This window comes from Cibotium barometz, chromosome 60 (assembly GCF_041138505.1).
Source record: "Cibotium barometz isolate CiBa-2024 chromosome 60, ASM4113850v1, whole genome shotgun sequence".
In the NCBI taxonomy this organism is placed as follows: Eukaryota; Viridiplantae; Streptophyta; class Polypodiopsida; order Cyatheales; family Cibotiaceae; genus Cibotium; species Cibotium barometz.
In genome coordinates this window covers 33,034,206-33,178,384 of record NC_141105.1, presented here as the reverse complement: position 1 = coordinate 33,178,384, position 144,179 = coordinate 33,034,206, and the positions used below count along the sequence as shown (strand labels likewise).

General features: G+C 39.9%; 1 protein-coding gene across 2 annotated transcripts; it reads left to right on the top strand.

Moving 5' to 3' along the window:
• The first annotated feature begins 109,865 nt into the window (after positions 1 to 109,865).
• Positions 109,866 to 112,479, top strand: LOC147605255 (uncharacterized). 2 transcript variants are annotated; one of them, XM_086793999.1, is made up of 7 exons: positions 109,870 to 110,131; positions 110,575 to 110,671; positions 110,821 to 110,915; positions 111,004 to 111,118; positions 111,315 to 111,439; positions 111,689 to 111,762; positions 111,940 to 112,479. In XM_086793999.1, the coding sequence occupies exons 1-7, from the start codon at positions 110,114 to 110,116 to the stop codon at positions 112,001 to 112,003; spliced, it is 588 nt and encodes a 195-aa protein (XP_086650125.1). In that variant the 5' UTR covers positions 109,870 to 110,113; the 3' UTR covers positions 112,004 to 112,479. The 2 variants fall into 2 exon arrangements, with proteins under 2 accessions (XP_086650124.1, XP_086650125.1); XM_086793998.1 differs by having other exon boundaries at positions 109,866 to 110,131; positions 111,689 to 112,479.
• The last annotated feature ends 31,700 nt before the right edge of the window (positions 112,480 to 144,179 follow it).

Genomic DNA, 144,179 nt, shown 5'->3' with positions numbered 1-144,179 from the left:
ATACTTGACAACATCAGGTCTGTCCTCATCATAGTAACAAGTCTCCATGTGGAAGCAAAAGTCTGATATGACTCAGGTAAAGCATCAAGAACAGTCTGCACAAGAGAATGATCAGGAATAATCTCACCTGCAGAAATCAACTGTTCCTTGAGATCTTTAATCTCAGCAAGAAAAACATTCATGTCATCATCTTCCTACATAATCTTCGATTCTAGCCCTTTACGTAGGTAAGAGATTTTTGCCTCGTTACGACCTGCATACAAACCAGCTCGAATATCCCAAGCCTGTTTTGCTGTTTTAGCTGAACGAATATGTGGAGTGATGTTACGTTTGATAGAAAGTGCAATCAAGGCATGAGCCTGTGCATCTTTACCATCCCAACGAGCTTGTTCAGCAGTGGGTAAAACAGCAACAACAGCAGAGCTGCTAGAACCTGCAACATCCTCAATAGATCCTACATCCACAAAACCTGGACGTACATCCATACCCTGCATAATTTTTCGCACTCCTTTTGCAACCAAAACATGCTGCATCATGTATGCCCAAAGTGGGTAGTTGCTATCTCCATCCAATTTGTCATCAGAGCAGACAACATGCAAAATACATCATTGCTGTTATCAGCCATGGCCACTGACTGAAACTGATGCAAAAGCTACCTGTAATGAAGCAAAGACTAAATAGAAAACAACTCGTGCTATGTAGCACGGTCCACAATAGAATACGTATACCTATTTTGCAGAAAACTGCACTGTCAAAATTTCTGCATAGAGTGACGAAAACACATGTACAGAACTTGTAATGCAAAAACGAAGCCCGAAACGACCTCAGATGCAATTTCTGAGAACGCAAGCGCTCGTAAAAGCTCACCTCAATCGGAGAACGTGAGTCGAGGAGGGTGCTAGCGGCGTAGCCCTCGGGCGAAGCCGATGCCTGCTCTAATACCAATTGTTGGAATTAGGGTTGCAGGAAAGCACACAAAGCTTGGAGAAGAAGAAGCAAGAATTCACACAACACACAATGTATTAGATTGTGTCAATGTATAAAAGATAAGTTAGCCCTAGAATAATGGGCGTATATATAAGTCGGGGGAAAAAACCTCCTAAAGAGGGAAAAAGTGCCCCGGCAGTCCTAAGTGTGTTCACACACTTCACTACCTATATATATGGCAACAGTTCTTATACCTTTACATCTCAAAAGATGGAGGGAGGAATCTTACATCCTACCCCACTTAAAAAATGCGAGATGTCCTCATCTTGTAGCTGTAGGATAATGTCTTTCATCTCTTTCTTCTTCGATTATTTCCAACATTACTGCCTTGGAAGTTGTTTGGGAACTTCTCTCTTTGTCTTCCCCAATTTTGAGACTGAGGTCTTATATTACTTTGCATCGAAGCTGAGGGTTGGTTAGGGGGTTTACCTCTTGGATTTCCCTGATTTTGACGAGAAGGACCTTGATTACTTTGGAAGGAAGGAACTGGAATCTGGAATCTTGGTCCTTGATTTCCTTGTCCCAAAAACGGAGTTGGGCATTCCATGCTACGATGACCGTATCCTTGGTAGTTAAAGCATTTAATTCCTTTGTTCAAGGGTGGAACTTCTGAAGTTGAGTTCTAGGGGACTGTATTCCGAGAAAAGGGCCTTTCTTCCATTCTGGAACTTCTCGTATCCTAGGTTTGAGTAGTACTTTGTTGTCTCTTAGGAGGCGGAAAGTTAGAATCACCTTTCGGAGTTAGGAATCTTTTGAAAGACGATGGTGTTTGGCTTCGGGCGAAACCTTGACAACAAAGGCCGTGGTGAAATCCTTCGCCATTCGGCCGCCATAGAAACTGGCTTAGCATTTTTCACCAAGGTATCCAACGGTTCATTCATCCCCCGAATGAACCTAGCCATCAACTGTTCTTCATCCACCTGGTGTGGCTTTGAGGAGGAGAGCGAATGCTTGGTGATATTTCTCCATAGTTCGTTCGGCTTCCCTGGGTTAGCTCCAGGAACTCATTCATCTTTGTTTCCAAGAAGCCTGGAGGACAAAATCTCTTTCTAAGGTATGCTTTAAGATCATCCCACGTCTGGGTGTTCCGATCCAAAGCAGTTTGGCTCGCAGCAGTTCCTCCACGCTACTCTTATATGCACATTATGTGTGCATATACTAGGAGGCTAACCCACATTAGGCTTGTGAGCATGGGCGAATGGGAATAAGCTCTAGTGGAGAATGGGTTAGGAGGACTAACCTTAAGGGTTAAGGTTAGGGTCAAGCATCCAAGGGTCACATATGGGAAATGGAGAGTCAAGAGTCATTTGAGGGCCCTCCTATATAATAGGGACATGGGGCACACTCTCAAGGGAGGCTCAGGGGCTTGGAGGCTTAGGCTATGGTCTCTTGTGTAGAGGTCCATATCTACTCACCTACCATTTCACACTATAGCTACATGCTATTGGATTGGAGTTATACCTCTTGATGGTATGGGACATCAAGGTAGAGGTATGATGTATTTCATTTATAATTCATGTGTATATCCCTTGGGCTCGGGGTTGGATGAGTTTATGCCTGATTTATGCATATTTATGCATAACAATTATCTAGAGAGATCTTAGGATTTTAACAATGGTATTAGAGCAATCTCTAGTTAATTGTTGTTGATTTTTCTTTTATTGTAAATTTTTGGTATTTTTTTAAGTAAATTTTAATATTTACTAATAAAAATGCTATTTTGTTGATTTGTGTTGATGATTTGCACATGGATCGTCGATATGGCGATTGGAACGCGTGTTACTACAATTCTATGGACGAATCGACGTTGCGGGGGAATTCTGTGAGTTTAATGCTATTTTCCCTATTTTGTGGTTTAAAATAAGCATTAATGGAAATTTTTACAAAAATACCACATAATGTATTATGGATATTTTTGGTAGAATGGATTCCCTAAATTTCTAGAATTTTTAGGATTGTTTTCCTAATTTTTTAGAAATGTTTTGAGCATTTTTTATGGTTAAAAATATATTTTTAAATACATTTTTGCAGGTTTTTCCATGGGTATGCAATCAAATTTGTGCCGATTTTCTACTCAAATTCAGTAGGGGGCAACATGTTGATGTATGGAATGCTCTCCCGTGTGCGTGGGATCCTCTTCATCTCTCAATTTTGAATTTTCTTCTATTTTTTCTCTCGTGTATAAACATCTCTTTAAAAAAACATTTTTTATTAATATTAATCATAATTAAGAGTTAATTATGATTAACAAAATTAATCAAAAATTAACCTCTCTATTAAGAGAGAGAGAAGAGATGGGAGGAGAGAGAATGGAAGGGAGAAGAAGGAGAGGAAAGAGGGGAGAAGAAGGAGAGGAAGAGAGAGAATCAAAAATTAACCTCTCTATTAAGAGAGAGAGAAGAGATGGGAGGAGAGAGAATGGAAGGGAGAAGAAGGAGAGGAAAGAGGGGAGAAGAAGGAGAGGAAGAGGGGAGAAGAGAGAGAGAGTCTTCTCACTCTCTCCCTCTCTCAATCTTTTTGCGCGCACTTTTTTAATTATAAAAGTGATACTTTCATCATAAATGGTTTTATGCATAAATGGGTGCATAAAAGATATTTTTTTATATTGAAAGTGTGATTTTCATCATAAATTGTTTTTATCCATAAATGGGTGCATAAAAGATATTTTTTTATTAAAAGAGTGATTTTCATCATAAATGATTTTTTTAATGATGATAAAAGTGTGACTTTCATCAGAATCGGATTTTATGCATAATTAGATGCATATAGATTCTTTATAATTAAATAAGGGTTCTCCTTAATCCTCTATTTAATTTTCATAAAAATTGGAAAAATGAATAAGTAGATAAGCTGTGAGAAGAAATGCTACCATTTCATATTCACTAAGATGGTAATGAGAAAATTCAATAAAACTATCGAAGTCAGAGATCGAGATAAATGACTATCTTATTCCTCATAAGAAATTCATGTTTTAGAGACCTGTAAGCAAATATTTGTCAAGAGAAATTTAGAAAAAGAGAAATTGAAATAGTACCTTCGAGAGAGATAGTTTAAGAAGAACCTTTCCAGACTCAAACTCAGATTCAGACTATTGACCAAGACCTAATTCCTTCGTCAAATTCAACCAATGACGATGTGCCCAGTTCAAGAAAAATGTACTCAAATCCCCCACCGAATCTGAAACTAAGTTAAGACTTTTGATTTTGATCTGAGGATCAAGTTAACAGAATTCGAGGAATTATGTTTGGAATTCACACCTGGATCTAGAAGTATTGAGATACGGATTTAAGATTATTTATGGTTTTCAAACAAAATCAAAACTATAAACTTGCATAGAAACCCTGTTTTCTTAAAAGATTGTCTTATGCCAGAATGCTGGAGGGAACATTTGTCATATATGTTTATCTAAGGGAAGTTTGGTTGCAACAGGTGGCGGGGAGTGTTCGAGGGACAACTCACATGGCAAAGCTTGCCGAGGTCTTGACCAGCCTCGGTATGGTTAAAATGGTGCGCTTCCGGTACGATGGACGAGGGCCGACGAAGCGCTCCCTGAGTGAAGTGCCAGGACACCTAAGGAGGATCCTGGAGGGTTTTGACCAGGCGATGCATGGGCTCGCGGTGCCGAGGACACCCATTCGTATGTCAAGGAAGATATTGTATGACAGACCAATGTTATTGTAATCTATCACTGGATCTCGTTGTTGACTCGCTGGTCTCAATGGAGTGATACTGTTTTGTGAGAAACAAAGACTCAATGGAAATTTTGATGACACGTGTGACCAGTAAATTGTTTGTCAATGGATTGTTTTTATTAAAGTTTTAAAGAGGAGTGTGTGCGTATCTGTTTTCTAAAGCTAAAGTTAAGAAAGGCATTTCAATTATGGGTGGGTGAGTACTTGTTTGGTTCCACCGATTCCAGTGGCAGGGTGGTGGCTAACCCATGGGCCGGATGGGGTTAGGCTGGTTAATTTCCCTGATAAATTTCTCAATTGAGTGGATCAATGGCTGTGCCTGATCTTGAGTGGATCAACGGCTGTGCCTGATCTTGATTGCCTGATCTTGATCAGGAAAAAAGCGTTGAAATTTACTCAGACGATCAAATTATATCAGTGATAATTTCCTTCTATCTGGTTTATTCAGATGAAGGATAGTTTAGAAGTGATCTCGTTAGAAAACTCGTTAAGAAAAATTCAAAAAGGTGGAATCGTCCGCTTTTCGGGCATGGGAAATTTTTCCTGGTTTCGGTTTTCGGAGTGACTAGTCTCATGCCCGGACATTCGAGGGCGAGGCCCCGTGTGAGCGCAGAGGGGGCAGAGGGATCTCACAGGATTAGAGAATGGCGGAGTACAATTTTTGATAGGACATTTCGGATAAATGCCTCCATCGCACCACAAATCGATATGTTGCAATCCTTCCTTTCTCATGTTCTCTCTCATCATGGCACCTACATGCGGACCCTTTCATCGTTTTTTCACATGCACATATTGTTGTTCCAAATCAATATGTAGATGGTAGACTCGCTTCTTTCTAGATTGTTCTTCAATGGCAGGATAAAAATCTTCCATTTTTCTAGCAATGTAAGATTGCTTCTCATTCTCATCACTCTTTTATAAAAAGAAGTGTTGAGGATGGCGATGATAAGCATTTGAAAATTTAAAAAAATAAGGATTTGTTGAGATTAGTTATGGACTTCTCACAAAAGAGCTAAAGGCGGCATTGTGAAATCTAGAGTGAAAAGAAGATCCAATATGAACATTTAATACAAGATCTCGTTACAAGGATGTTTTGAATGTGAAAGAATATCTTTATTCCTATCTAAAATGACATTTCAACAGTTGGTGTACTTATTTTATTATTTTTGCATATTTTGTGGAAAAGAGAAAAAAAAGAAATTGTGCATTTCTTAGAGGGCCCCAAAACGAGTTCCCTTTTCACGTAATGTCCATGACATTTGGGAAGGAACGTCCATGGCACTTGGGAAGGAATGGCCGAGAAGGAATGTCCATAACACTTGGGAAGGAACGGCCGGGGCACTTGGGAAGGAACGTCCATGACACTTGGAAGGAACACCCATGACACTTGGGAAGGAATGGCCAGGAAGGAACACCCACAACACTTGGAAGGAATGTCCACGGCACTTGGGAAGGAATGGCCCACGAAGGAACATCCATGGCACTTGGGAAGGAACGTATGGGAAGGAACGTCCATGGCACTTTTGAAATTTTAATTTCAAATTGGAGGGAAGTGAGTGCGAGACATCTAAGACCCCCTCTTTAATGCTAGGTGGGTGGGATAGGGCTAAAGTTAGAGGCTACCTCTAAACTAGTGGATTTTGACTAATTTAGAGGTCCTCTAGCTTAACTAAAGATTAATTCTCTTATTCCCACTATTAATCAGTCCTTAACCCTCTTTTTTGCCCTCAAATTACTCATAATTGGCGAGGAATTTAAGCATGGGGATTTGATAGGTGGATTAGCAATGTTTATGCTAATCCAAAGATGGGATTACCCTAAAATAATTTCACTAATTAATCCATTCAAAAGAGAAAAAATCAGATAAAAGAGACCAAGTTAGTGCCAATTCTTGCTATTAGCGCCTAATTGGAGTGACCTAAGCATAGATTTGAGTCAAGGCAAGTGTTTAGAACACTAATGCCACTCCAACTAGTCTAATTGCAAGCAATTAGGGTCAATTTTTTAGTTTTTTACTCTCTTTAAGTCCACTAAGCACACTAACCAGTAGGTTAGTGATAATTAATAAAAATTAAGAGATAGTTTATGGTTTTTTTTTGGTTTTTTTTGTTTGATTAGTGTTCTATCTAGTAATGCTAACCTACCTATGCAAAGGAATTAAGCAAAAAAAAGTAATATTAAGCTAAAAATTAACAAAGAGTCTAGGTTTAAGCAAAACCCTCTTGATTAGGCTCTCTAATCACCCAAATGACAAGTTTTTTTACTCAAACAAGTAATAATCCTACTCTCTAAACACAAAGCTATACATGAATCTTAACAAAAAAAATAAAAAACAATCAAACAAAACATCAAAATAGAACAAAAAATAAAAAAACTGCATGCCAAAGAACCAACTTGGCACTGGGCTATGGGGGCTCCGTTGGATTCGAATCAAAGATGGCATAGACAGGTAAGCGGATGGCGCTCCTCAGTAGCGGAGCCAAAAATGTTAAGGAAAGCCTACCCTAACAGTGCTGTGGGAAGTTTCCTATCCACCAAGCTTAAGCATGGCTCAAGAGCTCCACCTAGCTGCTCGTTCACACAACCGACCTCCCGCACTCGTTGTCACACCGCGAGGCCATTGCTCTAATCCAACGGGTGATGCAAGCTCTCTCGTGAAGGTTGTGTGGGATCTCCTGGGGAAGAGGATCACATTGGTTAGCCTAATCACTAGAGAGAGAGAGAGAGAGAGAGAGAGAGAGAGAAAGAGAGAGAGAGAAAGAGAGAGAGAGAGAGAGGAAGCGAGAGGGAATAAGTGATTAGCACTAATCACTCCCAAACCCTAACCCTAAGACACCACACATGCTAGATTAGAGTTTCAATAAGAGAGGGGGAGAGAGAGAAAACTCCACTTCTATTGTATAAATGGGAGAATGAGTTACAAACAAGAGAAATTAGCTTTTATAGTTCCAAGCCTTTTGCCACTAGGCCACCTGGTGACCCGAGGCGCCCAAAACTTAGTTACAAGGCTTTTTTCTATGATTTAGCCAACTGACCAAGATAGGCTCTTGTGTGTCCTTTAAATCTCAATACTTGGGGGCATCTTTATGGCATTTCTCATCAAATGATGGGATTTATAATATAGCACGGGCAGCCATTACATAAGTGTGCGGACATAGTTGTCATAGGAATGTGTTAACCAATATGCGGTTAACATCCATCAAAACTCCGAATAATAATTCTTTAGTTGCACATATGTGATGAGGTTTCTTGCCTTAGTCCTATATCACTTGGGATTCATTTTGGTCTCTCATCTCGGTAATGATCATGGTAATTATTCTAAAAACTCCATAATTTTTAGAGTTTCTTCTTAAGAGAATTTTCTTCTCTAAAGTCTATAATATTTCTCTATAGGATTCCCTTATTATTTTGTTTCTCTTCTAGGGAGAATACATTGTAATCTCCTATGTAATTTTTCTTTTATTTCATATTCCTTTGGACATTCGTCATCTTAGTTTTGAGACTCTTGCTTTTCCAATACCATGGATGGATTACCATTTCCCACCCTCCCAAATTCATAATGGTATTGCTAAAAACCATGGTTTATAACCTTAAACCAAATAACTTTAGCCTAATTAAACTAATAAATGTGCACACCTTAGACATGGCCCTTGTTAAATTAATTTTTGCCATGGAAACCTTGAAGATTTTTTTAAATTTTTTTCAAGAATTTCTTGCTTCCTTAAATTGGTCGGATCCATTCATCAAAGGAGAAGTCTCAAGATAAATTCTCAAAGAGATGGATAGTCAGATGCAATCAATAAAGAAGTCCATTCACATATTTATATGGGCAAGAATTTCTTGCTCCCTTAAAAAATTTGAAGCATTGCAGTGATAAGAAGCATTATATGCAAATTCCATCAGATGGAGATAGTTTAACCATCTCTTTGGTTCTTGTCCAAAAAAAGCCCTTAGATTATCCTCAATAACTTGATTTACTTTTTAAGTTTGCCCATCAGTCTCTAGATGATAAGCTGTATTACGATTCAAGAAAGTCCCCACCACTGCTTTAAAGAATGCAGTCCAAAAGCGTGAATTAATCTTTGCATCTCTATCACTTAGTATCCTATGAGGTAATCCATGAAGTCAAAAAATATCTTGCAAAAATACCTTAGAAATATCCATTGTAGTAAAAGTCTTCTTGACTAGAATTAGGCAACTTTTGTCAGTCTATCGATTACTACAAATATAGAATCATATCTGACATTTGAAGGTAATCCATACTTATGGACACCCACTTCATTGTCGAATTATCAAGAGGATGCAATTTTCCAAGAAAATTTACTCTTTTTTCTTTAATCCTTTGATATATAAATCATTGATGAACATGGCTCATTATATCACGTTTCAACCCTAGCCAAAACAATCTCTTCTTGACCATCATGAATGTCTTCACATATCTAGGATGTCAAGATTGGTCTATCATGAGCCCTAACCAAATTTCAATTTTAAAATTCACCTTTGCTTGGGAAACATAAGAGATTATTATAATACAAGAATCTATCACCAAGTTTAAATCCTTGAACCTTGTTTAGTTCTTAAGGCATCTTGATCTCTTGCACATCAATAAGGAAAATACTCGGGCAAATAATTTATTTACCCCAATCTTCTCCTTAATTTTTACAGGTAGCAAGTTGAAAATTACTCTTATGGCAAGCAAGGAAGCCTCCTAACTAAGGGTATCTACAATTGAATTTTCCTTCCCTGATTTATACTTAATCTCAAAGTCAAATTCTTCCAATAATTGCATCCACCTCCTTTGTCACATATTGAGATCGCTCTTGGTAAATATCCACTTTAAATATTTAGCCAAGGAGATAGTTTCACAATTTTTAAAGCATGGGTGATAGCTAAGAGTTCTAGGTCATAAACTACATAATTTCACACATGAGGCTTGAGGTTCCAAGATTCATATGATGTTATTGTCTTCTTTTCCTACATAAGGGTCCCATGAATTACAAATCCATTTGCATCAATAATCACCTCAAAGGGTTTCCCAAACTCTGGCAATTTCATCATTGGGTTGGTTACTAAGGTAGCCTTCAACTTATCAATAAATTATACACTCTCGCACATAGGGGTCCACGTAAATGGTATGTTCTTTTTCAATTTCTCACCTCTTTGAGCTAAAATTAAACTTAGGAGAGTCACTCGCGACTCATGTGAATTACATGAAAAGTATTCTCACTCAACTAGCTAGGATCAAGAAGAATATTGAAGAGGATGTAATCATAGCCATCCTCTTAAAACTTTTACCTCAAGAGGAGTATGGTAACATAGTTACTACTCTCACTAACTTACCAGCACAAAGCTTATGGATGTGGAAGCATCCCTCTTAGAAGAAGATGCAAAATTTAAGTAGAGGCAGGGCATTATAGATGGTGCTTTCTTCAACAAAGGGAGCTATAAGAAGTCTAGCAAAGGGTCCTCCAAAGGATTAAATCCAAAGAAAGACCTCGAAGAAATCATGCAATTTTTGTGGGATAAGGGCATATGGTCCAAAGGTCTCTTTAGCCTTAGTAAATATTCATAGACTATGGTTATTAGCATCTAGTAGCATCTTTTGGAGCATATTCTAGGTGCCTATATGAGAGGCACTCAACTAATGCAAGCATACACAACCTCCATGATCTCGCCTCTTGTGTCATTATGTTTCCCATTTAGTTAAGCATGTGATTAGCATTAATCTCTCTCTCACATCTTGTTTGTTCTATGCTAATACAATGAGCATCATCACAATATCTCTCAATCCATCCAAATTCCAACGACTCTCTCCTAGCCATGCCGCAATAACACTTGTGAGGATCCCCACCCTGTATATCTATTAGATATAACTACAGTGGAAAACTTAATTGAGGGTAAAGAGTCTCACACCTAGGGTCCTCATGAGGTGCTCATACAATAATGGCCTAGCATTTAATTATCTAGAAACATGTTTTCATAGCTACAGTAGATTATCCCTACACTCAGAATACATTTGATTCCTCCAGATGCATGTATTCTTCATAAGACATTGGGTTGAGCCTAAGGGAGCCACCAATCCCCTCTTACTTGTGAGAATTACTCCTTGATTTATGAAGATGACAGAGCTGCAATAAATTCTATCATTCCCACATCTTACTAGTCTAATTTCCAATTTACCTTGTACTTCTAAATTTTTCAAACAGTTTTTGGTTTTGTTAAGAAATCACTTGCATTCTCTACTCCTACCACCTACTTTCCTATGGTTTATCATTTTATTTGCTCCTACTTATTAACCCAATTCTAGGGTTAACAAGATCTATTACCATTATCTTACATCAAAGAGTCACAATAAATACCCCAAAGGGTCATACATTCAAGATATGAAGCAATAGTGTCCAAATCTACAACTTGGAAGGCACCCGTAATGGTGTAATAGAGTATTTATGGTGATTCCCACTTCAAGAGCATGTGGTAGCAGGATAGGATGAAGTACTAAGTGATGTACTTCATTTTATATTATGAGAGTAGCCATTGTAATAGCATTAGGCCTCTTATGAGCCTAAAGTGCCCAGCTAGCCACAGTTTAAGTGAGTGTGAACACTTATGGCCATGTATGTAAGTGAATATCTCTCATAATACAACAGAGTCTCCCATTCCGCAATTGATTCTTGCTCTTGCTAATCTCTCTCCCTAATGCATGCTAGTGAGTGTGTGTGAGTGAAGTGAGGTGAGAGGAGGGACGAGTACCCGTAGTGCAATGCCAGCAGTGTGACAACGCTCATGGGAGGCGCGTTGGAATTGCTTCTGAAGGAGTTGTAGATCTTGGAGACCTCAAGGGTTATGAGCTCGGCCATTGGAAATATTCTCACGAGACAGTTGCGGTTCACCAGGTAATCTCTTATTGGATGTGTTTTAAGGAGGGTTAGGGTGAGCCATAACATTTTTAGCACCGCTGTCGAGGAGCCATCCTTTGGCTTTTTCTATCATTTTTTCTCTAATCTACGTATTACCCATTGCCCATTATCTTGATTAATGGTTTCCCATAAAAAAGATGTGGATTTTATGGTGATTTGTGTGTGATTTGGTGTAGAATAGCTCTCTTTTTATTTTTGAAAAGAATGTTTTTTGCTTAATTTTTAGCTTAATTTGTTGTTTTTGTTGTTTGTTATTGTGGTTTTTTATTTTTTTAGGACTTGCACATAGTTTTTATTAGGCTTAGTTTGTATCCATTACATCAAACAATGCAATAGAATGCAATTTCTAGTGAATGTTAGCTCTCTTTAGTATTAAAATTAGAACTAACATAATTAATTCTAGCCTAATTGTGTGTTTTTTGTTGAAATTGTCTACGTTAGAGTGTTAGCAAGCATTAGGAGTAGCTTAATCTTTTAAAAAATTTCTCAAAATCATCAAAAAATCCTTAAATTCGACTAATTTCTCTTAATGGACTAGTTTTTGTCATTAAGAGTGATTAATCTTGCTCAAGGGGATAAAAAATTAGAAAATATGTTAATTGGGGTATAAATTGATCATATGATAGTCAAAATTAGTGTTTTTGTGAGTGTATTGAGAGCATCTAGATACTTTAAAACACCTAATTACATCAATTTCTGCATTAATTGGAAGAATTTGACTCTTTTTACTTAATTTTACCTTGAAGGAGGAGACCAAAATTAAGATTCTAATTAATATACTATTTTAGATTAATTTACACATTTTTTGATGCACGTAGATTAGCATTCCCTTGCTCTATCCAATGATATGCTCAATTGTGTGAATTAATTAGGAATTAGTGGTTAATTAGAGTCCGTGATTAGTATAAAAGAGGGAAAGATTAGTGAAAGGATTAATCTTTGATTAATTCTTAATCACTTTTTTACATAACTCATTAAGGCTAATAAGAATAATTCAATGAGTAGATGCTCATGAGTTGTCAAATTATCCATTTTGGAAGTCATTATGCAGGGTGTAAGGGGTGACATAAAAAGGTTGACTTTTTGGATTTCCACTTACCTTTTTAAGAAAATGCCCATATTTCCTTAATTTTAAATTCAAAAAATATTCCCCCTAAAAAAGGAAATTCGTATTTCCCACTAGACTCAAATTTTTTTTTGAAAAATGCTTCACGCCATGAACCATTTCTACAACTTCACGGCCTAAGGTTTCGTGCCCTAGGAATCCGTGCCAAAAAAATTTTCAAAAAATGGTTCAAGTCATGAATCATTTCTGCAACTTCATGGCCTTAGGTTTCATGCCCTAGGATTTCGCGCAAAAAAAAGCTAAAAAATCGAATTTAACTTTTTCATGAAGTCCGGTTCATGACGTGAAACCCTTCGTTCACGCGGTAAAAAACAAATCAAAAAATGGTTCACGTCCGCCCGCAAACCATTTCTCTAACTTCACGGCCTAAGGTTTCACGCCCTAAAAGTCCACACACCAAAAAAAAAAAACAAATTTAACTTTTTCGTAAAGTCCAGTTCACGGCATGAAACGCTAAGGATTCACGACGTGAAACCCTTCGTTCACGATGCGATAAAATAAAATAAAATCGAATTTAACTTTTTCGTGAAGTCCGGTTTATGAGGTGAAACGCTAAGGGTTCACGGCATGAAACCCTTTGTTCACGTGCCCAAAAAAAAAATTCAAATTTAACTTTTTTGTGAAGTCAGCTTCACAGCGTGAAACCCTTCGTTCACGTCCTCAAATTTTTTTTAAAATAAAATTTGTGAAGTCTGCTTCACGCCATGAACTGCACCCTACTAGTTCAGGACGTGAAAGGGACTCTAAAAAACACCCCTGTTTGGAGGCCTGTATCTCCTAAATCGTATATCCGATGAAGGCGCTCTAGGCTCATTGAAAAGCTGACATTGAGCTCTTCAACTTTGGACTTGGCCGTCGGAAGTTAAAATCGATCATTTTGGCCTTCGACCAGCAGTCTCAAAATTTGACGTGGAAATCAAGGCAAAAAATAGCCTGAAAACCACGAAAAATCGTTTAAAACAGCACGAAAGCGACAAACTATATTCGGGCTACTTTTTGAGAGTCTAAAAAACGACAAAATCACGGACAACTCAAGAAAAAAAAGTCGTAGTACTCCAAAAATACTACAACCCTCTTATATAGACTTTTTCAAAATTCCTTTTGGAACATCCTAAAAAATGTGCTGCAAAACAAGAAAAAAAATTCTCGATTTTTTTTCCCCGTCTTGAGACAGTGATGGAAAATAGGTTTTAGGACCTCCTCTTCCATCTGGGAAGTTACTAGCATATGCTTTTTCCAAAAAATTATCTCTAAGAGGTCATTCACATGCGTATAGTGCCTAAGCTAATAATTAGAGCAAACGAACACTTGTTTGACCCAATGAAGAGTACGCCATGCCTCTTGAAGCTGTAACAAGCTGTAAGAGAATATAAAAAGTAAAAAAAAAAACCCTGTGTTTGCTCATTAAGAAGCATTTAGGCAATCCGACATGGCAATGATAGAGAGACTGCCAGGGATCACACAAGGACTGATTAAGATCTATGCTGCAAATGCACCTCCTAATGCCATTGGCCATGCCTATAATAAGTGTGTCATTGGGTTTTACACCCCCTCTCACTTCGATCCCACTGGGCTTTGGTCCCTTACCTAACATCTCCACAGCTCCTATAGGTACCAACCCTTTCTTGGGTGCCCACACCTTGGACATACTGACTAGTCTAGGAAGGGGGGTAGCCCAAGGACTGAGTGAGTCTCTCCCAACAAGAGCAACTCACATACGGCCTCAGTGACATACAAAAATACAGTCGTACAAATTTCTAAAATTATGAGCAAATACGATGGAACAGCAGACCATGTTCTATTCATTTAAATGTTTGAACAGAGATGTGAAGCCTTTGGAAATCCCAACTATCCCACCAAGGTCCATGCATTGAACCTAGGCTTAGAGGGAAAAGCTAGTCGATGGTTCATCACATTATTGCCGGTAATCAAGACCAACTTAAGAACCTTGAAATCGGTCTTTATACATGGCTTTTGTAGACAAGGTGATCGATGGAGTGTAGCAAAAGAACTCTATTCAATTGAGCATCAACCAAATGAATCTATTAGAAACTTTATCCTTCAGATAAAACTTGAAGAGATGTTTCATGATGGGCTTAAAGAATAACAACTTATACAACTTAATCATTGTATCCAATCCGAAAACATTCGATCAATGTTGTAACGAAGCAATATGTGTAGATGACAACATGCTAGAAGATGATCATGCTGCGAGATGTTCCTCATCTAGACCAAGTAAAGCAATGGCAAAAGAAAGATTGATCTCGGAATTGTCATTCCTTGAATTCTATGCGGCCTTGCTTAAAAGCTCTCAATCGACAGCTCTAAGAGAAGATGAGCTCCTTCAAAACCAAACATTATTAATGCCTCTACAAGTGAGGAACAAAATGCCTTGTGTTGAGTGAAATCACGACCATTCCAATCCCCATTGTGCATATGTAAGGCACCTGTTTTTCTACACTACATATATTGTAAATCCTTTGATCATGATACTAAAAAGTTTCCTAACTCACCAACAATTGACTCAAAACCTCCATCTCTCGTGCACCAAACAGAAACAGTCCAAAGGGTAGAAACTGCTCAAGAAGCAATTAATCGAACACTTTAGTGTTTCTATTTTCATGGACCTCACAAGGTGGCAGACTGCACAGTTTGGAATACTTCCATGTCCATAGTCACTAACATTGCGACCCATGTGTGAACGATGTGGTATTGATCACATGTTCCAAGATTGCCAAAGACGAGTTGCTTCAATGCAATTTGTCTCACAAAATACAACTCTTAACATCTTAAGTGTACAAAACAGGCAATTGTCCATGGTACCTTTGAATGTGCTTACAAGCCAAGGCACGAGAGATAGTAACAAAGAATGCAAAAGACAATACCTTGACATGGGTAGAAGAACATGCTTTAAAGAAGAACCTAAAAGAAAAAGAAAAACCTTCTAAACCCAAGAAAAACAAGGGACAACAAACTCTTGAATCCAAGATTGAATTAAAGGACAAGGAAAAGGAGCCTGTGGAGGACATAAACCCAAAACAGCCAAAAGCTACACACGATGCAGAAGCATCCACATCAAAGGCCACCACACAAACCACAAAACCCATATGTGCAACATAGGATACAAAATCCCAAAGGAGAATTTGATCTCGTCGCATGGGAAACATAAAGAAAACTTGACGATCCAAAGAAAGTTAGAAGATGAAACAAGTTCTAGTACGTCACTTAGTGAGGATGAAACAAGTTATAATTCATCACTCAGTGCACTTAATAGACCAATCAAGAAACTAGAACCCACCCAACCACCCCAAATTCATAATAATGATCACATGACATATGCGGAATGCAAAAAGCAAGCTCAAGAGAGCATGCTTAACTTGGTTAAGTGTCTTATAGGATCACCGGTTGTGCTTGAGCCTCATAATGCCAATCCTAAAAAAACAACCAAAATACAACACATAGAGAAGTACCGCTTCCCCTTTCAAGAGGAAGAAAGACATACTCTCTACAGAAGAGTCATTCGAGACAGATTGCATGAATTATGCGGTTGAGAAAGCACGTGAGGAATTTGATAATTCCCTTACAAAATTAAAGCAGTCTCTCAAAACCTCATTTGGAGGAATGCTCTTCTATCATGGTGAAGCCAACATAACATCAGCACTTGCACCTTTAAGGGCTCAACATGAGTTATACCAAGATATAAAGAGCTCCATAGAACAGGACTGTGAGGATTCACGAGTTTCCAACAAATAGACCTCATTTAGAATTGTCAGAGGACTAAGTGTGCCAGTGTACATATTGGATACTCTTAAAAAAGCTGAGAGCCAAAAAGAGGATAAAAGTGAATGGGAATATGAAACAGAAACGGGATCTGAAGCTAAAACAAAAACTGAAACATCCATGGTTCCTCTTGAAGATTCTATCATGGTATGGTTGGATTTTCCTACAAGCAATGATGTTAAGTGCAAACGCGCATTGATTAGCCCTCGACTAGTCATAACATCATGACAATCGACACTTGGGTTGTCATTGGAACAACCTAAACTCAGGGCCTATAGACAATAGTCTTGCAAGAGGAGCCAATGGACAAAATATTGAAGTTCCAGGTTACTTTAGCTACACTACTCAAACAATCGATGGAGATATGGAATTTACATTCCATGTTACCCTAGATTCCCTTGAGTATGATGTCATCCTTGGTGGAACTTGGATAGGTGAATCGTTGTATTCAATAGATAAATCCATGTAAACGGTTACGTTGAACACTCCTACATGCATTATACAATTGCTTTTACAGGAGAACGAGACCATAGAGGAGATGGAACTTCCAACATATCTTACTAAAAAGATCCCTAGGATTTTGGTTGGATTGAAAATTTCAAATAAAATCACCACAACTCAAGCACAACCTTATTGAATGTGAGAACACAATCTCATGACCCTCGAGCCATGGGATTTGTTAGGTCAACCAACACTCACGGCACATCTTGAAAGAATTCCCTTTACATAAGACTTGAACATACCATGTTTGGGTACTTTGAACATACAATGTATATTGAAACTAACCCCCTTACTTGCAAGTTTTTTGTAGTTGAGTATGTGTTAGAAGCATATTTGAATCGACTATTGCTGCCCAAGCACCACTGTGCTTTGTCAACGATAGAGTCATCATGATGGTCAACGATAGAAAGTTGACAATACCATACTGCAAGGAAGAGGATCCAACTTTAATGGATTTCTATGATGTTGAATGCAAAAAGTTACAATCCTCTTCCACAGAAGCCCCTCTACACAATAACCTACCATCATATGTGTCAATGACCGACTCTGATAAAGCATCTACTCCTTCAACCCCATCCTCACCAATGAAGTTTGAGGTCAAAACCTCACAATCAACAGCTATTCTTGAAGAAGTTCCCTCCACGCAACTTTCTATCTCTAGAGAACAAGGAACTCAAAGGAAAAGCCCCAGAGCCTATGCATCTTCATCGACAAACCTCACCAAAGGAGACAACCACATGCTTGAAGGCCTCGTCCTCATTGACAACCACTCCACAAGAGACTCTAGCCTCATCATTGTCAACAATGCCCATGAGTCTTGAACCTGTAGCCTCAGCACCAACCAAAGTCAAGGAGGGCCCCAAACATTCCACATCAACCAAAGAAAACTCCACCAAGACAACCACAATCAAGGTATGTTAATAGTATCAAGATGTGGGTGGAGAAGCAGCTACTTGTTGCTCAAGGCTACTACGAAGGTGCCAATCAAATCTGGGTGCCTTAACAGTCAAAGCCTCTTCCTCAATGCAACACTCAGAGACCAAGGAAAAAGAAAAGTACCCCACAACACTGTTCAAAAAAGCCTATGAAAGTTCCTCAAAAAAATCCACCAAGTCATCAAGTTTGGGTACCAAAAATATTACTGCAAGCACAGGGGTACTACCAAAGTAATACCAAAACTTGGATTCCCAAACACATCACAAAGTCCCCTAAGCCTGCACAAAGAAGGAAGCCTCAGCACCAAGCACATCAGCCCCACCAGCTTATAATGTTCATCAAAGATGGGTGCCTGTGCATCTGCTTCAACAATAAGGATACTATGATGGTAATTCATGGAGTTCCATTTCACGGAATTACCTTTCATGAAATTACCTCTCATGGAATTCCATTTCATGGAATTACCTCTCACAGAATTCCATTTCATGGAATTACCTTTCGCGGAATTCCATTTCACGGCCTGCATTTTCACGGAAACACTATTTCACGGAGTATCCCTTCAGGGCTAAAAAACCTACAATCTCACGAGTGCAGGTCTTGCACAAATTAATAGTCTCACGACTTAAGAACCTGCACTTTCATGATTTAAACCACATCATGGATTAAGCCATCTCACGCATTAACACTTTCCCATGATCTTCAATAGCCATTATATATTTGTTAAGCTTATTGCTATTCTTTTGGCTAAATTAATGTAGCAGCTGCTCCATGAGTACATATCCATACTCATGCACTGGAGAACATTTGCACCAAAGCCTCACCATCGACAACTTTTAGGTATATCTCTAGATGGGGGAACCATGGTGGGCAAAAGCCTAGTCAATGTACAACCCATTGCCTGGAATTTTCCTTCAAATTATAAATCTCACCAAATAAAGCTACCATCTTCATAAATCAATGATCAACAATCCTTAGTGAAGATATCTCTATTAGCCTCGAAAGTCGACGTAATTCTTTCAATCCTCACCAACAAGTGGCTACTTCAACAAAAGCAGCAGCTTAATAAGAGTCTATTTGACTCATTTCTTGTACTTCATGTCTATCTGCTTCATAAGAGCACTTAACTATACATAAAAACATAAAAAGCACATGGGAAGAAGCATGCAAGAACAGGTCCTACTCAAAAACATTTGACAAGAATCCTGCCATACAAAGGGAAATCATCGAAGGCTAATTTTTTCAAATGATGAATGTCGATTCAATGAATCAAATGAGGAACTTAGAATCACCATCTCATTTTGATGATTAAGTCTACATTCCTTCGGATCCTTCCTTCTCTTCTCTCCCATTATTAACATCTCTTAGTATCCCCACTAACACAAATCACATGTAACCTTGCTTATGATTGCCAAAAACAAAGTGAGCCAAAAAAAAAGAGCTCACACAACTATAAAAATGCAATCATTCGCAAAAAAATCCCACCCCCACCCATTAGGAGTTCCCAATAAACCACTAACCTTTTCATTCACTAACTAGCTTTTCTTATTCCTTTCGAAGGAACAAAGACCCTTGAACGTCACTCAACATCAAAGGCATCGACAAAACTTGTCCATTCTCCCCAGCCAAAGGTCTTCACAACGCGACTAGGAGGACACGATCGCCATCAGGAAGGGGGAATGTTAACCCAATTCTAGGGTTAACAAGATCTACTGCCATTATCTTACATCAAGGAGTCACGATAGATACACCAAAGGGTCATACATTCAAGATATGAAGCAATAGCGTCCAAAGCCACAACTTGGATGGGCGCCCGTAATGGTGTGATGGAGTATTTATGGTGATTCCCGCTTTAAGAGCATGTGGTAGCAAGATAGGATGAAGTACTAAGTGATGTACTTCATGGATATATTATGAGAGTAGTCATTATAATTGCATTAGGCCTCTTATGAGCATAGATATATTATGAGAGTAGTCATTATAATTGCATTAGGCCTCTTATGAGCATGGATATATTATGAGAGTAGTCATTATAATTGCATTAGGCCTCTCATGAGCATGTGGTAGCAAGATAGGATGAAGTACTAAGTGATGTACTTCATGGATATATTATGAGAGTAGTCATTATAATTGCATTAGGCCTCTTATGAGCATGTGGTAGCAAGATAGGATGAAGTACTAAGTGATGTACTTCATGGATATATTATGAAAGTAGTCATTATAATTTCATTAGGCCTCTTATGAGCCTAAAGTGCTCGGTCGGCCATAGTTTAAGTGAGTGAATACTTATGGCCATGTATATAAGTGAGTATCTCTCATAATACAACAGACTCTCCAATTGTGCAATTGAGTCTTTCTCTTGCTAATCCTCTTACTAATCTCTTTCCCTAATGCATGCTAGTGAGTGTGCGTGAGAGAAGTGAGGTGAGAGGAGGGACGAGTACCCGTAATGCAACACGGCAGTGTGACAACGCTCGCGGGAGGTGCGTTGGAATTGCTTCTCAAGGAGTTGTAGAGCTTGGAGACCTCAAGGGTTACGAGCTCGGCCATTGGAAAGATCCTCATGACAGTTGTGGGTTAATCTCTTATTGGGTGTGTTTCAAGGAGGGTTAGGGTGAGCCATAACACTACTAGATCCACAAACTTAATCTAGACCCCATATGATCCCAATGGGCCTAGCCTGCCACCCGCGACCACTAGGCCTATGGATCCAAAATAAACTCACACGTCTTGACTAGGCGTAGCTTGCCACCCGACGAGTAGGCCTATGGAGTTAGCATAAAATCACACACCCATGTACCCCATGAAAACAATAAAGAAAGATAGAACTCATGCATGCACTCCTTTCAGTAACATTTCTTTTCTTAAAACTTAATAATTTTCTTAATATTATTCAAATACATAAGAAAATAACATTGCAGATCATTGCATCACAATCCATCAAATATCTTGTAGCACCACGATCGTGATCCTTAGACTAGGAAGGCATGCACTAATAAGCTTGAAAACTCTAAGACCACTTTGCCATCTAGTAAGGATCCCACAAGTCTCACACCTAGATCTTTCAATTATGCAAAATCAAACGGAGTAGCTTTTGACAACCATATCACTCCCAAGGCATGAACGCTTGGGCCAAACAATACACATGAGTTCATAAGTGATTGTCACTCAAGCCCAAGTGCCTAGACATCCTTGCTGCTGCCCAGCAAAATGGGAGGCCTCTTGTACCATCACACTAACCATGTCAAGAGCACACCCATGTGACCAATGAGATGGATCAAGGTCTTAAACATCTATCTTCACGAAAGGACTCACACTCGGATGACATCCTCCTAGCATTACATATGACTATATGGTACACTCTGATTTCCACATCAATAGTAAACAATGAATATAATATACAAACAATGTAGAAACATGATCAAGAAATTCATGCATCACACCTGCACTTTGAGATGAAGCATCGAAACTCTGAATGACAATTATCCAGTTGCACATATCTAACAAGGTCTCTTTAATGCCTTGGTCAAATAAATCATTTGGGATTTATTTTGGTTTTTGATACTGATAATGATCACGATAAATTTTTAAAAAAAATCAATAATTTCTAGAGTTCTTCTCAAGAGAATTTTCCTCTCTGAAGTCTATAGTATTTTTCTATAGGATTCCCTTATCTTTCTATTTCTCTATTAGGGAGAATACACTTTATTCTCATATAGCATTTTGATTCTCAGTTGTATCTAGATTCTCAATTTCATCATCCTTTAAGGCTTCTACCTTATTAAAGGTTTACTTTTATAACATGTGCTCTTAAGCACACATGTACATTTGTAAATGCCCTTCTCACATGAATCTTTATCCTTGGAAATAAAATTCAACATCTTTATCCTTTAATCTATTTTTGGGTTTTACTGTTGATAATGTACAATTTCATCTACGTTTTCTTTCTCCTTCTCTGGTAGGATTTTTCTTACTAGATTGAGCCAGTTTAATCACTTGCTAAGATTAAAAGGGTTTATTCTTCCTAATTCAAGATTTAATTCATCAATTTAGTTCACAAGGGATCAATTTCAAATCTATCTTATTGGCACCACGCAAGTGCCCATTCGTGCACCTAATTCTACACACCATCTTTCTTCAAAATACTAATCTAGGCTTGGATCTCTCTTCAAATTTTCACATTAATCCTCACTCCTACTTGTTTTACATTTTTAAGATATATTTATTCGGGCATAAGTCATCTATATGTGTACTCTAGAAAGCTAATTTTTTACATATATTTATTTGGACATAAGTAAGCTATATGTGTACTCCAGAAAGCTAATTTTTAACCTATATTTACTTGGGCATAAGTCAACTGTATGTGTACTCTAGAGTGCTAATTTCCCATCATATCTCTCTAGCTCTAGGCCCCCACTCACTAAATTTTTGGGATAAAGTTTTTGAGATTAAACCCTTAAGATTACCCTAATCCTAAGGCATAACAATATTCCTTCAGGTACCTATCCTAAATTGGGTTGTTACCCTATACTTTTCACTCTAGATCCTTATTCCCAATGAATTCAATATCCTAACGTTCAAATGCATGAGGTTCTATTGGATTAATTCTCTGTAAAGTTCCTTTTTATAGAGAGTTGAGTATTCCAGAAAAGATCCATTTATTCAATTCAAAAGAATGATAATGATTATTTTCAAGTGAAACAATTCAAATTTAAATAATCCAATGTGTAAATATGATATTTGGGGCTCTAGGCTTACCTTTAATCTATTATTTAATGAAATATCTAGTAGTTGGAGACTCTTAAAGTAGGGGAGTTTTTTTTAATGGAAATTTATGTCCTCCTTTGACTATCCTCCACTTCCTTTATGCACAAGACAATGTCCGATTTGATGTAGTTCCACTGGTCTCAACAGAGCTACACCTTGAATTTGGTGAAGTACTCTTGGCCCCTCCAGTACCCTATCGAAAATGATGTGCCCTAGTACTCTAGGTACTCTCTATTTTGGCTTATGCTTCTTGTCTTTGTGTTTTTGCACCCTTAGGTGCCGAGGATTAGGGTTAGGTCAATAGGCAATAGGATTTATGCATAGCCCTCTTACGCAATAGGGCCTTATGCATAGCCCTCTTATGCAATAGGTTTATGCATAGGGCTTATGCATAGCCTTCTTATATGCAATAGGGCTATGCATAGGCCGTATGCAATAGGGATTATGTATACCCTTATGCATAGGGCTTATGCATAGGGTATACGTAGGCCTATGCATAGGCCCTATGCATAGCCCTCTTATGCAATAGGGCTTATGCATACCCTTATGCATAGGGCTTTTGCATACCCTTATGGATAGCCCTCTTATGCAATAGGGCTTATGCATACCCTTATGCATAGGGCTTATGCGTAGACTTATGCATAGGCCTTATGCATACCCTTATGCATAGGGCTTATACATAGGCTGTATGCATAGGACTTATGCATAGCGTATGTATAGGGCTTATGCATAGTGCTTATAAACTAATGAACTAATGTTTGATTTATTATGATAATCTTTTGTAGGTCTATTCAAGCACAACCACCAAGGGCATAGGACACGCAACGGTTCATACTACACGAATTCAGCTAGTAGAGGTAATCTCTCTTTGTTTATGCTTTTTCTCTTTGTGTTTTTGCACCCTTGGGTGCTAGGGATTAGGTTTAGGTCAAGAACCTATAGGCCTTATGCATAGCCGTATGTATATGTATGCATAGGCCGTATGCATACAGCTATGCATATGGTATACGGCCTATGCATAAGGCCTATGCATACAGGCTATGCATATGGCATACGGCCTATGCATACAGCCTATGCATATGCCTTATGCATAGGGTATGCATACGATATCATAGGCTATAATGCATAGGGTATGCATACCCTAGGCTATGCATAGGGTATGCATACCCTATGCATAGGATATGCATGGCATATGGTTTAGACTATGCATATGCTATGGTTTATGCATAGAGATATGGGGCATTATTATATGCCATCTAAAATGCTGCTTATGTCAGGTTTGGAGTGGTTATCCGCGAGTAGGTGGTTATATTGGAGGGGGAGCCCTCAATCTTCTCACTATACTTCTCTTGTAAAAGAGGAGGTGCCTTTGGCTTTAATAGTGGGAAGTGTGTGTGGAAAGTCTTCAGAAGCTATCATCTGAAAGGGGCAGTGTCGACCTTGCTTGTCTAAGCAGTATTGTAGGAGGTCGTAACCGATGTCCTAATACCATAGGTTGTATTTTTTGTCTAAGCTTGTGTTGTTGTTTTCTCTTGGTTGGCTTGACATTGTCCAGGTAAGTGGCCTTATTCATTCAACCTCATGTTTATTGCATCCTTGGGTGCCGGGTTTAGGAAATAGACTTATGCATAGAGATATTGGGCATTGTTATATGCCATCTAGAATGCTGCTTATGTCAAGTTAAGAGTGGTTATCTGCCGAGCAGGTGGTTATAGTGGAGGGGTGCCCTCGATCTTCTCACTATCCTTATCTTGTAAAAGAGGAGTTGCCTTTGGCTTTTGCCTTTGGCTTTAATAGTGGGAAGCATGTGGAAAGTCCTCAGAAGATATCATCCGAAAGGGACACTGTCCACCTTGCTTGTCTAAGCAGTATTGTAGGAGGTCTTAACAATGTTCTAATATCACATGTTGTATTCTTTGTCTAAGCTTTAAGTATAGCTTGGGTTAGAGAAATCATGTTTTGTTGCCTATGCATGTATGTAGCAGCAATGTTGATCAACCCATCACAAGATCCCAATGTGGCCAATCTGCTATCCATTATAAATGAATGATATGGGCAGCAAGCTTGGTCACATTTTACACAGACACAGGTATGGTTCCATCAAACTTTTTCACATACACAAAGTTAATAGTTTATGCATTATATGTCTTATATTTAATATTATATGTAGGCGAGCTTATGGGCTAGTCGACACACCATGGGGGCAGATGCACGAGGAAAGCAAGTCATGAACCGTATGCATGTACTTGCAAACCTAGAGTTCGTGAACTCCTTCAAAAAGTGGAAAGCACAAGATGAACTTTCTAAGTAATACTTCATCGATGTGCTTAAGTCATAGTTCCCCATGCCACATGCGGGTCTTTGCTTCTCCAAGGAGTGGATGAAGAGGCGCATCAAGATTTTTCTCTCTAATAGGAGAGCAAATATCAAGAGAGAAGCAAAGAATAATTTGGAGAATCCTAGCTTGTGTACGGCCAAGGAGTGGCAGCACGCACGCAGCTTTGTGTGAGAAAGCACCCAGGGGCTTTTCAACAACAAGCGGTGGCGAGTGCTTCCTGACTATAGAAGTGAGGGGCTTCACACTTTGGCTCCCGCAAGAAATCATCCTTTCTTGCTTGTTTCGTAAGTAATCATTTCTTCTCTTCTTTCATTTCATTTTGTACTATATTGTTTTCTTGAAATAATTTTATATTTTCTTAATTGTTTTTTGTAGAGGGGGTTGCTGGGCATGACCCAACAAAGGAGGAATATGACTATGGGTATAGAGCCCCCCGTCCGCAATTGTGAGCATGGATGCATATGGGAGGTGTATGCTTTAGGGACTCAAGATGCTGAGGTAAGTGAGTCTAAACCATTCTCTTTTCTACATCTAATTGTATTTTAATGCTCTTGCTTACCTTACACTTGATGGCATGTATGTAGGATTAAGGGGAAGAAGAAGAGGAGGATCCAAATTATCAGCGTGAAGCAAGTGAAGAGGACAAGGAATCGGATTGAAAGATCCCTATCCCCTCTGCGCAATGAATTCAGGGGTGCTAGCAGCGGAAGTAGCACTTCTTGCGTAGGGCAGGGTCCCTCACTCGGGGCCTCACCCACAGATATCCGGACAAGAGACTAATCCCTCCGTTCTTCCAAAACCGAACCCGAAAAAACTTCCCTCGCCTGGAAAGCATGGGCGATTCCTCCATGATATTTTTACTCTAAATCAAGAGCCTTAACTAACTGAACTAATCTGACCGAACCTGTAAGTATCATAGTCAGATCCGAGAAAAGACTTGCACTTGGATCATAGAGACCAATGCCTTTTTCCTCATTGAGAGGCACAGCCGCCGTTGATTCTTTTCCATAGAACAATTTTTATCTGAGATTTACTTCATCTATCGTACCATAATAGAATTGAGTCTCATTTTAGGGATCCATCAGTCCAACCTAACCCCATCCACTCCTATGGGTTAGCCAACTGCCTAACCACTGTAGTGATGGGATCCATTTAAGAATTTAGTTAGGTTTTGTCCTAGGTACTAGGGAAAAGAGTTCCCAGGCCCCCTAGCCGGATATTCATGCAAACTTAAAACTAGTCACACCACTTACACACCCAATATGAAATTGCCTTTCTCTCATAGATTCAACTCTTTAATATAATCTTTTAATGAAACTATAGTATCATTGATCATAATCTTCCAAAATATCCGGGTGAATCCTAATTTCTAATTTTTCCTTCATCGGTGTACTTATATGGCATCATTAGCAACCAGAACGCTCACCACCTGTCCACTCAGGGGCCTTTTCAATAGTTCCTAGCTCATAGTACCCGGCAATATATTCACTTATAAAAATCAAAGTGGAATCTCCGTCGAAGATCAGCAAGATCAACCAACAAATCCATATAAAAGAGTCATAGACTCATCCGTTGAACCAACAAGGTCAATCAACCAGATCCATGCCCGAATTCAAAAAACAACTCTTACTCCTTGTTCCAATATCTTCCATGACATACGTGTGGGTATCTTCAGTGACCCAGAGCCCGAGCACCGTATGGTCAACACCCTCTAGGATCCTTCGCAGGTCACCTAGCGCTTCACTCATAGGCCGCTTCCTTAGTCCCTCATCCACCGTACCGGAAGCTCACCATTTAAATCGAACCGAGGCTAGTCAAGACCTCGGCTGACTTTGCTACACGAGACGTCCTCCGTTGAGTCTTCGTCAGCTGTTGCAACTTTATCCGATAGGTCTCCACGACCTCATTCACAAGACGGTCAAAATGCTTCTCGAGCATGTTTGACATAAAATAGTCATTTAAAAACAGGTCATAAATACAGTTTCTATAACGAACTCTCGTCTTTCCACATTGTTCCACATCAATCCTCATTTATTTCATATGTATTCCCATTCTCATCACATCATTTTCCATCTAATCATATCTTTCCTTATTTATCCGCATCAGATCTCATCCACTCGCATCTACCCATATCCACATCTCATCACATCATATTCATTCACATCACATATCACATCTATCCCAATTTACATCACATCTCATTCACTCACATCCCGATTCACATGACATGACATCTCATTCATTCACATATCCCGATTCACATCACATTGCATCTATTCACGTCCATCACATTCATTTACATCACATCTATTCACGTCCATCACATCCATTTACATCCATCATATCACATTCATTCATATCCATCACATTCATTCATTCATATCTACCACATTCACATATCCCGATTCACATCACATTGCATCTATTCACGTCCATCACATTCATTTACATCACATCTATTTACGTCCATCACATCCATTTACATCCATCATATCACATTCATTCACATCCATCACATTCATTCTCATAACCATCCCATCACATACATTCTATCCACATTATATCACATCATATCTCATTCATCCACATCCATCCAATCGTTCACATGTATGACTACTCACATCTATCCATACATTTATATCTATCACTTCACATTCACATATATTCATGTCACATCACATTTTTTTGCATACACATCCACATCCATTCTTTCACATACTCATCCACATCCATTCTTTCACATACTCATCCACATCCATTCTTCACATACACATACACATCCATTCTTCACATACACATTCACATCCATAACCATTCTTCACATACATTCTTCACATACTCATCCACATCCATTCTTTCACATACACATTCACATCCATAACCATTCTTCACATACACATTCACATCCATTCTTCACATACACATCCATACCATCCAATCATTCACATCTATTTGATTCACATCGCATCTCATTACATCTATTTTATGCAAGTTTTCAATTTGATTTTCTTTTGAATACAAGGAGTATTTCTTGAATCAGTATCCCCAAAACTTCTTGATCGGAGTTCTGAATTTCATACCAGAATTCCTCGAATTCTAAAACCTTGATCCACAAATCAATTCGAAAGGTCTCAAACTTAGTTTTAGATTTGGCGGGAGTTTTGAGTGTAATTTTCTAAAGTGCTACCTTCTTTCCTCCAAACTGACGAAAGAGTTTGGTCTTGGTCATAGTCTGATTCAAGGTTCGAGTCGGATAAGATTTTTCCTGATCTATCTTTCTCGAAAAGGTTTGATAATTCAGTTACTATTTTACTGAATTTATTTCTATGAATATTCACTTAACTAATTTCTAAATTAGTTACGAATTCTAATGAGGAATAGATTAATCATTTAACTGAATATTTTGATCTTGATAGATTTCTTGAATTCTCTTTTTACAATCCGTGTGGATGTAAAACGATAGAAATTTCTCTCTTAAACTATTTAATTATTCCTTTATCAAATACTCATAGAATTTAAGAGAATTCCAATTTTGATATAAAAATTCTTTATGCATAAAAATCAACTTCAGTGGGAATAACACTTTTATAAAAAAATCCTTTTATGCATCTATTTATGCATAAAAATCAGCTTCAATGGGAATAACACTTTTATTTTAAAAAATCCTTTTATGCATCTATTTATGCATAAAAATCAACTTCAATGGGAATAACACTTTTATTTAAAAAAGTACTTTTATGCATCTATTTATGCACAAAATCAAATTTAATGGGAATAACACTTTTAAAATAAAAAGAATTTCTTTATGCATCTATTTATGAATAAAAATCAATTTTTATAAGAATAACACTTTTGTAATAAAAAAATTCCTTTATGCATCTTTCTATGTATAGAAATTAAATTTAAGAAGAATAACACTTTTGTAATTAAAAAAATTCATTTATGCATCTTTCTATGCATAGAAATCAAATTTAATCAGAATAACACTTTTGTAATAATAAAATAATTCCTCTATGCATCTTTCTATGCATAGAAATCAAATTTAATCAGAATAACACTTTTGTAATAAAAAAAATTTCTTTATGCATCTTTCTATGCATAGAAATCAAATTTAATCAGAATAACACTTTTGTAATAAAAAAATTTCATTTATGCATCTTTCTATGCATAGAAATCAAATTTAATAAGAATAACACTTTTGTAATAAAAAAATTTCATTTATGCATCTTTCTATGCATAGAAATCAAATTTAATGAGAATAACACTTTTGTAATAAAAAAAATTCCTTTATGCATCTTTCTATGCATAGAAATCAAATTTAAGGAGAATAACACTTTTATAAATAAAAAAATTCCTTTAAGCATCTTTCTATGCATAGAAATCAAATTTAATGAGAATAACACTTTTGTAATAAAAAAATTCCTTTATGCATCTTTTTATGCATAAAAATCAAATTTAATGAGAATAACACTTTTGTAATAAAAAAATTCCGTTATGCATCTTTCTATGCATAAAAAACAAATTTAATGAGAATAACACTTTTGTAATTAAAAAAATCTTTTATGCATCTTTCTATGCATTAAAATCAAATTTAATAATTAATATCAGTGATATCCATGCATATTCATAGGTGAATATGTACATGGAGTTATTAGAATATTACTTTTAGATGCAAAAATATTGGGAATTACTCTTTTGGAATAACATAAAAATAAACTTTCTTTTCTTCGGGCGTCGTGACCTGCACAGTCTCTTCAGGCTCCTCCGGTCCAGTACTTGCAGTCACCCCCTCACTCATGGACTCCACAAAGTAGCTGTCAAGCTCCTTACCACCATCAAACAAACCACCTATTCCCTCAGGCACACACTCAAAATCCAACTCCACACTTGGATTGGCATCATCTGCAACATCCATATTCAGTACATCCTTAGATGCACTCCGTTCCTTATCAAAATGGAACTCATATATCCCCACTTCACACAAAACTTCATCTAAACAACAGCACTCTTGCTTCTCTTCGCAGCCAAGATCGATTTGCCGAATCCTTGTTTCAAACACTTCATCTTTAAACAACTCTTCATCATGCCCTTCTTCCGATTGCACGTGTTCCTTACAAGCATCACTTTTCACCATCACTCTGTTATCTTCATCATAAACATCCCTGGAAAAAGAGTTTGAATCCCCATCGTTGCTAGACAAATCATCAGCTTCTGAATCTGTGGAAGCATGCAAATCCTGTTTTGGAAATGTCAGAAGATATGCCACCATACTCTTCACATTCACAAAATTCATACAGGCCATCTGGATGCCCAATTGCATAGGCAACGTGCCAAGAAACAGAAACTTCACTTCTTTCGTGGTCAAAACCACACCGTAATCCGCTTCAAGCACCCCAAGCAGACTCTTAAATCTCCAATAATGCGCTTGGACTTCATCCATCGACTCTAGCCGTAGCTTCTTCACCTTTTGGTTCATTCGAAGAAGAACTCTACTGATTTTCACCATCGTAAACTGAAGGGACCTGAAGAAAGATCCTCACTGGGGTGACTTGCCTTCCTACTCTCTAGTCCAACGCACTAAATACCCACTAAAACAGTAAATGCGTCCTAAATAACAACCACACACAGCCTAAATCCTAGAAACACACACCAAAAAGACATCTTTTTGTATGAAATAATTTACAATGTTTTATTTACACACACCCACACAAACACACAAATGGAAAAGAACAAACTACTACAACCCAACAGATCTTCAAGACACAACTTTACCATTCTAAACTGAATAAAGAAATTTAATATCAAAATAGTTTTGTGTAAATTGTTTCCAAGAATTTAATGAAAAAGAACCGATATTTCCAACACTTTCACGTTTCAGTCAATCTGCAACAGCATCACTGCATTCAACATTTGGCTAATCTTCACTTCACTCCACTCTTCATTCTCTCTCTTTCACACTTCAAAACTCTTTCTTTCTTTCTTCTCTCTCTCTACTTATTATTCTCATGAACTCTCTTCTTCTTCTTCTTCTTTCTTTCTTTCTCTTCTTTCTTTCTTTCTCTTCTTCCTTTCTCTTCTCTTTCTTTCTCTTCTCTTTCTTTCTCTTCCTTCTTTACCTCCTCCTAAAACACAAACACAAGAATAATGCATACAATCTAATACATTCTCTCACACTCTCATGCTTTTACTTTTAAGTATGCACCATGTCAAAGTGATCAAATCTCTTTCTCTCTCTTTCCTATTTTGCATGTACATATATAGCGTAGCCATATTACCCTCTCTCTTCTTTCCTTCTTCTTTCTTCCCACACACAATATCTCCTCTACTTGCTATGGTTCCTCACCTTCTCTCTCCTCATTTTACCATGAGAGCATGGAAACCTCCCACATTCACACACACATTTCTTTCTCTCTCTCTCAGTCTATCGTGATAACCTTCCTAGGTGTATGCTTGCTCTCTTCATGAGCATCCCACTTTAGTGCGGTTAGGCTCTCCATAATGGTACCTTGCCCATGTGTATGCTGGTCGGCTCCAAGATACGGCCTCGAAGGTCCATCGAGCCATGCGGCCTCTCTATGCTGAAACACCGGGGCATGGCCATCTCGCGCACTAGCCACCTGACCAGCTCCGTCAAGACTACCCGCTTGCTCCATGGAACACACGGCGCCAAGCATACCTCACACAAGGCCCTCGTAATAGCACGGTAGCTAGTTCTCATGTTGCTAGTCAACCAGCCCTGTGAGACTCAAGTCAACCCCATCAGATAGCGGCTCCAATAGCCCGCCAACCACACAATGTGCAGACTCCTTGTGGAGCATGGCACACAGCCCTGCCATGCTCTATGCCCATGGCTATGACCCTTATGGCACATGCAAGGCACGCCACCCTCCAAGCGCTCCACATGCGTAGACTTAGGCCCTTAGGCGCATGGTGCTCGGGACCTTAAGCGCTCTAGCCCGTCGCTCCACCATCTAGCTCTTGCACACACGCGAGCCCTCCTACGCCTCTCTCTCTCTCTCTTCCTACTACTCTCTTCGTGATCAGCCCGTGATGGTCCCTCTCTGCTCTTCCTCGTGTCTTTACAATCAACCGGTGAGGGTCTTCTCTCCATGATCTCTCCTCTCCTCTCCACTGGTGTTCGTCTCCGCTCTCTATATCTACTCCTCGTGATCTCGTGAGAGTCAAATGCAGGTGCTTGTGGCCTGTGTCTATCTCTGCTCCTATTCGACGTCTCTCTAAAATCCTGTGTCATTTCTCTATCTTTACTCCTCCTCCTCTCTCTAGAATCAATAGTAGACCGCCTCCTCTCTCTATCGCCACTCCTACTCCTCAACCTTGAATCAAGCGGTAGGCGTGTCCTCTCTTCCAGTCTATCTCTGCTCCTAGTTCTCTCTCTAGAATCAACGTCTGATCGTCTTCTATCGCGATCCCTAGCTGATGGTCACCTCTGTCTACTCCTACGCCAATTAGCACTGATGAGTGCCCATCGCGTCCTCTCTCTAGCTCCACTCCTCCTCTCTCTAAACTCTTGTCTATCTCAGGCAAAGTTTGTGTTTTCGGCTGTTGGAGCCGTCGATCGGTCACGTGATGGTGGTTGTACATGCCGATCAGGCGGCGACGAAGATCGTGGGTCCCGCCTGCAGGGCCTCGCTGACGCGGGATCCAACGGCAGAGGTTGAGCGACTTCCTGCTGCTGCTGCTGCTCTCCTCGTGGTGTCGACGAGGAGAGCAAATCTTTGAAGGAAGCCAACGTCGGAGGAGGAGGGCGTTTCAGTAAGCTGAATTTCACCGCCGCTCGAGGCGGTGCGTCAATATGGTTGCTCGGCCTCCTCTCTCCATCTCTTTATGTACAGGATTCAAACACACACATTAATCAACAAACAAAAAAATGACTTACCTCCTCCTCCTCCTCCTCGTGTTCTCCACGCCAGGCCAGAGAAAAGTAACGTTTTCTCTTTCTCTCTTCTATTCTCTCAAGAAGTTGGTGGGTACCAACGGGTGCTAAAACTACCCACCCCTCCATTTTTTTAATTTGGAATTTTGCTTCGGTGGTAAACCCTTTAACTACTGTTCTTCGGAAGGATGTACCCTTTGTGAATGGTCACAAGATTGTCAGGAGGCTTTTGATACGATCAAAGATCGATTGATAAAAGCACCAGTTTTGATACCCCCGATTGGTCTAAACCTTTTCATATTCATGCAGACGCTTCACACACAGCTGTAGGAGCAGTTCTTTGTCAAGCAGACGATAAGAAGGTAGACCATCCGATTTATTATGCGAGTCGGAATTTGACAGAGACAGAGAGAAATTACACTACAACGGAGAAGGAATGTTTATCCATGGTATTTGCCATGAATAAATATCGACATTATTTATTGGGCAAGTTTTTTACAATTTATGTGGATCATCAAGCACTAAGATACATTTTGAACAAGACAAATCTTGCGGGGTGAGTAATTCGATGGATGTTACTTTTTCAAGAGTTTGATTTTGAGGTGGTTACTCATCCTGGAAAATCTCATGTATTGGCGGATCATCTTTCTCGGCTTTTGACTGAGGATATTGAGGAGGGAGTGGATGATGAATTGCCTGATGTGGCATTATTTTTGACCGATTGTACACTACCTTCTATCTTACGTGCACTTCATGATGAGCCATGTGGAGGTCATTTTGCGGGGGAATTAACCGCTCGCAAAGTATTGCTAGCAGAGTATTGGTGGCAAACTGTTTATAAAGACTCTTTTGAGCATTGTAAACGTTGTGATAAGTGTCAACGGGTTGGTCGACCCACACCACAATTTGCGACCCCTTTAAATCCAATCTTGGCTTTAAAACCTTTTGAGAAATGGGGAATTGATTTTGTGGGTCCGATTGATCCACCCACTCGTTATCGATCCAATCGATACATTCTTGTGTGCACAGATTATGTGACCAAGTGGGTTGAAGCTAAACCTTTGAAAATGGATAGGGCATTGGATGTCGCCAAATTTTTATATAAAAATATCATTACTCGTTTTGGTTGTCCATTGGAGTTGGTGAGTGATCGTGGTTCTCATTTTTTAAATGAGACTATTACGGAATTAACGGAACTTTACAAAATCAAGCATCGGAAATCCACTCCGTATTATCCTCGAGCTAATGGTCAAGTGGAGGTGACCAATCGAATACTGGGAACGATTTTAACCAAGACAGTATCGAAAAATCGACGCGATTGGGATGAGCGATTGTTTGAGGCTTTGTGGGCATACCGTACCACATTTAAGGTTATGGCTCAAAATACACCTTTCACTCTAGTGTATGGTACAGAAGCAATTTTCCCAATAGAGAAGGAAATACCCACATTACGGGTTGCCTTGGAATCTCGACTAGGTGAGAAGGAATCTTTAGAGGCTCGATTACTGGCCTTGGTGAGGTTGGATGAGATACGTCTAACGGCTCTGCAAAATGTTGAGGCGATGCAACATAGACGAAAGGCTTGGCATGATCGTCACATTAAGGTGAGGGAGTTTCAAAAGAATGATCAGGTTTTAGTCTATGACAATCGATATTATAAGTTTCCTGGCAAGTTACAAATGAGGTGGTTAGGCCCTTTTAAGGTGTTAGAGGCCTTTAATAATGGTTCTTTGATTGTCCAAGACCCTGATGCTGTAATAGCTCCTTTTCGTGTTAATGGTCTTAGGGTGAAACATTATTTTGTTTAAGTTGGTAATTACATGGGTCAAGTTGGTTCATTGTATATTTTTCACATGAGTTTTGCTCTTTATTATTTTGTGTTGTTCTGATGGGATTGGTGGGTTTATCAGGTTTTGGTGCGATCGATTCGATTTTCTTTCATACAGGTGGTATGGAGTTTTCTCTCAATGCTTTGTTTTATTTTCTTCATCCTTATATGGTTTGGTTTGGGTAGGATGATATTTTAGCATTAGCTCTAGACCCTGTTTGGGTTGATGAGTTGGAGTGGGTGGTTGGCTACCGGGGAATCTCTTCCAATTGCCGAGAGCGACTTTGGTCGCATGGCCCAATCTTTGGCCGTTATTGCGCCAGAGATTTTTGGTTCAGGTGTGGACACCTTAACCGATGCGTCCGATGATTCTTCGGATGATTCTTTTCATCCTGAAGATGTTGTGGTAGAATATCTTGATGAGGAGGATAAGGATGAGGGCTTGGGCTTTGGCCTATCTCATGGCTTGTATCGGATACTTCTACCTAGAGAGAGTAGTTTTGTTTCGAGAGCTGTACTTTTGAACGAGACAGAGGGCCATGGGGTGACACCTCAACTTTTGCCTTTTGGTGTAGTGAATGTGCCTGTGAGTTTTCGCACCATTTTTTCTGAGTCCCATGATGTCAATTAGTTTTGTTTTTCTTCTTATTTATTTTCAAAAAAAAACTTTAAAAAGAAACAATTGTTTTGTTTGTGTGATTTGTTATGTGTTTTGTTGTTTGTTTTGGTTTGCATGTGGATTGTTTTTTTGTGTTTGTTTGTTTTCAATTTTAGGTACATTATGTTTCTTGGAAGTTGTAATCTAATTGTTTGAATGGTTAGTATGTGCAGATATGGTATTTTCTTTGTATTTTTGCATTACTAGGTGCAAGGAGATGGGGGAGTAACTTGGGAACAATGATATCATAGTATTGAAGATTGTTTCTGGACATGCAATTTTTGCTACTCAGAGGATATGCAGTGTTCCACAAGTGTATTTTCTCCAATATATTTGGTTATTGTTTTTAGTATCACTTGCATGGTGTGAGTAATAATGGGGATTGTGAGTTGTGTTAATCCAGTTGCAATTGCTTGGTACTTGACTTATATGATTCTTTCTTTTGGAAAGATTTGGGGTTTATTAGTCAAGGATACTAATTCTATGAGTTTCTTGCTGAGCTCTGTAGTAGAAATTGGTCATTACCACATTCATCTTAACTAGGCATGTGCTGCATTGACTATATTTTTTCTCTTTAATGGTAGGTAACAGCTTGGAAGTGCTTAAGAACTCTAGTGGAAGGAACTTTTCTCCCTTATTCCTAGGTTATAAGGGAGAACTCTAGTGGAAGGAACTTTTCTCCCTTATTCCTGGGTTATAATGACCATAATAGTCTCGATTTTCATGATGAGCCTGGGGAGGGTTTTCAAATCATTGCCTTTGAAAAATGATGAAACAAAAAAGAAAGAAAGAAAAAAAGAGAAGAAAAAAAGAGGAAGGAAGAAAAATAAAAAATCAAATGTATGTATGTGGTATATGTGGTCTATCGCCTTAATGGTTCTTGGTAGGTGAGGAGAGTCATGCTGGCAGGGTTGTCAGTACTCTAAACCGATGCCTTGGGCTGTTTTGGGATAGCCATCGTCATGTGAGCTTGGTAGGTTCTTGGAGTCAACCTAGCCGGGTGGCAAGGTCTGACAATCGCAGTCTAGTTTCATATGGGGTGGTTGCCATTGTGGTGTACATTTGGTTTTTTTTTTAAATTAAAAAAAAAATCAAAAGAGAAAAAAAATTGAAACGAGAAAGGCATGGTTCTGATATAAGGGAATTTCAATCAGGCAATGACTTCCATGGTTAGTTGTGCTACTATTGTCTTTATGAAATATGGAAGTGAGTGGAAGGTAGTTTTCCTAGAGTTTTGTAGTTATGGATGGGTTGTTTCCTATTTGTTAAAGTGGAAATATTATAGACATAGTGAGGATGTTGTGGTAGTTGCTAATTTTAACTGTTTTTGGGATTTGATGTATAAGTCTTGTAGTGGTGTTTGCAACTTGGATTTTCATTCACTCATTTATGTGTGCTGATGTGAAGGTGTTGAAGGTTTGTTTTTGTTTTTGTTTGTTTGTTTGGTACGATATAATTCTAGTGTATGGTTGGTGATTGTTTCAGAGTGATGAAGTGGAGATGTGATGCTAGGCAGTGATGGTGAAGAAGTTAAGTGTGGGGGAAGCTGTAAAGTGAAGTTGCTGCTGTGTTCGCGAGGACGCTCACATTTCAGTGTGGGGGGAATGATGACCCCTGGATCGAAGTCATTTTTAGCAATTTTTAGGGTTAAATAGGGTTAATTGTGGTTATTTTAGGTGCATTTTCATGGTATTTGAAAGCATATGTGTGTGGAATGTCATGGTATTTGCATGCATCATGATGGTCGATGTTGTCCATTGGTGTAAGCAATTGCATGGGAATGGTGACGATTAATATTATTTTGTACATAAAGAGGAGGTTGTATGTAAGTGGGTAGAGAGAAGAGAGAGATCGAGGGGAAGAGAACGAGGGTTAGTATAGTTAGGTGGGAACACAAATTTGTAGACCTTAATGTGGGTATAAATGAAAAAAATTCCAAATTAAAAAAATGGAGGGGTGGGTAGTTTTAGCACCCGTTGGTACCCACCAACTTCTTGACAGAATAGAAGAGAGAAAGAGAAAATGTTACTTTTCTCTGGCTGGCGTGGAGAACACGAGGAGGAGGAGGAGGAGGTAAGTCGTTTTTTTGTTTATTGATTAATATGTGTGTTTGAATCCTGACCATAAAGAGATGGAGAGAGGAGGCCGAGCAACCATATTGACGCACCGCCTCGAGCAGCGGTGAAATTCAGCTTACTGAAACGCCCTCCTCCTTCGACGTTGGCTCCCTTCAAAGATTTGCTCTCCTTGTCGACACCACGAGGAGAGCAGCAGGAGCAGGAAGTCGCTCAACCTCCACCGTTGGATCCCGCGTCAGCGAGGCCCTGCAGCAGCAGGCGGGACCCACGATCTTCGTCGTCGCCTGATCGGCATGTACAACCACCATCACGTGACCGATCGATGGCTCCAACAGCCGAAAACACAAACTCTACCCGAGATAGACAAGAGTTTAGAGAGAGGAGGAGTGGAGCTAGAGAGAGGACGCACTAAATACCCACTAAAACAGTGAATGCGTCCTATATAACAACCACACACAGCCTAAATCCTAGAAACACACACCGAAAAGATATCTTTTTGTATGAAATAATTTACAATGTTTTATTTACACACACCCACACAGACACACAAATGGAAAAGAACAAACTACTACAACCCAACAGATCTTCAAGACACAACTTTACCATTCTAAACTGAATAAAGAAATTTAATATCAAAATAGTTTTGTGTAAATTGTTTCCAAGAATTTAATGAAAAAGAACCGATATTTCCAACACTTTCACATTTCAGTCAATCTGCAACAGCATCACTGCATTCAACATTTGGCTAATCTTCACTTCACTCCACTCTTCATTCTCTCTCTTTCACACTTCAAAACTCTTTCTTTCTTTCTTCTCTCTCTCTACTTATTATTCTCATGAACTCTCTTCTTCTTCTTCTTTCTTTCTCTTCTTTCTTTCTTTCTCTTCTTCCTTTCTCTTCTCTTTCTTTCTCTTCTCTTTCTTTCTCTTCCTTCTTTACCTCCTCCTGAAACACAAACACAAGAATAATGCATACAATCTAATACATTCTCTCACACTCTCATGCTTTTACTTTTAAGTATGCACCATGTCAAAGTGATCAAATCTCTTTCTCTCTCTTTCCTATTTTGCATGTACATATATAGCATAGCCATATTACCCTCTCTCTTCTTTCCTTCTTCTTTCTTCCCACACACAATATCTCCTCTACTTGCTATGGTTCCTCACCTTCTCTCTCCTCATTTTACCATGAGAGCATGGAAACCTCCCACATTCACACACACATTTCTTTCTCTCTCTCTCAGTCTATCGTGATAACCTTCCTAGGTGTATGCTTGCTCTCTTCATGAGCATCCCACTTTAGTGCGGTTAGGCTCTCCATAATGGTACCTTGCCCATGTGTATGCTGGTCGGCTCCAAGATACGGCCTCGAAGGTCCATCGAGCCATGCGGCCTCTCTATGCTGAAACACCGAGGCATGGCCATCTCGCGCCCTATCCACCTGACCAGCTCCGTCAAGACTACCCGCTTGCTCCATGGAACACACGGTGCCAAGCATACCTCACACAAGGCCCTTGCAATAGCACAGTAGCTAGTTCTCATGTTGCTAGTCGACCAGCCCTGTGAGACTCAAGCCAACCCCATCAGACAACGGCTCCAATAGCCCGCCAACCACACAATGTGCAGACTCCTTGTGGAGCATGGCACACAGCCCTGCCATGCTCTATGCGCATGGCTGTGACCCTTATGGCACATGCAAGGCACGCCACCCTCCAAGCGCTCCACATGCGTAGACTTAGGCCCTTAGGCGCATGGTGCTCGGGACCTTAAGCGCTCTAGCCCGTCGCTCCACCATCTAGCTCTTGCACACACGCGAGCCCTCCTACGCCTCTCTCTCTCTCTCTTCCTACTACTCTCTTCGTGATCAGCCCGTGATGGTCCCTCTCTGCTCTTCCTCGTGTCTTTACAATCAACCGGTGAGGGTCTCTTCTCTCCATGATCTCTCCTCTCCTCTCCACTGGTGTTCGTCTCCGCTCTCTATATCTACTCCTCGTGATCTCGCGAGAGTCAAATGCAGGTGCTTGTGGCCTCTGTCTATCTCTGCTCCCATTCGACGTCTCTCTAAAATCCTGTGTCGTTTCTCTATCTCTACTCCTCCTCCTCTCTCTAGAATCAATAGTAGACCGCCTCCTCTCTCTATCGCCACTCCTACTCCTCAACCTTGAATCAAGCGGTAGGCGTGTCCTCTCTTCCAGTCTATCTGTGCTCCTAGTTCTCTCTCTAGAATCAACGTCTGATCGTCTTCTATCGCGATCCCTAGATAGCCTCCAGTCAGGGGGTACTGATGGTCGCCTCTGTCTAGTCCTACGCCAATTAGCACTGAGTGTCCATCATGTCCTCTCTCTAGCTCCACTCCTCCTGTCTCTAAACTCTTGTCTATCTCGGGCAGAGTTTGTGTTTTCGGCTGTTGGAGCCGTCGATCGGTCACGTGATGGTGGTTGTACATGCCGATCAGGCGGCGACGAAGATCGTGGGTCCCGCCTGTAGGGCCTCGCTGACGCGGGATCCAACGGCGGAGGTTGAGCGACTTCCTGCTGCTGCTGCTGCTGCTCTCCTCGTCGTGACGAGGAGAGCAAATCTTTGAAGGAAGCCAACGTCGGAGGAGGAGGGCGTTTCAGTAAGCTGAATTTCACCGCCGCTCGAGGCGGTGCGTCAATATGGTTGCTCAGCCTCCTCTCTCCATCTCTTTATGTACAGGATTCAAACACACACATTAATCAACAAACAAAAAAACGACTTACCTCCTCCTCCTCCTCCTCGTGTTCTCCACGCCAGGCCAGAGAAAAGTAACGTTTTCTCTTTCTCTCTTCTATTCTCTCAAGAAGTTGGTGGGTACCAACGGGTGCTAAAACTACCCACCCCACCATTTTTTTAATTTGGAATTTTTTTCATTTATACCCACATTAAGGTCTACAAATTTGTGTTCCCACCTAACTATACTAACCCTCGTTCTCTTCCCCTCGATCTCTCTCTTCTCTCTACCCACTTACATACAACCTCCTCTTTATGTACAAAATAATATTAATCGTCACCATTCCCATGCAATTGCTTACACCAATGGACAACATCGACCATCATGATGCATGCAAATACCATGACATTCCACACACATATGCTTTCAAATACCATGAAAATGCACCTAAAATAACCACAATTAACCCTATTTAACCCTAAAAATTGCTAAAAATGACTTCGATCCAGGGGTCATCATGGGGGCACCAGAAAGAATGTGAGGTGAAAACAAGAAAAATGACACAAGGCCTCTATAGCCTTCCACCTCGCAACTTTGGAATACAACAACAATATGGGGGCACCACCAGCCACCACCGCGGGCTGGAACACTTTTCACGATTCACCACCCACCCACACCAAACAGACAGCACAAAACAGGACCTATATTTCAGTACAGATCCTCATCTCTATAGAATTGGATATCCCAAACACCGGCCACAACTAATCAACAGAAAGCAACACCCCTGGCCTGAAACTCCAGGAGGTAGTAATCCACAAAAACCACACACACATCAGCCAGCTCTTCAAAGCTAAACACAGCAAGCCTCCTTGTCACCTTTCTCATGTTCACACAAGAACAGCAACCTACTGTCTTCCTCTCCTCATCTCCACGATAGCAGCAGCTTCGACAGTAGAGCAGTATTGAGATATCCCCTGTACTCTGTTATCTTCCCTGCCTTCACAGTCCACACATGCACTCAACACTTGCTGCTGTTAACAGTCGCTTTCCTTCACTCCCCTCGTAGCAAAACAACATCATGCACTCCACACTCTTTCATGACCCGCCTCCCCTAGCCTCTGCTTGTTGCAGCCTTTAGGCTCCCTTGTATAGTCGATGCTCTCTCCTCTTCGTTGTCTTCTGAGATCTTCGACACACCAGCATTACCTAGCCAATCAGCAACAGCGCCAAGCAGCTCCCCAGCCAGCCGCCGCTAGCCACAGCCCCACACACTCTGTTCTCCATCAGCTGCTTCCCTCGTCACTAAAAGGTCCTCTTCTCTTGCTCTTGTGGCTGCACCAACCACACATTTAAAAAAACGGCCACCCTCTTCCGTATCACCAGCCACCATCGGCTCTCTGTTTGGCTTTCCAGTTGGCAGTCCCTTCTCCTTTGTCTCGCCTGCAGTCAACCGTCAATTTGTTGCCAGCCTCTCTGTAAGGTCTCGCCAGAGCAGCTACGCCCACAATCTGAAACCAAGCAAGCCCTCCTTCTCTCACATCCACCAGCAACGGTCGCCCCTCTAGCCCGTCGCTCACCACTTGGCTTCAGCACCCGCAGCAAGCTCCAGCGCACTAGCTATCCTCAAAACAGTAGTCCAAGCATGCAGTCTCCTCTCTTTTCCAGCTACTCTGTGTCGACGTCAATAGCCACAAACCCATTACCTTCTCTCAGGCACTCTCCCTTCGCCTGCACCTGTCCAACTCCCCTCACGGTACTCTCTCTTCGTTTACCCCCCAGAAGCATCCCCCTCCCAAAGCGGCAACTCCAGCTAACCCAACCAGGCCTGGTGCAAGGCGGCCACTTTCTTCCTTTACCCGACTCCACTCTTTGCCTTTTTCCTTCTCCTCTTTGCCAAGGTGGCTCCCCCCAGTAGTCGCCTGTCCTCTGCTGCTCTCCTCTCTTTTCTTCACAAGGCGGCTATATCCCATTTGCTTGTCTCTTCGCCAACCTCTAGACTCTTCTTACCTCCACGTCGACTTCTTCTAGCTGGCCACGTTGTGGATATTTATTATTCTTTTTTTTATTTTAGAAAATGGCCACTATGCTATTCAGCATATTCCCTCCATCCTGCCATGCATACATCCACCCAAACCTTCCTTTTCACACCATCTACAAGGCAACCTGGCCCCTTTCACTGATAATTGCCCTCCATGCTTCCACACGCCTTCAAATGCAATCTTCCAGTGCCCAATTATACTTGGGACGTGTACACAACCAAAGCTGCCGAACAGCTGATATCATATCCAGCGACCTCTAGTAGACCACGCTTCTGACAAACCCGTAAAAGCCCAAAATAAAAGCCATCCACCCTGTACATCTGCACACGCATTCCATAGCAAAGCCTTCACACATGCCATGCATCCATATGTACACAAGCCCAAAACACTTCTTAGTTTTTCACCTGACAGGCGGCAAAGAGGTCTTACAGTTGCCATTGGGTGTATGTATGCAAATTGAGGTCACTGGTTATGATAGTTTAGGTGCAGTATAGTACCGGTGGAGAATACAATAGTTTGTGCAACTCAAACAAGAGTGTTGTTTTTGGTGAGTTTGTGTTGCAAACAAGATGTTGAATGATGGAATTAACCAGATTGTTTGCAGAAAATCTTGACAAGAACAACTTCCATGCTTGGAGGTTTAGATTAACAAAATTCCTGATGGAAAAAGGCTATTCAGACTACATTGAAGGTGAACATGAGGAGGCACCAAAGATACCGAAGATTAATCCAAATGCTACAAATGTAAAATAATACAAGAATTGGAATTAAGGAGCAAGGAAAGTCATGTATTGGCTTTCTATTAGCATGCAGGACACTATGTGGGAATATACAGGATGCTTAGTCACCCAAGGAGGCATGGGACACCTTGGTGAAGCTGAATGAAACTAACACCAAGGCACAGAAGATTCAGTTCAGGAATGAGCTTCATACTATGGAGAAGAAAAATATGTTTGTCAATGATTATGCCTTGAAGATCAAGGGCATTGTGGAATCCCTTGCATCTATTGGTGTTTCTGATGATGATAAGGTGGAAGTATGTCTACGTGGTCTCAGGCCACAATACAAGGCATTCAAGACGACTATTCAGACTTGGAAGAACGTTCCCAACTTTACAAATTTGGTGTTAATGCTGATCATTGAAGAAAAGAGTTTGGGTGAAGACCATTCTTCACAAAACAAAGGCAGTTTGGAGCAATAGGCCTTCTACACAAGTGTAGGTAGAGGACGAGGTAGAGGCTGAGGTCGTGGCCAAGGTGGTGGCTGAACAGGTTAATCAGAATTATGGTCAACAAAGCAGCAAACAGTCCCAGGATTCACAACAATAACACATAGGTGGAAGAGGCCAGTTTAGAGGCCGAAGATTAATCCAACTACTGTGCAAATGTAAAATAATACAAGTAGAATTAAGGAGCAAGGAAAGTCATGTATTGGCTTTCTATTAGCATGCAAGACACTATGATTGGGCATATACAGGATTATTAGTCACCCAAAGAGGCATGGGACACCTTGGTGAAGCTGAATAAAACTAACACCAAGGCATGGAAGATTTAGTTGAAGAATGAGCTTCATACTATGGAGAAGAAAAATATGTTTATCAATGATTATGCCTTGATGATCAAGGGCATTGTGGAATTCCTTGCATCTATTCGTGTTTCTAATGATAATAAGGTGAAAGTATGTCTATGTGGTCTCAGGCCACGTAGAAGTATGTCTACGTGGCCTCAGGCCACAATACAAGGCATTCAAGACATCTATTTAGACTTGGAAGAACATTCCCAACTTTACAAATTTGGTGTTAATGCTGATCATTGAAGAAAAGAGTTTGGGTGAAGACCATTCTTCCCAAAACAAAGGCAGTTGGGAGCAACATGCCTTCTACACAAGTGCAGGTAGAGGATGAGGTAGAGGCGAAGGTCGTGGCCAAGGTGGTAGCCGAACACGTTAATTAGAGTTATGGTCAACAGAGTAGCAAACAGTCCCAGGATTTACAACAAAAACACATAGGTAGAAGAGGCCAATTTAGAGGCAGGGGGAGTCAAAGAGGTCATGGTAATTGGCAAAGGAAGCATAATGATACACGTTATGTAGAAGACTTTAAAGATAAGTGCAGGTTGGTTGCAAAAGGCAACAGAGTGGGAAGAATATTTACATTGAATGTAAATACGCCTGAAGTGAGTGCTGTAATGTTTGCAAATGGTTCAGGGAGTTGTTACAGATACAGACATTTAGCATAAGAGAATTGGGCATGTAAATGTGCAAAGAATGAAGTCTATGCATACTAAAGAAATTGTGACAGGGCTGCCTAAGTTTAAGATTAAAGGTATGCAAAAGTATGTGAATTTGGAAAGCAAAAAAATCATGTATTTCCACATGACAAAAATGTGAGCAGGAATGTACTAGATGTTGTGCATTCAGATGTATGGGGTTCTGTAAAAACTACGTCCATGGGTGGCTGTAGGTACTATGTAACATTCATTGATGTGACTACATGAGGAAAGTGTGGGTGTATTTCATGAAGGAGAAGAGTGAAGTTTTCACTCATTTTCAGAATTTTAGAGTGATGGTTGAAAAGCAGATAGGAAAGCATGTGAAGTGCCTAAGGTCGGATGGACAGGGAGAATACTTCTCCAATGCGTTCTCTGATTTCTTTGCGAAAGAATGGCATTTAGAGACAGTTTACATGTAGATACACTCCACATCAAAATTGAGTTGCTGAGCACAAAAACATGCACATTGCAGATATAGAACAAGAATTGATTGCAGAGAATAATATTCTGCATAGCTATTAGACTGAGGTTATGTCTATAGCAGTTTATATCATGAACAGGACTCCTACTACAGCCATACATAATGAAACACCATAGGAGAAGTTTACTGGCAAGAAACCTAATTTGTCTCACTTGAAAGTTTTTGGATGTATTGCATATTTGCATGTGCTAGATGAGTTGTGTACTAAGATGGATCCAAAGGTAAAAAAATGTATGTTTATTGGGTATTCCCTTGAGCAAAAGGGATATAAATGTTTATTGGGTATTCCCTTGAGCAAAAGGGATATAAATGTTATAATCCTACTACACGTGAATTGAGGGGTAACCAGGGATGTTGTATCTGATGAGATGAGTAGCTTGTATGCTGATGAAATTGATGTTGTTAGGGCTGATGGAACTGGAAATGTGGTTGCAAAGAATGCAAGTCAATAATCATAGTCATTGAGTGGACCAGGAGAGTCCTCTCATGAAGTGGTTCTATTGATAGACCATGGAGTAATACTAGTCCTGGAAATGTAGTTGGTACATCACATAAAGGCAAAGGGAAAGTGGTTGAGCCCCTTGGTATGCCTGATATTTTTGCATAGCATTCTCTTGTTGATGGAGAGTCTAGTGGCTCGGAGATGCAAGATCCCTGTCCCCACCGCGCAACGGATTCGGGGTGCTAGAGCAGCGGAAATAGCACATCTTGTGTGGGGCAGGGTCCCACACTCGGGGCCTCACCCACGGATATCCGGACAGGTGACTAATTCCTCGATTCTTCTGAACCGAACTTGGAAAAACTTCTCTTACCCGGAAAGCACGGGCGATTCCACCAGGATAACTTTTCCCTAACGTAGTCAAAAGCCTTAACTAACTGAGCTCATCTGACCGAACCTGTAAGTTCCATAGTCAGATCAAGGGAAAAAGACTATACTTGGATCATAGAGACCAACGCTTTTTTCCTCATTGAGAGGCACAGCCGTTGATTCTTTTCCATAGAACAATTTTTCCTCATTGAGAGGCACAACCGTTTCCATAGAACAATTTTTGTCCGAGATTTACTTCATCTATCAAACTAAACAGAAATTGAGTCTCGATTTATGGATCCATCAGTCCAGCCTAACCCCATCCAGTCCCATGGGTTAGCCAACTGCCCAACCACTGTAGTGATGGGATCCAATTAGGAATTTGGTTAGGTTTTGTCCCAGGTACCATGGAAAAGAGTTTCCAGGCCCCCTAGCCGGATGTTCATGCAAAACATAAAACTAGTCACACCACTTACGCACCCAATATGAAATTGCCTTTTCTTCTCAGCATCAGCTATTTTTAAAACAATCATTTAATGAAACCATGGTATCACTGATCACAATCCTCCAAAATATCCAGTTGAATCTTAATTTCCAATCATTCCTTCATCAGAGTATCTATGGCATCATTGGCAACCTAAACGCTCACCACCTGTCAGGGGCCTTTTCAATAGTTCCAAGCTCATAGTACTCGGAAATATAATCACTTATAAAAATCAAGATGGAATCTCCGTTTTGAAGATCAACAAGATCATCCAACAGATCCATATAAAAGAGCCATGGACTCATTCGTTGAGGACCAGCAAGGTCAATCAACCAGATCCATGCTCGGTTTAAGAAAACAACTCTTACTCCTTGTTCCAATATCTTCCACGATGCACGTGTGGGTATCTTCGGCGACCTAGAGCCCGATCACCGTATGGTCGGCGACCCAGAGCCCGAGCACTGTATGGTCAGCACCCTCTAGGATCCTTCGCAGGTCACCTAGCGCTTCACTCATAGGCCGCTTCCTTGGTCCCTCATCCACCATACCGGAAGCTCACCATTTAAATCAAACCGAGGCTGGTCAAGACCTCGGCCGACCTTGCTACGTGAGACGCCCTCCATTGATTCTCCGTACAGTAGTTGCAACTTTATCAGGTAGGTCTTCACGACCACATTCTCAAGATAGTCAAAATGCTTCCCCAGCATTCTTGACATAAAACAATCATTTACAAACAGATCACAAATACAGTTTCTATAATGAATTCACATCTTTCTAGTTTGTTCCACATCAATCCATATTACTTAACTCAAATCCAATTCATAAGTGTATCCATTCTTGACCAGATACATCATTTTCCATCCCAGTTTCTATAATGAATTCACATCTTTCCAGTTTGTTCCACATCAATCCATATTACTTAACTCAAATCCAATTCATAAGTGTATCCATTCTTGACCAGATACATCATTTTCCATCCCATCTCATCAGATTCATTCACTTCACATAACGTCCATTCCTATCTTTCTTAATTTACATTACATCTCATCACATCCATTTCTCATTACATCTCATTCGTTCACATATTATATTATTCATTTCGCTCATAATCACCCCTACACCACATAATGTAGAGACTTGTGACTTCAGCACAATATATCTGGATGGGAACTATGCTGGTTGTGGTCTAGGAATGGAGGAAAAGGACGTGGTTGGGATGTACATGCTTGCATTTAGACACCGATACCACCCTCTATGTTTTGTTAGTACCTGTGCTACTAGTAGGCAGACTTGCGTGAAGCCGGGGTGCTATAAAAAAATCTTGATATTGCAAGGCAATGGGTGTCCATAGTTCCTATTGAGAAACAAGGTAAGTGTCATGTTGCAAATCATCTTTACTTTTTTGAATCTCATGTTACAAATCATCATTGCAGAGAACCAATCATTTAGTAGTGTAGCAAGCAAATCATCGACACGCTTGGAGGATACTACAATGGCAACTTCTTTTAAAGAAATAGTTAAGAGTAATGTGGAGATAGGTGCAGAGATAAAGAGGCCTCAAACAGTTGAAGAGTTTTCTATAAACGGGCCAAAAATGCACTCCACAACCAACTCCAGAACCAGGTTTGGGTTCTACGTTTAAGTCAGATGGTGGGATTAATATAATGGAGAACAAAGTGATGGGACATGCACAACAAGATGCTGAAGTGGCGAATGTCGTTCTACATCAGGCAGAGGATGATGCTACACATAAGGATCTTGCTAAAATGAAGCAAGAAGTAGGTGAAGGGCATGACACTGGCACAAAACAAGGTGCAGATAAAGAGGGGGGAAACACAGAAAAAGGATATTGGATCTCCCACAAGTTCAGATGAGCCAGACTGCACACTAAGACATATGGCTTCCAAGATGAGCCAGATTGCACACTAAGACATATGGCTTCCAAGATGAGTCAAAAGTGAGCAAATGACAACAGTGATCTGTGTGTACCAATGAAGAAGGATAAAGTTCCTAATGTGAAAGGCCAAGAATATGCTAGTGCACGTGACTCTAGTAAATGCGGTGTTGCTGCTCATCGAGGAGTTTCTACTCCATGACCAAAAAAAAGTACTATGCCCACTCATCCTATGGCAACTCATTCTTGTCTGCCCAAGTCATGGGCATGTAAAAAACTCTAAATCCATGTCAGAGCTCACAAATGGTTCTGGATGATTTGGGTCAGAGTTTTAAATCAGTCTTAGATGATCCAGGTGACAAGCTGGAGTAAAATGATCAGAAAGTCATTAGGGAGGCTAAGCACAGATTTGAGCAGTATATGCAAAAGTCTTCCCATGTTCGTGTGTAGATGATTTTGTAAGAGCTAAATCTTGGCTCGTAGAAAGAATCAAAACCGTTGAAAGTAAGTGTCTTTGTCTCAGAGGTCAGTTCCTTGATGATCTATTTAATGTGTTGAGGGAGTTCAAAGACATTTTTCCTTGGGAGTATTCAGATATGAAACGTATAGATCCTCCTATATACTAGCATAGAATTAATCTTAATAAGGATGCGATTCCACTGATCCAACATAGGTATAGGATGAATCCAAATTATGTCAAATTGGTGAAGAAAGAAATTGTTAAGTTGTTGAGGGTAGGATTCATCAAACCTATTGATAAAGTGACTTGGTTATCATCGATTGTGGCGAAGAAAAATGGTAAGATCAAGGTGTGTGTAGATTATAGGAAGCTGAATGCAGCAACCATTTCAAACCCATTTCCTTTGCCTTTTATTGAAACTCTATTAGATGATGTAGCTGGTCATGAGATGTTTAGTCTCTTGGATGGATTTTCAAGTTATAACCAAGTTTGTATGGCAGAAGAGGACATGGATAAGACTGCTTTTATCACTGAATGGGGAGCTTTTATGAGCAGAGTGATGAACTTTGGCTTAAATAATTGTCCTTCATCTTTTTAGGATACAACACCCAAGACTTTTAAGCCATACTTGTTGGCAGAGTTCATGAGAGTCTTCTTGGACAATTTTAGTGTTTTCGAGAGGCAGATGGATCATTTAAAGCATCTTTGGTTGTGTTTTCTGAGATGTAGGATGTTTGGCATGAGTCTAAATCCTTTTAAATGTGCCTTTTTGCTATGAAGATAGGGGTGTTGTTAGGTCAAGGTATTTCTCAAGATGGTATGTCTATTGATCCTCGTAAAGTGGAAGCAATTTAGAAGGCAAAGAATTTCAATAAGATCACAAGGTTTATGGTCAGGTTAAGTGGCATAGCCATCTCATACGGTATTTGTCAGATGTGTGTGCTCCTTTGTCTCACCTTACCAACAAGAAGGGTGTGGAGTATGTGTGGTCGAGTAGTCAAGAGAGGTCTTTTCAAATTTTAAAGAAGATGTTGGTGGTGGCACCTATTTTACAGCCCCCACAATGGGATTTACCATTCCACATGTTTTTGGATGCCTCTGATGTGGCTGTTGGAGCTATTTTGATGCAAGAGAAGATTAAAGAGTGGTTCAAGCCGATGTATTACACCAGTAGAATCATGTCCTCAGCTGAGAGGAACTACTCAGTAAAACTGAACGAGAGTCATTAGGCATGGTTTATGTAGTGCAAAAGTTCATGAATTATTTGTCGGGCAACAAAGTGATGTTTCATGTAGATCCCCAAGAATTGTTGTATTTGATTAAGAATACACAACTTACAGGAAGGCTAGCTAGGTGGATGTTACTAATCTAAGAATTTTATTTTTCCATTGTGCATACCCCAGGAAAAGAACATGTTTGTAGTTGATTATTTGAGCAGATTGGAGGTAGCAAAACCAGCAACAACTGGGATTTCTGATGAACTTCTAGATGATGATTTGTTTCAGGTTCAAGTGTTGGATACTACTTCATATTATGATCAGATGCTTAGTTTCCTCTTGGATGGGGTGATGCCGGATTATCTAACTACAAATCAAAGAAGGAGATGGGCCCTACAAAGTAAATCTTGTGTTGTGATTACAGGTTTGCTATAAAAAAGAGGCATAGATGAGGTTATAAGAAGATGTGTACCGGGGGGAGTTCAAACGAAACCTGGTTTTGCAGGAGGCTCATGCTGGATTATTAGGGGGCATTTTTCAAGCCCTATTGCTGAAAAAAAGTGTTACAAGCAAGATTTTGGTGGCCTGATGTGTTGAGAGATGCTCTCATCAATATGCAAAGGGGTGCTTGGTTTGTTAGAAGCTAGATCAACCTTCTTTAGCAGACAGAATGCCAGATAATTTAATTCTCCCATTGGAATCATTCCAAAAGTGGGGCCTGGACTTTGTGGGTCCAGTGAATCCACCAGCAAAGTATACTGAAAATAGATACATCCTTGTGGCTACCAATTATTGTACTAAGTGGGTTGAAGCTCAGGCTTTGAAAGATAATAAGAAAGGTAGTGTGGCTAAATTTTTGTATACCAATATAATGACCAAGTTTGGGTGTCTGGTGGAATTTGTTAGTGATTAGGGATCTCAGTTTTTGAATGATATGATTGAGGAGTTAACACTAGGCATTTGATAGTATGTAAGGAATCAACTCTGTATCATCCCCAAGTAAATGGGCAAGCAGAGAGTTCAAATAAGATCTTGATCTGTATTTTGAAGAAGACAATTCACTGAGAACATGTCTGATTGAAGTAAGAAGATGGATTCAGCTTTGTGGGCTTTTAGAACTCCTTTTAAAGTCACAATAGGGATGACTCCGTTTTTGGTTGGTGTACGGGTTGGAAGTAGTGGTGCCAATGGAGTTTGTGGTACCTAGTTAGGGTGGTAGTTCATCACACAAGCTTTCACCAGAGATGTCTATTCGACATAGGCAAGAGCAATTGTTGCAGCAAGTTGAAGAAAAGATAATTCTTAGTACTTATGTGACAAAGGTGTTACATCGGAGAAGGAGTGCTTGGTGAACAGGCACATTAAGTTCAAGGTGTTCAAGAAGGGTGATTGGGTAATGGTGTACAATTCTAGGTTGGGGAAGTTCCCTGGGAAGCTCAAATTCCATTATTCAAGTCTGTGAGACCCCCGCCCCCTCCGCTATACCCCCTCCGAGGGCGCTGATCCACACCCACGGATATCTGGACAAGAGACTAGCCCGGCAGTTCCTCCGAAACCAAACCCAGAAAAACATCTCTCGCTCGGAAGGCACGGGCGATTCCACCAGGAAAATCATATAATGGGAGAATTGATCTAACAAGTCAAAGTCTTAACTAACCAAACTGATCCGATCGAACCCGAAAGTCACATGGCCAAATCAAGGAAGAGACTTGCACTTGGTTCATAGAATCACTGCTTTTTTCCTCCTGCTGCTGATTCCCTCCCACAGAACAAGGGTCTTCCTAGGATTTAATTTAACTAACGTAATTTAATCGTAATTATTTGTATCACAGGAATCCCTCGATGCAGCACCTAACCCCAACCGCGGCCCATGGGTTAGCCAACCGCCCCCAACCACTATATTGGTGGTATTCCTTTATAAAAATTTGGTTATGTTTTGCCCGGGTACCGAGAAAAAGAGTTCCCAGTTAAACATATATCAAATGCTTCCTCGAGCATTCTGGCATAAAACAGTCCTTTAAAAGAAAACAGAGGTTCTATGCAAGTAGAATTCTCGGTTCAAGATTGGTTCCACAAAACCTTTTTTCCTGTAATCGAGATTTTCTTAATGAGAATCATTGATCTCTCATCAGGGTAATCTACCCATCATTTGACTAAATTTCCAAACTAGATTCTTGGTGATTTCGGTTAAGGGAAAACTGCGCTAATTCAAGAGTAGTCTATTCTTTATGTCAAGAATTGGAGTTGGTCTCAAGGTTTTTGCTTGATTCAGATTCGAGAGATGGGCAAGTAGTCTACTGGCCGCCATTCTCACAATCGGGGTCTAACCAAAATTATTCGGTTTACTTCTAACTTTGATTCCTAAGGATTTTCTTCAAATAAAAATCTATTGAACTTCTAACTATAAGGAAAATTCTAATTTTATGAATTTTATTCCTTCCTAACCACAATAGATTAAGAAGTAGTTCTTATGAGAATATCAGGATTTTATAAAAATACTCTTCTTCCATTAATCCAATTTTGGGTAAATATCAATTTGGTGATTTATCCTCATAAAATATCTAATAATATTCTTTCCACCAATTTAATTATCAACCCTGATTTTCTATGTGGAATTATGGTGAAAATTCCTCTTTTGTCCATCAAAACTAATTTAAACCTTTCTCTACTTAAAGTACTATAAAAATTCCTCTTTTAATTAAATACAAATATCCATTTTTTAATATGCTTAAAATTTCTCTTTTTGTATTTAAATGATTGAATTCCAAATGTCACGGGAATTCCTCTTTTATCATTTAAAAACTCTTACCATTTTCTTAATCTCTAGCTTAACAAGCCTACAGTTTGGTTTTGAAATAAGCAATTATCAATGAGAAGCATTCTTTTTCTCAAGAATTAGTCATAGAGATGACTTTTCTTTCTGGAGAGAGAGATACCCAGAAGACGCATTCTAAATAAGCATAAAGATTAACTTTTTCTTGATTACTGATTGAGATTCTTAGGGAAAGCTTGACTTTAATTTAAAACAACCATTTAGAAAACTTCTCAAGATTGAGAGGGGTTGAGAAGAGAAATCATTTGAGAAAATTAACAAAAAAAACCATAAAATTCATTCTTACCTCAAGGATTAACTTGTTTCTTTTTCTAAAAATGAAGCCCCCAACCAATCAATTGGTTTAGCAAGTGGAGAAGAGAGCTCCAAGAGTTGTTGAAGAGAGAGAGAAGCTCCAAGCTCCCCAAAGTAGAGGAAAATTTAAGGGATAATAGAAAATATTATTTTAATGTAATATTGGCATGGTATAGCTCACAGATGAGAATACAAAAGAATGAGGTGAGGGAGGCCACTAACTGAGTCCAACTGGGTTCTAGAATTTTCCAGCTTCAATTTGACTCAATTTGGACAAGATTTGGACCAGTTTGGCTCCCCTTTTTGATCCAGTATGATCCATGAGAGATAAAAATATCACAATTTTTTGAATTAAAAAATCCTTCCACACATATGAAAGAGGTGCCTACCTCAAAGGTCCCCCTCTCCTTACCAAGCTATCAAAAATTCATCATTTCTTCAAAATATCTCATTTTTTTAGTAATATCTCTTAATTTTTAACTAGTAAACCTTGTACTCAGTCAGCTCTTCATCTTATGTGAGCATTTACTTATTTTTGGATATTTTATTTTATTCATTGGATTTATCTCATCCCAACACTTGGATTAATCCTATTGGCCCATTGGAACCTTAATTGGACCATATTCCAGAAATTTTTGAAAATCTAGACCCTTGGACTAAGGTCCCTTATATCATTTTTAATTGATTCCTAATGCACCTTGGAGAATTCATTTTGAACTTCTATTTTAGGGAAATATATTTTAAATATTGAAAGAATTTTTATATTTAAAAATATCTCAATATTGAATTATCTCTCTCTAGAATTTTTCTTCTCTCTAGGCAAAAACAAGGAAAAACAATATTTTCTTGTATTCTGAAATAGGGAATGATCATAGGGGATTGAAGTAAAAGCTTATTCATTATTCAAGCTGAGGAGGAATCTTACATCCTCTCCCACTTGAAAAACGCGAGATGTCCTCATCTCACAAAGTGGGGGTAATCTTTTACCAACTCTTCTTCTTTCGCCCAGGTGGCATCTTCTAGAGAGAATAACTTCCACTTGACTAAAAACTCTATGAGGACTTTGCTCCTGATGAGAACCTTCTCCCAAACATCAAGAATTTTTTCAAGTTGGAGTACCATCTGGCCTTGAGTCCCTTGAGATGGGGAGACAGAAGAAGTTTATAAGCTAGATCACCTACTTTCTTTATAACAGCATATGGTCCACAGTATCTAGGAGAAAGCTTTGTGTACATCCCTAAATATAAGGAACTTCTTTTTGGTCGTACTCGAATGAAGACCATATCTGATTCTTCAAACTCTCTCTTTGATCTATTTTTATTTGCATACTGCTTTTGCCTATCCTGTGCTGCTCCCCTTAATATCTTTACAGATTGATTGCATTTGCTGGTCCATGTCATCAAGCATTTGTCTGGACATTTCGACTCTGATGATCAAAGGGTCGGACCAAATCAATGGTGTAAGGCAATCTTGTCCATACAGAGCTTTGAAAGGGCTCATCCCAATGCTTCGATGATAAGAAGCATTGTAAGCAGATGCAAATGGCTTAAGCACTTCTTGGGTTCCCGGCCACCACAGCATGATCGAAGGATATCTTCTATTACCTGATTCACTCTTTCAGTCTGGCCATCTGTTTCGGGGTGATAGGCTGTACCGAGATCCAAGAAAGTTCCTACTACTTCAAAGAATGCAGTCTAGAATTTCGATGTGAACTTGGGATCTCTGTCACTTACTATCGTCCTAGGTAAGCCATGCAATCTGAAGATGTCTTTAAGGAAAGCTTTGGCAACATCCACTCTAGTGTATGTTTCTCTCACTAGAATCAGATGGGCAACTTTGGTTAGTCTGTCAACTACCATAAAAATGGAGTTGTAACCTGATTGCACTGAAGGTAATCTAGTGACAAAGTCCATACTGATACATTCCCACTTAATCTGTGGAATGTCTAGAGGCTGCAGTTTCCCTGGCATCTTGACTCTCTCTGCCTTGACTCTTTGACACATTAAGCATTACCGCACATGATCAAGTACATCCTTTTTTAGTATTGGGCCAGAAGAAGCTTTTCTTCACAGACATATAGGTTTTTATAAACCCTAGATGTCCAGCTATCAAGCTATCATCATGGGCTTCTCTTAGAATCCTTTCCTTTATTCCCTCATCATTGGGAATACATAGCCGATTATTATAATACATGCATCCTTCATCCAATTTGTAACCAAGAACTCAACTCATTTCCTAAGGAGTCTTGCTTTCCTGCATCAGAAGGGTAGCAATAGGAGAAAAGAATTTGTCCTGCATGATTCTCTCCCTTGCTTCACTGATTAATGGATTTGACACCACTGTAATTGCAAGCAAGGAGGCTTTTCTGCTGAGCGAATCTGCCACCACATTTTCTTTTTCTGGCAAGAGGGTGATGATGAGATAGAAAAAGTGGATGGTGGCACGATTGTGGGATCGAGAACCTTCTTGTATCTATCGATGAATGTGTGGATCCACTTGAGCATTAGGGCTATATGACATCGGAGGAGCAAACCAAGAGATGTCATCTATGGAGATTTCTTGTTTTGAGGCAATATGTCCCAAGATGACTCCATCAAGAACCCAGAATTGGCGAGGGTTCAAGGAGATTTAGTAAACCCGACATAGCACTTTTCGTAAGCATTCAAGGTGTGCTTTCCACGTGGAATTGACACAGAGGTCATCCATGAAGACCTCAAGGAATTTCTGGAGATACTCCTTGTAGGCTATGCAGATTAGACGCTGGTGGGCTGGGGGCATTGGTTAGCCCAAAGGGCATGACATGGAAGCATAATTTCCCAATTTGGTTGTAAAGGCTATTTTGTGTTGATCTTTTTGATCGATCAACACTTGGTTATATCCAAAGAATCTATCCAAGAAGCTATAGGCTTCCTTCCCTGTGACTCTCTTGAGCATGTGCTCTCTGAAGGGCAAAGGATAGTGATCCCATATAGTGGCGGCATTGACCTTTTTGAAGTCCACACACACTCACACTTTTCTAGTTCTTCTCGGGCACTATCACTATGGGTGAGACCCATTCTATGTGCTCTATTTAATAGATGAATCTGGTGTCTATGAGTCAATCTATTTTCTCCTAGACTATCTTGGAGTATTTTGGATTCATGGGGGAAGCTCTCTACATGACCGGGCGGTCTCGCTCCATCTACCATAGGAATGGTATGTTTGACCACTTCAGGAGCTACACCCTTCATATCTATGTACTTCCAGGTAAAGAAATCCCAGAATTCAGTGAGGAGAGTGATTTTAGTCGAGAACTCATCCCCTATGTAGATAGGCCTCGGGTTAACTTCTTTCACCTTGGTTGGACCATCATAAGAGATCCCTGGATCTCCATTGTGTGGGTACTTTGGGCTAAGTCATATTGCACAAAACAATTGGCCATATTAAAAGTTCTGAAGTGGTGGGGGACTTGTTTAGTCTCCTCTGCTCTTTAGCACTGCTTCCTTTTATCAATTTCTTGGCTTCTTTCTCTGAAAGCGCTAACTTCTTGTTGCATGCTTTGAGCAAGCTTTGGCTAGCAAGGAAGTACCAAATAGATGGATCTATGATCTCATGAGAGATGGTATGAAAGCACAAGCAGTCTGATATCACCCAAGTGTGAAAAGAGGGGAAGAAAAACCTTGGCATGTGGACCAAGAGAAATGGGATGAGGAAGCACATCAATAACCCCCGACGGTATGCAATAAGAAGAAGCGGTGGACAAAGTGGATGGAGAGCATGGGGATCTCACACCTCGGGAGGTGGACGGGACTCATTCTATGAGTATGTTATAAGTATCCATGCTTCTCGTGGCCTCTCACGTGTATGTAAAGTGTATAGTTGTATGTTTTTATGTGTTCTTTGCATGCATGTAGGAGGGGGTGATTGGACGCTGACCTAGTGAGTTGGAGGAGCGCTATGCGTTCAAGCATGGCACCTATCCCTTACTTGAGTGAATGGAGCATGACGGTGAGAACATGAATTGGGCGGCCATGGTTTCGGTAAGTACTTCGTACCTTTTGAATATATGTTATGAGCTTGTAGATAATTTTAGTTTTCATCAGGAGCTAATTTGTGGGTATTGCATTGTTTTTCAAGAGATCAATACCTGAGCCCCCAAGAGGAGAATAGCTCGCAGATGGATACCACTTAGTAGCTTGCATCTACGGGCTTATTTTTTCTTAGACATGTAGATGGAGTTGTATAGATCCATTTTGCACCCTTTTTGGTATTTTATAAGTTTCTTACCTATACTACGATAACATTTATAAATGCAACAATTTTTGTATAATGTTTGATATCCGACCGTCGGCATTAGTTATATCTCTTAGTATCAATGAATATTTGTCTTAAATGTTTAATAGAGTCAAATTATTCATTTGAGACCAACTGAAGCAAGGTCTGTATACATTTAGCATAATGGTGCATCCAAGCACACTTTGCACCTAGATGCACCGTTATGCCAAAAATAATTAAAACTTGCATTCGTCTCTAATAGCATCAAAAAACGGGTCAGAATAATAGTCTAAAATATTGTCAAAAAGTGTGACTAAAAAGATGACTACAAAAGCATTAGAATGTCTGTAGCATTAAATAAAACATTTTTTAGACGAATATATAGACACATATTTAGATTGTTGTTCCGATGGATATTTCAAAGTTATTTTCGACGTTTTTTTAGATGAATATATTGATGATTCGATACCGATGGGAGCATTGACGTGCATATAGACGTTCTTTTATTTTCATTCCAGTTTATTTTTGTCGGATTAAACGTCAAAATTTAGGCGGCCTGTAGTGGTGATGCATTGGTGGCACTTCCTCATATTCACTGATGTAAAATCTCCAAGAAGGCTTTGGATGTGCCTTACTAGGTGTGTAATAAGGCATGTGTGGTTTACTTGTGTAGTTAGAGCATATGAATAAGGGATACTTGATGGATGAGTTTCTTACAAGGATCAAAGATCTCAGAGAGTAGCTTACATGTACTGCCTGTATTGATAAGGCATATCCATACAATTCATTAATTTCTACTACTATTCTCACAGCTTTATCGGATTCATACAGGGGGTTTGCATCCACACTTCGAATGGTAACCCAATGCCCTTTGTTATAGTACTCTTACAAGAACAATCTCAACAAAACATCATACTAGTATGCATGTGTGTGGGAAATTAGGAATTTGCTGCTAGTCAAAAAGGTAAAGCCTTCTCTCAAGGTAGCAACAAGCCAAAGACTTTTTCACAGTAGCAACAAGATGACAAGACAAAGCCTTCTCTCAGGGTAGCAACAAGCCAACAAGACAAAGGGGAAATCAACCCAATCTTATGTGGCAAGGATGTTGAGAAAGGGGATGATAAGCCTATGAAGAAAGGAAAATGGATGCTGAGAAAGGGGGTGATAAGCCTAAGAAGAAAGGCAAATGGATGCTAAGAAAGGGGGTGATAAGAAAGAAGGTAAACATAACTATTGTCTGAAGTAAGTGTGATTTTTTGGCAAGCTTCTAAAAATGGTGAGCTTTTGGATCTTTCATATCTCTTGTGTGCTTAAAAAGCTCATCACACCCAGTCCATTATATACAAAAGAATATATCAGTGAACTCACATTTGAGACAAAAAATCTAATAAAGAGTAAAAGGCATGCAACATATCATGATGAGGAGATTATTTATGATTAGTACATTTCAAAACTAGATAAATGGTTATTGCATTTTTACTTACTATTTAATTGCCCATTATTAAAAACAATGCACCATACCTCAAAAAAGGAGAAGAGTGTTTGTGTAGGGATGTCGAAATCCATGACCTTAAAACAACATTCATATATATTAAGCATAAGCCTTATGCATAAAGAGCTCTACATTAAGCCTATGGTCTATTCATATAGCCTTATTCATAAAACAAGCTATGCATAAAGCATTATGCATAAGGCTTTATGTATGAAGCATAGCCTTATGCATTAGCTTTATGCATAGGCTATCCATAAAGCTTTATGCACGGGCTTCATGCATAGGCTTTATGCACAAGGCTTCATAAGGCTTATGCATATCCTACTTTAAGCATAGGCTTCATGCATAAGGAAGGCCTTATGCATAAGGCTTATGCAGCATAAAGCCTTTGCATGAAGCCCTATGCATAGGCTTCATGCATAGCTTGCTTCATGTTTAAGGCTTTAAGCATAGCCTTCTTCATGCATAAAGCCTTATACACAGGCTATGCATAAAGCTTTATGCATAAGCTTATGTATAAGGCTTTGTGGATAGCGTGCTTCATGCATAAAGACTTATGCATAGGCTATGCATAAAGCCTTGTGCATGATGGCAAAACTAGTAGATTAGTGGCTAATTAGGAAAAAATAAAGCATTAAGGAAACCCCCTTGTGATTTTACCTTTATAATAAAGAGAAAGAGAGGAAGAAAACCTCTTGTAAAAGTAGTCAAATGCACACACAAACATGGATCCATTAGAAAAGGGAAGTCAAAATCATGTAAAATAGAGGTAAGGGCAAGAGAAACATGAAAAAAACCTGTATTTGCAAGCTTGGGCAAAGTAGCACATTAACACGTGCTTTCAAAAATGAAAGATCCCTGTCCCCTCAGTGCAACGAATTCTGGGGTGCTAGCAACGGAAGTAGCACTTCTTACGTGGGGTAGGGTCCCTCACTTGTGGCCTCGCCCACGTATATCCGGACAAGAGACTAATCCCTGGGTTCTTCCAAAATTGAACCCCAAAAAACTTCCCTCACTCGGAAAGCACGGGCAATTCCTCCGATATTTTTACTCTAACATAGTCAAGAGCCTTAACTAACTAAACTGATCTGACTAAACCCGTAAGTTCCATAGTCAGATCAAGGAAAAGACTTGCACTTGGATCATAGAGACCAACACGTTTTTCCTCATTGAGAGGCACAGTCGTTGATTCTTTTCCATAGAACAATTTTTATCTGGGATTTACTTCATCTATCGTACCATAACAGAATTGAGTCTCTTTTTAGGGATCCATCAGTCCAGCCTAACCCCATCTAGTCCCGTGGGTCAGCCAACTACCCAACCACTATAGTGATGGGATCCATTTCAGAATTTGGTTAGGTTTGGTCCTGGGTACCAGGGAAAAGAGTTCCCAGGCCCCCTAGCCAGATATTCATGCAAACTTAAAACTAGTCACACCACTTACACACCCAATATGAAATTGCCTTTTTCACAGATTTAGTTGTCTTTAAAACAATCTTTTAATGAAACTATAGTATCATTGATCATAATCCTCCAAAATATTTGGTTGAATCCTAATTTCTAATTTTTCCTTCATCGGTGTACCTATGGCATCACTGGTAACCAGAACGCTCACCACCTGTCCACTCAGGGGCCTTTTCGATAGTTCCTAGCTCATAGTACCCAGCAATATATTCACTTATAAAAATCAAAATGGAATCTTCGTTGAAGATCAGCAAGATCAACCAACAGATCCATATAAAAGAGCCATGGACTCATCCGTTTTGAGGACCAGCAAGGTCAACCAATAGATCCATATAAAAGAGCCATGGACTCATCCATTGAGGACCAGCAAGGTCAATCAATTAGATCCATGCCCGAATTCAGAAAACAACTCTTACTCCTTGATCCAAATATCTTCCTTGACGCACGTGTGGGTATCTTTGACGACCCAAAGCCCGAGCACCGTATGGTCAACACCCTCTAGGATCCTTTTGCAGGTCACCTAGCGCTTCACTCATAGGCCGCTTCCTTGGTCCCTCATCCACCGTACTACCGGAAGCTCACCATTTAAATCGAGCCGAGGCTAGTCAAGACCTCGGTCGACCTTGCTACGCGAGACGTCCTCCATTGACTCTCTGTTAGTTGTTGCAACTTTATCAGTTAGGTCTCCATGACCTCATTCACAAGATCTTTCCCAAAATGCTTTCCCAGCATTCTTGACATAAAACAGTCATTTAAAAACAGGTCATAGATACAGTTTCTATAATAAACTCTCGTCTTTTCACATTTTTCCACATTAATCCACATTATTTAATCCACATCCATTTCATAAGTAATCCACATATATTCATGTCACATCACATCTCTTTACATCACATCACATTCTTTCACATACACATCCACATCCATTCTTTCACATACATATCCACATCCATTCTTTCACATACACATCCACATCCATTGTTTCACATACACATCCACATCCACATCCATTCTTTCCCATACATATCCACATCCATTCTTTCCCATACATATCCACATCCATTCTTCACATACACATTCACATCCATTTTCATCAGATATCATCCATTCATATCCCATATCATTCATTTACATCCGGATTCACATCACATATCATCCATTCACATCCCATATCATTCATTTACATCCTGATTCACATGACATCACATCTATTCACTCAGGGATCGCTTCGTCGGCCCTCGCCCATCGTACCGGAAGCGCACCTTTGCCACGTTAGCCGTCCTTTGAACACTCCTCGCCAGCTGATTTGCAACCGAACTTTCCTTAGAAAAACATATACCAAATGCTCCCTCTAGCATTCTGGTGTAAGACAGTCCTTTAGGAAAATAGGGTTTTTATGCATGTTTTCAGTTTGATTTTCTTTTGAATACAAGGAGTATTTCTTGAGTCAGTATCGCCAAAACTTCTTGATCGAAATTCAAAATTTCATACCAGAATTCCTCGAATTCTATAACCTTGATCCACAGATCAATTTGAAGGGTCTCAAACTTAGGTTCAGATTTGGCAGAGTTTTGAGTGCATTTTTCTAAACTGGTCACACCTTCTTTCCTCGAAACTGACGAAAGAGTTTGGTCTTGGTCATAGTCTGATTCAAGGTTCAAGTCAGATAAGATTTTTCTTTAACTATCTTTCTCGGGACGAAAAGGTTTTATAATTCATTTACTATTTTACTGAATTTCTTTCTTTGAATATTCACTTAACTGATTTCTAAATTAGTTACGAATTCCAATGAGGAATAAATTAATCATTTATCTGAATATTTTGATCTCGATAGATTTCTTGAATTTTCTTTTTACAATCCGTGTGAATAAAACGATAGAAATTTCTCTCTTAGAGTATTTAATTATTCATTTATCAAATACTCATAAAATTTAAACATAGAATTTTAAGAGAATTCTAATTTTGATATAAAAATTCTTTATGCATCTATTTATGCATAAAAATCAACTTCAATGGGAATAACACTTAAAAAAATTCTTTTATGCATCTATTTATGCATAAAATCAAATTTAATAGGAATAACACTTTTAGAATAAAAAAAATTTCTTTATGCATAAAAATAAAATTTAATAAGAATCACACTTTTGTAATAAAGAAAATTCCTTTATGCATCTTTCTATGCATAGAAATCAAATTTAATAAGAATAACACTTTTATAATAAAAAAATTTCCTTTATGCATCTTTCTATGCATAAAAATCAAATTTAATAAGAATAACACTTTTGTAATTAAAAAAGTTTATTTATGCATCTTTCTATGCACAGAAATCAAATTTAATAAGAATAACACTTTTATAATTAAAAAAATTTTCTTTATGCATCTTTCTATGCATAGAAATCAAATTTAATAAGAATAACACTTTTATAATTAAAAAAATCCTTTATGCATCTTTCTTTGCATAAAAATCAAATTTAATAAGAATAACACTTTTGTAATAAAAAAAAGTTTCTTTATGCATCTTTCTATGCATAGAAATCAAATTTAATAAGAATAACACTTTTGTAATTAAAAAAATTCCTTTATGCATCTTTCTATGCATAAAAATCAAATTTAATAAGAATAACACTTTTGTAATTAAAAAAAACCTTTATGCATCTTTCTATGCATACAAATCAAATTTAATAAGAATAACACTTTTATAATTAAAAAATTTCCTTTATGCATCTTTCTATGCATAGAAATCAAATTTAATAAGAATAACACTTTTATAATTAAAAAATATTCTTTTATGCATCTTTCTATGCATAAAAATCAAATTTAAAAAGAATAACACTTTTGTAATACAAAAAATTCCTTTATGCTTCTTTCTATGCATAGAAATCTAATTTAATAAGAATAACACTTTTGTAATAAAAAAACTTTCCATTATGCATCTTTCTATGCATAGAAACAAATTTAATAATTAATGTCAGTGATATCCATGCATATTCATAGGTGAATATGTACATGGAGTAATTAAAATATTTCTTTTAGATGCAAAAATAGTGGGAATTACTCTTTTGGAATAACATAAAAATAAACTTTCTTTTTCACAAAATTTTGGAAAAATTTTACCATAACCTCCTTTGTATGGCTGACCATTTCTCATTTTTTATCTTTCTTTATTTAACTTAATTAACCCAATTTAGAATTATAGAACTCTAATCTACATAATTTTCTAAATTCAAGAGAGTAAACAATAAGAAGAGTTTAATTAATCACTTAGTTAATCTTTCTAGAATTAAGAAAGGTTGGAATGTAAAGAAGAGAAGGTGGTGGCCTTTCATCAAAGGCATAGCATTTGACTTTAATTAAATCATTTGCAAAACATAGCATTTGAATTTAATTCAATCATTTGCAAAACATAAAAATCAAGAAAACCATAGATTTTTCATTAAAATTCGTAAACAAAGTAAGAAAATTAGCTTACATGGAGCTTGTAAGCTCTCCTTTGGCTTGAGGGATTGAGGGTTCAACTATTATTTGAAGAAATAGTAGCCACCAATTCACTTTGGAGAGGATTAGGCCAAAAACAATTGAATTATTGAAAAATTCAATGTAGATGGCTCACAGGATGGGAGTAGAGTAACAGTGCATAAACACCATTTTACAAAGGGGGAGGCTTCTATTTATAGAAAAAAGTGAGCCTCTAACCAAGCAAACTGATTCAAAGAATTTTCCAAATGAGTTTGGTTAATTTTTGACCATTTTTGGGTCAGTTCAGCTTACTTTTTGGATCTAGTTTTGAAATAGGAGAGAGGAGAGATAAAAATATCTCATTTTATTAATTAAAAATTGGGGGTAATGATGAGAAAAAGGCACCTACTTCATGAGGGGAGATCCCCACACTGAGGTGTCAAAATTTAGTTTTTTTAAAATTCTTTTCTTTGGTCCTTAGTCCACTCTTCGTCTTATTTGAGAATTTACTTATTTTTGGGGGGTTTTTCTTTTATTCTTCAATTTATCTCCTCCCTACACTTGGATTGATCCTATTGGCCCATAGGAACCTTAATTGGACCATAATCTAAAAAAATCTAAAAATCTGGACCCTGAGGCTAAGGTCCTTTATACCTATTTTCAATTAATTCCAATTGCACATTGGAAAGTTCTTTTTGAATTTCTGTTTCATGGGAAACCATTTTAGACACTAGGAGGATTTTTACATCCAAAAATATCTCAATTTTGAATTACCTCCCTCTAGACATTTTCTCTCTCGAGGCCAAAACAGGGTAAAACAGGATCTTTCTTTTATTTCAGAGAGGGGAATAATTATAAGATCAGAAGGGAAGGTTCTTACACCTGTACACCTCAAAAGCTGGAGGGAGGAATCTTACAGAAAATTTTGATTCTGTAATGTTTTACGAGCATCGGTATAGGCACTGATATAAGCGTCGGTATAGGCATCGGTATAAGCACTGATATAAGCACCGGAAGGGCATCGTACATTTTTTATAACCTAGCATTTTCTAATGGAGTCTTTGTCAAACTAGTCAAATGATCAAAACTTATGTCTTCAATATCAAAATCATCATCATCTCAAAATAAGAAAATCTTTCATCTCTTCCTCATAGTACTCCATGAAATAATTAATTAGTGAATCCAAGTCAAAAGGAACTTTAAAGCTATCCCTATAAGATACAAAGATATCATGTGAACCTACTACTTGCAAAAAATCAAAGAATTTCTCTATAGGGGGGGCGACAGGTATCCCTTCATCACTTGAACCCATATTATGAAGATACCTAGAGCTGGGAAGACAACAAGAGCTTGGAAGGCTGGTGCAAGCCTCATTGTAGGGGTTTGGAAAGATGGCGCAATATGGTCAATCAAAAGAGCTACGATGCCTCAAATCACGCCATCTTTCTATGCCATTAGAATTGCAAAATTTAGCATAAGGGTGGCTTTGTTGTTCTAGGTGGGGGGCTACTTTAGGGAAAGGGTGGGTAGGTGGATACTTTGTTGGGCTTGGAAGAGGGACACGAAAAAATATAATAAAGTGTGATCTACATAAATTTTTATAACCTTCAAAAAAGACCATTGTAGTATGGCACCACCTATCAACTGTACAATCACACATGGTAGAGCATGTGTCCACGGTATGATCACGCATGGCAGTATGGCACGGTCACACATGTAACATAAGCAGGTGACATGTGGCAGTACAATACCTCACAGTTGGCGTACGATCACACGTGCTAAGCATGTGTGACATGACACATATCCACCATGTGGCAGTACGGTCCCAAGCCACACGTGTAAGGTTGGAACCTATAAATATCATGCAAACCTTGTTTTTTTTAATACATTTTTATGCTACTCATATAGGATGACATGATTATCACTAAAAAGCATCGTGGGATTTGGTAAATCGTGCCTGCTCGGATTTCTCAAAACCCTCATAGAAACAATATTTCTCTTGCTGCTCTAAGAGCCCTCATAGAAACATGATGCGATTATCACCAAAAATGCATAGTGGGATTTGATAAATTGTGCCATCTTTTTGATAAATTGTGCCATCTTTTTGTCGTGTTGATCTGTGTCACAAACTTCAGCTCAAATTTTAATTTTATGTTGCTGCTCATAACCCTTCATGAAAGTTGTTCACAAAGTATTTCTTTGGCTGCTCTCTGAGATCCTCGTGCGACATGAACAAGACTACTCACACAATATTTCTCATAGAAACACGGCATAATATCCACAAAACTTCCTCACATCATAATCTGTATAAGTCCATGCCTTAGAGACCTTCATCAAATGCATGCGATTCTGGAAGCTCCACATGAGCCAAAAAAGGTGAATGGTAATTACCATGTTGGGATCAAGAACCTTGTGCATTGTGGGAAGCATCCATACTTCATGAAGAAGGTGGGATGCAAGTCGCTGCGGGCAGTGGAGGTATCCAAGGGAAATTGAAATGTAGCTTTAGTCTCTTCTCCAACTCTTACTCAAATAGGTCCAGAGCCCATTATCGTTCTATTAGGAAGTAAATAGGGCTAACTGTGAGGTACCTGGGGCTTAGTAGTATTCCTTCTAATACTTAGCCTAGAGACGATAGGGTCACCACATAGGTTGTTCACCCCATGACTTCATGTGCGATCCGAGCAGATCTAACTTATAGTCTCTTGTAGCCCGTCGGTCTCTCTTGTGATGAGCTCTCAAGCCATTGAGTTCATGTGTGATCCAAGTAGATCTGGTGTAACATACCCATCTTCACTAAGAAATGTCCATGTAATAGATGAATTTATGAGTTTTTATGATATAAAAATCAATGATTTTATTAAATGAGCCATTTCTACTTAGAATCTTCAAATTTCGAGCCCAAATTTAAAATTTGCATGCGATCTTACCCTAATATAGGATTTTACAGCATCCAAAACGGACACCGGATCAAGCTTATACATAAATTTTGGTTATTTTTAGTTAATAAGCGACGACCTTTAAACCTTAATAAATGCACGACCAGGCATCCGATTGACAGACGGTCTGCACCCCAACGACCAGAGAAACATCCCAGATATAAAAAAAATTTCTCCCCGGACGGGTCCCGTACGTAAATCAAGGCCGATGCCCCTAATTTAGAGACCTCGTCCCAAAAAAGGGATCGTACACACTTACCAAGGTGCCCGTACGATGGCCGCACAAGAACCAAAGGTCAGCCACCCACTGTGTGGTCCACACGCACCACTACGTGGACACCCATGCTGCCTTTGACCAAATAAGGTACATGCGTGGACAGCCATGTTGCCTTTGACCAGATACTAAGGTACATGCGTACCACTCCTTTCCCTGTTACCCGCCACTGTACCTTTTCCCCAGAGCCATGCAGGCCACTGATCCACAGCCTTTGCTGGCACACCGTCCTTTCGACCTTGCTTTGCGCAGCACCGCCCACACCCGTACCCCATAGCTATATAAATCCCTGGGGTGCTCCATGGATAGCACGCATTTCTACATAGCCTATACTCTGTCGTGTCGTTGTCTGTACCGCCATCTATCCCTGCACAATGTACTTGCTGAGTGCAGCCACCCCTTACTATCGCCCCTCTCAACACGCCCTCATTTTCCACTTTTCAGATAAGGCAACTTTCTTCTACTCCCTCCTTGTAGTGTCTTCTCCCCCTCTGTGTGAAGAGACTTACAGCAGCACCCTTATCCCCTTCAGCAAAACGTTCATCTCACGAATTCTCCCCCCCCATTTGCGCGGACATTAGCACAAGAGGTTTTGGCCTTAGAGAGGGTTCATGCGCTGTAGTCTTTTGCTCATACGATGAGCAAATGATCTCAGAATTAAGATCTGACTACTAGAGCATTTCGACCGTGACAGCGAGCCCTACAAGGCGACATCCAAGATGGCCCCATCCCAGAAATGCCAAAATATAACCTCGGGAGGAGTGCACAACAATGAGATTAGAGAAGATGCTCCTAATGGGACCCCCACCCTCCCGTTACAAGCTCCTCAAGGAAATGGTGGCTAGGTTAGCTTGGTTATCTTTTAAAGAAGAATTTTTTTTAATATTAGTGTTAATAAATGTGTATCTTTTCCTTTTAAAATAATGAAATAAAATTGTATGAAGCTACCATTTGAAATAAAATTGTATGAAATAAAATTGTACGAAGCTACTATTTGAAGTGTTGTTGTATTCAATGATTTGTATTGAAATTGTTATCTTTAAGAGAAAGAGTGCAAGTTTTTCCTGGCTTCGATGCTAACTCTGTTCCATGCTTGTGTAGCCGGGCGGCATCGTTAACAAAGCCCGGGAATGGCCCAAGGTATCCCTCATACCATTGGGATAATAAGGTTCACACCGATTCAGGCGAGAGATTATGAGGTGTATGGTCCCGTAGGGTTTTGCCCAGCATGTAGAGGTTGGAAGGCCAAATTCTAGATCATCGGCAATATAAAGGAAAAGAATAAGAGAGCCAATTTGGCTTGTATGGAATTGATTCATGTATAAATTTTTTTTTATAATTCTTATCTTTGGTATTATTGTATTGTGGAAAAATGTTGTTTTAACAAACCTTGTGAAAAGGGCCTTAATTAAAAAACATGTTTATTTATGTCAAACAATGTGGTATAAGTAATTAGAAAACAAAATTGACACGTGAGTAGGGTGGAAAGTGGGAGGATGGAATGCCCCGATAGCACCATCCTACGGATGGTGGGTGGACCCGATTAGTCAGGTAGCTTTTCAACAGATTAAGTGCAACAGATTAAGTGAAAGTACGCTAGATAAATAGGTTCTCAGCAGGCAATTCTATTCTAGAAGACTAGGCCAGTGGCTGTGCCTTGCATGGATGGGGAAAAAAGCATTGTCTCTAGAAATCAAGACTAGTAGTTGCCCAATTTATGATCAATTACCCTAGGGTGATTTGATTTTTAGAAGATCACGCTCCCCCTATGGGATAGGACTAGGTCTTACCTATGAATCGTATCCTTGAATCTCTGAATGGTCAGTGTCGATGAAAAGGAATTTTTCTTCAAGTTAAGACTTAGTGGACAATTAAGTGTTTTTCCTATTTTGGAAGGGAGGAACCTTACAATTGGTACCAGAGCCGATCATAGCTCCTAGGACTTGCATTTTTAAGGACTGTTTTGCAATGTATGTCTCACCTTACATAATGCTAATTAATAAAAACATCCTACTAAAAACAAGTTGAATTGATGTTTGAATGATTGTAGGAAGAGGAAGATGCCTACTCGAAGTTTCTAGTTTTCCAATGCATCTTTGAGACTGCTAGTCACCCCTCAAATTTCGAGTTCCGTGACACCATGGTGCAGATACTAGAGAAGATGTCTCTCCCCCATTTCTCTCGTATCAATGCGGTAGATATTTTTGGAGTCGCGGGCCGAGATATTTCTTCATCCGAGTGGATCGAATTGGGGATTCGTTGGATTGAAAAGTTGAAGATTATTTTGGTTCGTCGGTACTCCCAAGGCCGACACCTCTGTGACTATAGATGGGATTCACATACCTCGGGAGGATCGCTGGGTGTATGACCGAGTGATGCAGATCTTACCTGCTGACAGAGTAGCTATGTTGGAACCTACCCCAATCCAGAGTCTACCACGCTTACCAGTTTTTCAAGTCTTAGAAACTACAGCGGAACCCCCATACTTCCACCTATGTGGACCGCTCTACCCTTATGTCATAGTCAAGCTTAGGAATTTTCCTTGATGGCAAATAAGACTAATTATATTAGTCTCAGATCTTTGTAATAAAACTCATCCTTGTAAATATTTGAAATTAAAATGATTTCAATGTTTTACTCTCCAAAATAAGCGTTGTACAAGTATGAATCTTGTAATCTTAAAATTATTTTTACAATGATGGCCAGGATGATTAGCCTCCACTTCCCAATGTGCTTTACACTGATATCCAGGAGAAGAAGCTCCTGCTCAAGCAAATGCTCCCTCCTTTAAAGGAGAAGGTTCAAATATTGAGAAGGATGCTGAAGTCTGGTGGATTGAAGCGATGGACAATTATTTCTCTGCTATCGGTACTGGAGTAGAAAATCAGTCTATGCTTGCATGGTTTTGCCTCATCGGAGATGCTAAACTCTGGTGGAAATAGTGGTGCCGTGACAAGGGAGTCACCGAGCATTCTCAAACGTGGGAAGACATCAAGCAGGCCGTGAAGGAAAGATATCTTCCCCCATCCCATGAATCCAAAAAGATGAATGAGCTTTTTAGTCTGAGGCAGTACAGCTTAACTCTTGAGGACTACTATTCCAAATTTATAACTCTTCGGAAGTATGCCCTAGCTATGATGACTACTTCCCCAGCAAGTGGCTTGTTTCTTCCCCTTGTGATGAAAGAAATGAGGACTGACAAACCTAAGCCTCAAAAGAGATCTTACCCTGAGGAAAATCCTAAAGATCAACCCTACAAGAAACCCCAACAGAATTTCCCCTACTACAACAGAGGGCAGCAAAGCAGCTCTTTTGTCCCCCGCATGTATGCTGCTTCTTCTAGAGAAGGCCCTCTGTGTTTTGAATGCAATGAGCCGGGACACTTTAGCGCCAATCTCCCAAGATGGCAACATCATTTCCCCAAGGTGGCAGAGGAAATCAAGGCCGTGGAACCCCTATCCACCAAGGTGCAAGAGGCAGTGGATGTGGCAGAGGCCGCGGAGGAGCAGTTGGACCACCTGTATTATAAGTGAAGAACTGACCTTGGAAATGGCTGAAGTAGAGCGCGCCACCGTCCATGCGGCAGTAGAACACCAAGGTCCAAATATACAATTTGGTGTAATCCAAACCCTAGCCACTCATCACGGTAAGCCATTCGAGCTTTTGATTGATTGTGGCAGTACCCATTCATTTCTGTCTCCTAGGTGTTTGCAAAAATTAAACTTGGGTCAAAAAACAGCTAGAAGAATGACTGTAGAGTTAGCTAGTGGGAAAGAAGTAGTATCTCGCCACTTTGTAGGAAACCTTGATTTTGAACTGGGTAATGAGCAAACTCATGGCCACTTTCGAGTCTTGCCGTTAGGAATTTATGATGGAATCCTTGGGATGGATTGGTTAATTGCAAACAAAGCTAGCATTCACTGTAACCTTGGTAGTATCACTTTTGAAAATAAGCATGGCCAAGTAATATCGGTTCAGGGGATAACAGGAAAACCTAAATCTAGGGTAGTCAAGGTAAAACATCTTCTCAAGGGAGCACGTAAGGGTCAGCAAGTTTTCTTAGTCAAGCTCAACAAAGCCATTGAACCTAGTAAGGAGACAGAACCCTCTTGACTCTAAGAATTCTCTGACATCTTCCCCTGAGCTTACAGGGCTACCGCCTCCTCGAGAAGTCGATCATGAAATCGAGGTGATCCCTGGAGCTCAACCCGTCTCAAAAATGCCCTATAAAATGTCCCTTCCTAAAGCCATTGAACTTAAAGACAACTTTCCCAACTCATTGAGCAAGGATTCGTATACCCCAGTAGCTCTCCTTGGGGGGCACTTGTTCTTTTCCAAAAAAAGGATGGAACTCTCCACCTCTGCATGCGAGGGCTAAATCAAGTCACTGTCAAGAATAAGTATCCTATCCCTCGCATCGACGAACTTCTTGACAGGCTTCATGGGGCCAAAGTCTTCTCAAAAATATATTTGAGGTCTGGTTACTATCAGATCAGAGTCAAGGAAGCAGATATACCCAAGATAGCCTTCAATACCCGTTATGGCCACTATGAGTTTACTGTAATGTCATTTAGGTTAACCAATGCTCCTGCAACCAATGGTTACTATCAGATCAGAGTTAAGAAAGCAGATATACCCAAGACAGCCTTCAATACCCGTTATGGCCACTATGAGTTTACTGTAATGTCATTCAAGTTAACCAATGCTCTTGCAACCTTCAACCGCCTAATGCAAGATATATTCCGTCCTTACTTGGATGAATTTGTGCTTGTTTTTTTTATGACATCTTAATCTACTCCAAATCAATGGAAGAGCATGAGGAGCATGTGCGTAGAGTTCTGCAATTGTTGCGTAGACACAAACTCTATGCCAAGAAGAGCAAATGTACTTTCTTTACTCATCAAATTGAGTATCTTGGGTTCATCGTCTCTCCAAAGATGGCATCTCAGTAGACCTCGCCAAGGTCAAAGATATTCTGGAGTGGACACCCCCTAAATTAGTTTGTGAAGTTCGTGGGTTTTTGGGAATCACGGGATGGTATAGGATTTTTATCAAAGATTATGCCTTGGTAGCTGCACCTTTGACGGATCTTCTTAAGAAGGATTGCAAAATAGTGTGGCTGCCAATCCATCAAAACAATTTTGATCAGCTCAAGGTCATTATTACTTTTGTCCCAGTCCTGTAACTTCCTGATTTCACCAAGGAATTTGAAGTGGTTAACTGATGCGAGTCATCTAGCACTTGGTGGTGTCTTAGGCCAAGAAGGAATACCAATCACTTATACTTCCTGTGCAAGCTGAAGCAATATGAAGCAAATTATGCCACCCATGATTTGGAGCTCTTAGCAGTTGTTCATTGCCTCAAATTATGGAGACGTTATTTCTTGGGGGGCAAATTTCAGCTTGTAACTGACCACAAAAGTCTGAAGTGGATCTTCACCCAGCCTAACCTCTAACCTCAACATGCAACAAAGGAGATGGATTGAAATTCTATAAGAATATGACTTCGACATCAAATTCTGCCGAAGCTCAGCCCTAGGTATTGTGGTCTCTATACAGTTATTTATCAAGTGTCTAGGTAAAAGTGCCTATAAACTTTAGCTCCCAGCCCATATCAAAGTCCACAATGTATTTCATGTAAGTTTGTTTAAAACCTATGTACCCAGTCTCGATCATATTCTTGATGATGAACAAGTTGTAATCCCTACTCAAGGAGTCCATGAATTACAGCCCAGTAGGATCATAGATTCTAGGGAAAGGCAACTCCAAAATAGAACTCCTATAGAACATATAGTACAGTGGAAAGATTACACTAAAGAGGATGCAACTTGGGAAGATGAAGCTACACTCTTAAAGGATTATCCCCAATTCATGTGACGAGATGAGGACATCTCAATTTCTTTAAGGGGGGAAGGATGTAACATACCCATCTTCACTAAAATAGAGAAATGTCCATGTAATAGATGAATTTATGAGTTTTTATGATATAAAAATCAATGATTTTATTAAATGAGCCATTTCTACTTAGAATCTTCAAATTTCGAGCCCAAATTTGGAATCTTCGTGCGATTTTACCCTATTATAGGATTTTACAGCATCCAAAACGAACACCGGATCAAATTTTGGTTATTTTTAGTTAATAAGCGACCTTTAAACCTTAAAAAATGCACGACCGGGCGTCCGATTGACGACTGGTCTGCACCCCAATGACCAAGGGAATATCTTGGACAAAAAAAGAATTTGCTCCCTCGAGCGGTCCGGCATGCAAATCGAGGTGAGCGGCCTAAATTTGGAGACCCCGCCCTAAAAGAAGGGACCGTACACATTTACAAGGGTGCCTGTACGATGGCTGCACAAGAACCAAAGGTCGGCCACCCACTGTGTGGTCCACACACATCGCTACGTGGATACCCATGCTGCCTTTGACCAGACAAGGTACATGCATACCACTCCTTTCCATGTTACCCGCCACCATACCTTTCCCCCAGAGCAGGCCACTGATGCCACTGATCCACAGCCTTTGCCGGCACACCATCGTTTCAACCTTGCTTTTGCGCAGCGCCCACACCCATACCCCACAGCTATATAAACCCTTGGGGTGCTCCATGTGCAGCACGCATTTTTGTGTAGCCTATACTCTGGCTGTGTCGCTGTCTGTGTACCGCCATCTGTTCCTGCATAGTGTACTTGTTGAGTGCAACCACCCCTTGCTGTCGCCCCTCTCAACACCCCCTCATTTGCCACTTTTCAGATAAGGCAACTTTCCTCTACTCCCCCCTTGTTAGAAGGCAATGTCCTTAACTCTTCTCTCCCCCCCCCTCCCATGTGAAGAGACTTACAGCAGCACCCTTCTCCCCTTCAGCAAAACGTTTTTGTTAAGGACATCTCACAAATTCCCCCCCCCCATTTGCGTGGACTTTAGCAAGAGGTTTTGGCCTTAGAGAGGGTTCATGCGCTATGGTCTTTTGCTCATACGGTGAGCAAATGATCTCGAAATTGAGATCTGACTAGAGCATTTCGACCGTGATAGCGAGCCCTACAAGGCGACGTCCAAGATGTCCCCATCGCAAAAACGCCAGAATATTATCTCGAGAGGAGCGTGCAACAATGAGATTAGAGAAGATGCTCCTAATGCGGCCCCAACCCTCCCGCTCCTCAAGGAAATGGTGGCCAGGTTAGCTTGGTTATCTTTTAAAGAAGAGTTTTTTTTAAATATTAGTGTTAATAAATGTGTATCTTTTCCTTTTAAAATAATGAAATAAAATTGTATGAAGCTACGATTTGAAGTGCTGTTGTATTCAATGAATTGTATTGAAATTGTTATCTTTAAGAGAAAGACTGCAAGTTTTTCCTAGCTTCGACGCCTCTAACGCCGTTCCGTGCTTGTGTAGCCGAGCGACGTCATTAGCAAAGCCCGGGAATGGCCCAAGGTATCCCTCATACCATTGGGAGAATAAGGTTCGCTGATTGAGGCGAGAGATTATGATGCTATCTAGTTCTGAGGGCCCAGGCTAGTACGGTGAATAAGTCCACCCTAGTGTATAGACATCCCTCTGAGGGGCAGGAGGATCGACAGCGACAAAGCCTGAGAGGGTGATAGGCCATCTTGAGTCCTCGCCAACGGGGGCCGACGATGAGGTGTATGGTCCCGTAGGGTTTTTGTTGAAAATACAAGTGAATAGGGTGTGTGCGGGAACAAGCCCTTGGTTAGAGGCTATAAAAGAGAATGAGTAAATGTGAAAGAACCTGTGAAAAGGTGAGAAGAATCTACTGGGAGAGAGAATAAAGGATAGCATGAGAAGATTTAGGAAGTGTGGAGATATTCTGGGAAGTGTGGAGATATTCTGGGAAAAGTAAAGAGGTGGAGAGAATCAGGGAAAAGAGGTGGAGTGAATCATGGAGAAATCAGTGGGATTTGATGCTTGATGTAAACTCTATAAATTGAGGCATTGCTCTAATGAGAATTTTCTGGTTTTTGAGTATCCATGCCTACATTAATCTATTTGCTAATTACCCACTAATTATGTCTAATGTCTTAATTATTTGCTAATCACTATGTTAATGATGTTGATTCTAGTGTTTGATCCACCATAGCTCATCATAATGCTCTAATTTCAACATGGTATCAGAGCCATGCCTAGAATCCATCAGGTTTATGAGCCCATTATCTAATTAATCAAGATTAGTAGATAATTAGAAAATAATCAATTTTTAAAGAAGCTTCTGTACCCCCAGTCGGTGGAGGAGCTTTAGCTCCTTGCATACTTTAAATTAGGCCAAACCCTTCTAGCCCTAGCTAGGTATCTCACTTGTCTTCAAGCTCATTAAATCGGCGTAGCAAACCGTCGAAGCGTTTAGGAGAAATCGTCATTTTTGCTGGCGTTAATTTTCTGAGGAGTTTTGCCTCATTAAATCAAATCTCTCCAATTCCTCTTAGCCCCGGGGGTTTTCAAGCATGCTCTACAAGCTGGTGAAGACAAAATTCAGTTTCATCAAGTCTACAGTGAGATCCAAGCTCTTCATCAAATCTGCAGGTGACTTTGGTAAAACAGAGATTAAGCTTTCAATATTTGGTCAAATCTTGTGTTTCTTGGCTTAATCCTCTACTAGACTCATTGCTATTGATGCCTTTGAAAGAATTTGAGCTCATTTGAAGTCTAAGGCACCAGATCTAGACTCCCTGCATACTCTGTTTTCTACACACAAAACAATGGATTAATTTACTAATTAGTGATTAATCAGTGCTAATCACTGTATTTTGGTACAATTGAGGGTTCAAATTAACCATTAGGTATCTGATACAAATCCCTATAACTTCAGATTGCAATTCGGGGTTGGTTTGATACTCTAACCATTCCATACAAATTGGTTACCCTTGATTTAATGTAATTTCTGGGAAAATTATGCTGATAAATTTGTGATAATCATCATTTTGCATTTAACCCTTGGTTAATGCCTGTAAATCTCACTCAAATTCAAGATTATTCACAGCCAGAGTTGCATTTGGGAATGTGCATAAGAATGAATGCTATACGCATTATGTATTGGGCACATTGCATCAGTGTAAAAATGGGATCAGACACTGCCCTTGTACACCAGAATAAGGCAAGAGACCTCCCGCATAGATTTGGGTTTGCATTGCATAATGACAAAAGATAAACAGAAAAAACCCAAAAGAACTGTCAACTAAATGTTTAAACATGTTGCTCACATGGAGCAAAAAGACCTGACGGACGAGCTCATGGCCCTAGCCACCATGAAAGAAGAAGAACATCTCCTTCCAAGAAGAGGATCCACACCGAGAAGAAAAGCTAGAGGAAGCATTGAAGGAATACATGGACACGAGAAGAGAAGCTGCCCCAAGAAGACTGAAAGAAGAGACCGACGTGTGGAGAGAAGCTGCCCCACGACAAGAAGACTGAAGACAAGAGAAGATGTGAGGCTCCAAAGAGTGAGGAGCCATGTGAAAATCTCTGAGAGAGAGAGAGAGAGAGAGACCCCACAACCCAATGTAACCTGCCCCAACAAAGTAAAACCACCTCTGAGCCACCGATGATGTAGGCCACATGGTAGATGTATGTGTGAGCACTTTAGTCAAGGTCACGAGCAACTATAGTAAGCCTTGGACACATAGAGAGAGAGTGTGTCAAGGACTATGAGTTTAGGGACTCGAGGCACTGGTCGCGCAGGCTATCAAGTAAGAGAGAAACTTGATATAGGGTCCAAGTGTGCTAAGATAACTTGAGGGGAGGTGTAGACACTGGTCAAGTAAGGGGAGGCAAAATTGGTATAGGGTCTAGGTGTACTAGGATTATTCACTTGAGGGGAGGTGTTGAAAATACAAGTGCATAGGGTGTGTGCAGGAACAAGCCCTTGGTTAGAGGCTGTAAAAGAGAATGAGTAAATGTGAAAGAACTTGTGAAAAGGTGAGAAGAATCTACTGGGAGAGAATAAAGGGTACACGAGAAGATTTAGGAAGTGTGGAGATATTCTGGGAAAAGTGAAGAGGTGGAGAGAATTAGGGAAAAGAGGTGGAGTGAATCATGGAGAAATCAGTGGGATTTGATGCTTGATGTAAACTCTATAAATTGAGGCATTACCCTAATGAGAATTTGCTGGTTTTTGAGTATCCATGCCTACATTAATCTATTTGCTAATTACCTACTAATTACGTCTTAATTATTTGCTAATCACTTTATTAATGATGTTGATTCTAGTGTTTGATCCACCATAGCTCATCACAATGCTCTAATTTGCTAATTACGTCTTAATTATTTACTAATCACTTTGTTAATGATGTTGATTCTAGTGTTTGATCCACCATAGCTCATCACAATGCTCTAATTTCAACAGTTTTGCCCAGCATGTAGAGGCTAGAAGGCCAAATTCTAGATCATCGGCAGTATAAAGGAAAAGAATAAGAGAGCCAGTTTGGTTTGTATGGAATTGATTCATGTATATTTTTTTTTAATAATTCTTGTCTTTGGTATTATTGTACTGTGGAAAAAGGCTGTTTTGAAAAGGGCCTTAATTAAGGAACATGTTTATTTATGTCAAACAGTATGGTAGAATTTTTGACGCGAGTAGGGTGGAAAGTGGGAGGATGGAATGCCCCAATGGCACCATCCTATGGATCCGATTAGTCGGGTAGCTTTCCAACAGATTAAGTGAAAGCCCTACGCTAGATAAATAGGTTCTCGGGCAATTCTATTCTAGAAGACTAGGCCAGCGGGGGACAGCGGGCGGCTGTGCCTTGTATGGATGAGGAAAAAAGCGTTGTCTCTAGAAATCAAGACTAATAGTTGCCCAATTTATTGTCAATTACCCTATGGGTGATTTAATTTTTAGAAGATCACGCTCCCCCTACGGGATAGGACTAGGTCTTACCTATGAATCGTATCCTTGAATCTTTGTATGGTCAAGGTGTCAATGAATAGGAAATTTTCTCTCCAAGTTAAGACTTAGTGGACTATCTTAAGTGTTTTCCCTATTTTGGAAGGGGGGAACCTTACATCTGGCTTATAGCCTCTTGTAGCCCTATCGGTCTCTCTTCTGATGAGCTCTCGAGCCACTGGTTGAACTTCTATTCTAGTTAAAGTTTGATGAGGCAAACATCAAGGCGATTGGTGGTGATCTTATTTGTATCCTGATTCCCGAGTGGGGTGTTTCCTCTATGCCAAGATGCTAATGGCTTTGCCAAGGTCAATTCCATTGTGAAAGGGTCATGCTTAGGGGACACGCTTGTTGAATGGGTAGTCAGGGGGGTTCATCTAATGCTCTTCTTTGATGAGGGGTGTTGGGATCTTGCTAGCTTCTATGACATCCAGAGGCAAGGCTTCGACATATGATGTGAGAAAGGGGTGGTTGTCTTATGAAGCTGAGACTTTGGTGAGTCCATTTAGGACATCCCATAGAGAGATAAGTGCTGGGGTTGGATGAGAGGGGTGATGGTGGCATTGAAAATCTAAGGGGTGTAGTCCATGGAGGAAGCATTTGGAACTTATGCAATTGATGAGGGGTCATATGGAGAAGGACTATTGGGGAGCCTCACTTAAGCCACCAGCTCTTTGTTCCTTGTTGAGTGTCCCTCCTTTGACATATCCTTGCTGTTCAAAGGCATCATCATCATCTTTGTCCTTTTGGTAGTGTCAATTGTCTTCTTTCTCTTCCTTTACAAAGCACTCACTTCTCATGGATTGATAAAATTCATGGGCCTCCTTGTATTCTATCATTTAAGATATCATGGGGTAGGTCACATGCATGGAGTCAAATAAGTAGCATTTTCTAGTGCTCATCATAAGTTTTAGAGCTACTTCCAAATCCTATGATACAATGTTGGCCTCCATAATGAGATGACTATAGGCTTCATCCCATGACATACCATCCATGTGTGTGCATCCTTTAGATGGCTCTATTGATGATGTTTATGGAGTCTAGGTATAAGCATAGCTCATCAGGAACAAAAATATCAATGTAGTCTTCCTCATCTAGGTAGTTAAAGAAGTTAAGGACACTACACTAGGACTGAAGTTTGAGGTAGAGCACATGGTGAGGGAAACAAAATATGGTGGAGGGTTCTGTGAAGGAATGATTGTGTTTTAGAAGAAAACCATGTGTTTTGGAAGAAGAGCATGGCAAGGGTGGAGTGGGAAGTGTAGGGCACCTTGGAGAAGATTGTGTGAAAGGTAGAGGTGGTGATCTCTTCATCAATGCAGATGCTGATTGGAGAAGGTTAAGTTGGAGGCTTCAGTGCTATAGCTCGAGGAGTCCCAAGGGTGGTTGGGGAGGGATGTGGCAAGGATAGGAAGGTTAATGGCCACATCCATCAAGATGTCAACCTTCTTCTCCATCTCAAGGATGACTTGCTCTTGCTATGGCCTGGTTATCCTTTTTGTAATATGTTGTCCTATGAGCTAATCAATGGTAAGATCCTTTACTTTGATGGCCCTCCAAAAATCCTTATGCTACTCATACTTCTTGTTGTTGACTTTGTCCACAAGCTATTACCTATTTCATGCCATTTTTGGCCCTATGTTTGCACCCTCATTGTGCTCTAGATCTATCAACCTCTATTTACCTCTAGCTCTCTTTATAGGTAATTGATCTTGGAGCTAGCTTCAAGATCTTGCATTTGAAACCTCATTGCTACAACCTATCATTGATTGCAATCATGACATTCTTTTGCAGCCTATCATTTGCAACCTCACTGCTGCAGCCTATCATTGACTACAATCACAACATTCTTCTACGTTTTCAGTTTGGGAAATGTTTGTATATGCCAAGAGGAGTGCTTGTTGGGCATACTCCTTTTGTCTAGCCATGAATTCTATCATGTTCCTAGCAAGGTTATGGATCATAGAGGTAAAGGATATGACATTCTTTTGAGTTTCCAGTTGGGCAATGTTTGCATATGCCAAGAGGAGTGCTTGTTGGGCCAAATTTGTTAGCTCCTTTTTCCTAGCCATGAATTCTGTCATGTGCCTAGTAAGGTTATGGATCATAGAGGTAAAGGATATAGGGAAGTTTGGGAGGTGATGTTGGGAGTTAAAAAGATGGCCTTGGAGAAGCTTTCAATAATTGAGATGAGGTGACCCTCTTGGATCCACCTATGTTTTAGTAATGTTGTGCTATGTAGTCTCTTATCAAGTGAAGAATATACTATCCTAAAAATGGAATGCATGCCTTGACCTTTGCCAGTACTTCCTCATCCACACGTGTGTTTTTGTAATGTTCTATTGTGTAGCCTCTTATCAAGTGGACAATCTACTACCCTAAAAATGAAATGCACACCTTGAACTTCATGGTACTTCCTCAACCATAGGGAATGATCTGTAAGATGGGTCACCAAATTGGATGTGCTTCTTGGGGGCCTCGTTGCCCAGTTGTCCTAGGCTACCACCTACCATGTTGGTGTGTCCATCAAGTTTGTCTCACCAAAAAGTCAGCAAAGGAATTAGTGGATGATTCTTGAACTATATCCTTGGCTTTTCTTGGGTTGTGTGGGGAGTCTATAGGGGAGGGGCTTAAGGGAGCCTATTGGTCATGCTATGGAAGATTATTGCTTAGGGTGGCAAACCCTAGTGATTGTACAATTTAGAATCCATCACTCCTAGTATTCTATACAAAGAAAGACTAGAATTATTTTTCTAAAAGCATCTAAGCTCTAATACCACATAAGAATATAGCACAACAAAAAGATACATAGAAAAACAACGTGCAATAGACAATGCAATGGATAGATAATTTAAAAATTCTGACACATGTAAAGTATAATGGTGCTATCCACCCATGCACTTTGAAGTAGAGCTTAGATGGTAATCTAGATAGATTTCGGATGGAGGAAGTACTGTGTAGAGTGTGTGGATACTCATAAGCATTGGGGGGATACCTTAGCTTCTTGTGATAATTAGACACGTATCCAACATGAATGGTTACACAACATAGATACGGTAATTGCCCTTAAAACATGGATAACCAACTATCGCCCACTAAAATGAATCCATATCATTGAGCCAGGGGTTCAAGGGCAAGAGCCCTTGAACCCCTGCCAGGGGGGATTCTAGTCCTCCAGCCCCCCAGCCCTTGTCTGACCATATCCTATGGTCACAATAACAACCCCATCGAAATCTAAGCAAGTGTTCCCACTAAAGACATGTGAATGGCTTCGCCTCATAATGGGGGCCTTTAAAAATGTGCACCAAACATAGATGTGAGATATATGTTGAGAGGAAAGCATTGAGTGTATACTTATAGCATCATTTTTTCTCTCATGTGAAGGGTCTACCAAGGATGCAATTGTAGGAATTAGGCTACTAGGAAAAGTTCATCACCCATAAATGAGTGGAAGAAACTTAGACCAAAATTATGGATTCTTAGATTTTGTAAAAGCCCCATGGTTTTGCTGTGGCCCACCAATCAATAAGCTTGACTACTATTAGATTGGTAGTGTTAAGTGAAGGTTGTCCCTACTTCTCCTAACACTACTTGGTAATGATGCTAGCCCCAGCCCCTCCATCTAAGATAGTTGTGACCTAATTATCCTTGTACTTTTATAGGGAGGATGGCATTCATTCCATCACTCTTAAAGTAGTGGCCTAGCTCATTAACCAATACTTTCAAAAAATCTTGGTGAACTACCTCTTCCATTAGTAGTTTGTTCATGAGCCAACTCATTTGAGGAGTCTTGGAGGGGTTGATCTTCCATGCTTGATATTAATCTGTCCATTCAATCCTTTATAAACTTCCATAGGCTTGGGTTTCCTTACAACAAGGAGCCAACCAAAATCTGGACTTGGGAGGAAAGGAAGGTTGTGAGTCCTACTATGTCTCTAGGTGTATGTCCATTATCACTCACATAGCTTTTGGCGGGGCCGGTAATTGTATATGGAAGGAAAGAAAGGTGGTGAGTCCTACTATGTCTCTAGGTGTGTATGTCCATTATCACTCACATAGATTTTGGGAGGGCCAGTAATTGTATATGGAATGTGTATATGCCCCTTCGATTGTCGTTGAGATATCGACTAGTGCTATGGGCAAACATTGAGCCCCCTTGGGTGATAGCTTCCTTACTTATGCCACTGGCATGGTTGGTGAGATTATGGTTGATATGCTTCTAGTAGATGACAGGCTGTGTGACAACCAATTTGGAGTACTAGTTTTATGGCATAGTTATAGCGCCATCTCATATAGTTGGGTTCACACTATATAGTTATGGCATAGTTATAGTGCCATCTCATATAGTTGGTGGGTTCACACTATATACCAAACATTGTATGTTATTGTAGGAGAGTACTTTCCCTTTATGTATGTACTCTTATCTTTTAGCTATATGGTTGTAGAGAAGAGAAGAAGATAGAAGAAAATTTAGTCATCCATCTCTCTCATGTCTTGCACTCTCTTGTGTGTGTGTGTGTTTGCTTGTAAGGAACTCAAGCTCTCCCACTTCCCCACATTCTCTTTATGGTATCAGAGCTCCGGTTCATGTGAGAGCTAAGGAGGAAAGAAAGAGGAAAGAAAAAGAAAGGAAGGAATCAGTACATGGGTAAGAGCATCATCATCTCTTCCCCTTCTTGTTTAGGTAGAACATCCCCTCAGTAGCTCTGGGAGCTACACATCTCCGATTAAGGAGTTTTCTTCACAAGCTTGGAGGTGCTTCTGTGGTGCATAGTACTTGGTCTTTACGTTTTACGGCTAGAATCATGTTTCAGGCATGTTTTGGTCTCCATTCAATCATTGCAAGGTATTTTCTGTAGTTTCGAGAAGTTTTGGTAGAGAACTATCTGTGGTTCCTTATGCTATGGAGCAAAAAGGTTATAGATGCTATAACCCGACGACTCATGAGATGCAAGTAAGATGTTATCTTTGACGAGATGAGTAGCTAGTATGCACTAGCATGGTGAAGGCAATAGAAGATGTAGATGTAAAAAAGTGTTAATGTTGCACCACATGAAGAGTGGCAATAGAAGATGTAGATGTAGATGTAAAAAAGTGTTGATGTTGCACCACATGAAGAGTGGCAACATCACAGGTTCTTTGTGGACCTGGAGAGTCCTCTAACAATGGATACAATATTAGTCCATGGTCAAGTAGGTTGAGAACAGATGTAGGTACACATGTATCATGCAAAGGGAAGGAAAATGTACATCAACCTTTTGTGTATGATCTGTCATCATGTCACTCATATGTGAATGGTGACTCTAGTGGCACTAAGCAAAGTCTTGATGAGGAGCTTGGCATTCTATCTATGGTTATTCCTAGTTTAAGGAGAACCAAGGCTATTTTGAGGACACCTGACAGATTTAGGTGTATGCAGATCTACGAGGGTTAGGTACCCTGTTGACAAGTTGCAATATGATGGATATATAGCCCATTATTATGCTTACATGGTTAAAGAAATACATGGGTTGGAGCCCACTTATTTTAAGTAGGCACTTGGAAATAAGAAATGGGAAGATTCCATGAATGAGGAGATGGCAACATTGGATGAAATGTAACATGGGAGTTAGTAACTTTTCCTAAGAAGTAAGTTAGATGTAAGTGGGTGTAAAAGGTCATGAACAACACTGATGGTTGAGTGAGAAGGTATAAGTAAAGATTGGTTTCCAAGGGCTATGCATAGACTTATGGCATTGACTATGAGAAGACGTTTAGCCTAGTTGTAAGACTGGGAACCGTGAGAGCTATCACATTGCTATGGTTGCAAGAAGTAAAGGGTTGGTCTTTACATCAGATGGTCTTTACATCAGATGGATGTAAATAATGCCTTCTTGCATGGTGATTTGCCAAGAAGAAGTATACATGATGTAGCCACTAGGTTATGAGAGTAATGCACAACCAGATTTTGTGTGTAGATTACGCAAAGCCTTGTGTTGTCTTGAAGCAGGCACTGAGACAATGGCCAAAAAATATGGGGAGTATCTTGTTACCGTTGTGGATTTCAAATATTGGGGAGTATCTTGTTACCGTTGTGGATTTCAAATATCCAATGCAGAGTTTTCACTTTATGTGAAAAAGATAGATAGAGGGATCATGCTATTAGTCATCTATGTGGATGACTTGATTATCATCAGTGATAGTGATGCTGACATACATGATGTTAGGAGGCTTTTGAAGTAGAAGTTTGAGATGAAGGATTTGGGTGAGCTACGTTATTTCTTGGGCATAGAGGTGGTGGGATCACCTCATGGAATTTTGTTATTATAGAGGAAGTGTGGCTTGGACATGTTGTCCAAGTATGGTATAACAGACTATAAGCCTACTTCAGTGCCATTTGAGTAGAACATAAAGCTTTTTATAAATACATGTGAGCTTTTGGAGGATCCCACTACATATACATGTGTATAGTGGGTAGCTTGATCTACATGAACATTACTAGGCCAGATTTGAGCTATGCTATTGGACTTTGTTGAGATATTGAGCTCAACTAGGTGGACATTGATGACTCGCCTAGGTGATAGCTTCTGCATCTACACCACTGGCATGGTTGGTGAGATTATGGGTGATATGCAGCCAATGGGATGACAGGCTGTGTGAGCCATTTTGGATTACTAGAGACTGGCATAATTATAGCACTAGCTCATTTAGTCAGGTTCACATTACGGGTTCACATTATGGACCGACTCTTGTATGTTGTAGTAGTTGAGTACTAACCCATATAGTGTATACTCTTATCTTTATGTTATGTTGGTTGAGTAGATAAGAAGAAGACAGAAGAAAATTCAGCTATCCATCTCTCTCTTGTGTCTTGCTCTCTCTTGTGTGTGTGTGTCTTGCTCTCTCTTGTGTCTTGCTCTCTCTTGTGTGTGTGTTTGCTTGCTAGGGTTTGAAGCTCTCCCTCTCCCCCACATTATCTTTATGGTATCAGAGCCTAGTTTGTGTGAGAGATAAGGATGCAAGCAAGAAGCAAGAACAAGCAAGGAAGGAAGCAGTACTACACGGGTAAGAGCATCATCATCTCTTTCCCCTTCTTGCTTTAGGTACAACACCCCCTCAGTAGCTCTGGGAGTTACACATCTCTGATTGAGGAGCTGTCTTCGCGGGAGTGGAGCTACATGGTAGGTATATTGCCCTACATTAGATAGCATTTTTCTAGCTAGATTTGCATCTCGGGCACTTTACGAGCCCCGTTTCATCACTATAGGGTATTTTTTATAGTTTTTTGGAAGTTCTAGTAGAGAATTGTTTCTGCTCTCAAAATTTGGTTATTGTAGTGCAAAAGTGCATTTTGGAAGTGCAGACAGGATTTGCACATGTATTGTTGATACTGGGTGTATGTACATATACTCTGGTCACATTTGGTGACACAGGCTGTGCTGAAGTACCGCTGCTCTCTGCAGCAATTACATGAGATACTGCTGTATTACCAGATGCATACAGAAGTTGTCTGTTTGCAGGTTATTTGATTGCTACAGGAAAACATGCCTAACAGAATTAATCAGATTGTTAGTGAGAAGATGGATAAGAATAACTTCCATGCCTGGAAGTTCAGAATGACCAATTTTCTAATGGGTAAAGGATTTTGAGATTATGTAGAAGGATCCAATGAGGAGCCTCCAAAGTTATCTGAGGAGAATGCCACTCCTGCAAATATAAAGGCATTCAAGGATTGGAATCAAGGTGCAATAAAATTCATGTACTGGCTTTCAATTAGTGTCACAAACACTATGATAGGACACATATACAAGATGCAAACACTCTAGCAGTTGCATGGCAGAATCTGGTTCAAATGTTCCAGACTAACACAAAGGCAAGGAAGTTGCAGTTAAAGCAAGAGTTGCATACTGTGGGAAAGAAAAGAATGTCCATCAATGAATATGCCTTAAAGATCAAGGGCATTGTTTAATAACTTGGGTCTATCAATGTATCAATGGAGGATGATGATTTGGTGAGTGTCTGTCTAAATGGGCTTGGTAAAGAGTACAAGCCATTCAAGACCTCCATTGCAGTCAGGGAGAATATTCCCAATGTTTGGGACTTGATATCTATGATCATAGAAGAAAAGGCTTTAGGTGATTCTTCTTCACAAACCAAGAACACATTGGAACAGGCTTTCTACTCTAATTCAAGTACAAGCAGAGATAGAGGCTGTGGTCGAGGTCAAGGTGGTGGCCGACAAGGAAATTAGAATTCTGGACAACAACAGTCCAATGATTCATAACAGCAATCATACACACAGGTGGAAGAGGCCATTCTAGAGGTAGGGGGAGCCAAAGAGGCCGAGGTGGTTTGGCAAAGAAATCAAAATGAAAATATCATAGAGTGCTATTACTATGGCAAACTAAGACACATGGAAAAGGACTGCTACAAAAAGAAGAATGACATTAAAAGTGGGAAGTTGTAGCAAGACAACTATGCATCATCTGGCAAACATGGAGGTGATGACAGAAATGAGCAACTGTTTGTGATGTAGCACATGCTTAGTTCTATAACAGGGGATGTGTCAGGATCCCAAGATATATGGTATGTAGATTATAGCACCTCTAACCACATGACCGGTCATGCAGAGTGGTTTAGAGATATGCAAAAAATGGAAAAACTAGGTTATGTAAAAACATGTGTGATGATACTGCGCATCCCATTGCACATGTTGCTAAAGTGCCATTGTCTATGTAGGATGGCAAAATGAAGTACTTGGCTAATGTGCTTCATGTTCTGAATATTACAAAGAACTTGGTGTCTGTTAGACAAATGGTTCAGCAAAAATGTGTATCTTTTCCTTTTAAAATAATAAAATAAAATTGTATGAAGCTACGATTTGAAGTGATGCTGTATTCAATGAATTGTATTGAAATTGTTATCTTTCAGAGAAAGAGTGCAAGTTTTCTTGGCTTCGACACTAACTCCGTTCTGTGCTTGTGTAGCCAGGCGACGTCGTTAGCAAAGCCCAGGGGAATGGCCCAAGGTATCCCTCATACCATTGGGAGAATAAGGTTCGCTGATTGAGGCGAGAGATTATGATGCCGTCTAGTCCTGAGGGCCCGGGCTAGTGGAGTGAATAAGCCCACCCTAGTGCGTAGACATCCCTTTGAGGGGCGGGAGGATCGAGCGAAGAAGCCTAAGAGGGTGACAGGCCCCGGCATGAGTCCTCGCCAACGGCCGACAACAATGAGGTGTATGGTCCTGTAGGGTAGCATGTAGAGGCTAGAAGGCCTAATTCTAGATCATCGTCGGCAGTATAAAGGAAAAGAATAAGAGAGCCACTTTGGCTTGTATGGAATTGATGCATGTATTAACTTTTTTAATAAATCTTATCTTTGGCATATTGTACTGTGCAAAAAGGTTGTTTTAGCAAACCTTGTGAAAAGGACCTTAATTAAGGAACATGTTTATTTATGTCAAATAGTGTGGTAGAATTAATTAGAAAAAAAAATTGACGCCGTGAGTAGGGTGGAAAGTGGGAGGATGGAATGCCCCGACGGCACCATCCTACGGCAGATGGGTGGACCCGATTAGTCGGGTAGCTTTCCAACATATTAAGTGAAAGCCCTATGCTAGATAAATAGGTTCTCGGGCAATTCTATTCTAGAAGACTAGGCCAGCGGGGCTGTGCCTTGCATGGATGAGGAAAAAAGTGTTGTCTCTAGGAATCAAGACTAGTAGTTGCCCAAATTATGATCAATTACCCCCTATGGATAATTTGATTTTTAGAAGATCACGCTCCCCCTGTGGGATAGGACTAGGTCTTACCTATAATTCGTATCCTTGAATCTTTGCATGGTCAAGGTGTCGATGAATAGGAATTTTTCTCCAAGTTAAGATTCAATGGACTATCTTAAGTGTTTCCCCTATTTAGGCAGGGGGGGAACCTTACAGCATGCTTCACATACCTTATGCATATAGTCAACCTTAAACTTTGGCAAACCTACAATAATATTTTGGGCCTGCATAGACTTCAGTCACTGTGCATTGGCATGAACAATGCGCTTGTGCCATATGTCAATATCTGCAATGACACCTATTCCATGCGCAAACATGGTTGCCTTTATCTCAGGCATGTTCACATCCAAAGTAAACATCCTGCCATTTCTGTTACCCTTTGCAACCAAGCGTCACTTATTTTTGAAGTCTTCCACAAGACATCCTTGAGGATTAAACCTCACTTGCAGATCACGGCATCAATTTTGTTTTCTAATTAATTCTACCACACTGTTTGACATAAATAAACATGTTCCTTAATTAAGGCCTTTTTCACAAGGTTTGTTAAAACAGCCTTTTTCCACAGTACAATAATGCCAAAGACAAGATTTATAAACAAAGTTTATACATGAATCAATTCCATACAAGCCAAACTGGTTCTCTTATTCTTTTCCTTTATACTGCTGATGATCTAGAATTTGGCCTTCTAGCCTCTACATGCTGGGCAAAACCCTACGGGACCATACATCTCATCGTCGGTCGTTGGCGAGACGAGGACTCAAGCCCGCCTGTCGCCCTCTCAGGCTTCGTCCCTCGATCCTCTCGCACCTCAGAGAGGGATGTTTATGCACTAGGGTGGGCTTATTCACCGCACTAGCCTGGGCCCTCAGAACTAGACAACATCATAATCTCTCACCTCAATCGGCAAACCTTATTCCTCCACCAATGGTATGAGGTATACATTGGGCTATTCCCGGGCTTTGCTCTAACGCCGCCGCCCGGCTACACAAGCACGGAACGGAGTTAGCATCGAAGCCAGGAAAAACTTGCACTCTTTCTCTTAAAGATAACAATTTTAGTACAATTCATTGAATACAGCATCACTTCAAATCGTAGCTTCATACAATTTTATTTTATTATTTTAAAAAGAAAAGATACACATTTATTAACAATAATATTAAAGGAAAAAGAACTCTTCTTTAAAAGATAACCAAGCTAACCTGGCCACCATTTCCTCGAGGAGCTTGCAATGGGAGGGTTGGTGCCACATTAGGAGCATCTTCTTTAATCTTATTGTTGTGCGCTCCTTCCCTGAGGTAATATTTTGGCATTTTTAGGATGGGGCCATCTTGGACGTCACCTTGTAGGGCTTGCTGTCACGGTTGAAACGCTCCACTCAGATCTCAATTCCGAGATCGTTTGCTCACCGTATGAGCAAAAGACCACAGCACATGAACCCTCTCTAAGGCCAAAACCTCTTGCTAAAGTCCACGCAAATTGGGGAGGGGAGGGATTTGTGAGATGTCCTTAACAAAAACGTTTTGCTAAAGGGGAGAAGGGTGCAACAATAAGTCTCTTCACACGGGTGCGAGAAGAGCTAAGGACACTGCATTCTAACAAGGCGGGAGTAGAGGAAAATTGCCGTATATGAAAAGTGGCAAATGAGGGTTGTTGAGAGGCGCAGCTGCACTATAGCAAGTACACTACGCAGGGATAGATGGCGGTACAGACGGTGACACGGCAGAGTATAGCTACGCAGAAATGCGTGCTGCCTCCCATGGAGTACCCCAGGGGCAAAGCACGATCGAAAGGACGGTGTGTTGCCAAAGGCTATGGATCAGTGGCCTGCATGGCTCTAGGGGAAAGGTACGGTGGCGGTTAACAGGGAAAGGAGTGGTATGCATGTACCTTATCTGGTCAGAGGCAGCATGGGTGTCCACGTAGCGATGCGTGTGGACCACACAGTGGATGGCCGACCTTTGGTTCTTGTGCGGCCATTGTACGGGCACCCTAATGAGTGTGTACAATCCCTTTTTTGGGGGCGGAGTCTCCAAATTTGGAGCACTCGCCTCAATAATTTGCGTGCCGGACCGCCCGGGGAGGCGAAAATGTTTTTTGTCCGGGATGTTGCCCTAGTCGTTGGGGTGCAGACCGTTCATCAATCGGATGCCCGGTCGTGCATTTATTAAGGTTTAAATGTCGTCGCTTTTTAACTAAAAATAACCAAAATTTGCGTATAAGCTTGATCCGGTGTCCGTTTTGAATGCTTTAAAATCCTATATTAGGGTAAAATCGCACACAGATTCCAAATTTGGGCTTGGAATTTGAAGATTCTAAGTAGAAATGGCTCATTTAATAAAATCATTGATTTTTATACCATAAAAACTCATAAATTCATCTATTACATGGACATTTCTTTATTAGTGAAGATGGGTATGTTACACATGCCAATTGGGTAAGCAAGCCAAACATGCTTTCCCACATGAAAAGCACGTTAGTACAAGGTCATTGGATGCATACATTCAGATGTATGGGGGCTGTCAACCAAGACTGCAACAATTGGCAGGTTGCAGGTACTATGTTACATTCATTGATGACCATACTAGGAAAGTGTGGGTTTATTTCATGAAGGAGAAAAGTGAGGTGTTTGCTCACTTTCAGAGATTTAAAGCCTTGGTCAAGAAGGAAAAAGGCATGCAAATAAAATGCCTAAGATCAAATGGTGGGAGAATATTTCTCTAATGAGTTTAATGATTTCCTGAGAAAGTAGGGAATCAAGAGGCAGCTTACATGCAGATACACTCTGCAGAATGGTGTTGCAGAAAGGAAAAGCAGGCACGTTGTAATGAGCAAAAGACCACAGCACATGAACCCTCTCTAAGGCCAAAACCTCTTTGCTAAAGTCCACGCAAATTGGGGAGGGGAGGGATTTGTGAGATGTCCTTAACAAAAACGTTTTGCTAAAGGGGAGAAGGGTGCAACAGTAAGTCTCTTCACACGGGTGTGAGAAGAGCTAAGGACACTGCATTCTAACAAGGCGGGAGTAGAGGAAAATTGCCGTATCTGAAAAGTGGCAGATGAGGGTTGTTGAGAGGCGCAGCTGCACTACAGCAAGTACACTACGCAGGGATAGATGGCGGTACAGACGGTGACACGGCAGAGTATAGCTACGCAGAAATGCGTGCTGCCTCCCATGGAGTACCCCAGGGGCAAAGCACGATCGAAAGGACGGTGTGTTGCCAAAGGCTATGGATCAATGGCCTGCATGGCTCTAGGGGAAAGGTACGGTGGCGGTTAACAGGGAAAGGAGTGGTATGCATGTACCTTATCTGGTCACCAGAGGCAGCATGGGTGTCCACGTAGCGATGCGTGTGGACCACACAGTGGATGGCCGACCTTTGGTTCTTGTGCGGCCATTGTACGGGCACCCTAATGAGTGTGTACAATCCCTTTTTTGGGGACAGAGTCTCCAAATTTGGAGCACTCACCTCAATAATTTGCGTGCCGGACCGCCCGGGGAGGCGAAAATGTTTTTTGTCCGGGATGTTGCCCTAGTCGTTGGGGTGCAGACCGTTCGTCAATCGGATGCCCGGTCGTGCATTTATTAAGGTTTAAATGTCGTCGCTTTTTAACTAAAAATAACCAAAATTTGCGTATAAGCTTGATCCGGTGTCCGTTTTGAATGCTTTAAAATCTTATATTAGGGTAAAATCGCACACAAATTCCAAATTTGGGCTTGGAATTTGAAGATTCTAAGTAGAAATTGCTCATTTAATAAAATCATTGATTTTTATACCATAAAAACTCATAAATTCATCTATTACATGGACATTTCTTTATTAGTGAAGATGGGTATGTTACACATGCCAATTGGGTAAGCAAGCCAAACATGCTTTCCCACATGAAAAGCACGTTAGTACAAGGTCATTGGATGCATACATTCAAATGTATGGGGGCTGTCGACCAAGACTGCAACAATTGCAGGTTGCAGGTACTATGTTACATTCATTGATGACCACACTAGGAAAGTGTGGGTTTATTTCATGAAGGAGAAAAGTGAGGTGTTTGCTCACTTTCAGAGATTTAAAGCCTTGGTCAAGAAGGAAAAAGGCATGCAAATAAAATGCCTAAGATCAAATGGTGGGAGAATATTTCTCTAATGAGTTCAATGATTTCCTGAGAAAGTAGGGAATCAAGAGGCAGCTTACATGCAGATACACTCTGCAGAAAGGAAAAGCAGGCACGTTGTAGAAGTGGCACATGCCTGATGGGCTGAAAAGAATATGCCACATTACTTTTGGGCAGAAGAAGTAGCAACTGCTGTGTACATTATGAACAGGATACCCACTGCAGGTGTTCATGGTATGACTCCTAAACAGAAGTTTATAGGCAAAAAATCGGATGTGTCTCACTTAAAGTGTTTAGGTGTATTGCATATATATGTGTTCTTGATGAAGTGAGACTAAAGTTGGATCCAAAGGCAGAGAAATGCATCTTCATTGGTTATGCTATCGAGAAAAAAGGTTATAGATGCTATAACCCTACCACTCGTGAGATGATGCAAGTAAGCAGAGATGTCTTCGATGAGATGAGTAGCTGGTATGCACCAGTAGTGAAGGCAATAGAAAATGCAAATGTAAGAAGTGCTGATGTTGTACCACATGTAGAGCAGCAACTCACAGGTGCTTGAGTTGACCTAGGGAGTCCTCGAGCAGTGGATCCAATGGTAGCCCACGGTCAGGCAGGTTGAGGAATGATGCAGGTACACACGTATCATGGAAAGGGAAGGAAAAGGTAGATCAACCTTTTGTGCCTGATCTATCAGCAGGTCACTCATATGTGGATGGTGACTCTAGTGGCTCTGAGCAGAGCCTTGATGAGGAGCTTGGCATTTCGTCTGTGGTTACTCCTGGTGTAAGGAGAACCAAGGCTTTTTTGAGGACACTTGGCAGTGATCCAGGTGTATGCAAGTCTACAAGTGTTAGATACCTTGTTTTGACAGGTTGAGATATGATGGATATACAACCCATCATTATGGTTACATGGTAAAAGCAATACAGGAGGTTTTGAGCAGGCAATTGGAAATAAGAAATGGGAAGATGCCATGGATGAGGAGATGGCAGCATTGGATGCAAATGCAACATGGGAGTTAGTGCCTTTGCCTAAGGAAAAGAAGGCAATTGGATGTAAGTGGGTGTATAAAGTCAAGCACAATGCTGCTGATGGTTCAGTGAGTAGGTACAAGGCCAGATTGGTTGCCAAGGGCTATGCACAAACTTACGGCATAGACTATGAGAAGACATTCAGTCCCATTTGCAAAAATGGCAACCGTGAGAGCTGTCATTTCTATGGCTGCAAATGAAGGGTTGTTCTTTACATCAAATGGATGTAAAGAATGCTTTCTTGTATGGTGATTTGCAAGAAGAAGTGTACATGATGAAGCCACCAAGTTATGAGAGTGATGCACATCCAGATTTTGTGTGTAGGTTACGCAAAGCCTTGTATGGCTTGAAGCAAGCACCCAGAGCATGGTCAAAAAAGATCGGGGAGTATCTTGTTACCATTGGATTTCAGATATCCAATGCAGATTTTTCACTGTGTGAAGAAGACAGATAGAGGGATCATGCTATTAGTCATCTATGTGGATAACTTGAGTATCATAGGTGATAGTGATGCAAACATACATGATGTCAGGCTGCTTTTGAAGTAGAAGTTTGAGATGAAGGATTTGGGTGAGCTGCAGTATTTCTTGGGCATAGAGGTGGTGAGTGTTAAAATTACAGCAATGTGATGAGCTATGGTGGATCAAATGCTAGAATCAACATCATTAATAAAGTGATTAGTAAATAATTAAGACGTGATTAGTGAATAATTAACAAATAGCTTAATGTAGGTATGGATAATAAAAAACCAGCAAATTCTCATTAGGCCAATGCCTCAATTTATAGAGTTTACATCCAAGCATCTAATCCCAATGACGTGATTAGTGAATAATTAACAAATAGCTTAATGTAGGTATGGATAATCAAAAACCAGCAAATCCTCATTAGGCCAATGCCTCAATTTATAAAGTTTACATCCAAGCATCTAATCCCAATGATTTCTCCTTGATTCACTCCACCTCTTTTGCTTGATTCTCTCCACCTCTCCTAGAATATCTCCACACTTCCGAAATCTTCTCATGCTACCCTTTATTCTCTCCCAGTTGTTCCTGCACACACCCTATTCACTTGTATATTTCAACACCTCCCCTCAAGTGAATACTCCTAGCACACCTGGACCCTATACCAAGTTTCTCTCTTACTTGATAGTCTGCGAGACCAGTGCCTAGCAACCTCCCCTCAAGTTAACTTGGCACACCTAGACCCTGTACCAAGTTTCTCTCTTACTTGATAGCTCGCGACCAGTGCCTCAAGTCCCTAAACTCATAGTCCTTGACACACTCTCTCTCTCTATGTGTTCAAGGCTACTACAAGTGCCCGCGACCTTGACTAAAGTGCTCACACATACATCTACCACGTGGCCTACATCATCGGTGGCTCAGAGGTGGTTTTACTTTGTTGGGGCAGGTTACATTGGGTTGTGGGGTCTCTCTCTCTCTCTCTCATAAATTTTTAACATGGCTCCTCACTCTTTGGAGCCTCACGTCTTCTCTTGTCTTCAGTCTTCTTGTCATGGCAGCTTCTCTCCATGCGTCCATCCCTTCTTTCAGTCTTCTTGTTGTGGAAGCTTCTCTTCTCGTGTCCATGTCTTCCTTCAATGCTTCCTCTAGATCTTCTTCTCAGTGTGGATCTTCCTCTTGGAAAGAGATGTTCTTCTTCTTTCATGGCTGGGGCCATGAGCTTGTCCGTCAGGTCTTCTTGCTCCATGTGAGCAGCATGTTTAAATGTTTTGTTGACAGTTCTTTTGGGCTTTTGATGTTTATCTTGTATCATTATGTAATGCAAACCTAAATCTATGCGGGAGGTCTTACCTCTTGCCTTTTTCTGGACAAGGGCAGTGCCTGATCCCATTTTTACACTGATGTAATGTGCCAAATACATAATGCATATAGCATTCATTCTTATGCACATTCCCAAATGCAACTATGGCTGTGAATAATCTTGAGCTTGAGTGTGATTTGCAGGCATTAACCAAGGGTTAAATGCAAAATGATGATTACCACAAATTTATCAACATAATTTTACCAAAAATTACATTAAATCAAGGGTAACCAATTTGTACGGAATGGTTGGAGTATCAAACCAACTCCGAATTGCAATTTGAAGTTATAGGGATCTGTATCAGATACCTAATGGTTAATTTGAACCCTCAATTACACCAAAATATAATGATTAGTATTGATTAATCATTGATTTGCAAATTAATCCTCTGTTTTGTGTGTAGAAAATAGAGTATGTCGGGAGCCCAAATCTGAGGCCTTAGAGTTCAAATGAGCTCAAATCCTTTCAAGGCCATCAATAGCAATTCTAGTAGAGGATTAAGTCAAGAAACATAAGATTTGACCAAACATTGAATGCTTAATCTCTGTTTTACCAAAGTCACCTCTGCAAATTTAATGAAGAGCTTGGATCTCACTGTAGACTTGATCAAATCAAATTCTGACTTCACCAGCTTGTAGAGAATGCTTGAAAACCCCTGGAGCTATGAGAAATTAGACCAATTTAATTTGGAGTAGACAAGATCTGTAAATTTCTCAGAAAAAAATACGCTGGAAAAAAACATAATTTCTCCTAGATGCACCGGCGTTTTGTGCTTCTGATTCGACTGGCTGGAGGCTGGAGTACCATTGAAGTGGCTATCTATGGCTAGAAGGGTTTGGGCTAATTTTGAGTGTGCAAAGAGAGGGAGCTCCTCCACTGGCTGGAGGTACAGAGGTTAGTTGAAAATAACTAAAAATTTTGATTATTTTCTAATTATCTACTAATCCTAATTAACTAGATAATGGGCTCATAAACTTGATGAATTCTAGGCTTGGCTCTGATACCATGTTAAAATTACTGCAATGTGATGAGCTATGGTGGATCAAATGCTAGAATCAACATCATTAATAAAGTGATTAGCAAATAATTAAGATGTGATTAGTTAGTAATTAACAAATAGTTTAATGTAGGCATGGATAATCAAAAACCAGCAAATTCTCATTAGGCCAATGCTTCAATTTATAGAGTTTACATCCAAGCATCTAATCCCACTGATTTCTCCTTGATTCACTCCACCTCTTTTGCTTGATTCTCTTCACCTCTCCCAAAATATCTCCACACTTCCTAAATCTTCTCATGCTACCCTTTATTCTCTCCCAGTAGATTCTTCTCACCTTTTCACAGGTTCTCTCACATTTACAGATTCTCTTTTACAGCCTCTAACCACCAAGGGCTTGTTCCTGCACACACCCTATTCACTTGTATATTTCAACAGTGAGATCACCTCATGGCATTTGCAGAGGTAGTATGCTTGGACATATTGTCCAAGTATGGTATGACAGGTTGTAAGCCTATTTCAGTGCCATTGGAGCAGAACACACATTAGGGAAAGGTTGAGGTCTATAGGGGCCCTTTAAGCTGCCATATTATGATTTTAATGACTTTTTTTTAAAACGTTAAGTTTCTTTGACTTTAGATACCTTCTTGTTCTTCAAACGGCTAGAAGTTTGAATTTCAAAGTTTCCCACCAAAATTGAATTTGAAATCCAGCGAACCAAACTATATCATGTGACATATCTATGGAAAGAGCTCGACGAGTAGATTCTGGATCTGTAATCTCCGACAAATTTTGAGCTCATATGTAGAAGTTATGGACGTCCAAAATTTTAAAAGCTTTCCCCCCCACTTTTTGGAAATGAAAAGTACAAAAAGGCATCTTCTAAAGAATCTTTTGACCACCTTTAACCACCCAACATTTTTGTATACATGGCATCACACGATTGGCTCTTTTCCTTAATAACCTTTTAATCACATGGCATATTAAAGGGCCCCTATAGACCTCAACCTTACCCTAATGAAGCTTTCTGCAGATACAGGTGAGATTTTGGAGGACCCCACTATATACAGGCGCATAGTGGGTAGTTTGATCTACATGACCATTACAAGGCTAAACTTGAGCTATGCTATTGGACTTGTGAGTCAATTTATGTAGGCCCCTAGGAATACACACTTGGATGCGGCTAGACGAATCCTCAGGTACATAAAGTCCACAGTTGATTATGGACTTTTCTATGAGGTTGGTATAGAGATACAGTTGCATGGGTACACAGATGCTAATTGGGCAGGTAGTATTGTAGCAGACAAGAGATCTACCAGTGGTTTTATGTTCTCATTTGGGAGTGATGCTGTGAGTTGGAGCAGTAAGAAGTAGCCAATAGTTGCCTTGTCGAGTACAAAGGGAGGGTACAGGGATGCTGCAATGGCAGCTTGTGAGGTAGCTTGGTTTTGGAAGCTACTTAGTGACTCATGGGAGAGCCCATGGATAGGTCAGTTGTCATATATTGTGACAACATGAGCAGTATACAATTGGCCCCAGTAACCCAGTATATCATGCTAGAACAAAGCACATTGAGGTGCATTATCACTTTGTGAGAGGGAGAAGGTTCTAGCAGGAGATGTAGATCTGGTATATGTCAGCACAAAGGATCAGGTGGCTGACATCTTCACGAAGGCATTGGGCACAGAGAAGCTCCACAGGTTTAGGAGCTTACTTGGAGTGCAGTGTGTGGAGTTGAGCTCGAGGGGGAGTGTTTAGATATCGAGCTCAACTAGTGCTACGGCGGACATTGATGACCCACCTGGGTGATAGCTTCCACATCTACACCACTGGCATGGTTGGTGAGATTTATGCGGCCAGTGGGATGACAGGCTGTGTGATAGCCATTTTGGATTACTAGAGACTAGCACATAGTTATAGCGCCAGCTCATTTAGTTGGGTTCACATTATGGACCGACCCTTGTATGTTGTGTAGTAGTTGAGTACTAACCCATATAGTGTGTACTCTTATCTTTATGTTATGTTGGTTGAGTAGAGAAGAAGAAGATAGAAGAAAATTTAGCTATCCATCTCGCTCTTGTGTCTTGCTGTCTCTTGTGTGTGTGTGTTTGCTTGCTAGGTTTGAAGCTCTCTCTCTCCCCCACATTCTCTTTAGAGTTATGAGTTAGTTTATGTAGGATCCTAGGAAGCCACACTTGAATGTGGCTAGATGGATTCTCAGGTACATAAAGCACAATTGTTTATGGAATTTTCTATGAGACTAGTATAGAGATATAGCTACATGGGTACATAGATGCTGATTGGGCTAGTAGTGTTACAGAGACAAGAGATCTACTAGTGGCTTTATGTTCTCATTTGGGAGTGCTACAATGATTTAGAGCAAGAAGAAGCAACCAACAGTTGCCTTGTCGAGTACAGAGGTAGAGCACATGGGTACTACTATGGTAGCTTGTGAGATAGCTTGGTTTCAGAAGCTACTTGGTGATATGGATGAGCCCATGGATAGGGCAATTGTCAATTATTGTGATAACATGAGTAGCATAAAGTTGGCTAGTAACCCAGTATACCATGCTAGAACGAGGCACATTGAGGTGAATTATCACTTTGTGAGGGAGAAGGTTCTAGCAAAGGTGATGTAGATCTATTATAAATCAGCATAGAGGATCAGGTGGCTGACATCTTCATGAAGGCATTGGGCACAGAGAAGCTCCACACAAGTTTAGGATCTTACTTGGAGTGCAATGTGTGGAGTTGAGCTCGAGGGGGAGTGTTGATATATGTACTCTGGTTGAAGCCTAGTATATTTAACCTACTGAAAATATAGATATCATGGAAATAGTCACTCCCTAGATTGTCTAGTTCTAACCTCGATTATCACAGAAAAACACCTAGACTGTCTAGACATGACACGGAAGACATTGTAAACACTCTAAAACTGCATAACATAGAGAATACATGAGATTGTTGAAAAAGATTAGTTCTTCTTTCAAGATTCACGTACCCTTCATATATCTAGGTTGCATGCCAAACCACTAGTGAAGCCCCACTTTCCCTTGATTACCATAACAAAAGGAAAAATTTATTGGACCTTCATCTAGTGCAATACCAGGATCCAACCAATCATCTCGCATGGTTGTCTAGCAAATTGTATACAAAAAAATCCTAATTATCTGCTAAAACTTCACTAACCAAGCTTGTAAACTCATCAGCTTCAATTTCTTTCCCTATCTTCTTCACATGTTTCTAAACCTGATCATCTAAATTACTAGTTTGCTTCACATTTTGATCATCCAGATTCAAAATTTTCCCAATTTTTTGTCTGACCAGTGCTACAATCCTCAACACATTTTCTTCCAATGTTGCTGCTAACTCCTTCTTGAACTTTTCCTTCTGCTACAATACTTCTTCCAAACCTTCACTCACAAAAGAGAATATCATATGGTCATTCTGTCCTTCACCAAAATCCACACATCATTACCAAATTTAACCATAACACACTACATCTCATCTAAATATACATTAGATACAAGAACCCCTTCAATATCCACCTCAACCTCATTTTGAAGAACTATTTCTCCACCTATAATAATGGAATCATTCTTCTTTGTAAGAGAACATTTTTTGCCTTTAATTCAGCATTTGCTCTGTTGTCATTCTTTGCAACTCCTCCTGCACTTTCTGACTCATTCCTCCTTCCATTCTCCAAACATTTTTCCAGGCAATTTATCCTGCATCATGTCCTATGAAACTTAAGCCAATTTCACTCTCAACTCTTCAATCTAATCCTTATGCTAGTTTTCCATGCACACCATCTCATTTTTTAGCTTTACCACCACTACACTTTCTGCATCTCTAACCAACTGCTCCTTAGCGCATCTGCAATTTTCGGCACTCTGACAAATTATTAAGAGAAAAATATCCCCTCGGGCCTACCGACTCCCCAAACTCTTTAACCATGTCTTTATCTGAACACTTGCAGAAGATTGAAGCACCCTTGATATTAACTGAGCTCAAACAATAACTCCAAGAATCACCTCACCCCCATTCTTTCTTAGAAAATCAAGTTGAAACAAAGCATAGATATTCCCTTTACAGGCATGCCAGGGTAAATTGGCAAACTGCCACAACCCTATTTTCCTCAGCCAAGCCTCATTCTCCTCCATTGACAAATCAAGCTCTACTTCTGAGTCCTGAAATGGTGTAACAGGAAGAGAAAATTTTCCCTTACCCTTGTTCATCATTAGTGATGACTCAGCCACACGAGCAACTCCACCTTTTGCTCATAAGTAACTGGTGACACATCACTCGCCTTCGCTACCACTATTGTGCTCTTGACCACCCTCCTAGGAAGTTTCTTCTGGGCAGGCACCTTCGGACGCACCATTTCATGCAACAAAGAGTGCAAATAGTTGCAATGCTCTAGCAATGAAGCTTGCATGCAGGACAAACTTTCACCTTTCACCTCAGGTGAAGTATCTCCTTCATGCATGATGTTTTGAAGTATGCACCCATAAATTGAGGCAAACGACTATAACTTCCACACAAGTGATTAAGGCAAAAATCTTTTGAAACACAAACCCCATTCACACCTACTTCATGACCCATAATTGTTTAAAGCGTGAAACTATTAACTGGAGTTTTCACAAAATTTCCTTGACCATCCATGAGCTTAAAGGTACCCTGACCTAGATCCTGGGCAATTTGAAAAGGACCTTGTAAGATTCCTCCTCAACCTGAATAATCAGTAAGCTTTTACTTGAATCCCTTGTAATCATTCCCTATTTCAGAATACAAGAAAATATTATTTTTCCTTATTTTTACCTAGAGAGAAGAAAAATTCTAGAGAGAGGTAATTCAATATTGAGATATTTTTGGATACAAAAATTCTCCTAATATCTAAAATATATTTCCCTGAAATAGAAGTTCAAAATAAATTCTCCAAGGTGCATTAGGAATCAATTAAAAATGATATAAGGGACCTTAGCCTAAGGGTCTAGATTTTCATATTAGTTAAAAATTAAGAGATATTACTAAAAAATGAGATATTTTGGAGAAATGATGAATTTTTGACACCTTGGTATGGAGAGGGGGACCTTTGAGGTAGGCGCCTCTTTCACATGTGTGGAAGGGAATTTTTAATTCAAAAAATTGTGATATTTTTATCTCTCCTCTCTCCTGGATCAAACTGGATCAAAAAGGGGAGCCAAACTCGTCCAAATCTTGTCCAAATTGAGTCAAACTCAAGCTCAAAAATTCTAGAACCCAGTTGGACTCAGTTAGTGGCCTCCCTCACCTATAAATAGACCCTCATTCTTTTGTATTGTCATCTGTGAGCTAGACCATGCCACATTGCTAGTATTACATTAAAATAATCATATTTTCTATTATCCCTTAAATTTTCCTCTACTTTGGGGAGCTTGGAGCTTCTCTCTCTCTCTTCAACAACTCTTGGAGCTCTCTTTTCCACTTGCTAAATCAATTGATTGGTTGGGGGCTTCACTTCTAGAAAAAGAAACAAGCTAATCCTTGAGGTAAGAATGAATTTTATGGTTTTTTTTGTTAATTTTCTCAAATGACTTCTCTTCTCAATCCCTCTCAAGCTTGAGAAGTTTTCTAAATGGTTGTTTTAAATTCAAATCAAGCTTTCCCTAAGAATCTCAATGTGTAATCGAGAAAAAGTTAATCTTTATGCTGATTTAGAATGCTTTCTTATGTGTATCTCTCTCTCCAAAAAGAACAGTCATCTCCTATGACTAATTCTTGAGAAAAAGAATGCTTCTCATTGATAATTTCTTATTTCAAAACCAAACTCTAGGCTTGTTAAGCTGGAGATTAAGAAAATGGTATTTTTATGATTTTGTGTTAACAAAATAATGGTTAATTCTTTTAGATTATTTATAAGTACTTAAAAACTACTTTGATTGATTCTAAATGAGAAATAGATTATCCTATCAATTTGGGAAAAGAGGAATAATGGAATTAGCTTTATCTAGTGGGATAATAATAATTAAGTTTATGATTATGGTTAAAATTATGATTTAAATTCATAGTTTAGATTTAACCTTAAAAATAGATCTTCTATCATATTTTCATTACAATGTTTTATTCTTTTTAAAAAATAAAAAATTATCAATAATAGTAACGAAGCTATGGTAAAATTTTTAGAAAATAATACATATCTTATTTTTATGCATAGTGCTAAAAGCGGACTTCCTATTCTAGGATTGGACATTCTATGCAAAAAGAATGATTTTCATCATATTCATGGAAAATAAATTTTAAGTATCTATGTAAAAATATTTAATTAAAAGAAAAGAGAATTTTTTGGTAAATTTATTTTTATGCGAAAAGAGGAATTCCCATGATAATTAAGATCCAAGTAATGAAATGGTAAAAGAGGAATTTTTGGCATATTCAAAATAATGGATATTTTTATTTAATTTATAAAAAGAGAGGAATTTTGGATAAATCTATTTTATGTATAAGAATTTTTAAATGATAAAAGAGGAATTCCCATGACATTCAAAATTCAATCATTTAAATAGAAAAAGAGGAATTTTAAGCATATTAAAAAAATGAATATTTATATTTAATTAAAAGAGAAATTTTTATCGTATTTTAAGTAGAGAAAGGTTTAAATTAATTTTTATGACAAAAGAGGAATTTTCACCATAATTTCACATAGAAAATTAGGATTGATAATTAAATTGGTGGAAAGAATATTATTAGATATTCTATGAGGGTAAATCACCAAAATGATATTTACCCAAAATTGGATTAATGGAAGAAGAGTATTTTTATAAAATCCTGATATTCTCATAAGAACTATTTCTTAATCTATTGTGGTTAGGAAGGAATGAAATTCATAAAATTAGAATTTCCCTTACAGTTAGAAGTTCAATAGATTTTTATCTGAAGAAAATCCTTAGGAATCAAAGTTAGAAGTAAACCGAATAATTTTGGTTAGACCCCGATTGTGAGAATGGCGGCCAATAGACTACTTGCCCATCTCTCAAATCTGAATCAAGCAAAAACCTCGAGACTAACTCCAAGTCTTGACACAAAGAATAGACTACCGTTGAATTAGCGTAGTTTACCCTTAACCGAAATCACCAAGAATCTAGTTGAAAATTCAGTCAAATGATGGGTAGATAACCTTGATGAGAGATCAATGATTCTCATTAAGAAAATCTAGATGACGGGGAAAAAGGTTTTGTGGAACCAATTTTGAACCAAGAATTTTAATTACATAGAACCTCTGTTTTCTTTTAAAGGACTATTTTACGCCAGAATGCTGGAGCAAGCATTTGGTATGTATTTAACTAAGGAGAGACTCGTTTGCAACAATAGCTAGCGGGGAGTTCTCGAGGGACGTCGCTCGCGTGGCAAAGCCTGCCTCGGTATGGTTAAAATGGTGCACTTCCGTACGATGGGCGAGGACCGACGAAGTGATCCCTGAGTGAAGTACTAGGACACCTAAGTAGGATCCTAGAGGGTTCTGACCAAGTGATGCACGGGCTCGTGGTTACTAGGCACCCATGCGTACGTCGAGGAAGATACAGATGAACTGAAAAGAATTACTTTTGTGAACTAAATTTTGCTATTGGATCTCGTTGGAGAGTCCGGGTGATATATTTTGTAAAACAATGGACTCAATATTTTGGAGGATTATGATCATTAATTCTATGATTTCATTGAAAGATTGTTTTAAAGCAAGCCGAATCTGTTAAAATGGTAATTTCATATTGGGTGTGTAAGTGGTATGACTACTTTAAATTTTGCTTGAACCGCCGGTTAGGAGACCTAGGAACTCTTTTCCTCGGTACCTGGGCAAAACATAACCAAATTTTTATAAAGGAATACCACCAATATAGTGGTTGGGCGGTTGGCTCTAACCCATGGGTAGGCTGCATCAAGGGATTCCTGTGATACAAATAATTACGATTAAATTATGTTAGTTAGATTAAGTCCTAGTAGGAAGACCCTTGTTCTATGGGAGGGAATCAGCCGGCTGTGCCTCGCAAGGATGAAAAAAGCGGTGATTCTATGGACCAAGTGCAAGTCTCTTCCTTGATCTAGCCATGTGACTTTCGGGTTCGGTCGGATCAGTTTGGTTAGTTAAGACTTTGACTCGTTAGATCAATTCTTCTGTTAGATGATTTTCCTAGTGGAATCACCTGTGCCTTCCGGGCGAGGGAAGTTTTTTCGGGTTCGGTTTCGGAGGAACCACTGGGCTAGTCTCTTGTCCGGATATCCATGGGAGAGGCCCCGAGTGTGGATCCCTACCCCGCACGAGAGGCTGACGCTACTTCCGCTGCGTCAGCGCCCTCGGAGGGGACATTGCGGAGGGGGCAGGGTCTCACAGCTGGTATCAGAGCTTTGTTGAAAGCTAATAAGGAAAAATGAATTCTTATCATAAATTTATAATAAAAACTCAGAAAGAGCATTTACATATTGTATTTTCATTCCTTAAGCTTCATTAATGAAGATTTTTAATCAAAGAATTTGGTTTTTTAGATGGAAGTTTCCTGTTTATCCGATATTCGCGCACTCACCCAGTCACAGGATATGACTACTTTCGCCTTCGAGCATATCATCTCTTTCGAGGATTTATATTTCCCAGACCGAGCGGAGAGACGGTAGCACAAGTGGTTTGCAGGGCAGTATGTCCATGCCTCTTGCGACCAGCGCATGATGCTGGGGGAAAATATCTCGTTGGCCATGATTCTGATGAGGCTAAAAGTAATTCATGGTGTTATTCTATATCACCCCATGCCTGAAGTTTCAGACTTTCCTGCCATATCTACATACTCCTTAGCACTTTATTCCAAAGGATAAGATAGTAGCTCCCTTGGTAGTGAGGGAATGTTTGTAATCGGGGCATGTCTGTAGCCCAGTATTGCTGTCTTATGCATTTCCCAAGGAGGTTTTGACTTTCTAGAGCCAAGATTCTCTATCTACATATTGCAACCTTTATCTAAATAAAGATATGTTTTGTGGATAAATTTCCTGTTATATAACTGGTTGTTTATTATATGACGAATTGATGAAGCGAAATCTGTTACTTGGACATATGTCATAGATCTCCAATAAGATCGCTTATCTTGTTTAAGCAATTATTTTTCGAACCTCTTAAGTCTTAGGATCTCAGCCAGATCCTCTCTTTGATGAGGAAGAGCTTGACCTTGACGTTTGCAAGGCTCTTCATAGAACTCAGCCACCAGGACCCTTCAAGGGTGAAGGGGAGAACTTGGGCAAGGCTGTGGAGAAGTGGGTTGAGGCCATGGAGGAATATTTTGATGTCACCGGATACAACGAGAGGAGCAAAATGGCTCTCGTTAGGCTGAATATTGTGGAAACAGCCAGGGTGGCATGGAGAAACCATTGTGATACCAACCATCTGGATAAGAATACCCAATCGTGGAATGATCTCAAAGCCTATCTAAGGAAGAGATTTTGTCCCCCGAATTTTTAGAAACCAAGATGAATGAATTCTTAGAGCTAAACCAGGGGAGTAAAACTATTGAAGAATATCATCAGGCATTTACTCTTCTCCTCAAGTACTCACCACCGCTAGACAAAGATAAGCTGGATCCAAAAGCTGAAAAATGTGTGTTTATTGGGTATTCCCTTGAGCAAAAGGGATACAGGTGTTATAACCCTGCTACACGTGAGTTGAGGGTAAGCAGGGATGTTGTTTTTGATGAGATGAGCAGTTGGTATGCTGCTGAAAAAGAAGCTGTTGGGACTGATGTGAGTGGAAATGTGGTTGCACAGAATGCAAGTCAGCAATCACAGTCTTTGAGTGGACCAGGAGAGTCCTCATCTAGTGGTTCTGTTGATAGACCATGGAGTGGTAGGCTGTGTCATAATACGAGTCTTGAAAATGTGATTAGTACATCACATAAAGGCAAAGAGAAAGTGATTGAGCCCCTTAGTATGCCTGACATTTATGCAGGGCATTCTCATGTTGATGGAGAGTCTAGTGGCTCAGAGATGAGCCTTGATGATCTTGGGATACCAACTATGAGAACACCTCGTGTCAAGAAGACTATGGAAGCCCTGAATGCAAAGCTGCGAAGATCTGGGAGAGTGAAGAATCCTGTGCAGAGTTTTCCCTATGATGGTTATCTGGCACATCACTATGCATACATTGCAAAAGTTAAACAGGTTGTAGAGCCCACATGCATTGATGAGGCTGTCGAAAATGTGTGTTGGGAGAAAGCTATGGATGAGGAGATGGATGCACTATATGGAAATAAGACTTGGGATTTAGTGCAATTGCCTGAAGGCAAGAAAGCCATTGGATGCAAGTGGGTGTACAAAGTAAAACATAATAATGATGGAAGCATAAGCAGGTACAAGCTAGATTGGTAGCCAAAGGATATGCGCAGACATATGGCATTGATTATGAGGAAACTTTCAGCCCAGTTGCCAAGATGGCAACAGTGAGAGTTATGATAGCAGTGGTTGCGTCAAAGCAATGGTCTTTACATCAGATGGATGTAAAGAATGCATTCTTGCATGGGGGATTTGCAAGAAGAGGTGTATATGCTGCAGCCACCTGGTTATGAGGATGTGAGTCACCCCGAGCATGTTTGCAGGTTGAAGAAAGCCTTGTATGGCTTAAAACAGGCACCAAGAGCATGGTCTGACAAGATTTTTGAATATCTTGTTAGTATTGGCTTTCATGTAGCCAATACAGATTTCTCGCTGTATGTGAGACACATGATAGAGGGGTTGTGCTTGTTGTCATCTATGTAGATGACCTGATCATTACGGGGGACCATGATGCAGAGATCTTTGATGTAAAGATCTTGCTTAGACAGAAGTTTGAGATGAAGGATCTGGGGGAGCTCAGATATTTCTTGGGCATTGAGGTGATCAGGTCACCACATGGTATTGGATTACTGCAGAGGCAGTATGGCTTGGACATGTTGTCCAAGTATGGTATGAGAGGCTGTAAGCCTATCTCAGTGCCAATTAGAATGGCAAGTTGAGTGCAGATTCAGGAGAGATTTTGGAGGATCCTACTATGTATAGGCGCATAGTAGGAAGCTTGATCTACATGACGATCACCAGGCCAGATTTGAGCTATGCTGTTGGGTTGGTGAGTCAGTTTATGCAGGTTTCTCGGAAGTCGCATTTGGATGCATTGAGATGCATTGAGATGCATACTGAGGTATGTGAGGTCTACTTTGCATTGTGGACTATTTTATGAAATTGGGACAGAGATATGTGTACATGGGTACACATATGCTGATTGGGCTGGTAGTATCTCAGATAGAAGATCTACTAGTGGCTTCATGTTTTCTTTGGGGAGTGCTGCTGTGACTTGGAGTAGCAAGAAGCAGCCTACGGTTGCTCTATCCAGTACAGGGGCCGAGTACAGAGGTGTTGTTATGGCAGCATGTGAGGTAGCTTGGTTGAGAAAGCTACTTGTAGATTTGGGTCTATCAGTGGATAGACAAGTTGTCATTTTCTGTGACAACATTAGCAGTATACAGTTGGCTAGGACCCAGTTTTTCATGCTCGCACGAAGCATATAGAGGTCCACTACCATTTTGTCAGAGAGAAGGTTTTGGCAGGAGATGTTGACCTTGTTTATGTTAGCACACAAGATTAGGTCGCTGACATCTTCACCAAAGCATTGGGTACAGAGAAGCTCCGCAGATTCAGGGCTTCGCTTGGTGTACATGAGATGGAGTTGAGCTCGAGGGGGAGTGTTGAGATATTGAGCTCATCTAGTGAGGCGGTGGACACTAATGACCCGCATGGGGGATAGGCCCCACACTTACACCACTGGCATGGTTGGTGAGATCATGGGTGATATGCGGCTAGTGGGATGACAGGCTGTGTGACAGCCATTCTAGAGACTGGCATAGTTATAGCGTCAGCTCATTTAGTTGGGTTCACACTATAGAGAACCCTTATATATGGTGTGTACTCTTATCTTTGTATATGGTGTGTACTCTTATCTTTGTATATGGTGTGTTGAGTGTTGTGTGAAGAAGAAGAAGATTTTCAGTCTCTCACCTTGTGTGTTCTCTTTAAGGGTTTTGTGAGTGTGTGTGTGTGCTTGCAAGAGCACAAGCTCTCTTCTCTCTTGCATCTTTTCAAAAGAAAGTTTCATGTAAGAAAGCACGGCTAGCGCAAGTGATCTAAATGCGGATGTCAACATGATTACGTTAAAACCATCCAAGATATCATCAAGGTTGGTTTTAAAAAGTTCATATATTTATCTTTGATGTTAAGTGGTCCAAGGTAGTCACAACATAAGCACATGCAACCGACGAAGAGACAAATCCGGATTAGTTCAAGTGGACTCCACAAAGATATGGACAGACAAAAAGGACACATTTGTACTACCAGGGCATTGTGAGCAAGTGATCTTTAAGGAGGGCCCAAGAGATTGTCGATGGTGGTTTGTAATCCAAGTGTCACCACGTTGTAAACAAATATATGAAGACATGGAAATAGCAAAAAATGAAGTAGAGATTGGTGCAGGCCATCAACAAAAGCAAGGGCTAGACGAAGGTATAGAGATTGAACAATTAGACACAAGAGATGCCTCAAACATTACAGGTGGTGATACTGAGGACGAAGAGCCAGAAACAAATGAGGAATTAGGGCCAGAGCTTGAAGATTTAGAGACTAACATAGATGCATCTTCTAGTCCTACACGATTCGAAGATGGAGGTATTTTCCTTGAAATAGATCTTCTTGAGGCCAATGATCTTTTTGAAGATGAGAGAGTTGATAATGATCAACAAACATGCAAATATTCTCATGACATACCGAACTTTCCTCTTTTTGTTGGTTACATATAGAGGTCTCTAACTTACGTCTAGATCTGTCTATGCATGCATAGGGCTCTCTATGCATGTATAGTGCTCTCTATGCATACTATGCATGTATAGAGGGCTCTACCTTATGCATAGATGTCTCTGCGTGTTCTATGCATGCATATACATGCGTGCTCTATGCATGCATATACATGAGTGCTATGTATGCATGAACATTTCTCTCTATGAGTTTTATGTATGGATATAGCTCTAACACAAACTGCAAATACTTCAACAACAGTACTAGCAATGTCCACTGAATACAATTAAGATAGCTACAAGTAGATCCTAGATGACAAAGAGACTTGCAAAGTGTATGAAAAATGGCAAAGTGTAGAGTGTAGAAATGTTATTGCTCTGCCAAGGTTGCAAATGTTGATGCTGATGAAGCTATTAATGATGAGCTCAAAGATGTGATGTTGACGATGGAGAAGGGGTGATGACCAAATGCATGCACACTAAATGTATGCCATTGCACTACTAAAAACCTAAAATCTAGTTCGAAATGACTCCCCCAAGGACGTTTGCGAATACCTTTTACTATGTGAACGGGTTGAAAACCTGAAATCGGACAAAGACAGTTTGAATAGAGTAGTTTGAACGGGCTAAAAACCTAAAATCAAACAAAGATAGTTCAATTGGGTTGAAAACAAAGCAGATTGATGAGAATGAGTGAAGTACAAGTGAAGAGACATGATAAGGTCACTTATACACTCACTCATAAGAGTGTACATACACATGCTTAGAAGAAAAACCTCTTAAGGGAAAGAAAAAAAGTGCCCCAACCCATTATTAGCCTACGTTCATTTACACATCACTACCATATAAATAGCTAGAGCAATATCGTAGAGCTCTCTAAATGGCTATAGCATTATAAGGCTCGCATCATAGGGCTCTCTATGAGCTCTATGCATGAGAGATTTGTGTTTGTATTTTGTGTCAGAGATTCGTATTTGAATTATGTGTCAGAGATAGATTCTTCTTTGCAAGCTTGTGTGAGAGATTCTTCTTTGCAAGCTCATTGTAAGCTATGTAGCCCACATTTGGGCTAGTTTCTAGTACATTCTATCGAACAAATTTATCTTCAGGACTATGGCTTTTTTTTTTGGTGATCGGAAGCAAAAGACGATTGAGAATTTCAATTGCGACTGATTTTTTTTTTGGGTGATCTTTGCGAAAGGAGCGAAAACTTTGGTAGTCTTTGAGAACCGAGGGCTTTTCTAAAATACACGTTGAAATATGGAGGAGGAGGCTGTTTCACTGGTTCAAAAGAACGGTGTTTCCTGACGCTGGAACATACGGCATTATACGATGCATCTTCCAAGATACATTCCACGTTTGATGCATTGTTCAAGGGGTACGCAGCTACGCTCTCCTTTTCAAGGGTTGAGGTCTGGTAGAGACAAGGGGGCTGTAATTAGGTCAACTGGGAGCGTGTGGGTCCGGGGGAACAACTCCGCAGACTCAGCACCGTGGCCTTCATTCAAGGCTGAGGCTGCCAGGCACATGCCCACAAGGCCAATGAATCTCTCTTTGTGCCGTTTGGCCGCTTTGCCCTTTCATTTTGTCATCCAATAGTTTTTCCGCGCGAACGCCAGCCACGTTATCACTTCTTCCCCCCCCCTCTCTGTAGCTGCCACTGCACTTTCCTCCCAAACACGAATGCCACGTTCTCTTCTCTTTTTCGTCTCTACATTCCAATCTGCACGGCTATACACTGCTCTCTTACTATCAGCTGCAAAATCGGAACCCATATCTCGCTTTCCACCGACAGCATTAGCAACAAAACATTTCTCTCTTTATTCATGGCTTCTCAGCAGCAGGTCCCCTCTCTCTCTCCCTCTCTCTCTCTCTCTCTCTCCCCTCCTTTATAGTTGCAATGTTGCATCATGATATTAAACTTCCTTTTGCTTCGGTCCCCCTACATCTTAGGATCCCATGTCAACCCCATCTTTGCAGGAGCAATACCAATCATAGCCAGCTAATCACAGGTTTACCACACCATAGGACTTAATTGAAGCTTGATTTATATTCATAACCAGTGTCAACTTGAAGTACGAGATGTGCTGTCTTAGTGTTGGTTTGGGTTTGTAGGTTAACTTAGAAGACCAGATTGTTATGTTGTAGGTCACCCTCCTTCCTCTGTGTATTGTTGCTGTGTATTGTTGCTTGAGATTCTCCTTCCTCTGTGTATTGTTGCTTGACATTGGTCCTTCATTCATTAGAGTTTAATATTCATCAGCTTTCGATGCAATGTGCCATGCAGAGGCTCGAAGCGTGGGAGTATAATCCTACGGACGAGGATCGGAGGCTTGAACATAAGTATTCTCCAAACCGTCCAGTGTCCGCGAAATGTCTGGAAGGTGTAACCGCCTACATATAATACTTACTTCATCAACGATCTCCGTCTTAGATTGTCTCTTTAATGATTTTTGTGAGTAAGGTTATGATGCTAGTATTGACGCGTGATTTCATAGTAGCTGTTATTTAGCTTTGCTCTTGTTGCATGCAGACTTGGGCGTTCTAAGCTGGAAGATCGATGTTGAGGATTTTGACTCTAATCCAACTCTCGAGAAGATCAAATTAGCACGAGGCTATAAGTCTTGGGTAGGTTCATCTTGTGCGATGCTGCCAGTAAACATGTTCCCGGGCTAAATTATCTTTTTCATTAATCTTTTTTCTTTCATGGGTTTAGGATACCGTTACTGTGGCACCTGGGTTAATGGAGAACTACGAGGAGAAGATCAGCCAATTCTTTGAAGAGCATCTCCACCCCTACGATGAAAGCCGGCTCATATTAGACGGCAGCGGTGAGGGATACTGCGCGTAGATTATCATGTGGTTAGTTATGAGATTAAGTTAACCATCGTTGGTCGCAGCAGCGATGGATATTGCGCATGGATTACTATGTTCTTAAATACGAGATGATGCTCATTGGCATTGTCCGCAGTACTGTTAACGGGTTAGTGGGGATTAAGACCGAGCTCGTACATTAATGTTGATCAGGTTTTTGGGATATACGTGGCTACGACGGAGAGTGGATTCGTTTTCGTGTGGAGAAAGGAGATATGATAGTGCTGCCGCCGGGAATGTATCATCGTTTCACCCTCGACACACAGAACTACATAAAGGTAAGCAAGGTGGATTAGTTCTGAGAGGGCAGTGTCTAGGGTCTTAATACGTAATGGTCAGCAGAGGGTCGTCATTGAGCATCTAATCCCCGCAAACAAGTAGAAAGAGTGTGGTAAAGCATCGAATTATGTAACTACATTACGTTAAGGACGTAAATGAAGGCATTGATTAGATTCTAAGAGTGTACGCAGTTAAGATACATTTAGCGTCTCTCTGTGCGATTAAGCTAACGTGGTATCGTGATGCAGGCACTTTTGCTTTTCACAGAAACTCCAACGAGGCTCGATGTGATGAGGCCCTACGGTGACGAATTGCAAGTGAGGTATACAATTAGAGGGACCCATTTGTTTGGATTGTTGGGATTTTGGCACTGTCCAATAGCATTGCAATAACGTGGAATTGAGATGAGGAATGACACGACGCAAAACACGCCATTTTGAGGATAGCCCACGATCGCACCACCACTCACACATGATGATAATGCACGCTTTGAATGCAGGAAAGACTACATGACCACCACCCTATTCAACGCTCCCAAGTGTTCCTCCAACATCCGCCATTGACGCCTCCTTGGCTTGGACTATTCTATTTTGGCCTTGCGTTTCCGAACCAAAAGTTTGTGGGGCCCAAGGGAGATTTTTTCTTCTTGGGCTCTCGAATACTTGTTCACTACACACTTGTGACTTGTCTCCACTTTTCGGTATGGGGTTGTAGAGGTACTTTAACAGGAGTTCCCTTCTCCTTTCCCACGACTTTACCATGAATTCTACTCAACTTGCACACAACATGTAACTTGTAAGTTGTGAGAGGCCACAAATTGTGGGAGAGTGTCAGAGTGTGCTTGATAGTTTGCATCCCTATCCGAACACCATCCAAACTCTCCTCCATTAAATTGATGCATGTTGGGGCTTGTGTATTTGTGGTCAAAAGGTTCCTTTGTTGTTGTACAATTCATGTAAACTTATTGCTATTAGTGTTATGGCTAGCTAAAATTATGAAGAGGAAGGTTTATTGCCATTTGGGTTGTCTCTCATGTCTATTTTTGTGTCAAAAAATGAGGAGGCGTTAATGTAGAACTACATAATCTTACTTTGACCTGATGATGCATGTATAAATGGCCTATTAAAATTGGATGTTCAATTCACCAAACAAGTGCGAAGCTTTTGGGCATGCTCTATGTTTGTAGAACAATACTCTAGTTAAAATTAGGCTTCAATTGTGTGCCTTCCATAATAATTTAACATGAAGAGGCTAGGAAAAAGGGTTGGTCTAAAAGGAATGAAGGAATGTTGTGACATAAGAAGAGACAAGCATTTCCAACATTTGGAAATTTTTTGAGGAATTTGATATAGATGGGGAATATTGACCTTTTTAAAGTCTCCCATTGCTAAATAGAATATTTTCAACATCCAAAGGAGTTACTCTTTCAAAGATTAGGGTGTGACAAACAAGGATATTGAAACCTCTTTGCTCATCTCATGCAAAATCTCGTGTCGCCTCTTATTTGAACGATGCTTTCAAATTTCGTGGAAAGTCAATATTTGGAATGCAAAATGTTCAAATGTAGTGATAGAAAACAGAAATAACTTATCAAATGAATCATTGATCCATTTAGTAGAAATATAGCACTTCATTATTATACCCTCTTTCATGCCTTAATAGATTCCTTATTAGGACAAATAGATGATTATGCAATTTCAAAAAGTTTTCTTCATTATACAATGTGCAAGTTCTCATTCTTATGGCTCATGATAGCACCAACATGCACTTTACTTACGTATGTAAAAATGCTATCATAAAGTTTTATGTCTATTTTGACGAGGATCGCATATCAAATGAGTTCATAATAGGGTGAAAACACAGTTCAAACAAATGGAAAACCAAAGCTAGACAACTTTATTGTCATCCTCTCTTGCTAGCTGATCAATTATAATATTGTTATTACACTTAAGTGCTTGAATTGGAAACGAACGATCACAATATTGTCCAAATGTGCCTCTATCGATTGTAGTTAATCACAAAGATTAGCATTATGTTTTGGAATGAACTTAACACTTAAAAACATACACTAGAAAAAGATCATCAAGCCTTAGTGGCAGCTTTAGTGGCCTTAGTAGACACATGATGAATGGTACTTATATTGTACTTTTGGTTAGAACATCCTTGCCTACTAATGCAGTGTAAGGAGTTTATAGCAGGGTAAAAAATAAGGCACCTTCAAGAATGTTTAAGTGTAAATGGGTTGGCGAATATATCTTCCCAATAAACCTATAAGTATAGAATTTGGGACGAATGTTTCAAAAAAATTTACGCAAAATGGTAGTTTCTAGTGTATTTTTGGTAAATCTTTCTCCAAAACCCCTAAAAATTGGGAAATTTTGGACGAATCTTTTGACATATGGTTTTTGTAAAATAACCTTGAATGTTTTTGAACACCCTTGAAAAATAGTCATTCGAATAGCCCCTAATTTTTTCCTTGGTTTGTAGGTGTATAATAAAATCTCAAGAGATATTCACCTAGGAATATGTAACGTAGTACATTAGAAGAATGTGGAGGAAAGGGTTAGCTTTAGCGTCTTGCAAGCAAACACACACGTACAAGAATAGATAAGCACACAAGAGAGAGGGATGACTGAGTTTTCTTCTATTCTCTTCTCTTCTCTATAAGAAGCATAACATAAACATAAGAGTATATACTATAAGGGAAAGTAGTCTCCAACTATAATGTAAAAGGTTGATCTATAGTATGAACCTACATGACACTATAACAGAATGAGGTTTTAGCAGCGAAAATAGCAGTGCTTTTAAAACTAGAAGTGTACAGAGATGTCGGATCCATTTCGATTCTAAAGGCTACAATGGGTTCGCTGCTATTTGTGCTGCTCAACAGCGAATGTACTGCATTTAAAAAAAAGTTGAGGCAGACCGGGGAGTCTGCACAGGACTCCCCAGTCTGCCCGAGCTCTCATTTTTCTTACATTAAAACTAACACAACTTCACATCATCATGGACAATTGTAATTTAAAACTTGACAAATACAAAAAAAGGACAATTGGAATTCATGATTTTAGGAATGTCAAAATTCAATTACAATACTTGGTGGAATTACATAAGTGTATGATTCCAAAAAACTCATATACAAGATAAAGCGTAATGAAAATCTATGGAGCTAGGGGCTACATTGAGGGGGTCTACATCTCATGCATTGAGATTATTATTGTTCCTACTCCACTCCCTTTACTTCTCACATTGCCATTGCTTATTGCTTGGACATTTGCACCACCATTTCTAGTTACATGATCCTAAAACACAATAAAACTAATGCAAGTGAAAATCTAATTTGCAAAAACAAAGAGATTTAGGGTTTAGGAATCTACTTACTTGCCAAGCACGGTCTCTAGTAATAACAATATATCCGTCATCTCTTAGACCCTTTCAAATAGAGCTTCCAAACCCCGTTGTAATGCAAAATCATATTCATCTTGCATAGGGGGTGGTCCACTGCTTCAAGCTATAGACATACAAACAAATGAACATTTTAGAAAGTTGTTATTTAAGATTATCTTCTTTAATTAAAAGATAAGATACAATTTGAGGCTAATATATACTTACAAATTTGAGATCTATCTTTGTGAACATTTGGGTTCCACTTAACCGATCCAAAAGTTCATCGATCCTAGGGATAGGATACTTATTTTTAATTGTTAATTGATTCAATCCTCTGTAGTCATACAGAGTCTTAACGTTCCATCTTTCTTCTTTTGAAAGAGAACAGAGGTGCACCCCAAGGTGAGACACTGGGTCTGACGAATCCTTGCTCTAACAGTTGTCTTAACTGCTCCTTAAGTTCTATGGCTTTAGGGACTGGCATTTTGTATGCACGCTATGCTACTAGGGCTGAGCTCCGGGGGTTAACTCGATCTCACGATCTACTTCGCGAATCGGAGGCATCTCAGTCAGCTCTTCAGGGAACACATCTACATACTCACTTAACCACTCTGGTTCTTTAGCCTTGCATTTTATGTCTACCAGATTTATCTTAACGACATAAACAGTTTGCCTCTTTCTGAGTCCTTTTAACAATTTAGAAGCCTTGACTAATTGCAGCACTGGGGATCCGAAAATTCCAGTTTCCTGAACTTTATTCCCGTGAAGGTCAAGGAAAGAGAGGTTTCCATTGACAATGAATGTCAGCCTGATTCTTATATGGAGCCAATCCATTCCAAGGATTCCATCATAGATTCCCAAGGGTAGGACTCTGAACTGGCACTCTGTTACGTTCCCATCTAGACTAAACTGAATAAGGTCTAACTCAAGGTGTGTGAAAAGAATCTTTCCACTGGCCAATTCCCCTTGCATAGGTTTCCCTGATTTTTGATTTAGGACTAACTTATGCAAACATCTTGGGAAAATAAAAGAATGAGTACTACCTAAATCAATCAAAAGCTTGAATTGCTTACCCTGGTACTCTGCTGGAGTCTGGAGGACTGAAAAATTGACAATTCTTCCCCTAATTCTCACTTGTGGCATAAATCTGTCCTTTTTCTTCCTCCACTTCCTCAGCTATAGTGATGGCTCTAGCTGCTGCAGTCTGAGGTGGAACTCTCTCTCTTTGGTTACCCTAATTCTGGGAGGGAGTTCGGAGACTGCTTTGTATGGAGGCTACGGGTTGGTCTGGCACTCTTCTGGGGTTGCCTTGATTTTGGCGCAAGGGACCTTGATTGGACTGATATGAAGGAGACTGTCTCTGAATTCTCGGACCCTGGCTTCCTTGTCCCACAGAAGGAGATGGGAAATCCTTGAGCTAGTGCCCAAACCCTTGACATCCGAAGCACCTGTCCTCTGCATTCTTGAAAGAGCCGAAGTTCCTGAGAAAGAGCTTCGAGGAAAAGGTCTTCCTTCATTCCTGAAACTTCCTGTCTCCATATTCTGATTGGGACCTTGGTGTCTCTTTGGAGGCAGAAGGTTGGAAGAACTTCCCAGTGTTTGGAATCTCTTGAAGGATGAGGGAGCTGGCTTTGGCCGCGGGACTTTAAAACGATAAAGGCTTTGGCGAAGTCCTTCGTCATCCTTAGGCACTTTACATATTTCCCTGTTTGCTTTTCAACCATAACTTTGAAATTCTGAAAATGAGTGAACACCTCACCCTTCTTTTTCATGAAGTATACCCACACTTTCGTCGTGTGGTCATCAATAACTGTCACATAATACCTGCAGCCTTCCATAGACATGGTCTTCATAGGACCCCATACATCTGAATGCACAACATCTAGTGCACTTCTGCTCACATTTCTGTAACATGGAAATATATGCTTTGTTTGCTTTCCAAATTGGCATGCTTCACATATTTTCTGCATACCTTCAACTTTAAACTTTGGCAGCCCTGTCACAATTCCTTTAGTCTGCATAGACTTCATTCTTTGCACATTCACATGTCCAATTCTTTTATGCCAAATGTCTGTGTCTACAACAATTCCTGAACCATTTGCAAACATCGCAGCACTCACTTTAGGCATGTTTACATTCAATGTAAACATTTTGCCCACTCTGTTGCCTTTTGCAGCCAACCTGCACTTGTCTTTAAAGTCTTCAACATAACAACCATCAGGGTTAAACTGAACCTACAAACCCTGCTCAATCATCTAGCCAACTAAAACCAGATTCTTTGTTATGTTCGGAACATGAAGTACATCTGCAAGGTACTTCACTTTGCCATCCTGCATAGACAATGGCACATCTCCAACATGGGCAATTGGATGAGCAATGTCATCCCCTGTTTCCACAAAACCTGGTCTTTCAAGGTTTTTCATCTCCTTGAACCACTCCCCATAACTTGTCATGTGGTTCAAAGCACCTGAATCAACGTACCATACATCATCTTTATGTACTGCTTCAACATTTTCAGACATGGCATTAACGACATGCTACATAACAAACAACCTTTCATTATCCTCATTGTTTCTGCTCGAGGATGCATAGTTGTTTTGCTGCAATTTCCCATTTTGCATGTCAGCCTGCTTCTTATAACAATCTGCCTACACATGTCCAGTCTTACCACAATAAAAGCATCCACGTGTATCATTATACTGCCTTTGCCAATTTCCACGACCTCTTTGACTCCCCCTGCCTCTGAATTGCCCTCTTCCACCTGCGTGTTGTTGTTGTTGTGAATTCTGGGACTGTTGTTATTGCTGCTGCTGGCCATAATTTTGATTACCTATTCGGCCATCTCCTTGGCCGCGTCCACGGCCTCCTCTACCTCGTCCTCTTCCTAAACTTGTGTAGAAGACCTGTTGCTCTATTTTTGTTTTGTGAAGACTGTTGGTCTTCACCCAAGCTCTTCTCTTCTATAATCAACATAGACACCAAATCTATGAAATTGGGAATGTTTTTCCAAGTCTGAATAGATGTCTTGAATGCCTTGTATTGTGGCCCGAGACTACGTAGACAGACTTCCACCTTACCATCATCATCTACTGAAACGCCAATAGATGCAAGGGATTCCACAATGCCCTTGATCTTCAATGCATATTCATTTACAGACATACTCTTTTTCTCCACAGTATGAAGTTCATTCTTCAACTGTATCTTTCGTGCCTTGGTATTCATTTTATAGAGTTTTACCAAGGTGTCCCATGCCTCCTTGGGGGACTTGGCATCCTGTATGTGCCCAATCATGGTGTCCTGTATACTGATAGAGAGCCAATACATAACTTTTCGGGCTCCTTGGTTCCAATCCTTGAACTCTTTCACATCTACAGACAGCAGTCGGATTGATCTCCGGTATCTCCGGTGCCTCTTCATGCTCACCTTCTATGTAGTCCCAGTAACCTTTCCCATCAGGAAATTTGTCAACCTGAACCTCAAAGCATGGAAATTGTTCTTGTCAAGCTTCTCAGCAACAATCTGGTTTATGCCATCATTTGACATCTTGCCAGACACACAAATTTACCAGAAACAGCGCTCTGGTTTATCCTACATAAACTGCTGTATTTTCTGTAGCGATACTATACTACACTCAAATGTCACAGCCAGTGCCCTCAATGTGCATACATACACCCAATGGCAACTATTGACCTCCTTGCAGCACACACAATGTCTGCACAACCAATCTATCTTCCTACAGTTCTTAAAACAGAGTTGTGCATAGAATCGATGACTTACCCCCCTCAGTGCTCGAAATCGCCTGCTTTCTGAAAAACGGAGGTCCTAACGCGCTCGAAACGCGTTTTCTACCCGAAAAATTTTAGTCCGATAGGACATTATAGTTGCCCTATAGCTTTACTCCCACGAAGAAAGCTCCTCTCAAGAAAGCTCCTCAATCAGAGATCGTTTACCGGTGCCTCCTGTAGAGCTCCCGAGACAAGGGTGTAGTCGCCAACACAAATAGTGGGAAGAGTAGATGAAGCTCTTACCCTCGTACCACTTCCTGTGCTTCTCTTGCTTGCAGCTCAGCCCTTAGCATGAGCTTGATTCCTTCCGTTCTTGGCCTCTCTGTACTGCTCAATCCACCTTTGCATACTCCCTGAGTTTAAGATGTAAAATTTATTGATCTTGTCTCATAAGGCCACATCCATCGTTCTCTCAATTCCTTTTCCTTGCGGCTCTTCTCCAACTACCCTATCATCCTCCTTTGTTGACCACAGTTTAGGCATTTCAAGGTCTAAGGTAAACTCTATGATGTACACTAGGGATTCTTGCACAAGCCATCCCATTGCCATACTTTCCCTTGGGAGAGCTCTTTGGATAGAAAACCATTTTAGTGTCTTCATGAACCTCTCCAAAAAGAACATCCAACGTGAATGGATGACCCCTGCCACACTGCCACCTCATCCACAACATGAACTAGGAGATGCATCTGTATGATTAATATGCTAGTTGGGAAAAACTTCTCCACCAATGTAAAGGGTGGATGCATGAAAGGGTATCAAAAAATAGTACTATTTTGGCAAAGAAAGATTGAGTACTAATGGTACTTTGAAATACTATTAACCATTGAAATGCTCTTTTCACACTTCTAAAAATATTATTTTCATGCTTCTTAATTAAACTTATTTTTAGCAACCCAGCCACCGTGCTTACAGCCATTTGGTAGTTGAGAAGTAATTGCCTAATTCTCTTTCTCAATTTGGCTCTTTTTTCATTTGAATGTATCATGTTCTCTCTCCTCTATAGAAGCTTATCTTTCTATGGTCCATGGTGGCCGCTCTTTCTTCATATGTTAGAGCACTGCTAGTTTAGCTTCCTACCAAAGCATTCGTACTCTTCCATGCACAGGCAGAGACTACTTATGAAGCAACTGCTACCTTTTCTTTGCACAGATAAAGAGATTTCTTATTAAATTATTGCTACTCTACTTTGCACGAAGAGAGATAGTTGTTCTTCAGTCCTATCTGTAAGTACTTCTCTTGATGTTCTTGTTAATTGTTCTACTTGCAACTCTCTACTGTGTTAGAGTCTAATCAATTAGTCCTTCTGTATTAAAGTCCATTTTGTTCTTTAATCATTATAATTTCAAGATTGCACCAATAATTTTAATATTATGTAGGTATTGTACCAGAGTGTCTAGTGCTCCATTATTATCTTTACCCCGCTTTATATTATAAAGTAATAAATCAGGTCCATGGACCAGATAGAACCAACGAGGATACATGATCTAAATTGCTTTACTTTTTCTTTTTTTTTTACAAGCAGGCTCCATGGATCACAAAGATTTGAGTGCACCACACTGTGAAGATTCTCACAATAGCAATTCAAGTGTCTAAGAGGCACAGGAAATCTGGAACTCAGGACAGCCACCTATCTCTGATAGAGGAAAATGTGTCAGTTAGGCCTGTCAATAGTACGGCATTTCAAACAAATAATGCTCAACGTTGATTTGGGAATGAAAGTTGGAGTTCTTAGGAAAGTTTTGCAACACCCGAAATGCGAGCTGTCATGCAAGCTACCACTCTTCCCATCATGGACATAAAAAGTGCAATTGTGGAGAACTTGAAGAACTCTCTTTATAATGTAAAAGGAGTAGAGAGCAAAGATAAGTTGTCTTCCAAGAGGGTTGCACTACACATGATTGCAAACAATAGCCCCATGAAATTCAGATAAGTGATAGTGAGGTTGCAAAGGCTTGTAACATTCAAGCTTGATGTTTGAAGAAACATCGGGTTGACAGGTGTAGATTTCAAATGGGAAGTGGGCACAAACTCAGGTTTGACTGTTTGAGTCGAGAGGTAGTGGACCTTGTGGTGGATTTTTGGAAGTGTAATACTAGGGTATCTCAAAATAAGAAAGACATTTGGAGAAATCGAGTCGATTGCAAATAATATAAAGTCCATCTATCCATTTTTTGGAGGTGACATCGGTACATATCTTCAACTTCATGCATGATTTGCCTTGATGTTACAATTTTCCTCTTTTTTCACATGTTTGAATCCTTTCTATTTTTTTGTGTTTTGTTTTTTCACATGCCATAGTAGCATCTCATTATCATATCAATATAGTAGAAGTGCATGGGGTAGAGTATAATTTCTCGGGGAGGTCACTCATAAATATGTAAGCATAGCACGTGGGTTCAACGGAAGGGGTTTTTCAAATCTCTTTTTTACAGATTGAATAGAAAAAGAGTGTGTTTTATTCATGAAAAAATTACAAATAAGGGGTTTTTTAATTAGGCCTTGAGGTAGTACTTACACCTCATATAGAGATTCGGCCTCCATATCTTGATCTTGAAAGATATGTTTTGAACGATGGAAAACTTGTATAACATACCACCACTTTGGATCAATTCGATCGGTGTGAAACACAACCTAATATCACAAAGCAAAAGGGTTATACTTTTACTATACTTTATCAAGATTTAATTTGGGATTGGCTGGGTTACTAACATGTTGTTGACAGTGTTGAGGTAGTACAAAGGTATCTTTCTCATCATTCCAAAACTTGATGGAATCAATTTGAAAGAACCCATTTGGATGTTTCTTCATGATTGCTTGAGCACCTCTATATATCACCTTGAACCATTTGACATCAAGATGAATAGAATAAATTCTCTAAATCCAACCTCAATGAATAGTTCCACAATACTCAAGATTGTCCTCTATGACGTTGGTATCATGTCTACTGACTCAACTTTCTTGCTCAAAAGTTGCCATCACACCACAATAAAATGTGTTTCTTTTAGAATCCACATGCTCCATGTGAAAGTGCCTTCCCTCTGACCATATTGCATTATAGAGTTTGTACTAACATTAAACAAAAGCATGACATTTAGTATATATCATGTGCATTGAACTGTTGAGATATCGAGCTCGTCTAGTGAGGCGGTGGCCACTGATGACCCGCCTGGGGGATAGGCCCCACACTTACACCACTGGCATGGTTGGTGAGATCTTGGGAGATATGCGGCCAGTGGGATGACAGGCTATGTGACAGCCATTCTAGAGACTGGCATAGTTATAGCGCCAGCTCATTTAGTCGGGTTCACACTATAGAGAACCCGTGTATGTATTTGGTTGAGTACCTTTCATATTGTGTGTACTCTTATCTTGTATATGGTGTGTTGAGTGTTGAGGAGAGAAGAAGAAGATTTTCAGCCTCTCACCTTGTGTGTTCTCTATTAGGGTTTTGGGAGTGTGTGTGTGTGCTTGCAAGAGCTCAAGCTCTCTTCCCCCCTGCATCTTTTCATGAACAAGGTATATACGTGAGATAGAGATGAAGAATGTACTTCCTTGAGGGTCACATCCTCTTGCATACTCATGCTCTTCTCTTGTGATCATCTCTCCATTTTGTGATGCCATCGATATTGCCATACGAAGCCATTCTATATTGATCACATTTGGTAGAGTTTCCAAGCTAGGTGGGAATGGCAAGCGTCTATTTGTTCTTCTGAAAGATCTTCTCTCATCCTTTCGTCTATTGATTGCATCCTTGTATATCCTAATCCACTTCTCCATGATGGGACTATTTAGAATGCAAAATGTATTCACCTTGTGGTGTAATGCTTCATCTAGTCTTTGTTGCCTTTCTTTTCCTTGAGGCGGCACATTAGTGATTAGCCGGTCATCCTCCTCATTGCTCCAAAATCATGGCATGGAAGTATCTATGCGAGATAGATATTTTGAGTTATACACAAGAGACTCTTGCCAATCAACTATCCCTTTGCCATGCTTGCTTCTAGCTTTGCTCTTTGTCTCACAAAGTCCTTTAAGGTTTTCATGAACCTTTCAAGAAAAAACATCCATCAAACATGAACAACACCACACAATGCCACTTCATCAACCAAATGCACCACAAGATGCAACTGGCTAGTGAGAATTGTTCTAGGAAAATTTTCCTCAATCATACACACTGCCTCAATAATGTCCTAATATCACACGTATTTTTTGTCTAAGCTTGTGTTGTTGTTTTCTCTTGGTTGGCTTGACGTTGTCGAGGTAAGTGGCCTTATTCATTCAACCTCATGTTTATTGCTCCCTTGTGGGTGGTGCCGGGTTTAGGAACTGGACTTATGCATAGAGATATGGGGCATTGTTATATGCCATCTAGAATGCTCCTTATGTCAGGTTAGGAGTGATTATATGCCGAGTAGGTGGTTATGCTGGAGGGGGAGCCCTCGATCTTCTCACTATCCTTATCTTGTAAAAGAGGAGTTGCCTTTGGCTTTAATAGTGGGGAGCATGTGAAAAGTCCTCAGAAGCTATCATCCAAAAGGGGCACTATCCACCCTACTTGTCTAAGAAGTATTGTAGGAGGTCTTAACAATGTTCTAATATCACATGTTGTATTCTTTGTCTAAGCTTTAAGTATGGCTAGGGTCAATTGACCCATCACAAGACCCCGATGTGGCCAATCTGCTATCCATTATAAATGAACGATATGGGCAGTAAGCTTGGTCTCAGTTTACACAGACACAGGCATGGTTCCATCAAACCTTTTCACATACACAAAGTTAATCTTTTATACATTCTATAAGTCTTATATTTTAATCTTATTTGCAGGTGGGCTTACAGTCGGGTCAATCAACACCATGGGAGCAAACTGCCCCACTTGGCCAGTCGACGTTGTGGGGGAAATCTACCCCACTTGCTCAGTCAAGGCAGACCACGCCTTTGATAGGCACGGGGCCGAGTGGTGCAAGCCCATCACGATATGGTTGTAATGAGCCTACACCACCTTCCTCTACTAGACCCACCCCCGCTCCCTCACGTCCGTCTTCACCAACATGATGACGATGGCATAGTAGGGAGTCTGGGGGGTAGTAGACGTGCTAGCAGGGGGGAGCAAGCTGCTTTTTCTTTGGCAAAAGTAGCACTAGGTCTCCCGATGCGTCTCCCCCAGGGGGCTCTTCATCTACACATTATGAGCCAACCCCCAGGATACCCATTCCACCGTTCAATCCACGCCTCCCACCATACAACCTGGATGTGGATGGTGCCCTCATGATGGATGCACAAGGAAAGCAAGTCATGAAGCATATGCATGTACTTGCGAACCTGGAGTTCGTGAACTCCTTCAAAAAGTAGAAAGCACAAGATGAACTTTCTAAGCAATACGTTATCGATGTTGTTAAGTCGGAGTTCCCCGTGCCACATGCTGGTCTTTGCTTCTCCGAGGAGTGGATGAAGAGGAAGATCAAGTTATTTCTCTCTAATAGGAGAGCAAATATCAAGAGAGCAGCAAAGAATAATTTGGAGAAGCCTAGCGCATGTACGGCCAAGGAGTGGAGGCACGCATGCAGCTTCGTGAGAAAGCACGCAGGTGCTTTCCATAAGAAGTGGCAACGAGTGCTTTCCTGACTACGGAAGCAAAGGACTTCGCACTTCAGCTTTGGCAAGAAATCCTCCTTTCTTACTCGTTTCATAAGTTATCATTTATTCTCTTTTTTTATTTCGTTTTGTACTATATTGTTTTCTTGAAATAATTGTATATTTTCTTAATTGTTTTTTGTAGAGGGAGGTTATTGGGCGTGACCCAACAAAGTAGGACTATGACTATGGGTATAGAGACCCCCGTCCGTAATTGTGGGCATGGATGCGTATGCGAGGTGTACGCTTGGATGAGTCCATTTTGGGGACTCAAGTAGATGAGGTAAGTGAGCCTAAACCATTCTCTTTCCTACGTCAAATTGTATTTTAATGCTCTTGCTTTCCTCACACTTGATGGCATGTATGTAGGATGAGGGGGGGAAGAAGAGGAGGAGGATCTAGATTATCAGCAAGTGAAGAGGATGAGGAAGCGAATGATGAAGATCACTCAGAATCCAATGAGGATTCCAGTTATTAGACACCTCTTCATTGTAAAAACTTTTTATATATATGGCCAAAGGCCCAACAATTTATGAAATATAATAACTTTTTGGGCTCAATTGCATTCTCTATTGCCATATATATAGGCAGTGATGTGTGTGAACACACTTAGGACCGCCGAGGCACTTTTTCCCTCTTTAGGAGGTTTTTTCCCTCAGCTTGTATATACGCCCATTATTCTAGGGCTAACTTATCTTTGTACATTGACACAATCTAATACACTGTGTGTTGTGTACATTCTTGCTTCTTCTTCTTCTCCAAGCTTTGTGTGCTTTTTTGCAACCCTAATTCCAACAATTGGTATCAGAGCAGGCATCGGCTCCTAGGGCCACGTCGCTAGCACCCCTCCGACTCACATTCTCCGATTGAGGTGAGCTTTCACGAGCACTTGTTGCAGGTCCCTATACGCAAAAGATAAGCGCATAGGAGTATGCGTTCTCAGAAATTGCATCTTAGGTCGTTTCGGGCTCTGTTTTTGCATTACAAGTTCTGTACATGTGTTTTAGTCATTTTGTGCAGAAACTTTGACAGTGCAGTTTTCTGTAAAACAGGCATACATATTCTATTGTGGACCGTGCTACATAGCACGAGTTGTTTTCTGTTCAGTCTTTGCTTCATTTACAGGTAGCTTTTGCATCAGTTTCAGTCAGTGGGAGCCATGGCTGATAACAGCAATGATGTATTTCGCATGTTGTCTGCTGATGACAAATTGGATGGAGACAGCAACTACCCACTTTGGGCATACATGATGTAGCATGTTTTGGTTGCAAAAGGAGTGTGGAACATTGTGCAGGGTATGGATGTACGTCCAGGTTCTGTGGATGTAAGATCTGTTGAGGATGTTGCAGGTTCTAGTAGCTCTACTATTGCTGCTGTTTTACCCACTGCTAAACAAGCTCGTTGGGATGGTAAAGATGCGTAGGCTCATGCCTTGATTGCACTTTCTGTCAAATGTAACATCACTCCACATATTCATTCAGCTAAAACAGCAAAACAGGCTTGGGATATTCTAGCTGGTTTGTATATGCAGGTCGTAACGAGGCAAAAATCTCTTACCTGTGTAAAGAGCTAGAATCGAAGATTATGCAGGAAGATGATGACATGAATGTTTTTCTTGCTGAGATTAAAGATCTCAAGGAACAGTTGATTTTTGCAAGTGAGAATATTCTTGATTATTCTCTTGTGCAGACTGTTCTTGATGCTTTACCTAAGTCATATCAGACTTTTGCTTCCACGTGGAGACTTGTTACTGAGGACAGACCTGATGTTGCCAAGTATGATACTTTAGTCAACAAGCTCTTGCAAGAAGCGCAGTCGAGGCAAAACAGGGCTAGGCAGCGTGCAGTTGATCAGGCATTTGTTGCTGCCCAGCAGAGAAGAAGTGGTAAGGCAGCCCCTTCCACTATTTCTTCTCCTATTAGTAGGTCTGTAACTTCTTCTCCTTCCATAGGTGGTAACAATAGGTCTGAGAAGGCTCTTGATAAAGGCAAGAAAAAGATCAGGTGCAACAATAGGTCTGAGAAGGCAAGAAAAAGATCAGGTGTGCAACTATTGTAAGGCAACTGATCATGTCATTAAGAATTACCCTAAGCTAAAGGCTAAAGAGGCAAAGAAGAAAGAGTCAAATGCAGCCACAATAGCGGATGCTTCTACAAATGCAGATTCTACAAATGTTGTGTAGGATACAGAATGGGCGCTTAGCGTGTATTGCCAGTATGACCCATCTGTACATGATGCATGTTTTGGCAGTTTCTGTTGACTCTGATGTATGGTATTTTGACAGTGGTACTACAAAGCACATTACCTCGCATCGTGATATGTTCACTTGTCTTGAGGCCTTGTCTTGAGGCTGTCTCTAATGGGAATACTGTCACATGTGCCAATAATGCTTCTTATCCAGTGAAGGGCATTGGTAAAATTATGCTTACTACTGTAAATGGCAACGCTTTCACACTTTCAGATGCTTTGTATGTGACAGGGATAAAGAAGAATCTATTGTCTGTCTCTGCGCTTGCTAGACTTGGACTTGTAGTCGAATTTGTGGATGACAGATGTACTGTACATGATTTGACTTCTGGTGATACGATTATTGCATCTGGCACCTTGTTTCGTGGGCTGTATAGGCTCAATTCTTATGACAAGTGTGTGGAAGATTCAGCAAATGCAGTTTCTGATGAAAAGGCAGTTTCAGATGCAAAACTATGGCATGCTCGTTTTGGTCATCTGAACTTTGCTAGTTTTCTGTGTTTGCAGAAATTTGATATGGTTGCTTCATTGCCCCCTCTTGAGGCACCATTGAAACATGTTTGTGAAGGCTATATTTTGGGCAAAATGCAGCGTTCTGCGTTTCCAAAGGATGGTTCTGTGCGGGCCACTCGCAAATTGCAACTTGTACATAGTGATGTATGTGGGCCTATGCAAACTTCGTCATTTGGTAAACACTTGTACTTCATGACTTTCATTGATGATTACTCAAGGCATGCATGGGTATATCACTGAAGGCATGCATGGGTATATCCACTGACGGCAAAGTCCGAAGTGTTTTTGTGCTTCAAACAATTTTTGCTTTGGCTAAAAATGTATCCAATTGTACTATGGACACCCTCCGTTCTGATCGAGGGGGGGAGTACATGTCTAAAGAGTTTGATGCATTTCTGGCTAGTCGTGGGATAAAACACCAATGTACAGTGCCGTATACCCCTCAGCAAAATGGTGCTGCTGAGAGAAAAAACAAGTCACTTATGGAGATGGCACGATGTATGGTCAAGAGCCAAGCTTTGCCACATGCATTTTGGCTTGAGGCTGTCATGTGTGCTGCATATGTACTCAACAGGTGTCCCACTAAGGCCTTGCAGTCTGTTACTCCATACAAAGCTTGGCATGGTAGGAAGCCTTATATTGGTCACTTGCATGTCTTTGGTTGCTTGGCCTATGCTTTAGTGTCTATGCAACAACGTAGAAAATTGGATGATAAGACTGTCAAATGCATTTTTATTGGTTACAATGCTGAGAGCAAGGGTTACAGATTGTATCATCCACAGTCAAAGCATATCTTGATTAGTCGAGATGTTGTTTTTGTGGAAGATGCTATGCAGCCTTTGTTATCATGTACCAAAGAGACAGGTATGAGCTCACGGGATGTATTTGATACGTTGTTGCCTCTGTTTACAGGTGGGAATTCAAATGTAAGTCCTAATGAGGCAAATATTCAGCCTATGCAGATTTCAAACGACATCATAGATCAGCCTATTTCTGATGCAGATTTACAGGATGTAATTTATGAGGATAGGGCTGAAAATGAGCAGGCTAGAGGTATGCCTAAATGGCTAGTGTAAACCTTGCGTGATAGTAAAATTGATGCACCTATGTCTAGTCGTACTCATTCAGGTTTTCAGCATGCCTCTTATGCATCAAATTGTTATGCTTTGGCTGTGTCTAGTATGTGTGAAGAGGAAGAACCTCTTTCATTTGATGAGGCACAAAAATCAGAAAATTGGTTGGCTGTAATGCAAAGTGAATATGATGCTATAATGAAGAATGGTACATGGTCTTTATGTGATTTGCCTATTGGTAAAAAGGTCATTGGATGTAAGTGGGTTTTTAAGTTGAAATGAAAGCCAGATGGCAGTGTTGATCGCTATAAGGCTAGACTTGTTGCAAAGGGTTATGCTCAAGAAAAGGACATTGATTTTGATGAGACCTTTGCTCCCACTTGTCGTATGACTACCATTCGTAGCATTTGTGCATTGGCAGCTCATAATGGTTGGAATGTACATCAGTTGGATATAAAGACTGCGTTCTTGAATGGAGTTTTGCATGAGGAGGTGTATGTATCGCAGCCTCGTGGTTTTGTTCAAAGAGGGCAGGAAAACAAAGTGTGCAGGTTGAAAAAGGCTTTATATGGTTTAAAGCAAGCTCCACGAGCTTGGTATGAAAAGATACATGCATATTTGACTGCACATTGTTTTTAGAATAGTCCAACAGAAAGCACTTTGTATGTTAAACGTGTGGATGATGTACATCTCATCATTGCTCTCTATGTCGATGACATGCTACTCACAGGACCAAATGAGAGTCATATTGCTGATTTTAAGGCTGATTTGAGTGCCTCTTTTGAGATGTCATATTTGGGGCATTTGCATCATTATTTGGGGATACAATTTAAGCAGTGTGATGGAGGTATTGCTTTGTGTTAGACAAAGTATATTGAGACATTGTTGCGGAGATTTGGCCTTGAAGATTGCAAGCCTATTGCTACTCCAATGGAGACAGGTTTGAAGTTGTCTTCATGATGCTAGAGATCACTTTGATGTCACACTCTATCAGACAGCTGTTGGTTGCCTCATTTATGTATGCATTACGAGGCCGGACATTCAGTCTCATAGGTGAGCAGGTTTATGCATAGCCCCAAGGTCTCAGCATTGGAAGGCAGTTAAATGCATCTTTCGCTACTTGAGTGGCACCATACATCTTGGGTTGTTTTATCCCAAGGGGAGATCATTGCCACCAGATTTACATGCTTTTTCGGACTCAGATTGGGCTAGTTGCTATGACATAAGAGTGTCCACAAGTGGTTTTTGTTGCATGCTCGGTAGCTCATGCATATCTTGGTTGAGCAAGAAGCAACCTACTATGGCCACTTCTAGTTGTGAGGTGAGTACAGGGTAGCTTTCACAGTGACGATTGAGTGTGTGTGGCTCAGACGGCTTATGGTGGCTGGCTGACTTGGGTGTTGGACAGGAGTCTGCCACCTCTATCTACACTAATAGTCAGAGCGCATTGGCACTCACGAGAAACCCAGTTTTTCATGCTCACACAAAGCACATTGAGGTGCATTATACTATGTCAGGGAGAGACTCTCAGCAAGAGAGATCAGTTTGGCATATGTGCCAACACAGGACAACCTCGCCGATCTTTTCACAAAGGTGCTTCCTCGTGAGAAGTTTGAAGATTTCCGCAAAAAAGCTTTGGGCTTGCTCCCCTTTGTGGACTAATCTGCTTCAGGCATGGCACTTCCCTATATATGAGTGCCAGCTCTCGTTCACACCATCACTCCCAGGGAGATTTATTGCCATATATATAGGTAGTGATGTGTGTGAACACACTTAGGACCGCCGGGGTACTTTTTTCCTCTTTAGGAGGTTTTTTCCCCCGGCTTGTATATACGCCTATTATTCTAGGGCTAACTTATCTTTGTACATTGACACAATCTAATACACTGTGTGTTGTGTGCATTCTTACTTCTTCTTCTCCAAGCTTTGTGTGCTTTTCTGCAACCCTAATTCCAACATTCTCCACAATGTATGTGTTTCTTATATTTGTGTTTGTGTTATAAATCTGAAACTGTGACTCTGTTTTAATTTAAGAAAAAGAGCTGGGGCAAACTAGGGAGTCCTATGCACACTTCCCAGTCTACCCCAGTTCTTTTTTGCTGTGTAGAGCATTCGCTGCTTATAGCAGCAGAAATAGAAGTCGCTGCTCAACAGTGAAATATCACTTACTGAGCGAAATTCACTACTGATGAGCAGCGAACCCGTTGCAGTGAAAATAGCAGTGTTTCTAGCAAGCAAATGATGGCTCGACACCTACCTACACTTCTAGTTATAAAACGCTGCTATTTTTGCTGCTAAACCCTCATTCTGTTGTAGTGAAAGAGAAAAGTGAGGCGTTTGCTCACTTTTAGGAGATTTAAAGCCTTGGCCGTGAAGGAAAAAGGCATGCTAAAAAATTTCCTAAGATCAGATATAGTGGGAGAGAGTATTTCTCCAATGAGTTCAACGATTTTTTGAGAAAGAAGGGAATTAAGAGACAAAGATTTCTTGAGAAAGAAGGGAATTAAGAGACAAAGATTTCTTGAGAAAGTAGGGAATCAAGAGATATTTTACATGCAGGTACACTCTGCAATAGAATGGTGTTGCAAAAAGAAAAAAATAGGCACATTGCAGAAGTGGTATGTGCCTTGATGGGGCTAAAAAGAATATGCCATACTATTTTTGGAGAAAAGTAGTAGCAACTACTGTGTACATTATGAACAGGACACCCACTATAGCTGTTCATGGTATGCATCCCCTAAACAGAAGTTTACAGGCATAAAACCGGATGTTTCTCACTTAAAAGTATTTGGATGTATTGTATATGTGCATGTTCTCGATGAACTAAGAAAAGGGTTGGCTCCTAGAAGAGAAATGCATCTTTATTGGTTATGCTATGGAGCACAAAGGTTATAGATGTTATAACTCTACCACTCATGAGATGCGAGTAAGTAGAGATGTTGTCTTTGATGAGATGAGTAGCTGGTCATGCACTAGAGATGTTGTCTTTGATGAGATGAGTAGCTGGTATGCACTAGAGATGAAGGCAACAAAAGATGTAGATGTAAGAAGTGCTGATGTTGCACCACATGTTGAGTAGCAATCACAGGTGCTTAGTGGACCTGGAGAGTCCTCTAGTAGTAGATCCAATGTTAGTCCATGGTCAATAAGGTTGAGGAAAGATGTAGGTACACGTATCACACACACAAAGGGAAGGAAAAGGTAGATTAACCTTTTGTGCCTGATCTATCAACACGTCACTCATATGTGGATAGTGATTCAATTGCTGTGAGTAAAGCTTTGATGAGGAGCTTGGCATTCCATGTAATATCCCTCCCAAGCCATGTATGTATGTGTCTCTTTTAATATAGATTTCAATTAAAAAAAGAGAGTGTAATTAGAAAGAGTGAGACAATAAGGCTAGAAATATTAGAAAAGTGTTAGAATAAAAATATTAGCTCCAAAAATCCTAAAAGAAATAAGAACATAAGAATAGTTCTATTAAGAGATAAGTATCCCCAAAAATAGAATTTCGATTTTAGGTGATAAGAGGTCATATTTAGAGTACTTTTACACATTTAGAGTCCATGCATACTAAAAATGTAGAAAAACAACGTGTTTCCAAAGATGGCGCGTTTGTGGCTATATACACACGTTTTTGCCTATTCTGCCTGCACAAGCTTGTAGACCAGATGCCTTCCCGTTCTTTTGACTGGTTATATGACCATATTCTGAGTTTTTATCAGAGAGTTATGGCCGAAACAATTTGCTATTTCTGTTAGGGTCTTTACATAGAGAAAACTGTGAGAAGACAGCAAGTAGCCTCAAGGTAATCCTAGAGTTTGAGATGCATATATCTCTTCATTCTTATCTAATATCTCAGAAAATAAGCTTAGATTGCTATAGTCTTTCGGAGGAAGAGACCAAAACTCCATAGCTTTTCTTTTAGAGAAAGAATAGTATATCGTAGCCCTGTAAGAGAAGGCTATTGTGCCATAGATCTTAGAAAGAGAGAAGAGTCACAGTATGAGCAAGAGGAGATAAAGCTTGGAGATGATTGGATGATTTCAATCATAAGAGAAGGTATTAGAAGGCTCTATATTCTAAAGCTCTTGTAAAATAACGAGCAAAGGCAACGATAAACGACAAATTTCTATGAGGTATATACATATTTTGTTTTTCAATTATATATCATTCTTAGGGGTTGAGGTATGGCCCCGGCTTCTCTATTAATTGTTAATAGTGATCTATTTGATTGATTTACTATTTAAAGTTTGTATTCTTTTAAGCAATATCATATGCCTTAATAAAGAATGTCTTATCGCAATCTCAAGTTGAAATGCTAAAATCTTTGTGAAAAAGATTGTTTTCTTAAAGAAGGTGACATGGATCCTAGTCATATGGTTTAGTGAGTAAATGGATTGTTATCTTGGTTAAATTAAGGTACAGGTACAACTTCTCCCTGCCTTGACGTTGCCCCGTTCTTGTGCTTGTGTAGCCGGACGGCGGAGACGTTAGTAAGGCCCGGAGTTGGCCCATGGTATCCCTCATACCATTGGGAGAATGAGGTTTGCTGATTGAGGCAAGTGATTGTGATGATGCTGCCTAGTTCTGAGGGCCCAGGCTAGTGCGGTGAATTAGCCCACCCTAGTGCGCAGACATCCCTCTGAGGGGCGGGAGGATCGAGCGATGGAGCCTGAGAGGGCGACAGGCCAGCTTGAGTCCTCGCCAGCCGGCCAACGATGAGGTGTATGGTCCCGTAGGGTTTTGCCCAGCATGTGGAGGCTGGAAGGCCGAATTCTAGATCATCGGCGGTATAAAGGAAAAGAATAAAAGAGCCAGTTTGGCTTGTATGAAATTGATTCATGATTAAACTTTTTTTTTATAAATCTTGTCTTTGGTATGATTGTATTGTAGAAAAAGGCTGTTTTAACAAACCTTGTGAAAAGGGCCTTAATTAAAGAACATGTTTATTTATGTCAAACAGTGTGGTAGGATTAATTAAAAAACAAATTGACGCGTGAGTAGGGTGGAAAGTGGGAGGATGGAATGCCCCGACGGCACCATCCTACGGACGGGTGGACCCGATTAGTCGGGTAGCTTTCCAACAGATTAAGTGAAAGCCCTATGCTAGATAAATAGGTTCTCGGGCAACTCTATTCTAGAAGACTAGGCCAGCGGCTGTGCCTTGCATGGATGAGGAAAAAAGCGTTGCCTCTAGAAATCAAGTCTTGTAGTTGCCCAATTTATGTGATCAATTACCCTATGGGTGATTTGATTTTAGAAGACCACGCTCCCCCTGCGGGATAGAACTAGGTCTTACCTATGAATCGTATCCTTGAATCTCTGTATGGTCAAGGTATCGATGAGTAGGAAATTTTCTCTAAGATAAGACTTAGCGGACTATCTTAAGTGTTTCCCCTATTTGTGGAAGGGGGGAACCTTACATTCCGTCTATGGTGTAAGAGAACCAGGGCTGTTTTGAAGGATACTTGGCAGTGATCCATATGTACATAGGTCTATAAAAGGTTAGGTACCCTATTGACAGGTTGCGATATATGGATATACAGCCTGTCATTATACTTACCTGGTTAAAGCAATATAGGAGTTGGAGCCCACTTCTTTTTAGCATGCACTTGGAAATAATAAATGGGAAGATGCCATGAATGAAGAGATGGCATTATTGGATACAAATGCAACATAGAAGTTAGTACCTTTGCCTAAGGGAAAGAAGGAAATTGGATGTAAGTGTGGGTGTATAAGGTCAAGCATAACACTGGTCGCAGCAGTGAGAAGATATAAGGAAAGATTGGTTGCCAAGGGCTATGCACATACTTATGGCATTGACTATGAGGAGACATTCAGCCCCCAATTGCAAGAATGTAAACTATGAGAGCTGTCACTATGGCTATAGAAAACAGTTGGTCTTTACATTATTATCAGATGGATGTAAAGAATGCCTTCTTGCATGGTGATTTGTAAGAAGAAGTATATATGATGTAGCTACCAGGTTATAAGAGTGATACACACCCAAATTTTGTGTGCAAGTTATGCAAAGCTTGTACGGCTTGAAGCAAGCACCCAGAGCATGGTCAAACAAGATCGGGGAGTATCTTGTTACCATTAGATTTTAGACATCCAATGTAGATTTTTCACTTTATGTGAAAAAGTCAGATAGAGGGATCATCCTATTAGGCATCTATGTGGATGACTTAATTATCACACTGGTGAGATAGTGATGCTGACATACATGATGTCAGGAGTTTTTTGAAGCATAAGTTTCAAATGAAGGATTTGGGTGAGCTACGATATTTCTTGGGCATAGAGGTGGTGAGATCACCTCATGGCATTTTGTTACTTGTAGAGGCACGAGGCACTTTGGCATTTTATTCCTTGTAGAGGTACTATAGCTTGGACATGTTGTTCAAGTATAGTATAACATGTTGTAAGCCTATTTCAATGCCACTGGAGCAGAACACAAAGTTGTCCATATATTCAGGTGAGCTTTTGGAGGACTCCACTTCATACATGCACATAGTGGGTAGCTTGCTCTACATGACCATTACTAGGCCACCAGACTTGAGCTATGTTATTGTACTTGTGATTCAATTTATGCAAACCTAGGAAGCTACACTTGGATGTGGCTAGATGGATTCTCAGGCACATAAAGTCCATAGTTGATTATGGACTTTTCTATGACGTTGGTATAAAGATTTAGCTACATGGGTACACAAATGCTGATTGGGCTGGTAGTGTTGTAGACAAGAAATCTACCACAATGGTTTTATGTTTTCATTTGGGAGTGCTGTTGTGAGTTGGAGCAATAAGAAGAACCCAACAGTTGCCTTATCAAGTATAGAGGCAAAGTACAAGGATGGTGCTATAACAACTTGTGAGGTAGCTTAGTTTCAAAAGCTACCTAGTGATATGGGTGAACATGTGGATAGAGCAATTGTCATTTATTGTGGCAACATGAGTAGCATATAGTTGTCTAATAATCCAGTATATCATGCTAGAATGAAGCATATTGAGGTGCACTATCAGTTTGTGAGGGATAAGATTCTAGCAAGTGATGTAGATCTAGCATTAGGGAAAATTCGGGCTCCAAATGGGCCCTTTAAGGGCTTTCTCTCTTCCTAGAATCTAGGAATAGTGCAAAAATAATATTATTATATTGGGTTTATCTCTCTTCTTTTCGAATCTAAATTCACCTTTTTCCATGTTTTCTAAAGAGATTCAATGCTTATTTTATTCTAGTGTGCTTAAATGCGACGTAACTTCAACCACTGTGAGTGAACATTCATAAATGTGAAAAGTTAGTACTCTATAAAGTAAGAAAACAAGTACGATAACATTTCTGACATATATGACTATGCAACTATATTTCTAACATAAGTACAACATGGAATTTGAAGATGTTGATTGTAAATAGTGGCATTTTTTAAAAGAACTCAAATATGTCTTAAAGTAAACTTAGTATTTTGAAAAGTTTTTTTAACACGCATAAACACGCTTAAGTTCTATTCTAGTGCATTTTCATGAACTTACGATGGTTGTCATTGGGTGAGTTTTCCTCATTCAATAGCCACTCTTCTCCATTTGAATTTCCCTCCATTCAAATCTTCAATCTCTCAAGGAAGCCTCTAAGTTGTCACTCGAATCTCCTATGTATGGGTGGAAGGATCAATTTACCCACCTGATCCCTCGACCCTACAACCACCTAAATTTTCAGGCCTAACTTCTTTTATTAAATATGTTTGTGAGGGAAAGTCTAGCTTGCTTGGTTACACAACAAGGCTTGCTAGTCACGTGCAAAGCGTTTGGATATTGTCACAAAGGATGTTGATGATGAAGGAAGCTTAGATCAAGCAGTTGAATGCTCGACTGTCTAAAACCAATAAGTTGGCAGAAGTTTCTCATGCTTGAAATTTACAAAACCATGAATTAGAACAAAAACCAAATTGGATCTAGAGGCCAAGAACAATAAATTAGAAGTGGTATTAGAGAAGATAGTCAAACATGAACCCACCTCTAATTTGGATGCACGTGAACGAGTAAGAGAACAAAGACTACTTACTAAAGACTCCATATACATGTTGAAATTGATAAGCTAAAGAACCTTAAACCCAAAAATGGAGCACTCTCACAAGTCTTGTCAAGACAGATGGTGAAGTTTGCACTTTCTCATTCAAAGTTCTAAACAATTAGTGATGATCATGTTTATGCACGATTGCAAGATGTGAAGAAAACATTTAGTACAACTAAATCTCAAGGTATTTGTGACAAAGTTGGTCTAATTAGATAATCCTACGAAATAATCTACAAACAAATGGGTACATGTTTTAAGTCCGCATTGTAGAACAAAAGGGTAACTCCGTTGTTGTGGCAACAATTGAATAACAATATCCTTGAACTCATTGTGAGCCTAAACACATAGTTCACTCGCATGTATTCAAACATTTTGTTAAAGAAGTGACCTTCAATCAAAATCCAAACAACAATTATGTCTTAGATGTGTGCAAATTGCAAGCTGCAAATGGTGAAGTTCTATGATATGAATGTTTAAGAATGTGGTGACGCACTGAAATTTGTACTAAAACTTGATGAGAGTGAAATTGTGAAGAATCAAAAGATAGAAAGAGTAAATTTGGCATTGACAAATAGGGCATTATATCTTTCCATAAAGCCAGTTGATCCTCAGTACTTCAGTGTTCAATCCAAAAATACAATTTGGTGGCTTGCAACATTTGAGATTCCAGAGGATCATGAGATCCTAAAGATGTTTTTCAATCTAACAAAGATTGCTATTATGGTTCAACGTAAAAAATCAAGTAAAATTCTACATGTGGATGGTTTTGGAGACTACTCAGTGGAATGGCATCCTGCAAGTGATCTGAAGACACTAAAGTGCATGTTTGGTGTCTTGAATGCAGAAAATGTAGAGTTTTCTTGTTTGTATTGCATGCGCTCAAGGAAAAAGGGTAAGAATGGAAAAAAGGCATGTAGTATGCATACTGGGAAGGATGGTGCACCAAATGATCAATTCATATGGAATGGAAAATTCATGGTTATGGTGGATCCAAACTGGGACCGTATACTTGATATTCCTTTAACATGAGTTCATCCTTGTACACTACATGCTGGCTGTCCCTGCAGAATTGTGGAAATTTTGGTTTATGAATATATATGTTTTGCATATAAGATGCAACCGACGTTAGAGGCCCAAAAGAAGTGTGTAAGAGAGTGGAGGAGGTTCTTTTATACATGGGTCTACACCACAAAAGTGGAAATCAAGAAAGATGAGAAGAGGTCAGGTGCAAGTGGAAATGTGCCGTGCAAACCAAGTATTAGTGGAGCCAAGGCTAGAAAATTTTTGTCACCACCAAAGAACCATGAAGGCCATTTATTAATTCTTCAACCATGGAAGTATGAGGCATGGAGGAAGTTACACCTGGTTGTCCCAGATTGTAGTAATAATGGAAAGAATAGAATTGCAAAGGCTAATGTATAGATTGCCTTTGATAAGTTTGATAAACTTCTATAGAAAATGACATTCAACAAAGAAGATGCCAACGACTTTAAAGAAGCTATGACCAGGTTTTACAAGTACTTGGTGGAAGCATGGACATCAAGCAGCATAACACAATATATGGTAATATCACCAATTTTGTATGTTCTTATGCTGTTCAGTGATTCTTATATTGAAAATAACCAATGTGCACATGATGTTGTCATTATTATTCCAACAGGCTCATTGTCCCTACTTTGCAAATCAGGGAAGCTTAGCTATCTGGTCTACCCAAGGGAAGCTCATTGTAGGTTTTAGAAGGCTGGGAATCCATGAAGTCAATGAATTGAGGAAATTACTCATGTGGTGGTATAGGAGGATTTCAATTAGGACAGAGGAGAAAGAAGCCAAAGCTGATAGAACACATTGAATTTATGGTGCTTAATGCTTTGGATATTGAAAATTTGATTCTTCAATAAAATTCACAATTATAAATCACCGACTTGAATAAATTTTTTATTGGTTTCAATTTATGCTTCACTATAGTCACCACCTCCCATGAATACTTTCAAACTTTCAAACTTCGAGACATTAATAACATGGATATAACAATATAGCCAAATAAAAAAGGCCCTACTCATACTTCATGATCCATGGTGAATAGTTTTACTTCAGAAGTGTCATTGTATTACATTAAAAAACTATTTTTTTACAAGAGATGGGAGTCTACTACTACTCCTGATCCTGCTGACTAGCATCCTCTGGTGTGTAAAGCTTTGCCCTCTTTAAAGATGGCTCGGCATCATTCTATAACAACTGTAAAACTAGTGGAACTCTTGGTCTTTTAAATCTGAGAAGCTCCCTTTTGCCATATTCACTTAGCATCTTGGGATCACTAATCCCACGTGTTAATCCATATGCGGTGTAGGCTAAGTAATATTTGGTCCTTACAGCATACACTCCGGGGCCCTACTTGAAGATTCGTACCGCTAATTGCTTCTCCAAAGCATGATTTTGTCTGTGTTCCACCTGCTGGATCCCCCAAGGTATCTAGATAATGTCTTGATTACAAACAATGGAAATTCAGCTTTATCCTTTGAAAAATTTTTGTGGAATATAATGAACTATGGAAATTTTAGCTGCTTAATGTACTCTCCCAGTACTGAGAGTCCTCCGACTCGTGATCTTGATGCACACAAGAGAAAATCTTCCTTATACACCACTAGCTATAAACAAAGTTGTCCATAACCTAATAAAACAAATACAATATGAAGCTTCATCACAATATTCAAAATTATTGTAATCACCTCTCTGATGTCAAACAACACTTGAATTTTAATAGGACATAATGGTTGTCACCTATTGGATATGCATGGAGGACTGAGGTCAGAATGTGCTTTGTTTCCTCTTTCACAACGGGGCCCTTGTCAAAAGCTATAACAACTTGGGTGTCTTCTCTTCTTATGGCATCAATATCAAGCTTAACCTTGTTCTTCAATCCCAAAAGCTGTAACAATTTAAACTTGGCCGACTTTGTAAAGGAAGTCGAACAATTTCTCCTTAGGAGTTTCTTCCAACCCAGTATCGGGTTGTTTGACCTTGATCTCAAAAGGATGCATCTACAAGCAGAAAAAATATATCAAAACAATTACTAACTACACAACAATGAAAGAGTAATGGACATTTGCAGTTACAATGCGAAAGTCAGGTACAACACGATTCATAGTGGATGTTGGCATGTGAAGCTTGATATCTCATTGTGCTGAATTAAAATATACACGGTCTACGTTTCACAAATATGCATTAGAAGCTAGCGATACTATAACTTTTCATTACAACGCAACTATGGGCCAACCTCAACATTAGGGGAATTATGAGCTCATTTTGGGATCTTCTAAGAAGTTTCATGCTTTTTCTCTCTCTAAAAATTAGGGCCATGATGGTGAGCCCTATCAATCTTACTTCAGAACCCCTCTATGTGACATATCATTGAGAAACTTATGATGAGTAGATTTCAAATATACAATCTCTAACAACTTTCAAGTAGTAATGCTCAAGATACACCACAAAAATTATTTAAGATGCCAAAATGTAACGTTACATGCCACATCATCACTTTTGAAATTACTTTTTGGGAAGCTTCACTATCCTATGTTAGAACCCCATCATGTAAATATACCATTGGAAAGATCTTGAAGAGTACATTCTAAATCTACCAACTCCGAGAAATTTGGGAATGATGTGCTCAAAGTTTACCATGGCCCCATTTTTTAGAGAGAGAAAAATCATGAAACTCCTTAGAGGGCCCCAAAATGAGCTCATAATTTCCCTAATGTGATCGACCATAAGGTTCCATATTCAAGCTATACTGATTTGCATTGTTAAAATTTAAGCAAACATGACTATGAGCCAACAATTAGGAATAGGGCTCCATATTCGAGCTTAAAAACTATTCTATATTACAAGAGTACAACACGATTTAGTTTAGATGTTGGCAAGGGAAGCCTTATATCATGTTATATTGACTTACAATATACAAGGTCTATATTGCACTAATATGCAACAAAACGGTCTCAAAAGCTCATGATACTATAGTTTTTTATTACAACGTAGGGTTTGACAGTATGGTTCCATGTTGCACAAATATGCAACAACCACGTTCTGCTAGCGATCGGATGTAGGGTTCCATATTCACGCTATACTTACCTTCTATATTGCAAGTCAATACAATGCGATGTATGGTGGATGTTAGCAAACAAAGCCTTATATCGCATTGTACTGAATTACAATATACAAGGTCTATATTGCACAAATATGTAGAAAACACTAAAAACATGGCTTTTAAAACTCACAAATTGAACCTATTTTCATTAGAATGCGAGTATGGGCTAACAATTTCCCATAGGTTTATGAATTTGTGCTATATTGACCTTGTATAATGCAAGCTAGTACACTGCAATTTAGGGTGGATGTTCTCTAGTGAAGCCGTACGTTGCATTATACTAACACTCACAATCATTTTTCAATTATACATGATTTGCATAGGTAAAGAAATGATGCTCACAATCATTTTTCAATTATGAAAAAGAACATTCTAAGACTGGCAAGACTTGAGAACTCACCTTAAAATTGACAAAGGGTTGGAGACTATAGGGATCAATATCGGGAAGATTATTTCCTAGGAGAAGTGCCAACACCGATCGCACCATCTTGCAAAGGACAAAGAAAGAGTATAAGAAAATAGTTGCATGGGGGAAAAAAGCTAGGATTTTCTAAAACGCACGCTATAAATAATGCATGTGGGAGTGCATGCGTTATCTCGCAGTCTTTACACGTGACAAGGATACATTGGAGGCAGTCCCCACATTCTTTCACATGAGTGATAAACACCTGTCACTCATGCATTCAATCTCATCATCATTGCATGTCATGTGCACCTAGCACCATTACTTCTGACATCATCATTCAATGCAACACCTACTTAAGGTGGGACCTCTTCTATTAAACCCAAAATTATCGAATTAATTGGGGTGAGCTTTTCTTAAACAGCACGTCTTATTTTCGTATATCTTTGTCAGTGTGATCTTCTCTTCGTTGTCTATGCCATCTCATCTCTTCATGGATGACATTTTGTTGACAAGTAAGTTTTCATTTCTCAATCCAATGTTTATCAACTTGCGCCATATCTTCTTCTTCCTTGGCATGCCTCTTCTGCATGGACTCTCAAGACATTCCTAACAATAAACACAACACTCCAACACCACTCTTCCTATAGTACGATCGCTACAACATGAGGACAATGCACTTATGGGCTCTTTTGTCGCATTGTATTGATTGTACATGTACTTGTAAAATAGGTGTTTAACATGTGTAGAGTTTTCTTGATTATGAATTCAATACAACGTGATATGTAAGATTCAATGTGTTAGACGTCTTCCTGTCGTGTTGTAGTGAATTTTATCTAAAAATTTCTCCTTATTTGTCATTTGAGCATATTTTGGCGAGTTGGAGTTTCTTTGGTTGTGAATGTAGTACAACGTGATGTATGGGTTTAAATGTATTGGTTGTTTGCATATCGTATTGTAGTGATTTTTATCCAAAATTTGTCCTTATTGGTTATTTAATTTGGTTATTTAATCTGATTTTGCATGTTCGAGTTTCTTTCATTGTAAATTCAATACAATGTGATATGGGGGATTCAATGTGTTGGATGTTATTGAGATATCGAGCTCAACTAGTGCTACAGCGGACATTGAGATGACCCACAAGGGTGACGGCTTCCGCACTCAAGCCACTAGCATGGTTGGTGACATTATGGTCAATATGCTACCAGTGGATGATAGACTGTGACAGCCACTTAGGAGTACTAGACTTATGCATAGTTATAGCGCCAACTCATATAGTCGGGTTCACACTATAGACTGACCATTTTGTATGTTGTTTTAGGAGAGTACTTTCCCTTTATGTATGTACTCTTATCTTTTAGTTATATGGTTGTAGAGAAGAGAAGAAGATATAAGAAAATTAAGCTATCCATCTCTCGCCTTGTGTCCTGCACTCTCTTATGTGTGTGTGTATGTTTACTTGCAAGGAACTTACGCTCTCTCTCTCCCCCACATTCTTTTTATGGTATCAAAGCTCCAATTTGTGTGAGAGCTAAGGAGGCAAGTAGGAGGAAAGAACAAGTAAGAAAGGAAGCGGTACATGAGTAAGAGCATCATCATCTCTTTCACTTCTTCGTTTAGGTACAACACCCCTCGATAGCTCCGGGAGCTACACGTCTTCGTTCTGCAATCAGATTTGTGTTTCGAGTGCGTCTCAGTCTCCGTTTTGCTACTCTGCAATGTATTTTATGATAGTTTCGGGAAGTTCTGGTTGAGAACTGTCTCCAGTCAAAATCTAGTTATTGCAATGCAGCATTGCGTTTTGGGAGTGCAGACAGTGTTTGCAAATGTATTGTTGACATTGGGTGTATGTACATGTACTTTGTTCAAATATGGTGACCTATAGCTTCTGCTGAAGTACTGTTACGATAGTCACAGAAGAAATTACTCTATTATAGGTTGCATAGAAAAACTTCCTATTAGAGCTTTTTGATTGTTATAGGAAAACATGTCTGACGGAATCAATTAGATTGTCAGTGAGAATCTAGATAAGAACAACTTCCATGCCTGGAAGTTAAGAATGACCAATTTTCTTATGGGGTAAAGGATTTTGGGACTATGTCGAAGGAGACAATGAGGATCCTCCTGAGTTGTATTGCCACTCTAGCAGACATAAAGGCATTCAAGGATTGGAACCAGGGTGCAAGGAAAGTCATGTAGTGGCTTCTAATTACTATCACATATACAATGATAGGACACATACAGGATGCCAACACTAAAGTACTGTTGCGGTAGTCACAGAAGATATTGCTATGTTATAGGTTGCATAGAAAAACTTCCTATTAGAGCTTTTTGATTGTTGTAGGAAAACATGTCTGACAGAATCAATTAGATTGTCAGTGAGAATCTAGATAAGGACAACTTCCATGCCTAGAAGTTAAGAATGACCAATTTTCTTATGGGGTAAAGGATTTTGGGACTATGTCAAAGGAGACAATGAGGATCCTCCTAAGTTGTATGTGCCACTCTAGCAAACATAAAGGCATTCAAGGATTGGAACCAGGGTGCAAGGAAAGTCATGTAGTGGCTTTTAATTACTATCACATATACAATGATAGGACACATACAGGATGCCAACACTCTAGCAATTGCGTGGCATAACATGGTGCAAATATTCTAGACTAACACAAAGGCAAGAAAATTATAGCAATTAAAATAAGAGCTGCATACTATGGAAAAGAGAAGCATGTCTATCCAATAAGTATGCTTTAAGGATCAAGGGCATTGTTGAATCCCTTGGGTCTATCAATGTATCGGTGGAAGATGATGACTTGGTAATAATAAGTGTCTGTTTGAATGGGCTTGGCAAAGAGTACAAGCCATTCAAGACCTCCATTACAGAGTCAAGGGGAATATTCCCAACTTTCATGACTTGGTGTCTATGCTGATCATAGAAAAAAAGTCTTTAAGTGAGGACTCTTCGTTTGCCAAAGTTTAAAGTTGATGGTATGCACAAAGTATGTGAAGCATGCCAAAGTTTAAAGTTGATGGTATGCACAAAAAGTATGTGAAGCATGCTAGCTTGGTAAGCAGGCTATAAACATGCTTTCCCACATGAAAATCATATCAGTGCAGCAAGATCTGTCAAATTCTTTGAGGACATCCCAAATGAAGAAGGTTTGGAGGGAGATCCCCTAGCACTTAAGGACGTGAAGAAGCTATGTCCTTCCCACTTTGTACGTGACACTTTGTTCTGGGATAAGTGGTCGAGCAAAGGAGAGGCCCCCCGTTGAAATTCTATGATCTTCAACATGTGGGATTAGCCAACGTCTTACTTCTAAGGCTTATACAAAAAGAGATAGCAATGCCAAACAACAATCAAATGACATTATGTTTTATTCAACAGTGTACGTCTAGTGTACGTCTAAGATATCCTAAAGAGACGAGTAGATTGGACCTCTCATCCAAAGAATGCAAGAATTGGTCCCAGTAGACCTAAGGAACAAGCAGCTGCA

Coding starts and splice junctions, on each gene's coding strand:
- LOC147605255 (XM_086793998.1), top strand. Junction 110,672..110,820: donor GTCCGCGAAATGTCTGGAAG/GTGTAACCGCCT, acceptor TGTTGCATGCAG/ACTTGGGCGTTCTAAGCTGG. Junction 111,119..111,314: donor GCTCATATTAGACGGCAGCG/GTGAGGGATACT, acceptor AATGTTGATCAG/GTTTTTGGGATATACGTGGC.